The sequence below is a fragment of the Panthera pardus genome, unplaced genomic scaffold (assembly GCF_024362965.1).
Source record: "Panthera pardus isolate Hobbes unplaced genomic scaffold, ASM2436296v1 HiC_scaffold_8, whole genome shotgun sequence".
Lineage (NCBI taxonomy): Eukaryota > Metazoa > Chordata > Mammalia > Carnivora > Felidae > Panthera > Panthera pardus.
The window spans coordinates 80,957,610-81,079,505 of NW_026527013.1; the positions used below are offsets into that span (position 1 = coordinate 80,957,610).

The window sequence follows — 121,896 nt, forward strand, 5'->3', positions numbered from 1 at the left end:
GACGGAGACACAATGCAGAACAGGCTCCAGGCTCTGATCGTGACCTGAGCCAAAGTGGGACCCTTAACCGACTGAGCCACCCAGGTGCCTTTCATCTTATTCTAAATGCCGTATTTGTCCCCCGGTAGCCCAATGATTTTGTAGTTTTTCTACCAATGCAGGAAGAAAATAAAAATCAATTAATTTATTGAATAAATGCAGGAAGAAAATAAATTAATGTATCAATTTCAAATAAAAGATTTTCCAGGAAATATAACTAAGAAGATATGTCCATTTTCCCCTAGTGTTTGCATTATCATTGAGTTAATAAACTTACAACCAACAACAGAAATAAGGAGATGATGATTTCCCTTTCCTTTGGTTTCAAACTAGTGAAATTGTGTACCAAAGAAGACAAAGTTAGTATGGATAAATATAGTTCTCTGGTGCTTCCCAAACTGTATTTCACTTAAGTTCATACTTTTGGAGAATAGATCCAATTTCATGAAATCCTTCAATTCTTCTTTTTGAAAGACCATTCCAGAGGCCAGTTTCATAAAATTTTTCATTGTAGAGACCAGAAGTCATCAACTGCATCATCTTTTCTTCATCTTCACCCTGGTAAACAACTGTATTCTCAGGAGGACTTTGGGGGGGTGACAGGTCTTTTTAAAAATCTGGCCAAAACTAAGGACTGTATCCCAGAAAAAACACACGCCATTCAAAATGTTGCATGTATTTCAGAGGAGTAAGCCCTCATTTTAGAATAGGGACACTGAATTAGAGGGTAGGCAGAGGGGGGTGGAAATGAAGCAAGGATAGGGGTCAGTCCACAAACTGAGTGGGTATAATTTAATTTACTTTGGAATGGAATAAATACCCGGCCTTTTTAAGTGTTCTGAAAGTAGGAAGTAATAATTGTATTATTTATAAAAGACTAAAGACAGAGTAGTCCTCTTAATTTTTTAGTTGATCAACATCAGCTTTTATCTTGAACGTTATGAATCTCATTTTTTAAAGTTTTTTTCTCATTAGTCTCAAGGAAAGTACTTCTGAAATTTTTCTCCCGGTACTGATGCCCCCATTCAGGGAAGATTCTCACTTACCAACTTTTGTAAACATGAATTGATGAGGATGGGAATGGTTGAGTTCAAAGTTTGAACTTGCTTTCTCACACACACATACTAGTGTTCGCCTCTGGGAAGGAGGTGTGTGTGTGTGTGTGTGTGTGTGTGTGTGTGTGTGTGTGTGTTTGCATTGCATAATTACCATATTTAGTATAAACCACTGTGATAGCAGGAGTTGTATCTTGAGAGAGAGTTGGCTGGTATCAGGAATGTAATGGACAGCATTAAGAAACATTTTGGATATAATTTCTTTCAAAGAACAAACCAGCAACTGCTGGATTAACTTTCCTTTCTTCTGTCCTAGGGCCGAGGAGCGAGCTCTGCCTTCTCCAGCTCGCAGCGCTACTAACCAAGGTTTCATTGAACTGCACCAGACCTCTCATCTGGGGACCCTGCCCCTGCCCTTCCCGCTGCACATTGGATTTGGGTAGGTAGAGGGCCACCTGGAACTAGTATAATGGGAAAGTGGGTCATAGGTAGTGTTGGATTTTACGTGGAGCACAGGACTTTGTAACATTTCCAGAGGCCTGAATTGTACACCACTATTTGGAAGAAAGGGTAAGTAAGAGAGATAATGCCAGGACCAGCACTGCTTACTCTGTCCTTTTAACTTGGATCAGGACTGGCCTAACTGATCCTTAGATAGGAATTCAGCAGCCTTGACCTCCCTTATTCTTGAGTGACAGCTGGGTGGTTGGTCACAACCCTGGAATGCCATCGATAGACCTTAATTGGCTGAGTAAATTGGTGGAGATCATGGTTTTAATCCAGGCTCTGCTCTTAACTAGGTGTGTGATCTTGGGCAAGTTAACAAGTAAATGAAATTCTTCGGACATTAATTTTTTTCTGTGTCATATAGGATCAGTGATTCTCAACTACTAAGGTATAATTCTATGCATTTGAATCACAGGGAGAGTTTATACATACACATACACATACACACAAATACTGGATCAGAGATTCAGTTGAGTATGGATAAATGTAGTTCTCCAGTGCTTCCCAAACTGTATTTCACTTAAGTTCACCCTTTTGGAGAATAGATCCAGTTTCATGAAATCCTTCAATTCTTCTTTTTGAAAGACAGTTCCAGAGGCCAGTTTGGACTGGGTCAGGCCCAGATACCTCTTTTTCTTAAAAGTCCCCCCAACCCCCTACCAGGGAACACTAATGTCCAGTCAAGATTGAGAATCACTGGATTAAATAATCGCCAAGAATTGATTCTAAGATTGGGTTGCCTTAAGATAGAAAGCAGGCCCTCAAAATCCCCTTTATCCAGGGCCTGGCCCGGTATTACATACTCTCAGTGGTAAACAAGCCTAAACATGCCTTCCTAAGAAGCAGTCCACATCAGGCGATTTCAGTCTATTGAGGGAAGGTGCTGTGCCTAGGCACTAGGTCAGTGTTCCCACAATGCTTTGTGAGTCCTTAGCACCCGGTACATTTTGATGGACTGAACGAGGTGTAACTCTGCCTATCCAAGATGATTAGCTGTGCCTACAGGTCCCCAGAGACGATTATCTCTCTTCTCTGGATATCCATGCCAGTGTTCAATAGCCTATTGTAATTTTTTCCTAGAGGTGACTGTGACTGTAGGGGTATGGGAGAAAAGTGTCAGCAAGGGATAAAGATGATGACCTTGATCGTTGCTGAAATGTGAGCTTTCTGTGTCCAAACTGAGATAAAAAAGTGATCCTCACACCTTCTCAGGTAGTTGTAGACTATCAAGTTACCAGAACTGGGGTAGGAAAAAAAGAGCATATTGTTTACCTTAAGCATTCGTGGGACCCAGAGTTGTTGCCATTACATTGGCAGTTCTGTAGGTGTTCACACTTTGCAAATTATTCTTAGAGTTAAAGGAGCAACTCATTAAATTGTAATCCATAAAATTTATTTCTATTTATCCTACTCTTTGTTTCCTCCTCCTGCGCTTCACATCCCAAAACACCTAGAAGAAGAAAAATACAGTGTGTACGTGTGACTGTCAGATCAGTGAAAGAGAAATGGACATGAGTTGGCAAAAGATGGAAAGGCATTAAGGAGGAAATATAGAACAGGGTAAGAAGGCCCACAGATTGCAAGGAGCAACACTTAATTTCTTTCTTTTCTCTCTGCTATTGGACTTCTAGTGGCTCCAAGTTTATTGTCAAGCTTTCTAAAACTTAGGCAAATCATTGTATTTCAACTGCTATGTGTTGGAAAATATGAGCTTGTGGCACATGATTCCAGAACGATCCCTGCCGTCTTCCAAACACAGCAGATAGAAGGGTGCCTCCATAGGTGAATTGGCAGCTTGGACATACTTGGTCTAATCCATCACTGGCCAATCCCAAGGCCTGAGTTAATTCAAACTAATGTCTTAGTTGGGGAATACATTTTTTTTTCTGGAGTGGAAAGCTACCAGCACCAGAGTTCTTTACCTTTGTGCTGTAGAAGAACTGCCCTTACCAGGTGTCAAAAATTGAATGCAGACCTCCAGAACCAGCCCGGCCCCCACCTCTCCATCTACCTACAGCTGGTTGCATCACTGCCATTAAAAAGAAAAACAAAAACAAAAACTTCTAGTATTAGAGTCATTTTTACATGTTTATTGCTGATCGTTATTCTCAAATATTTAATAATGGGCACATGCTATTTCATTATTTCATAACTTATTCTTTACCTACTTCTTAAATAACTTAAGATAGGAGTATATGTGGGCCACCTGACTGGCTCAGTTAGTGGAGCATGTGACTTCTTTTTTTTTTTTTTTTTAATTTTTTTAACCTTTATTTATTTTTGAGACAGAGAGCATGAACAGGGGAGGGTCAGAGAAAGAGGGAGACACAGAATCGGAAACAGGCTCCAGGCTCCGAGCTGTCAGCACAGAGCCCAACACGGGGCTCTAACCCACGGACCGTGAGATCATGACGTGAGCCCAAGTCGGACGCTTAACCGACTGAGCCATCCAGGCGCCCCAGCATGTGACTTCTTGATCTCGAGGTTTATGAGTGCACGCCCCATGTTGGGTGTAGAGATTACTTAAAAATAAAATCTTAAGGGGTGCCTGGGTGGCTCAGTCGGTTATGCATCTGACTCTTGATTTTGGCTCAGGCCGTGATCTCAGGGTTTGTGAGATTGAGCCCCATGTGGGGCTCCGAGCTGATGGCACAGGGTCTGCTTGGGATTCTCTCTCTCGCTCTCTCCCTCTCTCTCAAAATAAATAAACATTTAAAAATAAATAAAATAAAATCTTTAAAAAGATTGGAGTAAATGTACTAGAAAAAGATGGGTTTTGTCCTCATAACTTAAAACTTTAAGTAAAAAATTTTTACTAAACTCAAATGCCCAGTTATATGTTTAAGCATTTTTCCCCCCACAAACCTATATTTTTAAATTTTATTTATTGGTTTTGACAGGGAAAGAGAGTGAACATAAGTGGGGAAGAGGCAGAGAGAGAGAGGGAGAGAGAGAATCCCAAGCAGGCTCTGCACAGTCAGCTCAGAGCCTGACGCAGGACTCAGACTCATGAACCATGAGATCATGACCTGAGCCGAAATCACAAATCGGATGTTTAACCGACTGAGCCACCCAGGTGCCCTACACAAACCTAATTTTTGAAGTTAGCACTGTTAGAGTTGTTCTGGTCTTTAGGATTATCTTTAGCTTGCTCTTTAAATCCGTACTCCCTCAAAACAATTAAATGTCGCAAGATAATTAGAAATGATAAAATTTTCTTAACTAGTCCCTGCTTGAACACTTTTAACAACAGTCTCCAAAACTAGAAGGGATTTTTATTTCTTCCTTCCTTCCTTGAGTCATTCATTCAACAAATGTCCAATGAATTCCTGTTACATACCTGTCCTCATGTGGCTTTCATTCTCATGAAGGAAAAAGGGAAGACAGACAATGAAGTAAGGTACAGTGTCGGTCAGATGGTGATGAATGCTGTGGGTAAAAATAAAGCTGGGAAGAAGGTAGTGGAGAAGTTGGTGGGGCAGCTTTAAAGATAGGGTAGTTAGGCGAAAAAGCTTCACCTGAGGAAATGATGTTGCTCACAGACCGGAAGGTGGCGAAGGAGAAAGTTCTGAGCTCCCCAGGACAGGACCGTCCTAGCCAGCATCAAGGCCTTGAAGCAGGGATGTGCCTGGCACACAAGATAGCAGGGAGGTCCGAGTGGCCAGAGCAGAGTGACGAGGTGGGGAGTAGAAGGAAATGAAATCACAGAAAGCAGCGGTAGTGGGGCAGGAGCGTGGGAGAATGCTGAAGATCATATGGGATACTTACGGGGTGATCTGAAGGTGAGGTGTTTTACTCTTTAGTGAAACTCACAGCAGCCCTGTGATCTGTTTCTTCTATATTACACCCGCTGGGTATTCTCCAGCTTTCCTTTCCTTACCAAATCAGCCCCTACCCATTCCTTCCTTCATGATCCCTTTCTCCCCAAGGCTGGCTGTGGAGTGGAATTCAGCCTCCCGTTCTCCTTGCTTCTTGCTCGGTACCCTGCAGGTAAGGCTTTTCCTTCCTTTTTAAAGAACGACCTACTAGTTGCTGATGAATAAAAACTGCCAGGTAATACCAAAACCAACAATCATGAGAGTAATCAATGAATTCATACAAAATATATTGTGGTTTAGACTGTAGACCAGGCAGGAAGTGGTTGCACAGCTGGAAGGCTGAATTTAGCCTGCGTGTTTTGTTGGGCATGCACATTGTTCTATAAATATTTGTGTTGGCTTTCTAACATTTAAATCTTGATAAAGCTTTGTTAAGATGTAGTTTCAAGTTCTCTTAAAAATTGGATGTTCTATTTATATGGAGTTGGAAAATAGGCCAAACTAATCTGTGGTGATTTCACAGGTATCGCAGGGATTGACTAGGTAGGAGTGTGAGGAAAATTTCTGGGTGACGAAAAGGTTCTATTCATGGGGAGTATGGGTGGCTCAGTCAGTTAAGTGTCTGATGCTTGGTTTCAGCTCAGGTCATGAGTTCAAGCCCTGCATCGGCTCCTCACTGCGAGTACAGAGCCTGCTTGGGTTTTTTTTTTTCTCTCTCTCTCTCTCCTTCTCTCTCTGCCTTTCCTTGCTTGTGCACTTTCTGTCTCTCAAAATAAATAAATAAAACTAAAAATGCATATATATTACTGGGGCGCCTGGGTGGCTCAATCGGTTGAGCATCTGACTCTTGGTTTCGGCTCAGGTATGATCTCACAGTTCATGGGTTTGGGCCCCACATCGGACTCTGTGCTGATAGTGCGGAGGCTGATTGGGATTCTCTCTCTCCCTCTCTCTCTCTACCCCTCCCCTGCTCGTGAGCTTGCTCACTTGCTCGCTCTCTCTCTCAAAATAAATAAATAAATAAATAAATAAATATATATATATATATATATATATATATGTTGTCAAATAAAAAGGTTCTATTCATATTAGTCTGAAGTGCATGGTAGAGCTCATTAAGCCATAAGCTCAAACTGTATGTGATTTGAACCTAAATATAAAGAAAATTTTTTACTGGAAGCCAGTCTTCAGCAAGAGCTGAGTAAGGGCTGACCACTTTGGGTCGGCACGTGCTCTCTAGATCGGCACAGCCTCACCTGGTTCATTTCAGTCATTGCCATGACCTACCTGACCCCTCATGTGTGATTCCCACAGCGGACTCCTGGCAGTTTTGGTTTCAGCTATCAATGGGGAGCACATCTGTAGGGGGCCTGGTATGTTTAATTGACAGTGGAGAAAATGTGAAGCATGTAATAAAAACAAACCTGATAGCTTATATCAGTCAAGCAACATATCCACATCCATCTCTCAATTAGTGGTATTTTCAAACCTAGGGTTCTTAGCGGTCTCTGAACATGACTGTCACTTTTCCTTTAAATGCCAAAGGTCTCCTGTGTTTGCAAGATGCCTTCTCTGAGAAGATAACAGAAAGTCCCCTTTACTCCCATTATGAACACTTAGAACTAGCTTTTATGACATTTGCTACAAAAATAATCGTGTGTACTGTGTACATATGTGTGTACCATGTATCTATGCATTTTATGTTAAAATTTAATAGTGTGTAGTATTTTTCCTAGAAGGTACAGATAAAAATAAAATTACCCACAATTTCACCATTTAAACATAATCTCTATTTACAGTTTTGTGGTAAATACTTTTAAATCCTTCTCCATATGTCTATGCATTTTATATTAAAAAATGTGTTTGATTGGAGGTGCCTGGGTGGCTCAGTCAGTTACGCGTCCAACTCTTGATTTTAGCTTAGGTCATGATCCCAGGGTCGTGGGATCGTGCCCCGCACTGGTCTGAGAATGGAGCCTGCTTAAGATTCTCTCTCCCTCTGTCTCTCAAAAAAAAAAAAAAAAAAATGTCTGATTGATAAAATTTAACACACATCTGCTCATTTTGCAAAATGAAAAAAAAAAAGGCTGTAAAATTGTACAAAGAATAGGAAGAACTCTGAAGAGAATGAGATAGATGTTTGGAGGCAGGTGATCGATGAAACAGAACTAAGGATCACTGCTAGAACCACCATGGGAACAAGAGTGACCTTTTGGAAAAGAGCTCAGGGCATGGGTTCAATAAGGACACAGCAGGCAGCAGCAGGGGGCCTTATTGCAGGAGATTAATGGAAATTCTTATGCATTCGTTAAAATGAGCCTGTGCTTCTAATATGAGTTTAGTGTTATAGATAAATCCTTTCTCTTCCTAGCACTTGGAAAGATGGGCCTTAGCCTGCAGGCCAGCTCTTACCTCCTCACCCTAACGTCAGGTGAGCAGTGAGTAAAGGCGAATGTGGTACACAAAGGCTCCTAATCACCATTTTGTTCAGGGGATGGTCCTGTGCTGGAAGCACTGGATATGTGATGGTGGATCAAACCCAGGAAAGTTAATCAAGTCTTTAATTTACAAATATAAACGTAAATGTAAAACTAAGAATAACCTCACATATGAAGCAGCATTAAAAAAAAAAGTTATTAATGCCAGGGGTGAGATCATTCATTTAAAATAGCTTTTTAGGATACAACCAGCTGACTCCCGTAGAGGAGGTCCGTGTGGCTGTGGGTGTTGCAGCCACGATAGCCCGGCCCAGACTCGAACCGAACTATCATCGTCAGAATGTCGGGCAAAGACCGAATTGAAATCTTTCCCTCGCGCATGGCACAGACCATCATGAAGGCTCGATTAAAAGGAGCACAGACAGGTCGAAACCTCCTGAAGAAAAAATCTGATGCCTTAACTCTTCGATTTCAACAGATCCTAAAGAAGATAATAGAGACTAAAATGTTGATGGGTGAAGTGATGAGAGAAGCTGCCTTTTCACTTGCAGAGGCCAAGTTCACGGCAGGGGACTTCAGCACCACAGTAATTCAAAATGTAAATAAAGCCCAAGTGAAGATTCGAGCTAAGAAAGATAATGTAGCAGGGGTTACTTTGCCAGTGTTTGAACATTACCATGAAGGAACTGACAGTTATGAACTGACTGGTTTAGCCAGAGGTGGGGAACAATTGGCTAAATTAAAGAGGAATTATGCCAAAGCAGTGGAATTACTGGTGGAACTGGCTTCACTTCAGACTTCCTTTGTTACTTTGGATGAAGCTATTAAGATAACCAACAGGCGTGTAAATGCCATTGAACATGTCATCATTCCCCGGATCGAACGTACCCTTGCTTATATCATCACAGAGCTGGATGAGAGAGAGCGAGAAGAGTTCTATAGGTTAAAGAAAATCCAAGAGAAGAAAAAGATTCTCAAGGAAAAATCAGAGAAGGACTTGGAACAGCGGAGGGCAGCTGGAGAGGTGATGGAGCCTGCTAATCTTTTGGCTGAAGAGAAGGATGAGGATCTTTTGTTTGAATAGTTTCCTGCTCTGGTTCTTTCATAAGCCCTAACATGGCACCATTTTAATTCACGGTGTGTAGGTTTGGTATGTGTGGCTATTTATTTTTTGGCCTAAGAATTTCACTGGTGGTAACATTTCCCAGGATGTTGGTTATGGGGCTGCCTTTGCAAAATCCTAATTCAGCAACCATTTATATCATGTGAGATTTGTAGACCTTGCCCAGGAACCTGTAGAATTTACTCTGCAGAAATGGTACCCTATTCTGTTTACATCTGTTACAAGTGCTCTGCTTACCAAGCATATTAGGAAATTCCCCTTAGGAAATAGCAGTGGCCTCAGGCCAGCTGTCACTGTAGCACCCTTTGTTCCTACCTGCTCCCTGAGATTGCTGCAGCCATCCTTGTGTTACCGTGGTACTTGTCTCAAGCTTTATGAAACTTTCACTATTTTTCCTTGCATGACAGGTCTCTGTCTTGTCTGTCATGGGAGTTCTGCCAATTTTAATGTGACTATGGTGTAAACAGTAAAATGATTTAAAAATGAAAAAAAAAATAGCTTTTTAAAAATCTGAGTACCCTCAGAGTGATTAAAAAGATATTGTTTCCATATAACAAAAACAGAATTCTTTTAAGAGGGAGCAATCAGAAAACAGACAAAGATCTCAAAAATTTTTTAAATGATTATAAAAAAAAAACTTATTAGAAGGACTAATAGATAAAGCTTAAGAAACCTAATAACACTGTATGTTAACTATACTGGAATTTAAAAAAAAAATGTTTAAGAAGTGCCTGGGTGGCTCAGTTGGTTGAGCGTCCAACTTTGGCTCAGATCATGATCTTGTGGTCTGTGGGTTCGAGCTCCGTGTCGGACTCTGTGTGGACAGCTCAGAGCCTGGAACCTGCTTAGGATTTCGTGTCTTTCTCTCTCTCTCTGCCCCTCCAGTGCTCATGCTCTGTCCCTTTCTCAAAAATAAATAAAAAACATTAAAAATTAAAAAGTTTAAGAAACAATGCACAAAATGCACAACAAAATGTCAAAGAATACAGAATACAAATGCTAGAAAAGATGAAAAAACATAGAGGAACAGTCCAGTAAGTGCAATATCAGTCTATTGGAGCTCTAGAAAAAAAAAAAAAAAATGGAGGGAAAGAAATTGACAAAGAAATACCAGGAAAAAATTCCTGAGTTGAGGAAAAGTATGAGATAAAAAGGATCCATCAAGTGAATGGAAAAAAATATCTATACAAACATACAATCATAAAATTTCAGAGTCAAGGATATAGAGAGGCTCCTAAAACTTTCTAAAAAGAAACATGAAGTCACTTAAGATTGACATAAAGCTTCTCATCAGTGAACAGGATACTAAAATGTAATGAAGCAATGCCTTTAAAATGAGGGAAAATGATTTTGGACTTAAAGTTCTCTTGCCAATGAAATTATCAATTAAGTATGAGGATGATATGAAGACATTTTCAGACATTCAAAGACTCAGGCTTTTTACTTCCAACTACACTATCTGAATCAATTACCTAAGGATGTGCTCCATCAAAATGAGGGTAAAAAGTGAGAAGAAGGAAAATGTGGAATAGGAAAGAGTGTAACTCCCTAAGTGCAATTAAAATAAATACTAGGCTGGCCGATGTGTACCAGTCTTAGAAAGAAATTAATACAGATTAGGTCAAGTAGTGAGCTCCAAGAAGAATAACTTTAAGAAGAACTAAGTAATTCCATTTAATAGAACCAGTAATGAACAATTTTCGCATAGTTATAATGGACTTCTAGCAACATGAAGGACTAAGCTGACTCATACAGACCTCCCTTCAGTACAAACACAAAAATAAAGGGTAAAACACAATTAAATGTTTAAACAGTAAACTTAAAGACTACCAGAAGAATGCATAAAAATGTTTTAATTTTTAAAAATTGTTTTAAGTTTACTTATTTATTTTTGAGAGAGCACAAGAGTGCGAGAGCATGCAGGGGAGGGGCAGAGAGAGAGAATCCCAAGGAGGCTCCACACGGAGCCCGATGCAGGGCTCGAACTCACAAACTGTGAGATCATGACCTGAGCCAAAACCAAGTGTCAGACATTTAACTGACTGAGCCGCCAGGTGCTCCATAGAAAAATGTTTTAAAACAGCGGTGAGTGCAGGCTCATACTCAGCACAACCCATCGGAGAGTCTCTGTGGGATATAGACCCCCAGGTGTAGGCATGGGGTTGTACATTCGAACCTGGAAAGAAGACATGGCCTCAGGCCTAAAGAAGTAGGGAACCACCCCTTCTCCCATTTAATATGAGCTCACTATTTTAAAAACCTCCTAACAACCCTAAGGGAGTATCACCAAACAAATGGAAGAATCTGCCTGGTAAACCAGTAGATTCTTCTTCCATTTTTACTTAAAGTTCAGAACTTCTTTTAAATTAAAATACCTGTGGCTCAAACCTAAGCACCAGTTGGAATTACTGAGCTTTTTTACTCCAAAGAAGATTCTTGTGAGTATTAAGGATCTTTCAAGTGTCTCAGTTGGAAAATAAATCTTACAGTTTATCAATTTATGGAGTCACAGCAGTTTAGTGCTAGAGAGGATTTGGTTGTTTAATGGAATTGAATAATTTTTCCATGGCAGAGTGGTTTTGATCAGTATTTCTATATCGAATAAAGTAGGATGGGAATAGAGTTCAATAACCAGAGGATGTGGACTCCTAATGGAGCCTAGAGCCTGCCCTTTGCGGTCCTATAACACCTGGTTCTTATTAACCTCTCCAGTTTCATCTTCCGTAACCACTCAGAATACAATTTCTGTGAACATTCTGTGTTAAATTTTTACCTTTCACTTCTCTGTGCAGAATCACCTGCCCTTGCTTTTGCCTTCTACCCATTATTCAAGAGCTGCTTCAAATCCAGTCTCCTCTCTGAAGCCTTCCTTGACCCTACTCTTGCTTTTTATGTGGTTGAAACCACCAGGCTTCATATGCAGCAAATCACAAGTGGGAATACATGCCTATAGTTAGTATATTTTAGATAAAATTAGATAAACATTTTGGCATGATTAATCTAACAGTCAATGAGGCAGCATTGCATAAGTGCATGGCTTCTGAAATCAGGAGACCTGAATGAATCCCATCCTGGCTCTTCTTACTTCATCAGAATCCCAAATACATCATCTGAAAAAGGTGGATAATTCTTACCTCATGTGGATGCTGTAATTTTTTAACCTCACAGTCTCAGTGTTAAGTGCTGTAGTCATGCCCAGCTATTTTTGTGTATAAATAAGAAGCTGACATAAATGTCTACCATTTGTGTTATTTTAAGTCAACTAGTAGTTTTTATATACTCACTTTGTAAGTTACCCAGTACTTAAAATGAGTATTAACGTTGTTTAAAGGTGAACTTTTTTTTATTACCATCACACACAAACTCACACAGATCAAAGACAAAATCTCACTTGTAATAGCCAAAATTTGGGAGTAGCCAAAGTGTCTAATAATAAGGAAGACTGTTAACTAAATCATTGCATATATTAGAAAATACTATGTAGCCGTTAGAAATTATGCTTCTGAAGTTTATTGACCTGGCAAAACGTTTATGATCATCATGTTAAGTATAAAAATTTTAATGCAAAACTATTAAGACCATATCCAGCCATGTAAATATACATTATACACGTACAAATAAATGCATTTATGGTATACATTTAATATGTACTATTCATGAGAAAAATGGAAAATTTCCCAATTTCCACTGTGCTCCTACATTTTATAATAAGGAAAAAAAACACAAGATTTATATTGTTCTCATTTCCTAAATGTTGATATTTCCTTGCCGACAGTCTCTTGCTCCCATTCCCAGAACTTTCTGTGTTCCCCTATATGCTCTATCATTTCATATGCTTCTACCCACCTGTAGGAAATCCTTAAAAGGATATAAAATGCTGCAGAGACATTAGATGACAAGGTTCCTGAGGGCATGTACCATAGCTTATTGATCTCTAAGAGTAGCCAACTTGGATATGACAGCCAAACATGGAGGTAGACTGTAGAATCATAATGAATGAATAGATGGAGGCTCAAGGCATTGAGAAATGGAGCCGGTAAAAGGAAATAAGTGTAACATTGATTAAAAAGGTAATAAGTATCTTCTGAATACCTTATTCTAAGTGCTTTATAATTCTTACATTAATCCTTAGTGCATCACTGTTAGGATTGGCTGGACAAATGATACAATATCCATATAATGGCATGTTATGCAGCTGTTCAAATAACAAAATAAAGGGACACCTGGGTGGCTTAGTTGGTTGAGCATCAAACTCTTGATTTCCTTCATTGCTGCTAAGGTCATGATCCCAGGGTTGTGGGATTGAGTTCTGCGTCAGATTCCACCCTCAAGATTCATTCTCTCTCTCCCTCCCTCCCTCTTTCTCTCTCTCCCCCCCTCTCTCCCCCTCTTTCTCTCTCTCCCCCTCTTTCTCTCTCTCCCCCTCTTTCTCTCTCTCCCCCTCTTTCTCTCTCTCCCCCTCTTTCTCTCTCTCCCCCCTCTCTCCCTCCCTCCCTCCCTCTCCCTCTGCCCCCTCACCCACACATGCGCTTGTGTTCTCCCTAACACAAAACAGTGAGGAAGCTATCATATACTGATATAGAAAGATCACTAAGAGATGTTGTTAGTGGAAAAAGCTAGGTGTGAAACAGCGTTAAGCATGCTACCGATCATGAGAAGACTGTTTTTCATGTCTGCCTGTGTAAGATATTTCTGGAAAGACACAGGAAACTAAACACTGTGGTTGCTTCTGAGCAATGGAAGTGAGACAGCACTTCAATTTTTTTTAATTTTTTTTTTAACGTTTATTTATTTTTGAGACAGAGAGACAGCGCGTGAACAGGGGAGGGGCAGAGAGAGAGGGAGACGGAGAATCCGAAACAGGCTCCAGGCTCTGAGCTGTCAGCACAGAGCCCGACGCGGGGCTCGAACTCACAGACCGCGAGATCATGACCTGAGCCGAAGTCAGACACTTAACCGACCGAGCCACCCAGGCGCCCCTCAATTTTTTTAATACATGACTTTTTGAGCCATGTGACTAGATTAGTGATTCAATAAGTAAAAATAGAGGAAAATCATTATCCCAATTTACAAATAAGTAACCTAAAATTGAAGGAAATTAGGTACCCTGTCCACAGTAGTCATCATAACAGTCGTACTTGGGGCACCTGGGTGGCTCGTTTGGTTGAGCAACTGACTCTTGATTTTGGCTCAGGTCGTGATCCCTGGGGTTGTGGCATTGCGTTGGATGCTATGCTGAGCATGGAGCCTGCTTAAGATTCTGTCTTTGCCCCTCTGATCCTCCCCCATGCATGCGCGCATGCTCTCTCTCAGTGTCTCTCAAATAAGATAAAATAATAGTAGTCATACTTATTGAACACTTACTATACGCCAGGCACCATGATAAGTGCTTTAGAAACATTTTCTAATTTATTCCTCTCAGATCTCTATTGAAGTTTTATTCTTTCAATATTATAGCTGAAGAATCTGAAGGAAGCAGAATCTATTTTCCAACCCAGGACACTTTTGGAAGTAATAATTACTCTGGGACAATAAGCATAAGCATAAGCCAAGACATATGGTCACTCGACTTAGAGAAGTCAGATAACGTGCCAGATGTTCTATCATGATGGCAGAATCAGAACTGGAACAGTGGTCTGTGTGACTCCACAGCTTGTCCTCCTACCTGCCGTTTACAGATAAGCACATGAAGGCACAGAAAACTTATGTACCTCCCTCCCAAAAAAAACACACAGCTAAGTGCCACTTCCAGCCTCCAAACACAGTCCTTCTGAATCCAAAGCCTACCAGATGCTGCGTCTCTGGATAGAAATCTAATAATCTTTTGACAGAGGAATTTAAGAGGAGTGGGTAAAAATAAAAGAGGAAAAGGAGGGGCAGAGCCCCAAGCTAAGTACTCTGGCGACTTTGGCCCCCACCACTCAAGTACACCGGAGAGCAGTCAACAAACGTCTGGGAGCCTGCTGCATCCTGGGGTATATGCTACATGTTTCAGAGACAGTGGTCCTGGCCTCACAGAGCTCACAGTCTACATTCAGGACAAGCTTGCATAGATTTTAGGGTCTTTGGCTCTCCTTACATGCTGGCCACTGCAGTTAGTCAATGATTGTTAAGGAGGAAAAGCAGATACTATATACTGGTCCCAGAAGTATAGAGAAAAGGAAGCAACTTTTTCAAATCGCTTTCAGGAAAAGTCTGGTAAAGTCATAAGTGAACATTTTTCTTCTGGACTGTAAGTCACAAAGTCTTTTTTATATGCTATGTCCATTATAGAAAAGTTTATGCCCTGGGAAGTATAGAAAGTTTTCATAATAAGTAACATTTATTTTTGTTGGTTATTCATGCTGATGCCCATAGAGAAATTATGTTGAAAGATATGGTGAGTTTGGGTATGTGGTTGCACCCTTGGAATGAAAAGGACAACTATAAGCATTAGAACTAATTAGATTATGTCATTAATTATATAGTTAGAGTTATGTAAGTTGATTACTTTGAATAGATGGATACCCTGAGACTGTCTCTCTTCTGATGCCTCCAATCCACAGTGAAGAATACTCATTCACTTTCACACTTAAAGAAAAGCACTATTGAGCTGGTGTGGGGGAGGTGTGGAGTGAGGGGTTATCTTAGTTTCAGACAACTGAATCCATTCTAGCTAAATCCAGAGATTTGATTGGCATTTTGAACAAACTTGCCAAATACAGTTCTCAGAATGTTGTCGCTGGAGATATTATTTAAGGATGAGGACACTAAGACTCAGAGAGGCAAATTGTTTTTCTATATTCATTTAACAAGCATTTTTGAGCCCTAAGTAGCCATCACTGAACAGAAATCAACAGTGTTGGGTTTCTGCTTACAGTCTAGTTTCCCACCAGGTTCACCAATCTCCCTCCATGAGCTCAAAACAATACACATTCCAGAATTACTGAAACACAGTCTCTAAAGGACCTAGAAGTCTGTGGTTTCAAGCTCCCTAGGTGACTCAGACATACTTCCAAGTGTGGAAACTCCTGATTTAGTTGGTCCTGTCATAACAGTATTGAATGGCTCAGACGCTCGAAATGCAGAACTAGGGCTGGAACTGACCCTGACCTCCATTTTGGAGCATCTTCCACAAAACCATAGTGAATCTCCGTTACCGGCAAGCAACTAATTCTTGCTTTTAGTTTGAAGTCAAAAATGTTGCTGCTGCCTTGTTATAGCTTGTATTATAAACATCTGTGCCTTTTAAATTTGGTGACGACTTTGAACAGGAAACAAGGTTTGTGTTTTGAGAGAGGTTTTGGAGAGGTTACCCCAATGTGAGTATGGATGGGTCTGTTTTCTCACCTACAAAAGGAAGGAGTTAAATTGGATCATCTTCAAGATTACTTTCAGATCTAGAAATCTATGATGAAAGATGTTCGAAACTGTTTTTAAATCCCTTCTTTCACAGTTGTGGAAAATGGGATTTGAACCCCTAGGTCATTTTGCTTTTCTGCAATGAGTATTTTTGTTGGAGGACCTGCCGGAAGGTTTGTCCCTTTAGACTGTCTTAGAAGTGACTTTTCTCATGTAAGGGTTTGGGTAGTTTTACAGCTTGGTGATTTATATTGCAATCAGCACACTGGAAGCTCATTATCTGTCAGATAAGGGTCTGGTCATTTGATCTGCTCATGCTGGTTCCTTGGTTTCTTTGCCACTCTTCTGATAAGGGGGCTATCGATAGCCTTCATGGCTTTAATTATTTAATCGTTATTGATGAGCATTAAAAGTTCCCCAAAAGGACAGGCTCTCTTTATAATACCCTCTTCTGTCCTTACCCTTCCCGGCACTCCTTTCCTTTCCCAGGTAAGAAAAAACTGCCAAACAGATATAGCTAGGAGACCTGTACTCTAGCCAGGGTCCTAACACCTCAAAAATACTTGAGAATCCCCTCTTGTCTGTGTCTCTTCCTAACCTACAGAGTGTTACAGTTGCCACATTTAGCAAAGAAAATAAAAGATACCCAAAGCTGAGATAAAGAATAAAAATGTAATGTAAGTATGCTCTATGCAATATTTGGAACATACACTAAAAAAATTTGTTGCTTGCTTGACATTGAAATTTAGATATCTTATATTTTATTTGGTAAACCTATAGAGAGTCATACCCTAATGCTTTCCTAAATCCGTCTAATGTTTTGAGATCTAACTTCCTTGGAGATTTGCTCCTAATTTAAACCCTGAATGAAATGCTTATAACAAATAAGACTGCATTTGCATGAAGCTTAGCAGGTGTTTCATGGCCTGCCTACACAAAACTCCCTCTTGTTTTGAGAACAGAAGAATAGAAAAACCTAAGCAAGATATTTTTATGTTTTGTAATTTTTTATTGAATATTTCAAAGACACCCATGAGCAAAGACAGTAATAGAATGTCTTGCACACAATTTATGTACACCTTGTTCAGTTTCGTTTGTTTGGGTGTGTGTATGTCTATTGCCATGCCATAAGTTGGTGGTTTTGAACTTCAGCTGTGCATTGGAGTCACCTGGAGAGCTTTTTAAATCCTCAGTCCCTGCCTGCCTCCCAGACCAATTAAATCAGAATGCCTGGTGGTAGAGTCAGATCAGACATCAATAGCCGCCCAGGTGATTCCAGTGAGCAGTCAGGGCTGAGAACCAATTCCCTAACTGAAAATGGCAAATTCAAGGAAGTATTTTTCCTGCTACATCATGTCCTAATATTTCAAATTCATCTCCAAAGTTATTTGGTACACTTTTCAGTAAGTATATTATATTATACCATGTTATATTCATTATGTTATGTTGGATATTAAGGCATAGCATACATTGTATTATAAAGATTACTTCTGAAAACATTTCATCTGGCTGTAATTGTATCACTGATTCATTATTAATTATTAATTCATAGTCCTTAAAGTGTATAATTGGCTTTTGTGTCCAAATATTTCTTTGTGGTTTTCTTATGTCTTTTTCATATGTATTTCTCTGTCCCTCTCAGATTTTAAACCAGTGGTTCTTTACTCATTAAAATAATCTTAGGATGCTTTTTTTTTTTTTAATGTCTCAGCCCCCTTCCTAGAGGCTCTGCTCTAATTGGTCTTGTATAGATCCCAGGATTTCTTGTCTGTTTTAAAAGCATCTGAGGAGATTTTGAGTTTAGGCAAAGTTGAAAGCCAATATTTTTTTATATGTCAAATACCCACCTACCCAATCATCTGAGTCTCCTGGGGAGCTTTTAAAACACACACGTAATTGCCCTGATTGATAAAGTAGAAGGAATTTTGAGATTCCAGGACCAGGAGAAATGAGGCATTAACAAATGGCCTTCAGAGTAATGGGTGTAAATGAAGAATCCTGTCAGGGATAGCCAAAGGACTTTGGAGAATAAGGATAAGAAGATCTAATATTTTAGAAATATTTTATTTCATCTTCTGTGTTTCAGTGTAAGCCTATTCTGTTTCTCTGAAGTCTCAGAGAAGGCCATCACACATGGGTACAGCAAGGCATGACCACACTCACACATACTGAATGCCCATTGTCCAGGCCCCACCCCTGGAAATCCTAACTCAGGAGATTCAGAGGGAGGCCCTGACATCAGTACTTTCAGCCTTCCCCAGACCCTTGTGGTGAGTGGCTACGTTTGGTCCCACTAAGTGTACATGATGCAACAGCCTTAGATACGATCATCACAGTTCATCCCATTGACATCTGGGCAAATTGATTTTGGGGAACAGTAAAATCAATGATAAAACTGGGTTTTTGCAATAGGGAGAAAAAGCCTGATTCTTATTAGACCTCCCTCAGATCTACCTGGTCTTTTTCTCTTTGAGTGGCTCTATGAAGGAAGGTATAACCTTTCTGAAATAGAAGAGAAGATGACTAAGGAGGAGGTGTACAGAAAAATTAATAATAATGATACATTTTAAAGCAGGCTTCATCTTCTATAATACGAAATAACAGGAAGCATGACCTATATTATCAACAGTCATGAACACCAATCCAAAGATCTTCCTCATTCATCAAATACTGAGTACCTGCTAAGACAGGGACTGAGCTAGACCCTTGACTTTCAAGGTATGGTCTCGGGAATTACAATTTAGAAGAGACCAATAATTATAATCAGTGGGAGAAAAGTGGAAAATTACACAAAGTAGTGAGTATTGACCCAGTCTTAGGGGAAACTTCAGACAAGCAGAGGACAAAACGAGGCTTTTGAAAGCTACAATGATTAGGGTTTAGGGAAAATGGGAAGAGAGTGAGGGGGAGAAAACAGCGTTTTCCAGAGTGAATGGAACTCTGCAGTGACACAAAGGCTTAAAGCAGTGCGGTGCGTTGTGTGAATTCCAGATGGTTCTACAAACTGTCCTGTCATGTTCTGGAGGAGTTGGGGCAGGTGGAAGGCAGAATGGTTGCACTGATCTAGGTCAGACTCCACTCATACACATCAGCCCAGTCGTTCTGGGATATTATGAGTTCCTAGAGTCGCCATAAAAAATTAGATGGCCAACCAGCCTTGCTAGCCTAAAGCAAAAAACATATGATTTTTGTCAGATTCTGCTGCAAAATCCTCTTTCTCCAGACTAATCTGTTCATGTCATCCTTATTGGTACTTGGTTGCATTTGCTGTTAGATTTCCTTTTTATTCTAGACTGTGGAATTTTTAACCTCCTTGGACACAGGCATTTGTTTTTGGATGATGTTTTGTGGGTGATCACATGAACCTGAGTTCAGTGTGAATTGTAATTTCAGTTTGGTGAAAAACTTTGCATCACGCAGGAATTGTATTGACCCACCTCAAGAATTGCCCCACTCTCCTGTTGTTATCACATAGACACCTGACTGTTAACTCATGCCAACTCCCGTCTCCTCTGCTGTTAACTTCCTTCAGTTGGGAACATTGGCTTCCGTTGTTTTGTTGTTCACTTAATTTTCCATTATAAGGTGTACAATTGAAATATATAGACAAATACAAAGAGTCATGTAACAAACACCCATTTACATATTGCAAGACTTAATCAAATCTAAATGTTTTGCTCTATTTGCACCAATTCTTTTTACAAACTAAAACATTATAGATACAGTTAAAGTTCTGTCTCTTCTGAGTCTGACTCCCCTTGTCTCCAAAGGAAACACCATCCTGATCTTAGTGTTTATCATTGCCATTCATGGTTTTATACATTTTCTACATACATGTGTCCATAAACAACATGTAGTATTGCTTTATACTTTCTATTTTTTTAATTTTCTTTAACGTTTTTATTTATTTTTTAGACAGAGAGAGACAGAGCATGAATGGGGGAGGGTCAGAGAGAGAGGGAGACATAGAATCCGAAACAGGCTCCAGGCTCTGAGCTGTCAGCACAGAGCCCGACGTGGGGCTCGAGACATGGACTGTGAGATCATGACCTAAGCTGATCCTATGACCCTTAACTGACTGAGCCACCCAGGCACCTCGCTTTATACTTCTTAAAATTTTGTTTATATTATTGTACCCCTAAGGTATCTATCCGGGCCTTGCATTTTTATCAAAAATTAAGTTTTTGAGATTTATTGATGATGACACAAATAGATTTCACTTTTTAAAACTACTTTATAGCATTCAATATATGACTATACCAAAATTTATTTTTTATTGCATACCAGTAGACATTTGCATTTTTTTCTAATTTTTCAATATCATAAAGCTGCAGTAGACATCCTTGCACACGTTTCCATGCACACAAATATATTGGGTGTGTATATATATATATATATAAATCAACCATCGTAATTGTCTCACACATGACAGCATAATCATGTGTGAGTATTCTACCATTGCACTGATGTTTTCAACTTGTAACTTTTCACAGGAATTTTCCTCATGGAGATGTATAAGCTTCAGTTCTGAACCATAGGATAATTTAAGGAGTAATCAAATGTGAGTACAGAATTGGAGAGGAGGATAATATGCCTTCAAGAAACTTGGGTTCAATTTAAGGACTGATCTTGCCCCTTTTTCTGTTTCCTTGACATGTAAATGGGTCACTATCCCCCTTATATGGACTGAGAGCCAACTGAAGTATTTAGCCACTGAATTTAATGCGAGCTTTTGTTAGAAGTACACACATTACCAGTTATTGCCTTGGGAGGAAATAAGTCTCATATGTTTTCATAGTGATTTTAACTTCATTTATTTGCTGTTGCTAGGTACTCATCCATGTGTTAGGTGCTCTGGGTTGTCGAAAGATGAAGTCGTCAGAAGAATTTACAATCCCACGAGGAAGAGATGCTTAGGAACACAATCAGTAGGATTGTGGCATCTGAAATAGACTATTTTCTCCCTTAGTGACACTCAGGAAATGCTTGTCTCCTGCTGTTGATGAATAATTTCGGAGTACTATGGATCATGCTGAAGAAAATGAAATCCTTGCAGCAAGCCAGAGGTACTATGTGGAAAGGCCTATCTTCAGCCATCTGGTCCTCCAGGAAAGACTTCACAAGAAGGACAAGATTTCAGATTCCATCGGGGATAAGCTGAAACAGGCATTCACGTATGTTGTGTTTTAACTTTTTCCTTTACTCTGTCATTATGAGAGAAGCAAGGTCAAATGTATAAAGAAAATCTGGTGCAGTGGAGAAAAAACAAAAAGTGAGCACTCAGGATTTGCAGAACTGTCCACATGGTTCATTCAGGGATAGTATTTGATTGAACCCAGGCTTCATTATGTATTTCACCCTATTTGTTAAATTCTGATTATGCTTGCATCTGTTTAATGGTTTATTTAAACACCCGGCTTTCCCATACTCCAGCACCTTCCACACATCCACCTTTTGCCTTCGTCTCTCAGGAATGTTCCAAACTTTTTTTCCACTCTGATTTCTCCATTTGGCAACATCCTGAATCTACATCCCAACCTAGGCTGTCAAGGACAGCATCCTATGACTCTTTGTTTTGGAGACGCTTTCACAGCCATGTTGCAGGCCTGGGAACAGTAATACATGTGTGCCTCTCAATAGCTCCCAAGCTTCAAAACCAAACCATTCTAGACCCTTGGGACGACACCTCTGTGCTCTGTGTTCATGTAAGCTTCACAGAGACCCTCCGCTCTAAGTATGACCATCAGGAGAGTTTTAAAATGTATACCCTGGAGTCAGACTCTCCGAGTTTTAATCCTAGTCCCAACCACCTACTAGCTGTGTGCTTCAGTTTCCTGCTGTGTAAAATGGGGATAATAATAGGACTTACATCATAGAGTTACTGGGGATTAAAATCCATTAAGATATGCGAAGTGCAAGGCACGTGGCAAACAGTATATAAGCATAGCTATTGTTAATACCTTAATGTTCTAAAAAAAGAGTGTGGCATCTAATCTAATTTGTTTCGCTCAAACTCATGACTGTTACCACAGTTGCCCCACATTTGCTTCCAGTATCTTCCTAAACCTGATAATCAGATGCTTTGGCCACTAAAGACATTATTATATAAAGTACCGTGCGTGGTGTAAGAGTACATTGTCCTTTGAATGGAATAAATTGCTTCCTTGTCACCAGGAGGACTTGGGGCTGCCAGAGTGAGGGACAGACTCATCTGTCCATGCTCTTATTCAGTGATGTCTTTGATGATGGACATAGAGTGGGAAAAGGACTGACCGTGGCCCAGAGCATATTCATGTATCAAAATTAATTGAACTACGTAGGGACTAAATGCAAAGCCTTGGTTTTATCCACCTAATCAAGACAACCAGACACAGAATCCACTACTATACTCCAGTGACAAATGGTGTTTTGAGTTTTCCTAATCAAAGATACTAAAGCACTTCAAATACATATTCATAAAACTCATAACACATACATGTCCTTCATTTTATAAGGAAGGGGGAAACTAAATGGGTGGGCCTGCTGGTCAATGGCTCCACCTTCAAAAATTGACCGAAGCAGTAAGTAATTCCCCTACTTTGATTTACACCAACACAGAAAGTACATTTAGGATGTCATCTATTAAAATAATAGCTTCCAGGGTATCCCCATTATTTCAAAACTAAGTTTTTCTTATTTCTCATGGTAAGTTGTAGAGCATTATCATGGAGCCAATTCAGATGTTTCCATTAAAAAAAAAAAAAAAAAAGAAAAGGTTGCAAGAAGCTTTTGTTGTTTCTGATCTCCCCCAAGTGGCAAGGTCGCTCTTAGCACCAAATGTGAATTTGTCCCTATTGCGCCACAATATGAGGAAGGGAAGACACCGTAGTGTGAATTTGGTGGAAATGTTCGTCTTTTTTTTTTTTTTTTTTTTTTTTTTGGTCCTCCCAGATGTACTCCTAAGAAGATACGAAATATCATTTATATGTTCCTGCCCATAACTAAGTGGTTGCCCGCGTACAAATTCAAAGAGTATGTGTTGGGTGACTTGGTCTCAGGCATAAGCACAGGGGTACTTCAGCTTCCTCAAGGTCAGTAGGTATATTTATTTCTTTTTGTTGTTTCCCTTGCTGTTATCTCTTCAAACAATTGTTGACCCGTTTTCTGTTTAATTTCATTATGATTGCAAATTCATACTTTTATCATATCATTCTAAAGGAATTTCTCGGGGGCGCCTGGATGGCTCAGTCAGTTGAGTGTCCAGCTTCACCTCAGGTCATGGTCTCACAGTTTGAGTTAGGCCCCGCGTATCGCTGTCACCGCTATCAGTGCAAAGCCTGCTTTGGATCCTCTGTACTCCTTTCTCGCTGTCCCTCCCCACCGCTCATGGTCTATCTCTCTCAAAAAGGAATAAACATTAAAAATAATAATAAAATAAAGGATTTTTTCAGAAATAATTAACCCTTTAAAATCCCAGAGATAGTAGTTGTAGAACGTAGTGATACTACTTTGCAGATCAGGACCTTTCGGAACTGACTGCACATGGCCTACTTCTTGCTAGGTTAATCAGTTATTCATTGAACACGTTGTTGGGGTTTTCTTTTTTAAGGTTCTTGACCTATAAATCCATATTCTAATTACAAGGGACTGGGATAGACTGAGTTCCTCTACGTTTGTGTGATTTTATATGTGATATAAGAATTTCAGAAAATGCTCATTTATTCATCTATTCACATGTTTATCAAGCATCTGCCTGACCCTCCTTTTCTGTATGAACTAACCATTTGATAAGGCAGAAAGACATCAAACAAATAAAAGCACATAAAAATTTGGGGGGTGCCTGAGTGGCTCAGTCATTTGAGTGTCCAACTTTTAATTTCGGCTCAGGTCATGATCCCAGGGTCATGGGATCGAGCCCTGCATCAGCATGGAGCCTGCTTAGGATTTTCTCTCTCTCCCTTTGCCCCTCTCCCTGCTCGTGTTCTTTCTGTCTCTAAAATTAAAATTAAAAAAAAATTAAAAGCGCATATAATTTTTTAATTACAAATGATGTTAAACACTCTGAAGGAAAATACAGAGTGCTGGAAGATAATAATAGGGGAACCTAACTTGAGTAGCTAAATCACAAAAAGTTCTTTAAGAGAGAGAGAGTTGAGCTGGGTCCTGAAGGATACTTGGGAGGCAGGTAAAGAATGAGAGGAAGTGCATTTGAGGCAGCAGGGATAGTATGTGTGAAGACACTTAGGAGAAGAATGGAGTATTTGAAGAAGCAACTGAAAAGCAGCTTGCTAGGGGTGTGGGGGGCTAGGGGACGGTGGCCAGCGAGGTGAGCAGCGGCAGGTCTACAGATCCTTGTTGGCCACTTTTTGGATTTCACTCTGAGGGCACTGAAAGCTATCACCATGCTTTCACTTGGGGTTTCTTTCTAAGAGATCACTGAGACTGCTTTGGGGGGGTGGATTTGGTTGGTGAGAGGAGCATCAGAAGGAAAGTAGGGAGACCAATAGAGGTGATAGTGACTCATTGTAGGCGAAAGGTGATAAAGGCTTGAACAGCTTCTAGGTCAGTTGCCAAGAATCTATTCCCTTCTTCAGTTTCACAAAAATTAATTAGCAAATGATCAATTGGTCAAAAGAAAAAAAAAATCACGTCCCCTAATGATCATTCAGCTGAATTTTTAATTTTCCAAGTGATTGATTTACCAAATCTTTTAAGCAAAAGCCTTAAACCAGTTTTAGGACATTTTTTCTCATCCATTTTGGCACCAGCACCCCAAAGACAGAGAAGGGGATGGGTTCAAAGGCAGAGGTGGGAGCAGGGAGGGGAACATCCAGGGGCTCAGCAGCGTTTGAAACAAGTGAAACTGACCTTTGGTCAATTCGGACAGATAAGGCCACAGGAAGTGATGCAATGAGCCCATGTAAACTAACGCTTTGGAGAAATCCTCAGGATTGTGCCAGAAATTTATCTTTGACCTCTTACCCTCCTTCCATTTTGATCTAGGGTGGTGGCTATAAAAATGGAAAGAATTACAAATATATGTGCTATATTTTGTGGTAAAATTCAGCCAGATGGGCTGTTGGATTGATTTGGGGGAGAATAGGGAAACAAGGCATGTCAAGAATTACTTTAAGGTTTCTGGGCTGAAGAGTTAGATTGGATGTGAGGGCAGTGAGGAAGAAGGATGGTCAAGAATGTCTGAGATTTCTGGTTCCAGCATCTGAGGGCTGGAGGTGCCAATTGCAGACATAATAAAGACTGCAGGAGGAATGGATTTGAAGGGTAAGTTTGAACATGTTAAATTTGAAACACTTGGGAGATAGAGACATGGACAGTGCATGTTAATATTTAAAATACGGGCTCAAAAGAGAGGTGTGGGCTCCGATGTCAGTCTGGGGATCTTTGACATATGGGGAACATTTAAACCATGGCAGTAGACAAGGCCACCCAAGAAGAGAATGTGGAACAAAAGAGGAGGGAGCCAAGATCAAGCTTTGTCCAATATTGAAAACCAAATAAAGAAGGAGGAACCAGCAAAAGAGACTGAAAAAACATCTGGAAAGGAGAAAGGAGAACCAGGAGACTGTGGTATTGCAGAAAGGAAGACATAATTTCAAAACAAGGAATTATCCAGTAGGTCAAACACTAAGAGGTGTAAGTCATCCCACAATCAACTTTGTATGGAAAAGATATTTTTCTGCCCATCACTAGTCAATGAAGATGGATAAATATGAAAAACAAAATGTAGCACAGATAGAAATCCAAGAGATACTAAGTTAATTGCTTGTGGTTGATACATTATTAGTAAAAGGATTTTGTTAAGCATTGAATTAATTGATTCATTAATTTATCTCTAATTTATTTAAAGTCCCTCTGGGAGCACCCAGATGGCTCAGTCAGTTAAGCATCTGACTGTAGAGCTGGACTCAGGTCATGATTTCGGGTTCCTGAGATCGAGCCCGATGATGGACTCTGTGCTGACAGATTGGGATTTTGTCTCTCCCTCCCCCTCCCTCCCTCCCTCCCTCCCTCCCTCCCTCCCTCCCTCCCTCCCTCCTTCCCTCCCTCTCTCTCTCCCTCTCTCTCAAAATGAATAAACATTAAATAAATAAAGTCCCTCTAAAACGATGGTAAAGGAGAGGGAAATGGTGTAAACTAGCAAGGACAAAGAAAATGGGAGAGGAGACACTGTGGAGCAGGAAAAAAAAAGATGGCTAGTGAATGACAAGGGACAACGGAATTATCAGTGGAAGAAGCTGGTATTTCGGTGTGTGCCTTGGGAACGTTGGGAAATTGGCAGCGCTGAGTATTGTCTAAGGTGAGAGGCAGATGGCTAGAAGCAAGAGGATGGGTTGAAAGTCTGTATAATAATTAGCACACACATAGAGACCCAGGTGCCCACACCGGCACCATGCTGTGGATGGAAGGGTGAAAACCATGAAAGACGGTCAGAGGGAATTAAGTCTACACACTGAGCTGTGCGCTAGTGAGGGTTCTTCCTTGCCCTGTGCACCTCAGAAGAGCCTCCAAGATCTTGCAGCCCAAAGTAAATGATGAGTTGCCCCCAGAGATAGTGACAATTGGGGGTTCCCCAACCAAGATGCCTACAGTTCATCCAATGGCATGGTAAAGCCCATCAATAAATGAATTGGCCAATGCACATGAGGCTTCAAGGAAGAAAACAAACAGAAAGAAGACCATTGGGTACATAATTAGTGGAGAAGGCAAAATAAAACATTTGTTCTGTAATATCCTCAGCAAGGTGTAAAAACAGATCGAATCCATAAGAACAGGATGTGATTTTAGAAAGAGCTCATAGAAATTAGAACAACAAAGAGAACAACAAAGAGCTCATAGAAATTAACAACATAACTAGAGTAAAATAGTCAAGAGCTGGAAGATAGAGGAAATCTCCTGGAAATAGAAGTAAACTATGAATACGTGAGCAGTAAGAAAGACAAGAACACCAGGGGATCAGGCCTGGTATTCCATCATCTACTGGCAGTTCCAGAAAGAAGAGGTTAAACATAAGAGACCATCGAAGAGTATTTTCAAAGTTGAAGTACATGAGTTTTCTGACTGAAAGAAACCACCCAGTACCCAGCAGAATAAATAAAAAATAAAATTAGACACACCATAATAAAATATCAGAAGACTGGAATAAATAGAAGATCTCAAAACTTTTTAAAAAGGAAAAAAAGTCACATAATAGTGATATAACAAAGAGGCTGAAAAAACAGAACAGAAAGCCTATAGTTTACATCTGAAACTGATAAATTAAGAATAACATGGGGTGCCTGGGTGGCTCAGTCAGTTGAGCGTCCAACTCTTGGTTTCGGCTCAAGTCATGATCCCAGAGTTGTGGGATCAAGCCCCACATTGGGCTTCATGCTGAGCGTAGAGCCTGCTTGGGACTCTGTTTCTGTCTCCCTCTGCCCCTCTCCCTCTCTCACTGTTGCTCTTTCTAAAATTAAAACAAACCACAACAATGCCAACACATGATTTACAGTAAGGTTTCTCAACCCCACACCATACTGGTAGCAGCCCCCCACCCTCAGTCAGTCATGATAATAAAACAAAAAATGTCTCCTGACATTGCCAGATGTCCCTTGGGGGGAAAAATCCTCTCAGTTAAGACCTGATGATTTAGAGAGATGAGATAAATGGTAGAAAAACAGCTTGGGGCACCTGGGTGGCTCAGGCAGTTAAGCGTCCGACTTTGGCTCAGGTCATCATCTCGCGGTTCGTGAGTTCAAGCCCCACGTTGGCTCTATGCTGACAGCTCAGAGCCTGGAACCTACTTTAGATTCTGTGTGTGTCTCTCTCTGCCCCTCCACCACTCACACTCTGTCTCTCTCTTTCAAAAATAAATGTTTAAAAAAAAAGAAAGGCAAAAAGAAAAACAGCTAAGCAACTTGGAAGCCAGTGCCTCTGGGTAGCAGAACCTGGAGGCAAGGCAGAAGAGACTCGACTTTTCTTCAGAGCCATTTAGTACTGCTTGGGTTTTTAAACTATGGACATGTGTTCTTTTGAAATAAAAATTAGAACATAGAAATTTGGTTTTTTAAAAAAGACAACATTAAAATGACCATATTGTTACATGTGGAGGAGGGATGCTTCCCCAACTCTTCTCTTGCCAAAATTTTTTCTCCACAACATGACAATGCATGAAGTGAATTTTCTAGTTGTCCAGGATGTTTGGGTAAGGTCCCTGAGCTGAGAACAAAGGGTGTTTATTGTCTCCATATTCTGAATACCAGACCATCTATGCCAAGCTGTAAGTGAATGACACCAAACTGTCTCTTTAGTGCATCACTTCAATAGGATATATGAGGGGACCAGGTATTATGATAATCGATTTGGAATGAGAATTTTCTAGGGAGAGGTGAAAGCACTGTTTCTCCTCCACTGAAAGTCGAGGAAGGAGGGACTGCAAGAGAACCACTCAGAGCACAGGACACATGTCCCCTCGAGTTTTGGGGGGTTGTTGCTAATTATTGCAAGAAAACAAAATCTACAGGTAAAAGGGTATACACCTCCCATGTAGGCAGAATGGAGAGCCGGTGGTCATGGCCTGCACTTCCAAAGTTTCTTGGGGTACAGGTGTCAGGCTTTCCCATTGGATAAGTGGGTGCCCCGGAAGGTCACCTGGCTTGGCTCATTTGGAAGGTACCTGCCCGAGACGACTGCCTACAGAGGAGCATATGGCAGCAGAGAGAACCTGGAAAAGGTGTAAGAACTGGAAGCTGGGAGTTCCTTATTGAAAAGGGATTCCCCCCCGCCCCGAAAACACAAAAACACCCCATTAGAGAAGCAGCCAGCATTTGGCCATCAACACAGATTATAGCTACACCGGTCAAGTAAGACTATCTGCCCTCATCTGGATTGGGAAAGAACAAAACAGAAAAGATCCACCCCCTGGCAAAGAGATGACGAGGAAAATTGTCTCAGCCCAGGAGGAGGATTGGGATGGAATGATGGACAGGTGAAGACACATCTGCTTAAGTTAACATGGCTCTCACCTCTTCATCATACACAACTGAGAGAAAAGTGCCTATAGCCCTCTGGTTTCTAATCTCCCCATTTCTGTTTGGTTTTAATCCCACAGGGTTAGCCTTTGCAATGCTGGCTGCTGTGCCTCCGGTGTTTGGCCTGTACTCTTCATTTTATCCTGTTATAATGTATTGTTTTTTTGGAACCTCCAGACATGTATCCATAGGTAAGAGCTTAGCGTTGCTATTTTAGTACCGTTCTGTTTGGATCTCTGAGCTCTGCAGTGTGCCAAAGAAATAGTGTGTTTGTTACCAGAACCTCTGCTTAATAACTTTTGTTACTGCATACTGCCTTAGAAGAATACACTGCCCCCCCCCCTCCAGATTTCTAGAACTAATAGCTTTCTTATGATCTTGGCGTAAAGGAAAAAGATAATTTTCTTGTGTAAAAAGAGCAAATTGTTGAAATTTGTGAGATCTTTAGCTCATAATACAATTTGCTTGTATCTGATTTTTCTTTTTGTTTATTAGTGGCATTGCATGTTCCCAATTTCTATGCACATATTGCATTTTCATCCTATTTTAGGCTCTGGATTGTACATGATTTTTCCCAGGGTATTTAGGATAAGATTTATACTGATTTTGTTAAGTGTTGTTGCTGCATGAGGCTGCCACCAGCAACACATACACAGTATTTCCAGTGGCTGGTGCCGGGTAAAAAATAGCCCCCACACCACCCCGAATTTAGCAGCTTAAAATACTTGTTTCATTATCTTGCATGGTTCCCATAGGTCAAGACTTGAGAAGTGCTCATCTGGGCAGTTCTGGCTCAGGGTCTGTGGTGCAGATTCAGAGGGGAAGCTTCTCTCCACGTGGTTTCCTAATTGAGCTCTCGCACACTCAGGGCCCCAGCACGCGCAACTATTACAGCCGTCAGCTGCATCACTGCATCACCGCATGTTCCCTGGCCTCAGAAGCCACACAGTATCACTTGGCCGCATTCTTTTCGCAACTAGCATGTCACAAGTCCATCCAGATTCAAGGAGAGAGGAATTAGCCTACCTCTTAATGGGCAAATGTCCAGGTTCTAGAAGAGTCCATGGGATAGAAGATATCATCGTGGTCATGTTTAGAGAATATGATCTGTACATACACAGCTTACACATAAACCAGGAGCAGAGGCTTAAGGAAAGCAGGGCAGTTTTACGTCAGTGATGAGTTAGTGACCTCACCTGTGTCTCCTTGGGTACCGGCCACAGCCATGTGAGATATGCTCAGCATGATTTCCCTAATGCTTCATCGTTTTCAGGTCCGTTCGCTGTTATTAGCCTGATGATTGGTGGTGTGGCTGTTCGATTAGTACCAGATGATATAGTTATTCCAGGAGGGGTAAATGCAACCAATGGTACGGAAGCAAGAGATGCCTTGAGAGTGAAAGTCGCCATGTCCGTGACCTTACTTTCAGGAATCATCCAGGTAGTATTCACTGATAGAGAAATGGGCTGTCATTTGTTCATTTGATAGATACCTTTTAAGCCCTTGTGGCTGGTCTATGTGGTGGGCAAGGTCAGCCAGCCAAGTCCTGAGATCAGGGTTCCAAGCGTTCAGGAACACCACTCCCCTGCATGCCTTCCTTAAGGTGGTATATATTAGGAACTAGCAAGCTTCAGTTGCATACTTTAAAGATTCCAAAAAGCAAGAAAAGTTTAAAGCAGGACTGATTAGTAATTAGTAATCTCTTGTATGCTTGAAAGGAGCAGGAGGTGACCTTGACCAAACATGCCCCCAGTTCTGAAGAGCAGGGAAAATATGAGTGTGCCCTCTGCTCTGTGGGGCTGCAAGCCACTGCAAACCTTCCCTTGTTTTCTGCATAACCACTGATTTGCGAACCACTTAACTGCTACAGATGCAAGGTTGCAGTGTTAGAAAATGGTCCAGAAAGAACTTGTGTATGTTTTCTGTTGGTTTTGACTTCCTGATCTATCACATGATTTATTTGTTTCTTTGTCATTAAAAAAAAAAAGTTTTGCCTAGGTGTCTGTAGGTTTGGATTTGTGGCCATATATCTTACGGAGCCCCTGGTCCGTGGGTTTACCACCGCGGCTGCTGTGCACGTCTTCACCTCCATGTTAAAATACCTGTTTGGAGTTAAAACAAAGCGGTACAGTGGGATCTTTTCAGTGGTGTATGTAAGTAAGCTACTTCCTGACTTACTGCTACTTCTTTTTCCCCTCTGTATTTGCCCCTTCTCTTTTGTATCTCTTTTCCTTTCAAGGCTCACTTTTCTTTTTTCCAAGAATTAAAATAAAATGGAAAAGATTTCATTATTCTAAGACTTTTCTGAGAACCCTACAAGGGAAATTAAATCTTAAAGTCCCATTTTATTAATATGTGATACCTCACAAGGAATTTTTTATTAGATCTTTACTTGGTGACTGCCCCTTCACCTTAATTAGCTGAAGAGACCGCTTTTTCCTAGAACCAAATTGTGTTCTCTTTGGGAACTAACATGATTTAAAGGCATTATGCAAGAACACATCTCTCTGAAACTGCTTACTCTAGCAGGCAAAAAAAAAAAAAGTAAATCTATAAAAGATTTAACTAACACAATTACCCATTTAATCTAATAAAATATATGTAGACCCTTGCACCCAACTCAGAGAAAATATAAATTATTTGCAAGCACATAGGGAACAATGGTGAGAACTGATCATGTTGAAACTGATCACAAACTCTAAAAATTCAATTATTTTTTTCACACAGTGCAATATAATTAGCAACCAATAACTAAATACAGCTTTAAAACCCCCATACATTTGGGAACCAAAAATCCTGCTTCTAAATATTCCCTGAATAGGAAGAAATTATAAAATATTTAAAACCAAATGACAGTTAAGATACTACATATCAGAAGTTCTGAGATGCCGCTAAAGCTAGTCTTGCCCAGAAGGACCTATGGCCTTTGTGTAGGTATTTCTGTGCCTGTCAACATGCTGAGCATGGCAGTGGGTGAACAGAGATGGCCCTTGCCCTCTTAAAGCCCACAGTCCAAAGAGAAGATGGATAGTAAACCATTAATTGCATCAATATGTAATTAATTACAAATTGTGTTAAGTGTTACGAAAGTTGAATAGGGAGTCCAAGAAAGTCATTTTGAGAAAGTGACGTTTAAATTTATTCCTTGATTGATTAGGAATGGAATCAAGCTGTAAGAACATTCCCTGAATAACTAAAATCTTCGTTTCCCACAGTAGCTGATAACATGCTTCCTACTCTGAGATTTCTCTCAATGCCTCATCACAAAAGAAATAGAGCAGATAAGCACTGAGTGTGCCCTAGACATTGACAGGCAAGGTGTGGAGCCTGGACTCAGTGTAACCTACTCTCCCAGAGTCTGAGCATATTGGGGTGCTGAGGCTGCAACCCTCGGAGAAAATTAAGTGACTTTTCTAAGTCTCTGGGCTTCTTCCAAACTTCAGCACTCTCTTGCCTTCGAAGTGCAACTGATCCCTCTTTCATCTGCTAACGTGACTTCTTTCTCCCTCTTTCACCTCCAAAAGTCCTTTCTATGTATTTACCTTTGCATTATTTTGCTGATATCAACCCCTAATCCCTTCCGAATGCTCAGGACTCAGCTTAAGGGGTACTTTACTAAGTATGATAATACTACATTAAGCCAGAACCAAATCAAAAAAACACCAACTATAAGATTGTTGGAAGGGCACCTGAGTGGTTCAGGCAGTTGAACATCCGACTCTTGATTTTGGCCTGGGTTGTGATCCCAAGGTCAGGGGATCGAGCCCTGTGTCAGGCTCCGCACTGAGCATGGAACCTGCTTAAGAGTCTCTCTTTCTCTGCCCCTCTTCCCCACTTGTGCTCGCTCTCTCTCTCTCTCTAAAAAATAAAAGCTAAATAAGATTGTTGGATAAGAATTACAACCATAAAGCTGTATGACTGGGTAAAAATGCCTCCTAATTGGTGAGAGAGAGACATTTCAGTCTGAGAACTTTTAACTAGAAATGCGCAATAAGGGGATGGCTGGTGTGAATTCGTGCACTAGTGTCTCTGTCTATTCAGGGGCCATTGCCTGATGTAAACATCCAGTGTTCGCTGTGTTACAGAGTACAGTTGCTGTGTTGCAGAATGTTAAAAACCTCAACGTGTGTTCCCTAGGCGTCGGGCTGATGGTTTTTGGTTTGCTGTTGGGTGGCAAGGAGTTTAATGAGAGATTTAAGGAGAAATTACCGGCACCTATTCCTTTAGAGTTCTTTGCGGTAAGTCAACTTTGGCCACAGGTGCCTAGTCATTTGGGTGAGGGATTGGGACAGGGGAGGAGCAAGGAAATTCTACCTTTTTTCCTCCCAGTTCTGCCAAGAGAAGGTTAGAATTTGTCAAGGGGAACTTTTACAAATATATGGACAACAAAGAAAATCTATTAGAGCATAGACAGGGATGATTTTTAAAATACAGATGAAAACCATCCCTAAAAATTTTAATATGAATTACCTCGGAGTGATGAGATGATGGGAGATTTTTCTTCCTCAAAATTTTTATTGTCTGCTTATTTTATAATGAACACACATAACTTTAATCACGTGAAAAAATTAAGCTGTTTCTATTTTGAAAAGAGCAAGAGACCAAGGTTCCCATACTTTCTTGGTTCCTGGCACTCCTAGGCCAAAAGAAATACCTAGCAGTTCCATTTATTAAGTAGTTAGGTCCAAACAACTTAATACATATTTACATCTAACAACTTGGGAACTATTGTAAAAATAATGCACATGTATTGAAATACTATATATTCTATTACATTCTTAAATGACCACAGTTGTTTATTAATAATGTTACCTTACTGTTGGTTCCCTGCAGCAGCCACCACTGTGAGGGATGGCTGCCCACCCTGGCCAGACCTAATTGTCAACTGAATGGCCCACCCAGAAGGTTCTATAGCAACAGTTCTTCAAGATGAAGAAAATTGCTTTCTGTCCTTCTTTTATTTTTCTGTTGCACTTCAGTAAGGGTTGTATTTTACACACCGATTAAATCTATGTCCTGACCATCCAGGAAGGGCTCATGCACAGAGGCACTGTGACCCTGGCTGTAACTGAGATGGGAGAAGACCACTGAGGGGGGCTGGTGGACACCTCTAACCACAGTCGGTGCTGCCGATGTGGAAACAGGGTCAGCAGAAGGATTGTGGATCCAAACATCCATTTTGTAATGACACCCTGTCAGTATACTACCCTCATATACACTTTTCAGCATCCCTAGTTCATGCCATGTTAGCCAGAAACTCCTTTCAACTACAAAAGGCAAAGCCAGCTCCTGAAACGTTTTTTGGCTCTTTCTGTTCACAACTAGCCGAAGCAAAATAGAAAAGAACTCCAGACCACAAGGAAACTGTAGAGTCCATGTTAATTTTGTGGAGAAGAGCCATTAGGAGAAGTTAGAAATGCTGGAAGCTAACTATAATTCTTTTTAAACTGAAAGCTGAAAGGGGGAATAGATTTTGGCTTGGCTAACAAACTGAAACTCACTTTGGCAGTGGTTGAATTTTCATCTATAAAAGGCACCTTTGGATTTATGTCTGTTTTAGGTGGTGATGGGAACTGGCATTTCAGCTGGGTTTAACTTGCAAGAATCGTACAATGTGGATGTCGTCGGGACACTTCCTCTGGGGTAGGAGAACAGTTTTAAGTAACAGTGTGGCTTGAGTTATCAACAGATCTGTTATTGTTTCTAACTCTTGCTATAGTATTCTTACAATCAAAAATATCTCTTTTTTTCTACATACCAAATATCTGAAATTTTGGAGTGTTTTCCTTTGTAGTGTGTATGTGGGGTTTTTTTCTAATCATGGTAAACACACACACACCAGAAAATTTATCATTTTTGTCATTTTGAAGTATATAGTATGTTAAGTATATTCACATTGTTGTGAAACAGATATCTCTATCTATATCACATTTTGTTTATTCCTTCATCCAACAATGGACATGGGTGTGCAAATATGTCTTCAAGACCCTGCTTGCAGTTCTTTTGTATAAATACCCAGAAATGGGATTGCTGGATTGTATGATAGTTCTGTTTTTAACTTTTTGAGGAACTTCCGTGCTATTTTCCATAGTGGTTACACCATTTTACAATCCCACAACAATGGGATGCAGTGTTTTCTTTTGTTTCCTATTGTTTCGCACTTCCTGGTTTTTAAAATCTCTCCTTAGGCGGCATAGGAACTAAGAGCAAAAAGACCTAAATCTAGCCTGACACTTACTAGCTGTGTACCTTGGGCAAGTTGCGTCTCCTCTCATAGCCCCGGTCTCCTCCAGGTTAGCACAGCAATCAATGCCTGTCTTGAGGGTAACTGTGAAGCTACAGGAGCTAGTGCACATAAAACACCTGGAGCAGGGGCGCCTGGGTGGCGCAGTCGGTTAAGCGTCCGACTTCAGCCAGGTCACGATCTCGCGGTCCGTGAGTTTGAGCCCCGCGTCAGGCTCTGTGCTGATGGCTCGGAGCCTGGAGCCTGTTTCCGATTCTGTGTCTCCCTCTCTCTCTGCCCCTCCCCCGTTCATGCTCTGTCTCTCTCTGTCCCAAAAATAAATAAAAAATGTTGAAAAAAAAAATTAAAAAAAAAAAAACACCTGGAGCACACCTGGAAAGTATTTAAGACATGTTAACTGGAAGTTCTGTGGCTCTTTATTTCAACAAATTTTCTAGTTTCAAATGATATATGCTTTGTCATTAATATTCTTTTGTCTAACTCTATATTTAAAAATGTGTACTATTCTTGGGGCGCCTGGGTGGCTCAGTAGGTTGAGCGTCCGATTCTTTGCGTCGGCTCAGGTCATGATCTCGCGGTTCGTGAGATCAAGTCCCATATCGGGCTCTGTGCTAACTGTGCTAATCCTGCTCGGGATTCTGTCTCCCTCTCTCTATTCCTCTGCTGCTCGCTTGTTCTCTCTCTCTGTCCCTCTAAATAAATAAATAAACACTCAAAATGTTTTTACTATTCTCTTTATATTTGAAGACACTAGAGTAACTATGAGCTTCTCCTCACCTCACTCGGTTCCTCTCTGACATGCTCTGGCTATCTCTGCATCTCTCTGTGTGTCTCTGTCTCTTGTACTGTCTCTTTCCCTTGCCACCTCGTTTCCAGATGAGCAGAGTCAGATGCCCAGGTGCTGGGCATTGATGAACCTGGCCTTGCCTCTGGTATCTCCTGGGAGTCACAGAGGTAGAGGCTGCTCTTCAAGCCAGAGTTCACCCCCAACACCCAGAGCAAGTGTTGAAGGAGGTAGCACACAGTGCACTTCAGAACAACGGATTGCAGTCATGAACATGTCACTTATGATTCCCTGTAAAGGTATAACCCAGTAGTAACACTTGGTTTTCCATTTGGACTTATAAAATACTTTCATACCCACCACCTCCGCTGGTGCCCACGATAGCACTATTGACATATGTCCCCTCCCCATTTTATAAGGTAAGAAAGTTCACTGATTTAGCATCTGTTTATTGAGTGCTTAGTATGTGCCAGGGACACAGCCATTAAAAACAAAAGTAGCCACACAAGCAAAAAAGTGTCTGCCCTCATGGAGCTTATATTATCCAGGGGAACAGGGGAAGGGGATACAGAGAATAAACAGTGAGAAGTGCTGTGAAGACAAGAGAGGCCAGGTAAGGGATGGGAGGGGCTCAGGTGACTGTGTGAGGTAGGCTATCAGAGAAGGCAACATTTGAGAGACACCGGTGAGTCCTAGCCTGGACCCAGAATGCCGTCATCCAGTACTCAGTTGTTGGCCGTTTCTGTTACCTCACACCTGGGTCTCTAACATAATTAGTCATGTGATAAACATTAGTCTTCAACTAGATCCAATACATAATTCTATTCAGTAACTAATCAAATAATTTGATTACATGTGAATTCTACCCAAGACATTCCTTTCCCTATTGCATTGTACCCAAATATGCTGCTTTTCCTCCATGTGTGAGAGCCATATTTTAAAGGAAGAACAGGTTTTACCTTTTCTAAAACTTGGCCACCCTTTCTGGAACTTCGTCCAAAACCAAGCAGAAAACAAAGAATGCTTCTCTAACTATGTATCTACATATCCCAGTACTGTTTCAGTTATCTGTGAGTCTTACTGCTGGATAATACTCCGAAACGAAGTCTTAAAACAACATCCGGTTATTTGCTCACAATTCACAACCTAGGTAGGGCAGCTGGGTGGCTCTGCTCGGGGCCTGTCATGCAGCTGCAGATGTCTGAAGGTGTGCCTGGTGCCAGAGGCTCCACGAGGGCTTCACTCACGTTCTGATACCTCAGGTGGAGGGCTGCAGTGGCAGACAGCTGGCTGCCCTCTTCTCCCCACGTGGTGACTCCGGCAGAGTAGCCAGAGTCTTTCACATGGTGGCTCAGGGAAACAAGACAGAAAAGCAGGAGGTGCCGAGCTGCTAAACGCACTCATATAGCGTCACTGGAACCACATCCAGTTGGTCGAAACCAATCACAAATCCAGCCCAGATTGACCAGAAGAGAAACAGATTCCTCCTCTACATGGGGGGAGCAGCTCCCACAAGTATGGGAGGAATGGTTGGTGGCCATATTTGAAAGCAAACTACCACATTTATCTATACACGCACAGTACAGTGTCCAGAAAGTGACAGTTGACTCTTTTTGCTTTTTTAATGTTTATTTTTGAGAGAGAGAATGAGCAGGGGAGGGACAGAAAGAGAAGGGGACAAAGGATCCAAAGCAGGCTCCATGCTGACAACAGAGAGCCCGACGCGGGGCTCGAATTCACAAACCATGAGATCATGACCTGAGCTGAAGTTGGACGCTTAACCGACTGAACCACCCAGGCACCCCAACAGTTGACTCTTAAAGATCCCAGCCATGGCAATGTATCCTGTTTCTTGGTTTACTTTCCTTAACTCATTCCAGAATATGTTCTTTTCTCATATTCTTATTCTGCAATCCCAAATCTGCTACAAGGTCTTCCCTCTTGGCTAATGCTTCTATAGCAAAGTGTAAGGGAAAGACAGTAAGTTTTATAGTCAGAGCTCCTGGGTTTGACTCCCTCCGCCATCTTGGGCAAATTATTTAACATCTGCAAGGATCCATTTCTTTCCACCTATAAATTAGGATAATAATGGCATCTATCTAACAGGATTGTTGTAAGGACAGATAACATAGGTCAAGTATATGGCACGTAACATAGGCTTAGTATACATTCAGTTTTTTTTTTTCCTTCTCTCCCTTCCTTTCCCTCCCAGAACCTGAGACACCACCCCCTTCATCACTAGGATATGACACAATAAGAGAAATAGTTGCAGGGAGGCAGGTTCCCATGTTTTTTGTGGTACTTGGTGGATGAGCCATTTGACCTTGGACAAGTTGCTTAGTTTCACTATGCCTCATTTTCTTCATCTGTAAATGGGGAATATAGTGGTGCCTAGCTCACAGGGCTAGCAGAGATAAATAAGCACAGAACTTGGCAGAGAGGCAGCACCTAAATAAATCATGGCTATTGTAAAAAAAAAAAAAAAAGAATATAGTACATGAATTAATTGTTATTTAGACCAATGCCTTGAATTGGATCAGGTGCCTCTGAAAACCTCTGTCGCCCCCTCCCCCCATTCCATTCTGGGGAATCCCTATTCTGTTCCTTTACGACAAGGGTTCCAAACTGTAAGAATGGACCACAAAAACTGGGTTCTCCACTGCCCCCTCCAATTACCCAGGACTCCCAGGTGAGTCCCAAGGAGTATAATCTTCCGTTGCTCTTTTTTCATGTTAGAGACTCACCTGAAGGGGGCCTAGAAAGCAGAGTCCTTACTTGAAATAACAAGGGGGAACAGTCTGGATAGTCGTTCTCCTCTCAGATGGCCCTTGTTGAGCACCCTCCCTGAGCTCAGACTTGGGTTCAAATGTCTTGTGCCATCTGAGCACTTCACTGACCCTCTCTTCCTGTTCCATGTCTTACTTACACCTGCCATACAGGGTGTCATGAGGTATGAGGTTACTCCTTTTCTAAATAAAACGGCATCTGATGTCTCCTGATAACCCATTCAGGTAGAAAGCTGGTACTCTAGGGTTGGGGCCTAAAAAGAACCTGTGTGTGTCAAAGAGGGCGCTCCTTTTTGCCAAAGCAGAGCAAACAAGTATCCAAGCATTGATCGCCTCATTTGCAGATGATGCCCTTTTGAAATGCTCCCCTCTAGTTGCATATTTTTTCCCAGTGGTCACAACGCTCAGGTTAAAGTCAGCTTGACCTTTCAGGCTACTACCTCCAGCCAACCCGGACACCAGCCTCTTCCACCTCGTGTACGTGGATGCCATCGCCATAGCCATTGTTGGATTTTCAGTGACCATCTCAATGGCCAAGACCTTGGCAAATAAACATGGCTACCAGGTGGATGGCAATCAGGTAAAGATCATTAATTCCCTGCAGATACTTCATTGTGGTATAATCATCCTGCTATGCTACATAAGGCAAATGAATTGGATTTCTCTATCTTGATAGAAAAACTTCTAGTTTGATGATGTATTTATTCAACACTACATTTTTTTTTCATTATTTATGTGCATTAGATCATCAGAACGCTGAGGTACAGAGTCCTACCTCATGTTACAGCTAGGGGTCTTGTTAGGAAGATGAAATCTCTGATCGGAGGCTCTCAGTTTGCCACACTCTGACAGACGTTGGCCCTGTTTTTAAAGCTCACAGCCTGAGAAGCAAATGTTGTTCTAGAACCATTCTACTCTACAGGAAGACTTCTCTTTGTTCATTAAACTTGGAACATATGATTCATCACTCAAACTCCACATTATATTCTTTGCCACCTCCTTTTATAACTATCTACTGACTCACTATCTACAGATAAGGTATTTAATCTGAATACCATAAGCCATAATTTTGGCATGACGATGACTATTTTAACACACCATACATTTCTAAGAGAAGATTATATGCTCCGCGTTCACACAAGACACAGTGATCCAACTAGGAAGACAGGACGTATCCCTGAGAGCAGGACTCACTGGTCCTAGGAGGACACTGTGGCATGTGTCAAAGAGCAAGAGATCGAGCATTTAAAAGATGCCAATGGTTCTATACACCAGTAAATTACTGGTAACAAAAATATTTTGTCCCTTGCTGCAGTTTTCTTAAAAAAACAAACAAACCATTTTTAGTGTAGGAGAGTGTGTTTGGCAAAGAGGGGACTAGGTAGTGACTGCAGCTTTTATCTCTGACAGAACAAGAACTCTGTTTTTCTCCCACCTTATTCAATAATCCCTATTTTAAACTCATGCCCAACAAACTCTTGTATCTAGAAAAAGAATGAAGAGACAGCTTCTACTGTTGAAAATGTGTATTAAATGGGCCATCATGCCTTTTTTCCTGAAGAATGACTGACCTCGTGTGTGCTTTGTTTCCCCCTGGAAAAGGAGCTCATTGCCCTGGGACTGTGCAATTCCATTGGCTCACTCTTCCAGACTTTCTCAATTTCATGCTCCTTATCTCGAAGCCTTGTTCAAGAGGGGACTGGAGGGAAGACACAGGTGTGTATGCAACTGGCCTCTGAGAACCGGTGATTTGGGGTGGTAAACTTTAAAATTTTTTTTAAGTTTATTTACTTTGAAAGAGAGTGAGAGAGCTGGGCAAGGGTGGAGGGAGGGAGGGAGGGAGGGAGGGAGGGAGAGAGAGAGAGAGAGAGAGAGAGAGAGAGAGAGAGAGAGAGAGAGAGAATTCCAAGCAGACTCCACACTGCCAGCATGCCAGCATGCCACCACGGGGCCCAATCCCAGGAACCATGAGATCATGACCTTAGCCAAAATTCAGAGTTGGACACTTAACCCACTAAGCCACCTAGGCGCCCCTGGGATGATAAACTTGAATCCCTTGATCCTATTCTGAACCCCAGCAAAGCTTCTCTGTCTGAAGATTGATGCTCCAGTGAGCTGTGTAGTGAGTCAGAGAAAGGCATGAATGATTGAAGCAAATCCCAGGAGCTGAATCTGTAGGAAAGAGGTATATTCTCGGTTAAATTGAAAATTCTACAACACCACTAGCTGCTACCAGTAAACCTCAAAGTTCACGCATAGGATGTTGTCATGAAAGCCTGGGACTGGGTATGGTCAGCATGCCAGCACCGTCCAATAGAACCTTCTGTAGTGACAGAAGTGTCCACTGTTTTGCACCATCCAATATGACAGCCACAAACCACCGGTGGCCCTTGAGCACTTGATATGTGAGAAATGCAACCAAGACCTGAATTTTTTAATTGTACTTAATTTTTATTTTAAAAACGTAATGGCTACATGTGGTTGGTGGCTACTACATTGGGCAGGAGAGTCTCATTTGACTGTTGTGGGTCTCGAGTCAGCACCATTATCTCCTTTCCCTCGCCCCTGGCAAGGGCATTTTTACCAGGGTATTTAATCATTTCAGCCTCTGTATAGAAGCTCTAAGAGAGGGGCACCTGGGTGGCTCAGTTGGTTGAGTGTTTTGACTCTTTATTTCGGCTCAGGTCATGATTTCATGGTCATGGGATCCACTAAGTGTGGAGCTTGGGATTCTCTCTCTCTCTCCCTCCCTCCCTCCCTCCCTCCCTCTGCCCCTCTTTCCTGCTCATGCTCTCTCTCTTAAAAAAAAAAAAAAAGTAAATAAAAAATAAAAGCTATAAGAGAAACTGAACTTCAGAAAGGGAATGGGAAGGAATATTGGTGTATGTAATGGTTTTGATGACTTGTTTGAACCCATATTTTCTTGATCTTCCTGCAGTGATTATCAAAACACTAAGATCACCTCTGCCCCACCTCTTACTCATGTCTCCTAAAAGCCCCTTCTGTGTGTCTTCTCTCGTTCAGCTTGCAGGTTGTTTGGCCTCACTAATGATTCTGCTGGTCATATTAGCCACCGGGTTCCTCTTCGAATCATTGCCCCAGGTGTGTAGCTTAAATGTGGGGTGATCTTTTTCCATGTGTAGGGATTTTTCTATTTTATTTGTTTGCATTTCTGTGACTGTCTCGTGGGTTTTTACTGTAACCCTAGCAGGGTGGTGTGAGAAAGGCCAAGGCTGGAGCCAGGATCCTGCTCCACAGTCTACAGTTCTGCCCCACAATCTGGGATCTTGGGAAAGCCATCTCAACATCTCTGGGTGTCCGTTTCCTTATCTGCAAAGTGGGGGTTTGGACTGATTAATCTCCAAGGTCCCTTCTCTCTTTGATCTTCTGTGACCTTATACTTCCATTAAAAATCTGAGATGGCCTTCACTCCTAAGACATTTGTTTGCTGATCTATTTAATCTAGTAGAGATCAGGAATGATACAGAGTGGAGAAAATCATAACCTAGGAAGACCAGGCGTGAACTAATTCCTTGAGTACCAAGTTTAATTCTGAACCTCTTGACCACCATGCAGGTTTGCTACTAGGATATATGCCTGGTTTTCCAAGGCCCATTTTAGCTAACCAAGTCCTGAAAATCCAGGTGTTCATGGCTCCAAACGTACCATCACTGCTGCGTGGGAAGTGAGTGGGGAGAGGATGTGGGGAGGGCAGCAGGAGGACAGTGAGGAGCCAGCAAAGGGGGCTCTGTGGACACAAGAAGAGAGGCACGCATCATGTGCTCTGTTTCAGGCTGTGCTGTCGGCCATTGTGATTGTCAACCTGAAAGGAATGTTCATGCAATTCTCAGATCTCCCCTTTTTCTGGAGAACGAGCAAAATAGAACTGGTAAGTAACACAGGTGATTGTTAGGTTAATATGTCATACAACATGTGAATGATGCTGATAAAAATGTGAGAAAGCTACGTTAGTGAAGTTATTGTATGTAGTATCGAGTTAGGCAAGGTTAGGTACTATGTGTATGTGTGAGGGGAGAGAGAGACACTTAGGAAATTTTTACCATGATTCTACATAAATCTTTCTGTCTTTTGTTTAGACCATTTGGCTGACCACTTTTGTTTCCTCCTTGTTCCTGGGATTGGACTATGGTTTGATTACAGCTGTGATCATCGCTCTGCTGACTGTGATTTACAGAACCCAGAGGTGAGTGTACAAATTGGGATGGATGTGGTTGTCCTGCCTGAAATTGTGGTGTTGACTTTAAATATATCCTGTTTGTCGACAGATGCCATTAGACTGTAAGTATCTTGATTGTGGAGGTGATATTCCCAGAGTCCAGTATCAGGCGTATAGGGTGTATTCTCTGCAAGCTTGTTGAGGGAATCCACCCAGAAAAACAGCTAACATTTGTATTATGTATTCTGACTCACACAGTATTTGTGCATACCTGCTAAGAACACCAGAGTATTGTAGCAAGACCATGGAGTGTCAAATCAAAGACCTTGAGCCATATTCTGGCTTTGCCAATCCCTCTGACATTGAACAACTCACTCCACTAGGCCTCAATTTCTCATCCACACAACAGTGGAAATAAGCCTCGTACATTGGATATAATAAGGTAATATGAGGTACTCAAATAGTATCTGTCATCATTACAGTACCCAATTTGAGCCACCTTGTCCTATAAAAAGAGGAGGACTCTCCAAAAATAATGTTTAAAATCTATTCAAACCAAACTGAAGAAAAGTTCTAGGCTAATTTGAGATTTTTCATTTTCTCCCCACACCTTCAGCTGACTACCACCCCCATGGGTCAGAGCCTCTTACGGGAGACAAAAAGAAAAACTCCTCCCCTACTTAAGAATAAGAGTAGGAAGATAGTTGTGTCTACTCGGTGGATGAGAATTTGAGTTGCACATTCCCTGGCATAGTTTGAACTTTGCACAGTTCACTTTTGCCCCCATCTTTAAATGCCCGAGTCTTTTGTCCTAACCCGATGGGGGGGGGGGGTGTGGGGGGGGGTGTACGGTCTGTGTAGTGTGAGGTATATGTGCTGTGTATGTGTGTGTTGTGTACGTTCGGGGCAGGGTGTGAGGGCCTGGATGGCACTGGGATTGTGATACGTATGAACCCTCTGCAAAGGTACCATACAAGGATCAAGTGCCCCTGAGTTCACTAGCAAGTCCCTACGTGACATGTAAACATGCCAGACCTCATGGTTGAACCACATACGGGGGCCTCAACACACTGGTATTTTAATACACTTTCTCTCTCTTCAGTCCCAGCTACAAAGTGCTTGGACAGCTTCCTGACACTGACGTGTATATTGATATAGATGCATATGAGGAGGTAGGACATTTTTCTGTCATTTTAAATGGTTGTAAGTATGTCATGTGATCAGCTATTATTTTTATGTAGGGCGAAAAGTTGGGGGCTGGAAAAGAAGGAAGTGTAGTGGTCAGAGCGAAAAGCTTGCGCTTCAGGGCACCTGTTTGACCCAGTCGCTTTGGCATCCGACTCTTGGTTTTGGCTCAGGTGATGATCTCACAGTTCATGGGACCGAGCCCCCGTCAGGTTCTGCACTGACAGCACAGAGCCTACCGGCGATTCTCTCTCTCCCTCCCTCTCTCTCTCAAAATAAATAAATATTTTTAATGTTATCAAAGAAATATGACAATGTGTATTTTCAAGGCTTTCTTCTCAGAACTCCTTCCTCTATGTGGGGTAGTGACAGAATTTTATCTGAACACCGTAAGAGGGCCTTTTGTGACTTTTGTGTTGATTTTCAGGTTGGAGGAGGGAGTAGGTGCAGTTTGACTCTGAAATATTTCCATGTGTTAAATTTGCTCACATTTTCTTTCTCAGGTGAAAGAAATTCCCGGAATAAAAATATTCCAAATCAATGCCCCAATTTATTATGCAAATAGCGACTTATATAGCAATGCTTTAAAAAGAAAGGTGAGTCATGAGAAATGGATTATTTTTGAGGGGACCTGTGGATTGACAGGGGTGTGAGGGACACTCAAATGTCTTCATATGCCTTTTACACTATATCATTCTCTCCCTTTCTCTCTTTATTGTGGTAGAATACCCAGAAAATTTACCATTTTTGGTAGATTTACCATTCAGCACATGGAATTGAGTACATTCACACTGTTGTGTACCCAACACCACCAGTCATTCTTGTTTATCATATACATATACTACCTTCTCAAAAAAAATTTAAGAAAAATAGTGAAAAAATAATTTTAGGTTTCCTACTCTTCAGATCATGTGGGTTCCTCTGGTCATGGTTAGAACTTCACACTGCCCAATATACAGAATATCTCCCCGTCAACCCACATAGTCTCTTAAATATAAGAATCTGAGAGTAAGTTTGAAAAATGTTACTTTAAACATTCTCTTCAATACTTTGGCATACTCACTGCTGCATCCTGCTAAATATACACAGGAATAAGGAAAGTTACTCATGCTCCTTTAATGAGAGTGACTCAGTTCACAATGTCTGAGGGAAAGGTAGAGGTGGGGGGATTACTTGGCATAGAAAACAGTCACATGGGGAGATCTGAAGATTAATTGCATTTGGTGGGTTCCTGGGAGCCAAGACATGATTTCGCATATATTGTTCTTCCGTAAAGACTGGAGTGAACCCAGCGCTCATAATGGGAGCAAGAAGAAAGGCCATGAAGAAGTATGCTAAGGAAGTTGGAAATGCAAATATGACCAATGCAACTGCAGTCAAAGTGGTGAGTGGTCTCTTCATTGTAATTCTCCCTCCTCTTAATCTGCACCACCCCCCACCTTTATTCACGATGGAAGCCTTAACACAGCAGGAAGCCCCTAAAATAGGAAAGCTTAGAAACAATCTAAGTATCCTCTATATTATTAAAGATACGTAATAAAGTCAGCCATGTGTGAACACTTCTGAAAAAAGTAAGGATATGAGCCCTGGAAAACATTTGTTTAAATTAAGATCACACAGTACCTTAATAAATTTTTACCATGGGTGCTTCATATAGATTTATTCAGCTGACAGTAAAAAAACAAACAAACAAACAAACAAACAAACAAAACCCACACACCTCAAAGGCTGGATTTTGCTGTTCAAGCCTTATGGTAACTCATGGTCATGCTGAAGTTCATGGAACTATTTTAGAAGTGGGGAGAAAATGGCTATGATGACAGAGGAGAGTGGATTTCATTGGACAGAAACAAGAGGAGGAAGAGACAAAAAGAAGCTGAACTAACACTGAATGTTATGTACACATCCTTTTTCTGTCACATTGCAAGGCTAGGATGTGGCAGTCATTTTAGACAAGGTTTGGTAGAGTCAGTAGCTTGACAATATAGGGACTCATTTTCCCCTATAAATGAACGTGAGCTGTTCATAGACTTCTGGTTTGGTGTAACTGTTCACAGGATGCAGAAGTAGATGGAGAAGATGCCACGAAGCCTGAAGAAGAGGATGACGAAGTAAAATACCCCCCAATAGTCATCAAGAGCACATTTCCTGAAGAAATGCAAAGATTTATGCCCCCAGGAGATAACATCCACACCATCATTCTGGATTTTACACAAGTCAATTTTATTGACTCTGTTGGCGTAAAAACTCTGGCTGGGGTAAGCATCATCTTAAATGAGTGGTTTTCGTATCTCTGTTGCCATCAGTAAAATGAGAGTTGAACTAGGGTCCCTTTTCAACTCTTAAAATTCTTTGTTGTTGCTTTTTTCCACTTTTGATGGTGGAAAATTTCAGAACTATACAAAAGTATGGAGCATTGTGTAACGAAGCCCCATGTAACTATCACTCAGCTTCGACAGTTCATCAGTTAATGGTCAGTCGTGTTTCATTCAGCCCACACCCGCTTTCCACTGCTTTTACTTTAAAGCACATCCCAGTCATCAGTCACCTCTTGGTGAATATTTCAGGATATGGCTCTACAGAGGATTCTTCTAAAAATCAGTACCTTTATTCCACCTACATAAAATTTAACAAGAGTTCCTTGAGAGCCCTCATGATCACTGTCCATGTAAAAATTATATACAAAATTAGTTTTAAATGATTAGCTCAAAAATGCATAATTTTTTAAAATGCATAATTACGAGGCCCAGTAGCTCAAGCGAATGAACTAGTGTCTTGTATCAGGAGATACATATTGGTAGAAAGAGACTTGCATCTGGCACGGAGTCAAGAGAAACTAAACTTTATTTCAACATTATTACAGATTGTAAAAGAATATGGAGATGTCGGTATTTATGTGTATTTAGCAGGATGCAGCGGTGAGTACATTTCTAGAATGGGGAGAAGCTTTAACACTTCAGTTTTGTTTCTCTTTTTTTAATAGCATTTTAAAAGTTTGGAAAGATTGGGGCGCCTGGGTGGCTCACTTGGTTAAGCGACAAACTTCGGCTCAGGTCATGATCTCACGGCTTGTGAGTTCAAGCCCCGTGTCGGGCTCTATGCTAACAGCTCAGAGCCTGGAGCCTGCTTCAGAGTCTGTGTCTCCCTTTCTCTCTTTCTCTCTCTCTCTCTGCCTCCCTTGCTTGCTCTCTCTCTCTCAAAAATAAACAATAAAAAAAAAAGTTGGGGAAGAGTTTCTCTTAATTTTTGTTTTTGGCAAAAATGAAAATTATTCTGAAAATCACTCTAAAGCTAGCTTTGAAATTAGCCACTTCCAGGCACCCCTTTCACTGGGCCATTGTGGCAGGCCTCCCGACCTGGATGTGGAATGAAGGAGCGTATAAACCACTGTTCTGGGCTGGTACATTTAATGATTATTTAAAGGCTGCCTTAAACATAGTTCTATAAAATCATTTAGGTTTTTCCATACAATGCTTGCTATTTTTGCTTTATATTAAATTTTGGTTGAAACCAAAAAGTGCTTGAAAATGAAATCTACATAGACATCGCTTTTCACCTGCCATATGGGCAAAAAGGAAAGATGTCTGCAAACATGCTCTGTAGGCACCCTGTGGGACAGCAAGTGCTCATAGACACTACTGCCGGGAGTGCAAAATGGAACAGCCTCTGTGGAGGGCAGGGCGGCATGATCTTTCCCAACTACAAATGCACTTAACCTTTAACCCAGCACTTCCAGCAACGTGCTACATGTATTCAAAATGACACATGTACGTGGTTGATCAACTGTAAGCAGTTGTAGAAACTGGTTACTGTCTATAGAATAAAGGACTGGAAAAACCTTAAGCATCAAAGAAAAGGACCAGTTCAATAAACTCAGGTATATCCACATGATAGAGTATCATGTAGTGGTAAAAAAAAAAAAAAGTAAAAAATATCCAGAATAATCTATATATAATGTTAAAAAGATACTTTGGGGTAAGAAAAAGGGGAAAATAAGAATATATATATTTGTATTTACTTATATCTGCATAAAGAAATACTGAAAGAAAATGCGAGAAAGTAGTTTCCTGCAACGGGGGTGTGATATCACGGGGACAGGGATTGGAGTGACACTTTTTACTCTATCACTGTAGTATTTAAACTACCTAAGAGTGTTAATTTTTTTAATGTTAGACACCGATACCCAAAGTGTGGGCTAATTTTCCTTTCTTCTTTTATAGCACAAGTTGTGAATGACCTCACTCAAAATCGATTCTTTGAAAATCCTGCCTTGAAGGAGCTGCTGTTCTACAGCATTCATGATGCAGTTTTAGGCAGCCAGCTTCGGGAGGCGCTTGCCGAGCAAGAAGCCACCGCCGCCCCTCCGCAGGAGGACTCAGAACCCAACGCCACTCCAGAAGCTTAGAGGAGGAACCCAGCTGGGATGGGGTACGAGCCTCTGGGAAATTACTCACTTACACATTTTAAGTACTAGACACTAGACATCCCCCCGCTAAGGGTAAATGCTAGTAGTCAAGGTTTGATTTGGAGGGTGAATGACGCACATAGCAAGATGTATCTTACTTGTGTTTTTTTTTTAATTGAATTATTTCAAAGATAAATTGTCCCTCTTGCCTGCATTTACTGTGCAGTGACATTCCTGTTACCCTTTAGTGTTACCTTTATAAGCCGAGCATTCCAGAAGTCATTTCCTTTAATTGCTTTATGTACCAATCATATATGCTTTCACCAGATGGGTAGCATCCTTACTTTGGTACTTGCTGGTGTACAGACTTTCTGTAATCAGAGCTAACTAACAGAAGGGGCACACCCTCAGTTTTCTAGAAGTTCTTTAAAAATAACCTTTTATTACTAAAGAAGCATTATGAGTACAATAAAAAGAATAGAAAAAATAAACTAAAAACATTATATTGCTACCATTCAAAGATTATCACTAACACCTTAAGGCATATCCTTCCAGATCTTTTTCTGTGCATATATACTTACATTTTTTAACCAGAGTAAGATCATATTCTACATAGTGCTCTGTAAGTCATTTTTCAGTCAACAATCCTTGTTTCCTCATCTGGAATACTTTTACCTCAGATCATATTCAGGTTTCCCCAGTTGTCCTCAAATTTATACTTGGTCTGTCCAGACTAGTATCCATTCTGTGACCTACCACTACAACTGGTCATGTCCCTTCAAGTCCCTTAAGTCTATCTTAATCCAGTACAGTCCCTTTTATGACATTGAGTTGTTGAAGAGAGACTGGGGCAGTTGTCCTGTAGAATCCCCATTTTGTTCTTTCAAGGTGTTATATCGCTTGTCCCTTTATTTCCTGAATTACCTGTAATCTAAAAGTTTTATCTAAAAGCTTCATGGATTTGAATAAAACATTTTTTTTTTTTTGCTGGAATATATCCTAGATGAGACACATGCTTTAAATCTCATCACATCAGAAAACACATAATATCTAGTTGACCTACCACTAAATGATGCCGATAGCCTCATCCCCCACTTACGTTTTCTCCATTGTGACTTGTGAGTTTTCTATCTGGTTTTCCTTTGGCATCGAATGAATGCCCAGTTCCCATTAGCCATTCACCCAGAGGTTTTAACAGTGATAATCCTTGCTTAAATCAATAATTTTATTAAGGCTTGAGATTTTTTTTTCCATTTCTCTCATTTCTTCAGCATTTATTAGTTGCTGTTTCTTTGTAAACTACAGCTATCCCTCCTCAACCTGAGCTATTTGGTCATCCTTAAATACAATCCTTTCTTACTGGAAAGGCAGGTTAAATGCTTTATTTTTTCCATTTAACTATCAACTTCAAAGTAAGGAGCTGGTTTAACGGGCAATGACATAGTAGGCTCTTTCACATTTCTCTTTTTTTCAGTGTAATCATAGGCTCGTGTATTTTTACAGTTTTAATGTTCCTCAGTCCATTATAATAATTCTTTTTGGTGCTCATTTGTCACTACTGTGACCAGTAGGCGCCCCTAGAACTTCTGTTGCTGCTAATAGTAAAGTAACCTTAAAGACCATGTATTTAAGAAAGCTAATTTCTTGATATAACTTAGTATCTTCCTTGGAAGTCCATAATAGTTATCAGTTAATTCTTATCAGACCCAGGGAGGGTAAGCCTATGAATGAGTAAAATGCCTATTTCAGGCAGTCTTCATAGTTGTTCAAGTGGGGGGAGAACTTTAAGCCAATTCGTCATCAAAAAGGTCTTGCTCTTGTAGTTCTAAGTACTACCTCACTCCAAATCAAAGCACAAGTAATAGCCAACCTGCCTAAAACCTCCTCTGCTGAGATTTCCTGCTAACAGTCCGTTTTTCAAGTATGTTTTCTTACTGACTTCTTTTTAGTTTTCATAAAGAAAACACTGCCAGGAGAAAAGTGGGCAGATCCCAGGAAAGAGTCGTGTTAGCATGGGTCTAACTCCAACCAAACCCTATGGTTTGTTTGCTTTAACTCTCAGATTTTGCAGTGACTTTACTAATTTAAAGTGGACCACCTCCTTTCTAATCAGTACTTAATGGAGATCTAGAAAGAAATGAGATTTTCACCCAGCTACTTCCTTTGCAATCATCACACGTAAGATCAGATACATCTGCATTCTGATAAAGACTGCCTTCTGAAGGAGCATGTAGTTGTAGCACCTCAGCTTTAGTGGAAGCTTTTGTACGAGGGCCTGCACCATTTCCGCCACTAATGCAGAACTTAAAGATTCTAAACAATGTTATAAAATACTTCATTGCATTGACTTTAGCACCCGTCTTCATCAAATGCTTTACATACAGAAATTCACATCCTAGCTGTTGATAGATTGAAAGTAGGGTACAAAAAATAGTATTTATCTGTATTTACAGATTTGTATTTAACTTTTCTGTTCCTTAATTTTCAACCTATTTTGAATAGATTTTTACCATGTACATAAAAAGCACTGAAGTCTTAAGGAAAGTTGTTTGTTTGTTTGTTTCAGCGAGCCTCTGAGGATGTAAGAATGCATTTCAAAATGTTTTATCTATATGTAAATATGTTGGAATGTTTTACTTAAAATTACTTAATATAGTAGAAAATTTCCTGACCTTTTTTACTTTAAGTTTGCCTCTTTGTTCTTCTTTCTGGAGCTCAATAGCCAGTAGCGTGTGCTTCCTATGTGTCTCAAACCCTGGTTCAAATTCAGTCTCACTGCCCTGTCAAAATGAGCATAATCCACAATGATAGATCTAGGGACTTGGTTGGTCTTATTTTATGGCAATATGGGAGAGCCCTGTCTTCAGGAAGGTCCCATATAGAGAAGTTGTCTTTCTAAAATCCTACATGATAGGATAGTGGTTGATTTCTGCCTCATGGATGGATGGAATATGTAAACAATTGTGAACCAGGGCCCAGAAAATTAATTCATGTCATAGATATGGACTCTGTATAATGGCAGCTTATAGTGGGATCCCATTTGCCAGTCCCATCTGCAGTGGGACTCAGAGAAACAAGGATATGAATCCTCTGCAAGCCCTGGGAGTTCACTTTATAGTTTTCAGGTAACCCCTAAAACCCTTATAGTTTTCAGGTAACTCCGTGTGGTTTGATCCTGTATTCTTACCTACTTAACAGAGAAAGGAGGTACCTGCCTCCAAAGGTACATTTTGGGAAAATGAGTCTTCCCTGGTGTGTGCATGGAGTGGGTAACAAACCCAAAGAATCTGCCCTGGAATGGGTAGGTGTGTTTTTCTGTGTTTTGGGGGATGTGGGGATGGGGTGGCGTATGCCCTTGCGGAGGCTGAGGGAGAGGGAAGGGAGTATGTAATGTGGTAGGGAAGGCTTGATCTGTTACGTCTGCCCCTTTAAAGATATTAATCAACTTAAAATTATCAGATCACACAAAACTTCCTTGGTGTGAGCCTGTGCGCTTTGAGTGTAAAAACTGCTGTTGGTCCTTTTTAGTGTACCTTTCAGGAATGCTTTTAGGAGTCCATATATTTAGATTTGTGATAATACGGTTTGAGTGTAGATAAAAGTTGGGTTGAGAAGTGACAGAAGTACCTACCTTAATTCTCCAAATAGCCAACCAAAATGCATGGGAGGGTTTTGAAACCGCTCAAATCCCAACAACAGAATGTTCAAGAACTTAGCATTGTAGCAGGTAACCTGCCTGCTTATGGACTTGGGTTTAATGAAGCCTGAGCATCTCAAAAATTTATCTGCCTTTGAGAAAAAAGGCACACCAGGCTCTTCATTTCACTTTATGTTAACAGATGACCTGAGCTTTGTGGAAATTACATTTTTACAAATCCATCACATTTTTACAGTGTTTTTTAAAAGTATTTTCTAAAGAGCACTACAGCATTTTTCTAGAGTCATCAACTCTGTGTTTTATCAGCACTGATTTATTTATGACATACACGTGTGCCCATACACACGCATATACACATGTATACGTACACACACGTATTTTAGGTGGAGGGGGTTACCAACGAGTGTGTATTTTATCTTTTAAAATGGGATACAAAGATGCTAATCTAGATACAGTTGGGCAGAAACACCCAAATTTTTCAAATAATTGTCGGTTTGATGTGTGGTCAGTTAGATTTTCAGCATGTAACTGAGATGTCAAGATTCTCCAGAGTCTAGAATATGTTAGTCCTGAGTGAGCTCAAGACATCCTCCAGTGTGAGTCATCTCAAATTGGTGCATAGAAGTATGTGGCTATGTGAAAACATGGTAAGACTTCAAACAGCGTGATCTAAATGCTTGTTTCTCAAAATATTACAAAAACATACATCTTCAGTTATTTACCTGAGTATTTTATTATATGCATAACACCTAGAAAGGGTTCATCCTATTTCATACCTCACGAGAGACCAGGGCAGGCTTGGAAAAATTTTTCTTACCAATTTCGCAAAAAAGAAAAATGGAAGACAGAAAAGAATGCTGGTTGGATTTTATGAATGAAGAGCTTTCATTTTTCTCTTTGAAAATGTTCATATTTTAAATACTTCAACTCAATACTCAAAGCATTACATTGTCCACTTTTTCTTTGAATTAAAATGTATCCAGCTCTTGCTATTTTGCATTACTTATGAACATTGAACTGCAATAAAAACAGTCTTTATGGTGCCTGGGTCTCAGTATTTGGGCGGGGAGGATAACTGTGGTGCAAGACAAGAGGGGATTTGGTGGCGGCTGAACAAGAAAGAATTTTAAAGGGATGTGCTGAGGATCCTAATTCGATTTTATTTTTAGAAATACCTCACTTCACCAGAAGTCTAACAGGAATTTTACTGAAATTTTAAACCATTAATTTACAAGATGAAGTATTTCTCTTTATGAAACCAATGGTGTATATATTTTTCTTTCTGCTTTACTGCTTCACTGGCCATTAAAATCACTAATTCTTGATTAACTTGAAATTGAAATCAACTCAAATGGCAAAGCAAAACCTAAGACATCAGATGCTTCTTCCACTTTAAAAAAAGTTTGGCCAAAGTGGTATTATTTATTCGATGTGGTAGGAAAAAAACAACATGTAAACACATGTGGTCCTGTGCCTAGATGGGCTATTGTGATGAGGGGCAGAAGAGCAGGAAGGTGAGGAACACAGGCGACAGAGCCGACACACCTGGACGTTCAATCCCAGCTCCAAGTCAATCAGGTAGGAAAGCTTTGCAGGCATTACATCAACATGCATGAGACCCGCCTCACCGCGTGGGAGGATACAATCGGCACCCATACAGCCCACAGGCCAGCATATGCCAAGAACATACGTGGTCTAAGCAAGCACTTGAGGAGATGGGACCCTTAAATGGTAGCACTTCAAAAACAGTCAACAGACACTGTAATAAGCATTTCTGCCAAATGACATCAGATATCACCTTTCACTGTACTACAGAAAAAAGACATCTGAAAAAAGCATACAATTTTGAAATGCTTTATTTTTATGTGTTTAATGGTTATTAACAAGTCTATTTAATAAGGTTAGGATTCCAATGAAAAGTGTTTTTGTGAAAGTCTTCAGGGGTCAGTTGTATGTCATATAGCGGGGAGTAGCACTGAATTTGGCATAAGACTTAATGACCTTATTTACAGCCTCCAGGAAATCCTTCTCAGTAGCAATTTTTCGCCGTGCTCTGATAGCAAACATACCAGCTTCTGTGCATACACTTCTAATCTCAGCACCTTTCGAACAAAAAGAAAACAACAGGCTTATTAAAGCAGCCTGAACACACAGACCGGCAAGTACAGTAAGCAAGACCTTTTCACCTACCAGTGCTATTTGGACACAGTCGTGCTAACAGTTCAAATCTGATATCTCTTTCCACGCTCATTGAGCGAGCGTGGATCTTAAAAATATGAGTCCGACCCTAAAAATAGGGGAATTAATAAATATTAAAATGGAAAGACATCACGAAATTTCAAGAATCCCTTCTCTAAAACAAAATGATTTTCTTACCTCTAGATCAGGTAAGCTAAATTCAATCTTTCTGTCCAATCTCCCTGGCCTCATCAGTGCTGGATCCAAAGTGTCAGGTCTGTTAGTGGCCATCAGCACTTTAATGTTACCTCGAGGATCAAAACCGTCCAGTTGATTGATCAGTTCCAGCATCGTTCTCTGCACTTCGTTGTCTCCTCCAGCACCATCATCAAAACGAGCCCCTGGGAAGACGAAAAATAAGCTCTTCGTGTCCACTCAGGACAGCACTATGTGTATCCCAGAAGTATTACAGATCTCAAGTCAGGTACTCCAGCTCAAGTGAACGTCTCACTTTTAAGCATATTCTGTAAGAACAGCCTACTTTACAGGAAAACTAAATTAGAAGGTGAATCTTTGAAAAGGACTCCTCATAGATATTTAAAAGGGGCTCCTTTCAAGTATTTTTTAAGTCCTCTTTGAGGAATTTTGTTTTTTAAATCACTCAAGAACACCTCCATTTCTAACACCATATACATCTGGATAAGGCAACAGAATCCATGCAAACTTTAGCACTCCAATGGTGTCTGACTGTATGTAAGAAACTGTCATACTCTAAGTTTCTCCAAACAGTCCTTAAAAATACAGCTACATCCATAATATAGTAGAACTGTACAGCTTACATCACGCTGATTTAGATGTGTTAGAGTACTCTAGATTGTCAATCTCTCATTTCAACCAACATAGCAAAAAAAAAAAAAAAAAAAAGGCCTCCAAATATATATTCTCCTTTTTAAGCTGTATAAATACATATTGTTGTATTAAGGTATTATGTACACTATATAAAACAAAAAAATTGGAAAACTTTTAAATGAGATTAAAAGTATGAAGAAAAATTCTAGATTTTCTTCCTGCACACTAATACTATTTGATACACAGTCTACTTTGGACACTACCTCTTCAGAGCATCCTGACATCATCATAAGGCTTATTCCAAAAATTCTATAAAGGAAACTTCAGAGTCACAACACTAAATCGATACACTGTGGTCACATTATGGCTGGCCCTTGAAGACATTAACCACAGAAGCATCCAAACTCAACAACACTCATCTGTCTAAAAACAAGACTCGGGGTAACCTAACTGCAGTCCCCAAACAGCATTACAGGGTGCAACTATATTTTCAAGTCATTTTTGTCACTAAGTTCATTAACTGAAACATATGCCAATTCCTCCAGCTATTAAGAATGATTACTCTCAAAGACTATTGTAACAGTTCAGGCCTCCAGAAGAGTAGCTTTCAAGGTCTATCTCATTTATGACTTACTTCAAACCAAACACCCATAAAATTAACAAGGTATGAATTATCATTCCCTTTATAAGGCAAGTGAACAGAGTCTCAGAGTTAGAATAACCTGCCCAGATCCCACAGCTAATATTTTATTTCATCAAATCGACGAAGCCAACAAGAACATTCTTTTAGGTATACTTCATGAAAAACCACCACCAATTAAATTATGCCCCAAAGCTTTCTGATCACATTAAGTGAAGCTGTATCCTAAGTTGAGAGTTGTTAAAGTGTGAAAACAAGGGTCATGTGAATGAAATTAGGAAAAGTACAAAGATAAAGACTTGGAGAAATAGCAATGCTCTGTTTCTTTTTTCCTAATAATGTATCTCTACTGGTTATTAGATCTGTAGCTCCGACACGCCAGAGCTCATACAAGAGCTGGAATTAAAATTTTGTAAAAGATTAACGTATCAAGAGAACTCTACACATATTACTTTAAAACACTCACGAAACCCAATCCTAAAGTAGTACTCTAATATACTGCCCATACCTCCAATAGCATCAATTTCATCAAAGAAGATAAGGCAGGCTTTTTTTGTTCTGGCCATTTCAAAGAGCTCCCGAACCATTCGAGCCCCCTAATGAGAAAAATAATTTAATTCAGAGTTGGTTTAAAAAAACTTTTAAGTACAGTAAGAAATTATGCTTCAAACCTTTCAATATTCCTAACAGTGTTCTCAACTATTATTACCAAAAGCTTTTTCAAAAAAAAAATGACATTTGTTACCTATTCCATCATATTAATCTCATTAGCTTCAAAACAGTATTAATTTCATGATTCTTTACCTATTAAATAGCCAATAACTTCCAGACTTGAAGAGATCAAATTAACAGTTAAATGCACCATTTCAATCAGTTAAACTTGAGGAAATAAAAAATGGCACCTGATTTATCACTTGGCATTTCTGATCACCAATTTTAATTTGTAAGTTTTGATCAAGGAATAAAATTATACCTTAACTAATACAGTTCCTTTACTAATTCTTATTCTAAGTATATGAGTTGTTAATGCTTCAGATGCAATATATACAGCCCTAGACTTCCTCTCTAATGAGAACATATATACACATGTGTATGTATGTGTGTGTCACACATATACAGACAACTATGTTCTTTCTCAGTAGAATATGAAACTTTGCCTCTGAAATAAAAGTACACTTTTAAATGCACAATTCACCACGTTTCTGGGGACTTACACACCAAGTCTGTAGAAAAGGTCCCAGCATACTGATTAAAAATTTTAAGCAGTTTAGTTCCAGTGACCACAAGGAAAGGCTGGTGGCTTCTGAACTACTAATTACAAACCATCAATCAAAAAAATTTCAAGTCTCAGTCTTTCAATGTGGAATTGATGAGGGAGTGCGGGGCAAGCTGAGGGCAAAGTATAGGCTAACAGCAACCCCCACCTCCCGGTGGACTATGTGTAGTAACCCTCGGACACTCCTCGCTACCCAAGAACAAAGGAAAAGGGTTTAAGTGCTTGCCATGGTAATGTGGGAAACGAAAGCAAATGAAAAATTAAATTCCCTTACTGCCTACAGCCCACAGACAAGTCCTTGAAACCAGCAGAGTGACCTCCCTCTAGGAGCTCAGCTGCCTAGATGTACTTTGCTAGGAGCAAAAGTGAATCTTGGCTTAACAATATCCCAACCTCAAGGATCCTGTAAGTCTACTTCCTTTATCTCAACTGCCCCAAGATAAATAATGGCAATCATACTTCAAGCTTATGGCCCCCGATATACATTTGAAGGGTCTCATGACTGAGGTTTTATTAAACAGTAATAAATGGTGTTTCCCTAACAACAGCTAACCTCTCATGGTCTTGGAAACCTTATTTCCAAAATGCCAGAGACTTACTCTATCCCTGACCGCCCCCAACCTGAGGGTATATAATGAGTTACCCATCACAACCCCAGTGCAGCTCTTCCTGCCCACAGGTCTTGTCCCCACCTTTCTGCACCAAAGATGTCTTCAAGAATTCTTTCTTGGTCGTCAGCTCTGGACCCCACGAACCCCATCACCCCAAAACTTCATCAGAACTGCTATTCCACATTATAAATCTTTCATGGGGCTACATATGTTTTGATCAATTTACTTTACCTCACCAACGTACTTCTGTACAAGTTCAGATCCAATAACTCGAATGAAGCAAGCATCTGTCCTGTTAGCAACTGCCCGAGCACAGAGTGTCTTGCCTGTACCCGGTGGGCCAAAGAGCAGCACACCCTTGGGAGGCTCAATGCCAAGGTTAACAAACCTCTCCGGCTGTGAGGGAGACAGGATTTTTACATTTATTACTTAGGTATGATAAAAACAAAACTACTTCTATATCATATTTAAATCAAAATTATTGACTCCATAATCAATATACTTAATAAGAATTTTACTTATTCTAAGACATAAGATCTAAACTAGACTCATATCAATACATAATGCTGAACAGCTTTTAAAGGTATTTCTCATTAACAATACATTTTTCCCTCTAATTTAAAAAAAAGTACTGTTTTAAAAAACAAAAGAATTATGGTATTTAATATTCTAGTTTTCCATTATCCTCCTCAGCTTAATTTGATTCAATTTCCTCTTGGTATCATTAAAACACATGGTTCCTTCTACAATAACTTATATTTAACATCTTGCTAAAGGTTACACCTCAACTCCTGTCACTCAAAATAGCAGATCTTTCTGCTTAGAGTAGGCCTGACCACTTGATTTGCTTTCTCTCCTGGGACATACTAATTCACCACTCCTCTATCTTCTACCCCCTCACTAAGGAAAATATAAAATTTTTAAAGCTATCTAATGACAGGCAATTTAAGTGCACAGACTCAGCCACTTACATGAAGTAATGGGGTTTCAACTACTTCTCGAAGTTTCTCAATCTGTTCTTTACAGCCACCCACGTCACTGTATGTGACATCAGGTTTTTCCTCCACCTAAGGATGAAAATGTAGAACGTAAAAAGCCACAGGCTTTTGAATACTAGTTCAAATGTTCTATCCAGTAGAGCAGACCCAATACCCTAAAAGGAAAATCAGACTCCTAACAAGTAAGAATTTTAACAAAAATGGAATACATTGTCCAGTGTCCTAGAACCACTTGCTGTTATTACTTGCTATGATAACCAGTAAAAGAGACAAACCAGAAAAAGAAAGACTGATAAAGACTTTCTCATCTGAAAAACTGCTTAAAACATTTTCGCAGCTCTTCAGTATATGCCCACATATTGACAGGTTTCTAGTCAATATTTCTAGTCAGCCTTTGAGATGGATGCAACTGTATTCAAAGTCATGTCATTCCTCTTCCCTCCCGCATTTTCTTACCTGCATCATGGTAACTGTTGGGTCAATCTTGGGAGGCAGCGGAATGTGAATTTGATACTTATTTCTGTCCACACTAAAGAGATAAAAAAATATCCTCACTCAATACATTCAAAAAATTTACTAAGTTAATTACATGTATCGTACATAACTTCCTTAATCCTAACTATCCTAGAGCAAGTTCTTCCTCTCCTTACACCATGTTACTTTCAACAGACTGGTAAACTCAACTCTAAAATCCTGCACTTCTTTGAGTATGACATTTAAAGCCATTCACAAAAAGCCCCAGTGGGGGTGGGAGAAAGGAGGTGGGTGGGAGGTCAGGAAGCTGATGCAGAAGAAAGGATGTCCAACTGTAGTACTCTACTGCACAGTATCCCTGTATTCCGTGGCACCCAGCCCATTCATTCAAAAGAAAGCCAAGGATGTGAATGTGACATGGTATCTTTAACGAAAGCAGAGTATAAGTAGAATCTTACCCAACTCTCATCCCTTCTTCAATGTCAGTAGGTGCCACCTGATCACTAAGGTCCACCACAAACTTGGCAAACTGCTTCACGTTGATAATGTACTTTGGGTCCTCCGAATCAGCATTGATGATCTTTGTACACCTAACAGAGCAAAAGGCTTGATTAAAGAACCTAAACCACTAATAATGAATTCAAGTAACTGGATTCTGTCCTGGGCAAGCAGTAAACTGATGAGCAGGTGTAAATGAGAACTGCAGAAATTAGGCCACTATTAAAGATCTTTTTCTATGGAGTATGCGCAACCCCAAGGGTCCACTCCACTTTAGCTAAACTGGAAAATTTTCAAAAGATACACTGCCCTAGAAAAGTAAACCCAAATATTTCAACATTAAGAAGTTCTCTATGGGCACCTAGGTGGATCAGTCGATTAAGCATCCAACTTCGGCTCAGGTCATGATCTCAGTTTGTGAGTTCGGGCCCTGCATCGGGCTCTGTGCTGACAGCTCGGAGCCTGGAGCCTGCTTCAGATTCTGTGTCTTCCTTTCTCTCTCTGCCCCGCCCCTGCTCACGCTCTATCTTTCTCTCTCAAAAATAAAATTTAATTAAAAGTTTTTTTTTTTTTTAAGTTCTCTAATTTTTTTTAAAGTCTATTTATTTATTTTGTGAGAGAGAGAGAGAAAGAGAGAGAGAGAGCAAGTGGGGAAGGAATAGAAAGAAAGAGAATCTCAAGCAGGCTCTGCACCACCAGTGCAGAGCCCACTGCGGGGCCCGAACTCACAAATCACCTGATCATGACCTGAGCTGAAGTCAGACGCTTAACCCACTGAGCCACCCAGGTGCCCCAATAAGTTCACTAATTTGATTTTCTTAACTATGTTTGTTTATTTGTAATACTCTTCTATATCTTAAGTTACTCTCCATTTTATTTTCCCATTGGAAAGACAGTCATTTTACATCAAGTTAAGTAATGTGTTTTCATTCTTTCCTGAGTTTATACTTCAAATCCATTTTTATCATTGTTGCTATTTTTAACTTAAATGTATTTTAATTTCTTTTTCTGTGTGACATGGTGAAGGCAAATCTGTAATACCATGTACATAATAATAGCAAGTAGTCTAGGGCGCCTGGGTGGCTCAGTTGGTTGAGAGTCTGACTCTTGATTTCAGCTCAGGTCATGATCTCAGAGTTGTGAGATCGAGACCGGTATCAGGCTCTGCACTGTACATGGAGCCTGCTTGAGATTCTCTCTCCCTTTTCCCTTACACAGGCAGGTGCTCTCTCTCTCCCTCTTTCTCAAAAAAAAAAAAAAAAAAAAAAGACTCAAAGATAAAGTTAAGAAAATCTCACAAAAGTAGACCAAAAAGACCAAAAACAAACAAATAAAAAACAAAAAAACAAAAAAAACGCAGGAGAGAAAGATTAGCATATTAGTGGAGATATCCAGGAGGCCCAATTTCCAAAGAATAGAAGTCTGAAGTCTGGAACAGAGGACCAAGAACATGGGAAATCAGTAAGCAATAATTTCAAGAAAAACCACCACCGTGAAGGGCAGGAGAGCCCAGCACCGTGGATGAAATGGATCAGTACTGAGGCACGTAGTCATGAAAGTTCAGAACCACGAGAACAAGGAGACCCTATGACTTTCAGATGAAAAACAGGTCACATGTACGGGACTGGGAATCAGAACAGCTTCAGACCAACAATACCAGGAGCTGGAGGACAATGGAATGCTGCCTTCAAAATTCTGAAGAAGGAACTTTATATCAGCCAAGACCTTTTCAGACATACGTAGTCTCCAAATATGACATCCCAAAAAAAGAAAAGAAAAAAAAAAAAAGGGGGGGAGGAAAAAAAAAAGGGGAAAAAAAAAAAGAAGGAAAAAAAAAGAAAAAAAAAAACAACAAATATGACATCCCAACTGACCTCTTTCAGGAAGCTACCAGAGAACAGAGCCCACCTAATGCGGGTGTAAGTAAACCAAAAAGACAAACTCATGGTACATAAACAACAGGAGAGAGGCAAAGGGAACCTGCAGGGAAAGAGGTCACAGGATGGTTGTGATTTCGTGGGTGGAAAGGGCCACCAGTAGTGCACTGAAGCAGGTTGGCAAGTGCTGGGAAAGACTTCTTCAGGAAAACGGACCAGAGAGAATCCTGGTGCAGAGGACACACCCGAGGCATATGTGAGAAAAAACCTGATGGACTTAACAAATCTGAAGACCAATTTAGTTGAGTATTTATATACATAGAAAACCAGGCAAATAAGAAAATGAGATGGTTATGACAAGAAAAATAAAAACTGGTACAAGAAAGAAAAAGCGATCAGTTTATTTACTACTTGCCTCTTTATAAATAGCACTACTTAGCCACAGTTGTGAAATCAATGAATACTGATCTAACCAAATTTTTAATGTAATTAAGGATGTAGGATAGGAAAAGTATCCTATCCTATTGGGATGATGACAGAGGAAACAAAATGAAATCCTCAGGCCAAGAGATGATATCTAAAGCTAAAAAAATAATCAAGATGTAATCTACAATACACAAGATTTTGCATTGTCCATAAGAATCATGAAGGTAGAAATCAAAATAACCAGCTAAAAATTTTGAAAATAGGTGTCTCTAGGGAAGAGGAATTGGGAAAGACAACTATTGTTACAGAATTATTTAACTCCTTAAAACCATGATAGAACTGAAAAATAAACCAAAATAAATGGGAAAGACAGAAAAAGGGAGTAAGGGATAAAGGAAAAGAGGAAAGGAAAAATAACCTTTACCATAGTAAAGAGATAAAATGAAAATAAAATTTCCAATGATTAGAATAAAACACAAAAGAATACAATCTTGAATTGGGCTAAGGCTTCTTGAGCAACATTCAAACCCAAAAGGTATAATGAAAATGTTTACATATTTTATTTGCCTCCTAAAAACTTTAAACATTAGTACAACAAAAAGTAGCAACAAGTTAAAAGTCAAGCGACAGAATGGGAAAAAAATATTTGTAGCATATTAAAGAAAAGATAAATACGTACAATATGTAAAGTGCTCCTAAAAATTCACAAGAAACAAACCAATAGAACAAAATATGAATGGACAGAAAAATACAAATGTCTAATAAGTATAAGAAGCAGCTATCACACCAGTAATCAGCACAATGCAAATTAAGATGAGATTTTTTCCCCCACATGGCAAAAGTGTAAAAATTGATGATCACATATCTTATATTGATCAGGCAAACAGGCATTTGCCTCAAAACCTCATGTTAAGGAGTATGAACTGGTCAAATCACCTTTTTCCAGATTTTCAAAACTGTAAATCCCTTTGACCTCATAATTCCACTGCTAATAAGCTATACTAAGAAATAAATGCACACACAGAGAAATATTTAACATGAACATTCAATGTAGCACCATGAAGAATCACAGAAATTGTAAACAGACCAACATCTACAGAATATTACATAATTTTTAGAAACCAAGAGAAACCAGAAATAGAGGTACTAGAAAAAAAAAAAAAATCAGGATATGTTTCTTTGCATGCAAATAAAATATATACATGAAGACATAGGACGACTAAGAGGACCAAACTATTTTCAGTTGTAGCTGAAGAAGGGGCAGTGGGACAGTGAAGATGGGAAGGAAGGTTCTCATGTCTTCATCTGCTCTTTCTGTATCATTTGAATTTTTATATGATTATGTCTTTACCTACTTCTTGAATAATTATTGAAGGCATAAAATTTAATCCCAGATACTTCTGGAGAAAGCTTTATTTATGCAGAATGTGGAATAAAAAACTTTTATGAACTATTGCATTATACCCCGGATTCTAAAAAGTGCTTGAGCGTACAGATAAGAATAAATTTTCAAGGAGTGCTATGCATACCTCGCAACCTGCAAAGGCTGTTCACTCTGCAGTGTTTGCTTATCTGCAGCCAAATCCCAGAGTGCTGGTGGGGCCAGGCCAGTATCAGATTCTTTGATACCTACATAAAGAAGGATAACAAAGGTTCACTGAAATGTTATGCATCACCTTGAAGCAAGCTTCCGCAGCCTCAGCACCAATGACGTTTTGGACTGAATACGTGGCAGTGGGGAGTGTCCTGTGTGTTACAGTCGGCAGCATCCCTGGCCTCTAACCACTGGATGCCACCAGCACCACCTCCCCTTCAAGTCACGAGAATCAAGAGTATCTCCAGTCACTGCCAAATGTCCTGGGGGAAGGGGATGCTGGGGCAAAATCACCCCAGTTGAAAAACACTGCCCTAAAGTAGTCACAAGCCAAAATCCAACACCATATTTGACAAATACTATGAAACTTCACCACTCAAGTTTCCAACTCATGAGCAGAAAAGTTTCCAACTACTGGGCAATAGCCCACTTACTTAAGCAATACCATGTGAGACCACATTTTTATTCGCTAAAAAATTTTTACTTGTTTATTAGAGTTTACTGAACTTGTCTCTGACCAATAGAAACATTACTTGCTTAAAGGATGATGTTGTTGCTTAACTGCTTAAGCATTATATTTGGTTGTAAAAGGTAGTGAAAGATTACTAAAGGAGATCCAATTTCTTAACAGACAGGAAGGATAGTAATTTTTTTTGTCTATAATTCACGAAGGAATAACATCTGTATTTAAACTCCTTAGATGTAATTAACACATTACATTTAAAGATAAGAGACAAGAATAATGAAATACACACCAGTAAGCTCATTGATCTTCTTGAGAAGTTGTTGAATGTCATCTTCAACCTGCTTTATCTGCCTAGAGTAAGTGCTCTGACCCTAGGAGATAAAAATCACTGTAATTAGAATATCAAGACATCAACAATTTATGAAACTGCAGACAGAAACTTTTAACAGTTACAATCTCAATAGCTATTATTGTCCCAATGCTTGTGACGTGGAAATAGAGAGAGTATATCATTTTCAGAAGTATTCCCAAACTAATATTTTTGCCCAAAGACACAATGCACTATTATGCAAGGTAACAAATGAAAATCATGCTTGAAATTAACCCAACTACAAGCCCTAAACATTGAAACTTTCTATTTCAGATCTAATTCAGGTACATACATTTTAAATATAGTAAACATTTGTCTAAGTTATTTCAAATATCTTTCAATATAGCACCACACTTAATTACAAATAGTATAAAAAATGTATGCGCTTTGACATGCTAAATATTTGCTCTCTGATCTAATCTGGAGAGAAACTGTGGTATGTAACTTTTTTCAGTGAGGATTACTATACACTGCCAGACGTCCTCTTCTAAATATTTTGGGAGGCTACTACCAACAATAGTTCTTTCAACATAAAACATCTATACTTGGTAGACATTGAAAACGACTTACGTAAGTTTTCAGCAAGGCAATATCCCCCTCATCCAGAGCTAAAATAAGAGAGAATACATGAGATTCAAAAAGAGGAAAGTAGAGCTAACAATTCTCTTCTGTTCAATTTACATTCAGTAACTGAGTGAGAAAAACTATGCAAAGTTGTAATGATATAAATACAACCAACAACAAGTTCCTGGACTCCAGGAACTTTTAACTAATTGGGTGAAGGCAGAATTTTACAAAGTATATAACACAGCTGCTGAAGAGTCTCAAAGGGATGTGACACAAAAACAGGAAGCCCAAAGAACAGAGTTTGAGAATCAAAACGACCTGGGTGCTAGCAACCTGGGTGCAATTGCAACGTCATGCAATTGCCAGGTAATGTTGGAAAACCCACTTTAAGCATCAGTTTTGCCATCTTTGAGAAACAGAGATAACCATAATTTTACCCTCACAATGTTGCTTTAAAGGTCAGATAAGATATGGATGAAGAAGCACCTAAAACTCTATACACGTTAATCATAATTATATGCAAGGAATAAATCTAGTAATACATTTACAGAATGATGGCATACCCAGAGAAATGCACAGATGAGATATTAAACCTCTGTGACTCAGTTTTCCACCAGGTGCCTGAGTAGCTCTGAGGTCTGCAGTATCCTAAAACACTTTCAAGGCAAACAGTAGAGTGTGGGATGAAAGTAAAGAGAAAATCTCTTTGGTGGGGGGGAGGTGGAAAAGAAGAAAAAAAAGTGCTAGGAGAGAGAGGTTGAAGTTGTTTAGGAAGGGAAGAGAGAAAAAGGGAAAAACAACAACAACAACAAAAACACTGCAAGAAGATTTTTTAAGTAGCCTGTCAGGAACAAAAGAAGAAAAGAGCATAAAGATGGAACTAAAAGGGGAAGAAATCCTGTGAGCTCCGTGTGCGTATCACCTGCACTGTGAGAAGTGCCAAGTGGCGGTGTTCTCTACAGAGAGTAATTTCACATTTTCAAAATTACAACTCCACTTCCAACATTCACCCTCCCGCTTGTGTTTGTGTCTGTGATAAGGTACACGAACAAGGTTATTCACTGCTCTAGAATGGCCACCAGATTGAAAGACACCTACATGTGCATCACTAAGGATTAATTATATGTATACTACTCACCCAAAAAAGTGGGATACTATGCAGATGCAGACAGGCAGACAGCACTGACTCCTTACATATAACGATATGAACTTATCCCTAAGACACATTAAAATCCGAAAATGTATATATACAATTCGCTACATTTTATGAAAGAACAAACCCTTGATATGCACAGAAAATGTCTAGAAAGATAACGCAAAATGGCAACACTAGTTGCCTCGGTGGATCATGCATGCACGCCTGGGGCCAAGGACCACTTTTTCAATGTGTCTTTTTTTTTTTTTTTTTTTTGAGACAGAGAGAGACAGAGCATGAACAGGGGAGGGGCAGAGAGAGAGGGAGACACAGAATCTGAAACAGGCTCCAGGCTCTGAGCTGTCAGCACAGAGCCCGACGCGGGGCTTGAACTCACCGACTGTGAGATCATGATCTGAGCCGAAGTCGGACGCCCAACCGACCGAGCCACCCAGGCGCCCCTCAATGTGTCTTTTTTTATACATTTAGTGTTTTGAATCACATGAATAAATTACGTAGTCAAAGAAATGTTTTTTTGTTTTTTTTTTTTAAGGAAAATTACTTCTCAGGATCCTGACTACACAGTGACAGCACCAAGCCATCCCACTTGAGGGGGAGGAGGGGCAGAAAGAGGATACAGGTGACCAAGCACCACCAGGCAGGGAAACTTTTCAAGGCCTGCAAGACCAAGCAGGGTGAGTAACTTCATCAGGACCTGAGCTGAACATGAATAAAAATGTCGATCAGCGAGAGATGAATACAGAACTTGGAGTAGCATGAGGGACACAGAAGAGGCAGCCAGGGTAAGCCGGCTGCCGCCCCCGACGAAATCATCGGGGGCACAAAAGGGACACAGGGCCGAGTGGCGAGCGGGACTCCAGCCTCTCCTCCGGGGCCAAGCCTGGCCCTGCTCCGGCCCGGAGCTCCTGCCTATGTCAACTGACCTCGGATGGGCTTGTCGTCCTTCTCATCCTCTTTGGTTTTCCGCTGATCGGCACCGAGGTAATCCGGCATTTTAGGAGCTCCAAAGGCCTCAGCTCTTAGGTGATTACACAGCACCTCTCTCGCTTCCGGTGGTGCCGCTCTTTCCTTTCCTCACCGGAAGTAAGCTGAGCTCTACGGATCCTTTTACTCTGCGCACGAGAACCGGAAGGGAGCCCTGGGGGAGGCGGGCTCGTGTCCTGCTCCCGGTTCCGTGGTCCAGGAAGAATTCCCTGTGGGAGGGGAACACGGGTGGTCCCTGGCCCCTCACCATGGGGAGATTCCCTTAGCGACGGCCTTTTAAGACCAACCGTGGCTCAGTCCTGACTTTAAATCCTGATTTAGTCATTCATTTACTGTTCACTCTTGGGTAACTTCGTTACTCTCTCTGCTTTAATTTTTCCTTTGCCTCGCAGCATTGTGGAGGCTTTAAACAACTAGTGTTTTCAAAGTATCTGGCATATTAGATACGCATTAAGTAGTGGCTAGATCTACGAATACAGTGAAGAGATATGGAAGTTGTTCCTTAATTTGATGTTAGCGTGGGATGAGGAGATGAAGAGTTTCAATTTTTGAGCCTCCTGCCAAAGAAGAGTGGTGCCTCAGATACAGGAAAGTCCGGGAAAAGAGCAGGTTTTGAAATAAATTCGTTTAGGAGGTAAACAGGAATTGATAAATAACTGTAGAATTTGGAAATGAAAAGTCGGACCCGTCTTTGCGTTAAAGGACTCAGTGCATAGTGGAGAGACAACCTACTGGATGGGGAAAGTATTTGCACGTCATATATCTGGTAAGGGATTAATATCCTGAGTATATGAAGAACTACCAATCAACAAGAAAACAACCCCATTTTATTTTTTCAACCTTTATTTTTAAGAGAGAGAGTGTGAGCGGGTGAGGGGCAGAGAGAGAGAGAGAGAGAGAGAGAGAGAATCTGAAGCAGGCTCCAGGCTCTGAGCTGTCAACACAGAGTCTGATAAGTGGCTCAAACTCACAAACCATGAAATCATTACCCGAGCTCGAAGTCCGAGGCTTAACCGGTTGAGCCACCCAGGTGCCCCAGAAAACAGCCCCATTTTAAAAATAGGTCATTGTAAGACCAGATGGGGGGGGGGGGGGCGGGGCGGAGAATGGATGAGGCAGGTGTGAGAATAAAATTAAGAAAGTGGAGTCAGGTTACTTTGAGTCTTAGAGCCTGTTTTAACAAGTGGTTGCATTAATAAAGAAAGGGGTTGGGAAACCTGGGTGGCTTAGTTGGTGAAGCAACCCACCTGGGCTGAAGTCATCATCTCACAGTTTGTGATTTTGAGCCCTGTATCAGGTGGGCTCTCTCCTGTCAGGGCTCTAGCCCAGAGTCTGCTTTGGATCCTTTGCGTCCCTCTCTCTCTCTACCCCTCCCCTGCTCTCTCTCAAAAAAAAAAAAAAAAAAAAAAAAAAAAAAAATATATATATATATATATATATATATATATATTTTTTTTTTTTTAAGCAAGGGGTCAGGGATAGCTTTAGGGGGAGTTGATTATCTTAGTTTTTGAAATGTCAATTGTGAAGTGACAATTTTGTCATGGGGTAGATAACGGGACAAATCAATGGATTTAACTGAAAATGTAATTCATAGAGAATAATTCTCTAACTTCCGGCGCTCTTTCCCAAAGGGTAGCACATCAAGTCTTTTATTTTGTGCAACCTATTCCAGATACTGGGGACGGGGAGGGGGAGGGCGGGGTGGGGGGGAAGCTTAGTGTGGAGGGGATGTGTGTGAATCTTCATCGACTGGTTTTCTTTTGCTAGTTCTTGCTTTTGACCGTAAGAAGGAATCATAATAAGCGTACAGTGGATTTTATTATACATTAAACAATTAAGTTCCAGAGTTCTGTAATTGGTAATATCTTAGAAGAAAAAAAAAACAAAAACAAAAACAAAAAACCTCATGCTTTTAGAACAGGGTAAAAAGATTGCCGGCCTTCCAGTAGAAGCTAACACTGAGGAGGTGTTCTTTGCCAAACGTTACAAGGATTAAACGAGACAACGCAGGTAAATTACTGAGTAATATCGCAACAAATACAGGCTGCCATTATTATTTATATAAGTGCAAGTATATTATAGGTATATGTACAAAATTCTCTATAGATGTATATAGACTACAATAATTGTTCCCAATATTAATGCATAGATATCTTTTCATTTTTTATTTATATAAGTAGAGCTACTTGAGAAGTTAGTGGTTAGTCTCGGGCAAATAGTGATTTAAAAATAAAAATAGCATAGTAGGAACTGCTTCAGAAAATTATGCTCCACGTATCGCACCTAGGGGAATAAAGTAATCCATTTCGCCGCGGAACTGAGGAGTCTAGGAACCTTTCTTTTGTGAGTCTTGGTCCCCAGCCGGATCCGTGTCATTAGAGTAACTAGGCTGCCGCACACGTTGGCGCGGTGTGTGCGGGTGGAATTGGCCTCCGCACCGCGAAAGATCCATCCCGGAAGTAGTTATTGGTCGTCTCCATGCGCCGGTTCCTGGGCGTCGTAGAGCCAAGGCGCGAGGCTCGGACCCAGAGGTAGAGCCGGAGGGGACGCTAAGCGCCCCCGGCCCAGGACGCTAACCGCTGCGCCTGCGGGGCCGGCCCCGGCGCCATCATGCTGCTCCTGCCGAGCGCTGCGGACGGCCAGGGCACCGCCATCACCCACGCTCTGACCTCTGGTACGTGCCCACTCAACCCCGGCTCGTCCCCTCTTAGCCGCCCCTGCCTCCGCCCTCCACCTGCGCGACCCCGAAATCTCTCCCTTCTTGTCCCTGGTGCCTGGCACCCGGACGCGTGGGCCATGACGAGTGACTTTTTGCTCCAGGCAAAAGAAATCCTTCTCCAGACTGGAAGAAGGGAGGGGGCGTCTTCTTTCTGCCCCGACAGTTCTTCCTCCTTTCGCCGCTGCTGACTCATGGATCGGGCAGAGCAGTTCGGGGCCGAACCGTCTAGTAGCCTAAAAAGGTTCTTGTAAGCATCTCCTTGCCTAGGTCAAGAGATTGCCCGCAGCGAGCTCCCACGTGCCTCGCGTCGTACAAAGCCTTGCTGCTGGTGCTCTGTTAAACATCTTTCTCCCTCTCTGTGTTAGTACCTTCTTTGATTTTTAAATGTCAAAGCTTAGAGACTGCTCCTCATACTCAAAACCTCAGTATGAAAAGACCTTTGCCGGTGATGCTGCTAAGATTTGTGTAGACAGACTTTGAAAGAGTCATTGAGAGTTGACTGCTTCTGTAGTTTCTTAAATTTATAGCCCAGGACAGTCGTGGGTATGGTAAACTTAGTCTCTAGTTTCAGCCATCCACGTTAATTACCATAGCCACTTATAGAGACAGTTGTTGGATTTTGATCCTATCTCATGGCACGTGTTGTGTTCTGCTTGCGGAAGTCTCTGTGATCTTAAACTAAAAGGAAAGGCTTGAAAGGTGATGTCCTTAAAAGCCACACCCATACCAGACAGCTAGTACATCTTGAACATAGTGTTTGAATCCTCTCCCGTGTATGGTACAGGAAATCTTAATTTCCCAAACCAACTAAAGCATGAAAAATAAGTTATTTTTAGAAAATTGTGGCCATTAGGTACAATGGGAAACAACATTTGAGTTACTTATTGCTGGACAGGGCAAAGTCTTTTGCTTTTGCGTGGACTATGAAGTTAAAGTGTTCAGGGGTTTTTTCCCCTGACTCAGATGACCTTTTTTGAGTCGTTAATGTACAAATGTGCAGTGATTTATCTTCGTAAAACCTTACTTTGATTCAAGAGGTTGTGATTTTCAAAGTGGTTTCAAATATGGTTTTTCATTCAGTCTTCCAAGGAGCCATAGAAGATAAATATTGTTCCCATATTACGGTTGAAGACATCTCTGACTCATTGCACGTAGTTGCTAATTGTCAGACTTAGACTAAACCCAGAGCTTTTGATATCAGATCCAGAGCTTTTACCCTATAGCATAGCTGTGTTAGTTAAACCTCTTTAGCTGCTTGGAGAATTGTCTTCCAGAATCATTGCTAGTGAGTTCTTAAAATTTTTAAAAGCTGAATTCAAGGTTTTAGTTAAAATATTTTGAGTTGTTTTTAGAAAAATTTTTTGATGAGGTTAGTATTTTGGAGACAGTTTATCATTTATTGTTTTATTACAGTTATTGGTCTAACAGTAAAGCAGTTGGCAGCAGTTCTCCCTGTTCCTCGCCTTCCTCTCATACCTTCAGAAACGTATTGATTTATTGTTGACGTTGCTGAATGCTTTGTCAGATAACTGAAAGAGGTGGATTGAATACTCTGAATACTAGGAAATGATTATTGCCAACCCTCATGTTAACTGGATTGCAGGCATACCTTGTTTTATGGCATTTTACTTGATTGTGCTTCAGTGATACTGCATTTTTTACAAATTGAAGGTTTATGGTAACCCTGTGTTGAGCAAATCCATCAGCACAATTTCTCCAGCAGTATTTGCTTACTTTGGGTCTCTGTCACATTTTGGTAATACAGTATCTCAGACTTTTTCATTGTTGTTTGTCATGGTGATCAGTGATTATGACTAGCTGACAGCCTGGATGATGGTTACCATTTTTGGGCAATAAAGTATTTTTCAATTAAGGTATGTCCATTGTTTCTTAGACGTTATATTACTATACTCTTAATAGACTATAGCATAGCGTAAACAGAACTTTTATATGCATTGAGGAACCAAAAAACATATTTGATTCACTTTTTTGCAGTATTTTTGCTTTATTGTGGTGGTCTGGAACCAAACCTGCACTATCTCCCAAGTATCCCGTACTGCAATTATTTCCTTAGTTGATGGTTTTAAAATTACATTCTGATGCTATCACTGTTTTGATCTTATTTATTGCCTTGAAATAGATTTATTCCATGCAATACATTGAAGCCTCTCTTAACGCTTTCAATCACAGCCTCAACACTCTGTCAAGTTGAACCTGTGGGAAGATGGTTTGAAGCTTTTGTTAAGAGGAGAAACAGGAATGCTTCTGCCTCTTTTCAGGAACTGGAGGATAAGAAAGAGTTATCAGAGGAATCGGAAGATGAAGAATTGCAGTTAGAAGAGTTTCCCATGTTGAAAACACTTGATCCCAAAGACTGGAAGGTACTTAATATCTGAATCTTTTGTTCAGTCAGATGCTTTGTTAGGCATAGGCAGTTTTCCCACAAGTTTTCTGTCAGTAAACCGTTTTAAGATGCTTCAGCAAGAGAACCATAATTGAGCACCTGTCTATTGTTAAGCTCTGAGTGAGATGGCCATAGGATACTGTCTCTGCTGGAAAAATCCAGGAAGTTTTCACAGAAAACATGTTTGAACTGGCCTTAAAAGAATGAGTAGCAGTTTGTGAAGCAGAGAAGGGAACAAAAGGTGATCTGGGCAGAAGGAATAGATCTGCAAAGACACAAAGGAGTAAAGAAGTATACTGCCTCTTCAGGGATTAGTGAGAGTAGAGTAGGATGCTTGAAGGATTGGTGGTGAGAATTTAGTCCTGAAACAGTCTAGACCAGATTCTTTTGTAGCGTCCTTTTTATGCCATGCTAAGGAAGGAACTCAGATTTTATTTTCAGGGCAGTAGGAAATCATCAAAAGTTTCTGAGCTAATTTTAGCAAAGTAATTCTCTTGGCAGTACAGAAAATTATTTGAAGAGGGAGGACAGGGCTGGAGGGGAAGTGAATGGTTTGCTATTGTAGGTCAAGTGCAATAATCCAAGCCTGCAGATGCATACTTGAGCTAAATTGTGGCCGAGCTTTGAGGAAGAGGCGCCACTGGCTTTTTTTTTTGGAGGTAGACTTGGTAGAGCTTGGTGACCTTGGCTGTGCCGTATAAGAGACGGAGATGTACTCAGAAGACCTCTGAGCATTCCAGGTTGAATGACCTGCCAGTGTCTGATATCAGTCACTAACACTGGGATGCAGGAAAAAGGAAGTTTTTGAGGGAATGTGGTGTTTGTGTTCAAGTTTGGCTATGTCATAATTGAGGTTCTAATATACTGGTGAAGTTTTCTAGTAGATGGTTAGAAATTGGTCTGTGACTCTGAAAGAGAATAGAGCCAACAACTTTTGCAAGTTGTTGGCAAGTCTTAGGTGGTAGTTGAAGCTGTGGGGAATTGAATGACATCAGTCAAAGAGAAGAATATAGACAAATAGGTATCATAAAGCCCTATTAAGTAGAGAACTAGTATAATATTTAAATATATATATATATTTAAATATTTAAATATATATATATATATATATATATATATATATATATATATACATACTATGGAATTAGAGTGCCAGAATTCAAATCTGGCTCTGCCCATTTAATGTGGTGGGACCTTGGGAAAGTTACTTGAGAAGTCTGTTTCCTACGGTGAGATTGCTAACACCTCAAAGGAGTTTAGTGAGGATTAACGCAATGATGCGTGTAAAACACTTAACTTATCGCTTGACATAGGATAAATAATAGTGGATAATTTCTCTCTCCTCGATTGTAGGATTAAATAAGATAAAGAGTATGTGTAAAGCACTTAGAAAAGTAAGTGCTGAGAATGTTAGCTGGTTCACATATTGTCATTATTGATTTAAAAAAAAAAGGACTGAACATTGTGGAGCATGAATATTTAAGATGTGGGCAGAGGAGAAGCAGCAAAGGATACTAAGAAGGGTGAAAGAAGTAGAAAGAAAACAAAAAGACATTTGTTAGTTCCACAAAGGTTTATTAAACATCAGGCACTAGACTTCCAGAAACTAAGAGAGGAAGAAGTCTCAAGAAGAAAAACACAGTCACCAGTGTCACTGCTTTGGAAGTCATCACATAACACGAATAATGATAAAAACCTACTGAGTTTGGCAAATGAAGCTTAGGAGACCACACTGAAAGCCATTCCAATAAAAAGGTTGGGATGGCGAGCGATTATAGTTGGGTTGTAGGAGACCACAGTGCAAAATACTCTTTTTCATAGCTGAGTTGTAAAGAAAATAAGAGAAAATAGTAACTTGAGGGAAAAGCAGGGTCAGGAGAAGATAGAACTGGGGACCGTTGAGGTCTACAAGAGAGAAAAGAAAGAATGAAGAAAGTCTTTGGTATAGAAAAGAATAGATGATATGACAACAGGTAGCAGGGTTCATACATTTTGTTCAGTTGGTTGTTTCTTTTCAACAAACAGGATCAAGCATCTTCTATGTGTCAGACCCTGTTCTGGGTGCTGAGAAGTCAACTGAACAAGACAGTATCACTGCTCCCACATAGCTTGTATTCTAATGAGACAGGCAATAAGTAAACAACCAAAGATGTGGCCACCAAATGCTGGGCAAAGAAGTAGAACAGGATGATGTGATAGAGTGTCCATATGACTGCTTTAGAGTGAGTAGGTGGGGAAGGCCTGTGCAGTTGACATTTAAGATAAAACCTGAATGACACATAAAGATCCACAAGAATGCCATTCCAGGCAGAGATCTTGTGTGGGGGCAGAAAGAAGTTCGAAGTGCCAGGAACTGAAGGAGGCAAATAGGTGGTACAGAGTGGATAGGGGGTGTGAGGAGGTAAGGAGCAATAGTCACTGGAAAGCCAGTGGAGAGTTTGAAGCAATGACAATTTTTAAATACTTCAGGGGGAACAAGAAGGAGCAGAGATGGGCAGAGAAGGTTGTCTGTTTTAAATAAGGTGATAACATTTAAGCTGAGGCTGAAGGATGAGAAGATGGCAGCCACATGAAGAAGGGGGAATGTGCCAGGCTGGGGGGAGGAAGAGCTCGGTATCTGCAGTGAACTGCAGCACCAGTCTTGTATTTGGAAGTGAGTGATCGAGGTAGAGAGAGACAAGCCAGGAATAGTGAGAAATGGAGGTGCTTAGTGCATCTGGAGCTCAGAAGAGACGTCTGTGCTCCAGTGAACTGGGGAGTCATAAGTGTATTCTAGCCCTGGCACTGAATCGAATCGCTTTGAACTGAAATGTAGAGAGAGACAAAAGAAACCCCAGAACTGAGCTTTGCAGGTCATAGAGAAGCCAGTAAAAGTGGCTGAAAAAAGTTACTGGAAGGTGGGAAGAAAACAGAGTGAATGCACAGAAACACTAAAGAAAGATAATATTTTAAGGAATGAGTCAGCTGTGCTGCCACTGGGAGCTGAAGTCAAGTGAGGGCAGATGAGTGGTCTTGGATTTGGTACCTGGAAATTGATACTGAAGAGAGCAGCCTCATTGTGCCGGGGGTGGGAGTGGGTGGAACAGAACCAAACTGGAGTGGTTTGAAAATGAATGCGAAAGGAGGTAAAATGTGTGGACACCTTTTTCAAGAAGTTTAATGTTGACGGACAGCAGAGAGATGGAGAGAGTGGTAACTGGAAAGGGGGTCATGGATGTGTTTTTAAGGATGAGAACTAACAGCATCTTTTCATACAGATGAAGATAATCCACTTGAAGCTTGGGAGATCCCTGAAAGATGCTAGTATTTGAGGAGACGTAGAGAAGACAGTGCTCAGAACCAAGAGGAGGGGTGGAATAGTTTGTCTCAGAAGGACAGACTTCTTCAGTTGTCAATGGAGGAAAAGGGGAAAGATGTATGGTTGCAGGTAGGGTAGTACAAAGATTGAGTAGGAATTTGAGTAGGATAATTTACATCTTATATTTAACTGGGAGGCAGGGCTGTTGATAAGAGGGTGGAGAAGGATCTGTGAGGGTTGAGGAGAGACTAGAGAAATAGTAACCTTAGGGAGTGGAAAGGTAAACCAGTTGGAATGATGGCCAGGCGTAATGAAAAAGCCCATCCACATGAACTTTGTAGTCCTGAATTTGAAGGGAAACCAGTCAGCTCTGTTTAACTTTTTTCTCCCGTGTTTCATGCCCCCAACTCCCTTTTCCCCCCTCTCAGTTCTCCAGTACTAGACTCACCCTTTGAGTTCTGTAGGGAACCTTCACTCCAGTTGCTGCTTCAACTTGTCAGTTTGCAAGGATGTTAACGACAGCAGGTACTTCCTCTCCAGAGAAGCCTCATCTCTCAGTTTCTCAAAATTTCCATCCAGCCTACCTTTGCTCTGCACAGCTCCTGGTCCTATCCTTTCATTGTCCTGGCCCAACGCTGTGGGGCTGTGATAGTGCTTCCCTCAGTTCTGAAATCTCTTGATTTAAGGATGGCCATAGGATATTACTAGGTGTTAGGAGAAAAATGGGCTCAGTTGTCAAGTAAGTTAAGAAAATGCTGGGTTTTGCAGGTTTCTGTTTGGTTGGTTTTTTTTAATTGCAAGACTTCTCAGAGCCTTTGATTTATATGCATACAAATCATCAAGAAGGCTGTATCACAATACACATTTCCCAGACTTACATACCACAGAATCCATTATATATAGAATGTCTCCTATTATGGGATTCTCACTTTGGGAAGCACTAAAATGGGTGCCAGCACAAGGGATATCAGCTCCATTTCACACTTGACTTCCTTTTGTGTCTTTATCAGAACCAAGATCATTATGCAGTACTTGGACTTGGCCATGTAAGATACAAAGCTACACAGAGACAGATCAAAGCAGCTCGTAAGTACCTAGTTCTTTTGAAATAATCCAGTATCTGGTATAGGAAATGTTAATCCTTTTGAAAAGATCTGCATGATCATATTCTGTAGCCATAAATCTAGATTCAACAGCATTTGTCATATGGTCATAACAATGTATAACCCATAGTCTGCTTTACCTTCAGAACCAGAAAGCAATCAATCTCATGCATGGACAGAAGGTGGGTGGGTGTGTTTGTGACCAAGATAAAGAACATTCTTCTAAAAGCAACCTTTTAAAAATTAATATTTCACTTCCTTTCAGTAATACAGCCAGCTGTATTTAGTGGAAGCTGCCTTGTTAGGTTTTCTGATATTATTTTGTGGTTTGGGGTTACATTTTTGTTGATCCCACCTGTCTTTTCTGTCCAAAAAAGAATTATCTGATGTTTCACTGTTTTTTTTCATTGACAAGATGAAAAATTTCAGGGAATTGTAGGAGCCTAGTCTTCATGTGCCTTATAAAACACCATCCCGGGGCGCCTGGGTGGCTCAGTTGGTTAGGTGACCGACTTCGGCGCAGGTCATGATCTCATGGTTTGTGGGTTCGAGCCCCGTGTTGTGCTCTGTGCTGACCACTCAGAGCCTGGAGCCTGATTCAGATTCTGTGTCTCCCCCTCTCCCTGCCCCTCCCCTGCTCACGCTCTGTCTCTCTGTCTCTCAATAATAACGTTAAAAAAAAAAAAATTTAAAAACACCATCCCATAGTGCCCTACACACCATTCGGTTCTCTTGGCTAGTTAAGTTTGATGAAAGGGGTGAAGGTGATTAGTTTTCTGTGTTCTATCTTAGGAGAATGTTCTGCCCTCCACTCTAGAGAATGGATATTAAGGTCAGAGGAGGTAAGATGCGGCCATATGGGAAAGGAGTTAGGGAGTCAAGGCCAGTCAAGAGGAGAAAGTATTACACTTGGAGGAAGGTCGCTGAATGAGACCCATCTCAATTTGAAAAATACTAGTTGAGACTAGGTATAGTTGATAAACTTAAAATTTTCCCCACTAATTGTTATGGTTAGGAAAATCACAAGAAACATTTTTAACAAGGTGAAGGAATTTATGAGATTATTTCAGATCTGTTATTCAGTTTCTTAAAGAACTGGCATGGTTTTAGACTAAGCATATGTTAATGCATATGAATAGTCATTGCAGTATACATAAATGCCAGGGAAGTTCATTTGCCATGGAAAAATATTTGCAAAGTCTTGCTATATGAAAGAACAGCATACAAATACCAAATGAGTCTTGATACATATAAATATGTGAAAGAATTAGAAGTGATTTAGAACTGTGAAAATAATTGATATTGTAAGGTGAAGGAATTGTTTTTTTTCTGTAAAGATAAAAAATGTACAACTAACTATGGGCTGTGTGGGTGGCTCAGTTGGTTAAGCGTCCGACTTTGGCTCATGTCATGATCTCATGGTTCATGATTTAGAGCCCCACGTTGGGCTCTGTGCTGAAAGCTCAGAGCCTGTGCCTTGCTTTGGATTCTGTGTTTCCCTCTCTCTCTGTCCCTCCCCTGCTCATACTCTATCCCAAAAATAAATAAACATTAAAAAAAAGTTTTTTAATGTACAATAAACTGTAAAAGAAACATTCCTTTGTTTCTAAGCCCATTCTTTTTATTGGCATAATAGAAATGAATTTTTGAATACTCTGTAGCCTGAAATTTTTCAACCCCGGTGAACAGATTGTTAACATTAAGTATAATTATAATTCACTCTCTGCCACTGTGTTGAATATTCTCAGTATTTATTCAAAAGGAAACTCATTCTCTTACCTCTGTCATTATAAAATAGACAGCGACTATTTACTGCTTTCTGAAATCTAGTCCAAAGGTAAAAATGCAGAGTTAGTGGTTACAAATATATAATTATTAGGACAGACAAACCTCATAAAAATGTAAGTTTTAATGCATTTGGGATCCTTAGAGTTCTTATATCCTATTACATACACATAAAAGTTTTATTTTTGTTTAATGTATTTTGAATTGCTAAAATGAAAATTAAGTTAGTTAAGGGTCAATAAAGTGAGTCTTTTTTTCCTTCTGTGCATTATCTGAAAAGAATAAATCACTTCAAAAGTTGAACGATGGGTTAAGAGGAAGTATTTGAATACTAAAAGTGGTGTTTCAATTGCTTGCATAATTTTGAAGTAAAATTGCCATACTGGCCTGTAGGTTTGATATTCTTTGCATGGAAATGGTCTTTGGTGATTTGAATTTTCCAACTCTAATACTTCTGGTTCAAAATATTTCTGATATTTTAAACTGAAGCTGTTCTATGTTATGCTTCTTAAAGATTAAAAATCCTATTCGGAGACATTTATAATGATAGCAGTATGAGTGTATAATGAAAAACCTTTTTGCAGTGTACCCTCAAAACATCCTAGAAACTGTCTTCTTCAGTGGGAGAAGGGGGGGTGTATCTTTGAAATTTCAGTAAACAACTGCTGCTTCCAAATTACCCTTGTTTGTATTTTAGACCATGTTATTTGGCCTCCTAGTTTTAAAATTAAGTAACATCTTTTGCTCCCTCCACAAGACCGTATAGGACAATCTTGGGACTCCCTACTGCACATGGATTAGGCAGAAAGCTCCATGAAGAAAAAAACTAGCGCAACATAAGAGGAGACTGTCCAACAGAAAATTGAGATATCACCTCTCTTAGACTGTATCATAAGATTCAAAAGGAAACAAGTATCTACTACATGTTGTCAGTAAGATATGAAGACACTGCTTTTGTGTGGGGGTGGGGGGTGTAGGCATTGAAGAAAGAGACTAGGGGAAGATAAGCAGAATTGCCTGGAAACTGAAAACATGAAAGCAGAATTCAGAATTAGAAAGACTGACATACAATTAGACAAACAGTAAAGCAAAGGACAACCTTGAGGAATGTTCCCAAATTCAGAGGGGAAGAATAAAGAGATGCCTGATTTCTAAAGTCAGAATAAATGTAACAGAAACCGTAATTGCAAATAAAGAAGGAAACTTACCCTTTTTATAAAAAGATACATCTTGGGGTTGAGAGTGTTTGCAGGCATGTGACTTAGGTTTCACTGTTCAGCACATTTCCTTTGAAATTCAAGTATGAGTTAGGCTGTGCTGCACAGAATCCATTTTGCCAGCAAATGTGGAAGAGCACTGCAAAGCTTGTGGCTTTCGCCCTACACCCGGGCTGTGGAAGTAGCCTGTGCTGTTTCCCTAGTGCCCCACAGTTGTGGATTATCACACCTCTGAACTGTCCGTTATGATTTGATCATAATTCCTAGCTACATAACTTCCAAGCCCGAGTCTGACTCTTAACGGATTTTGTGAGCTAATAACTTTTAATAAATTCCTTTTCTGCTTAAACCGGCTAGAAGACAAAAATGCCTCTTCTGGAGTATTAGTGGAGAAATTGATAATATACTTGACTATAAAAAAAATGTTGGAGTTCAAAAAAACAAAAATGTATTTGTCAGTTTTTGAAGCCCTGCTGTATATGTAGAAATCACTAAGTTTATTATGCCCAAAGAAAGATTTGTATTAAAGTGTTTATAGCAACCTTACTCACAATATCCAAAAACTGGAAACCACTCAAATGTTCACCAAGCAGGATCACGGATAAGCAAACTGCTGTATATTCATACAGTAAATTAGTACTTAGTAGTTAAAAAAAAAAAGAACAGATTACTAAGATATGCAAGAATGGTGATGAATCTCAAAACATTGGTTGAGCAGAAGTCAGATACAAAGATCTACTCTGTGATTCCACTTACATGAAGTTCAAGAGCATGCAAAAGTAGTCTATGGTGAAGGAAATTAGGTAGCAGGGCATGAGAGTTGGCTGGAAAAGGGTAAAGGGAACTCTGGGTGATAGAAATGGTCTGTATTTTCTTTGGTGGTAGTTACAAGGTAGATACAATTGTCAAAACTCATTGAATACTTAAAATCTGAGCGTTTTATTCTATGTAAATTTTATTTTAATTCCATAAAAGATGTGATTTAACAAAACAAAAAAGGTCAGTCACTTGGGAAATCAGATATACTCTTTGGGGCCTAAAGAGGGAAAAATAAAATAGGCATTCAATTCAAGGGTTTAAAAGACTAGCACTAAGGAACATGGAGGAAAAAATGGATTTATAAGAAGAAAAAAGAAAAATAAAACCATTACAGAAGATATTTTTAATTGAGACCACTATTAAATAGATTCAAAAATTTTGATAAAATGAACTTTTCTGAAATTGAGGAAAAAAATTTTAAAAAGTATGAAAGAAATACCTCTTGGACACTAGGGTGGCTCAGTCAGTTGAGCCTCCAACTCTTTCTTGATTTAGGCTTAGGTGATGATCGCAGAGTCATGGGATCAAGCCCTGCGTCAGGCTCCGTGCTGAGTGTGGAGTCTGCTTAAGATTCTCTCTCTCCTTCTGCCCTTATCCCCTGCTTGCTCTTTCTCTCTCTAAAAAAAAAAAAAAAAAAAAAGAAAGAGGAAGGAAGGGAGACACCTAAAAAATGTTTTTAGGAGTATCTGGCTGGCTCAGTTAGAAGAGCATACAACTCGATCTCAGGGCCATGAGTTTGAGGCCCCATATTATGTTGTAGAGATTACTGAAAAAATAAAAACACGTTTTTAGACCCAGGTAATTTTTCAGATGAATTATTCCAAATGTTTAAGGAATTAAAAACTGTCATGATGAATTAAAAACTGTTTTGGGAAACCCATGGGGGAGGGGAAGGAAAAAAAAAAAAAAAGAGGTTAGAGTGGGAGAGAGCCAAAGCATAAGAGACTCTTAAAAACTGAGAACAAACTGAGGGTTGATGGGGGGTGGGAGGGAGGGGAGGGTGGGTGATGGGTATTGAGGAGGGCACCTTTTGGGATGAGCACTGGGTGTTGTATGGAAACCAATTTGACAATAAATTTCATATATTGAAAAAAAATAAATAAAAACTGTTTTGGAACAGTTATTTTGTGAAGTTAATGTAATCCTGGTATGAAAACCTGGCATAAAAAGACAATTATGTAGACAGTAAAAAAAATCGTGGTTGCCTGGGGTTGGGAGAGTAGGGAGGGATGAATAGGGCAAGCACAGGATTTTTAGGGCAGTGGAAATTCTATAAAATATTGCAGTGATGGATACATGTTATGATACATTTGTCCAAACCCATAGAATGTACACCACCAAGAGTGAACAGCAATGTAAACTATGAACTTTGGGTGATTATGATGTATCATTGTAGGTTCATCAGTTGTAACAGTTCGTCACCTCTGATGCCTGATGGTGGTAACAGAGGAGGGGGAGGCTATGCATGTAGAGAGGGCATGTAAGAAGTCTCTGTGCCATTCTCTCACTTGTACTGTAAAGCTAAAACTGCTCTAAAAAATTGCCTTAAAAATAATAAATAAAATGTTAATACCTGACAAGGAGAGACTTAATAAAACTACAGACAGATCTCATCCATGAATGTAATATAAAACCAAAAAATGCCAGTTAAAATAATAGCTAATTGAACTCAACAGCGCATTAAAAGAATAATACCCAGGTAGAGGTAGCATTTCCCTTAGGAATCCAACTTAGGAAATATATTAATATAGTTAAATCTATTTATGGTTTAGATAATATGTGATTTCCTCTAGGGAAAACGTATAAAACACAATAACCATTCCTTTTTGATAAATAGAACTTCGCAAAGAAATACAGCTAATTTTCTATTTTGGTAAATATTTCACACCCACAGCTAACAAACTTAACCATGTGGTTTTGGTGATATTACCAGTAAAATCCCTGGGAGAAGCTAACCTGCCTATTATTTTTTTATGCTATTAGGAGTATGGTTTAGTGAGTTAAGATTAAATAAGAGGGCTATTAGAAGAAAAGAAATAATTATAGATAATACAGGATCTACCTAGAAAACCAAAAGAGGGTTGCGTCAGGTGGCTAGATGTAGGAGAAATACGCAGAAATAATATAATTTTTTGGACGTTACCATCAAATATATAGAAGGGTATAGTCATTTTAAAGATGATCCCAGGGCAAGAATAGGTAACCAGAAACAAACCCTGGTAAAATTTACCATGGTAAAGGAGATATCATACATCACAGGAGAAGGGAAGGATTATTCAGTGTAATTAGGACTTCAAAAACATGAATGGTTTAGATATTAACTTGAATATGTTAAAATTATAATTAAAAAAAGAATTTAAAAATGTTCTAACTGTAGAAAATATTAATGAAACTAGAAAATACATTAAAATTGTTGAGAATGAAGTGCCTTCTAAGTTTATAAGTACTCAGAAAAAATTATAAAAGAAATGATCAGTAAATATAAATGAAAATGACTGATCTGTATATTGTACATATATAAATTATATGTAAGTATACATATATATAACATGTACACATGTTCTTTTTATTTATGTAAAACTTCTATTTTGAGGATTCCACCCCCCCCCCATAGGTTCTCGTTAGGTTAGTTGGCAGTGAAAGTCTCCCATCTCAAGAAGTAGAAGTTGTACATATACATAAATCGTGTGTGTGTGTGTGTGTGTCATAAACATACACATGTATACGTAGGTGTGATTTATATGTATTATATATATCACAGAAACAAGTTATATTAAAAAATAAATATAAATGGAATATAAAAAATGTATATCACAGACACAATGACAACAGTATTTATAGAAAAGCATTTTAGAAGCAAATATAGTAGGCAATCACTTTTGAATTTAAAGCTGAGGTATTACATTAAGAAAATTGAGCTTTGCTGAACAGGAATAGAACAGGAGGGAATTTGGGGGGGGGGTCTCAGGTTTTCATTGTAAAATTTAAAATGTAGAAAACACTTAAGACAAAATTATTTTTAAAGAATTTTATTGATCACTCTTAAAGCATTCTTCTCTATTAATAACTGAGCACTTTCCATTATAAACAGAAGTTATGAGTTTAAGGGAAATGAAAACTTGTTTTAAAACACTCTTTTGTTTCAAATCCTATATTTTTTTAAACCTTTATCTGATGTAACACTAAGTAATAGGTAGCTTGTGATGCTCATGGGGGATGTACAGAGAGGAAACTTTCCCCCCCAAAAAGACTTTTTAAAACATAAGTGTAGGGGCACTTGGGTGGCTCAGTTGGTTAAGCGTCCGACTTCGGCTCAGGTACTTGATCTCACGGTTTGTGAGTTCGAGCCCCGTGTTGGGCTCTGTGCTGACAGCTCAGAGCCTGGAGCCTGCTTTGGATTCTGTGTCTCCCTCTCTCTGCTCCGCCCCTGCTCATGCTCGCTTGCTTGCTGTCTCTCAGAAATAAAGAAACATTAAAAAAATAAAAAGTAAAAAAACAAGTGTAATAACAGCAGTTGTAAAAAGCATTTGCATCAAGCATTGGACAGAAGCCTGATTTGCTGGGGACTTTTGGATGGGTTGAAAGAGTCATGGTTACTTAACCTCTCTTTGCCTCAATTTCCTCTTCCATAAAATGGAGAAAATAATAGCACTTTCTTCATTGGGTTATTAGGAAGATTAACTGATGAATAGTGCTAGTATGTGTTAAGTGTTCAACAGATGTTAACAGCTAGCCATAACCTAGTAAAGTGAATCAAACAAAGAAGAGAAACCAGAACAACCTCTCCTTCCTCTATAGATGAAGGATGAAAGATAGAACCAAAAATATTGTTGAGCCCAGCAATAATCGTAGGTTTAAATAATTAATACCCATTGCTGGTGAGGCTGTGGTGAAATACATGTTCACATAAGAGTATGAAGTGGCCTAACATTTAGAAAGGAACTTGTTCCTACATTTTCACTCACTAATGTCATCTCTGTAAATACATCCTCAGAAGAAAGAATCCTGAATATGTACAAATACATCTCTACAAAATGATTAAAATTGGCATTACTTATAATAGTGAAAAATTGGAAGCAATTTAAATATCCAGCAATAGAGAAATAAATTATGATAAATCTATTTGAAATACTTTACTGAGCAATCATTAAAAATTTTTCGAAGGGGCACCTGGCTGGCTAAGTTGGTAGAACATCTGACTCTTGATCTCAGGGTCGTGAGGTCAAGCCCCATGTTGGACATGGAGCCCACTTTAAAAAACGAAAATTGGGGCGCCTGGGTGGCTCAGTCGGTTAGGTATCCAACTTCAGCTCAGGTCATGATCTCACAGTTCCGGGTTCGAGCTCCGCATCGGGTTCTGTGCTGACAGCTCGGAGCCTGGAGCCTGCTTCAGATTCTGTGACTCCCTTTCTCTCTCTGCCCCTCCCCTGCTCATGCTCTGTCTCTCTCTGTCTCTCAAAAAATAAATAAACGTTAAAAAGTTTAAAAAAAAAAAAAAAAGAAAATTGTTTTTTTGAAGTTTGTAACAACAGAAAATGCAAATGTGTAATGTTAGCTTGAAAAAATCAGACTGTAAATTGGTATATATGTTACAATTATACCTAGTTTTTTTAAAACATGTTTAAGGAAAAAGATCTGCGTGAAAATATGTCAAAAATGTTAGCAGTAATTGTCTTTGGGTGTTGGCATTTTGGCCAGTCCTTAAAATAATTCCTTCTTTTTCTATGATTTCCACATGTAACAAGTTTATATTTTACCATAGCATAAAATATTTTAAAATTGATATTATGATTTTACAAATGGCTCTGTGTAGCTCATGTTTTTTTATTTTTTTATTGAAGTATAGTTGACGTACAGCATTATATTAGTTTCAGGTGTACAGCATACACCTGAGTGGTTCAGCATTTATATACATTACAAAATGCTTGCCATAAGTGTACTTACACTCTGTTACCATACAAACTTAATGCAATATTTTGACTCTGTCCCCTGTGCTGTACATTTCATCTCAACGACTTATTTATTTTATAACTGGAAATTTGTACCTCTTAATTCTCTTTACCTATTTCACCAATTACCCAACCCTCTGACCCTCCCTTTTAACAATCACCAGTTCACTATATTTATGAGTCTTTGGGTGGGGGAAGGTTTGTTTGTCCCTCTGTTTTGTTTTTTAGAGTCCACATATAAGTGAAACCATATAGTATTTATTTTTGTCTCGCTTAGTGTCACTTAGCATGATACCTGGAGGTCTGTCTATGTTGTTGCAAATGGCAAGATCTCATTCTTTGTTATGGCTGAGTGATATTCCATTATATATATGTTCCACATCTTCTTTATTCAATCATCTATAGATGGACACTTAGGTTGCTTCCATATCTTGCTATTATAAATAATGCTGCAGTAAACATAGGGGCACATATATCTTTTTGAATGAATGTGTTTGTTTTGGTTTGGGTTGTTTTGTTTTGTTTTTTCAAATAAATATCCAGAAATGGAATTGCTGGGTCATGTGATATTTCTGTTTTAATTTTTTTAAGAACCTCCATACTATTTTTCGTAGTTGCTAACACCCTATTATATTTATAACCCCAATACCCTATTATATTTATAAGCCCAATTTATAACCCTACCAACAGTGCATGAAGATTCCCTTTTCTCCGTATTCTCGCCAAAGCTTAGTTCTTGTCTTTTTGATAGTAGCCATTCTGACTGGTGTGAGCTGGTGTCTCATTGTGGTTTTGATTTGCATTTCCCTGATGATTAGTGATGCTGAGCATCATTTCAAGTGTCTGTTGGCCATCTGTATATCCTTTTTAGAAAGATGTCTGTTCAGGTCCTCTGCCCATTTTTTAATCAAATTATTTGGATTTTTTGCTATTGAGTTGTATGAGTTCTTTGTGTTTTGAATATTAACCCCTTATCAGACATGTCATTTGCAAATGTCTTCTGTTCAGCAGGTTGCCTATTTGTTTTCTTGGTTGTTTCCTTCACTGAGCAGAAGGATTTTATTTTGGTGTAGGTTACAAGTGTTTATTTTTGCTTTTATTATCCTTGCCTAGGGAGGCACATCCAGAAAAATATTGCTAAGGCCAATGTCCAAGACATTACTCTTAGGTATTTTATGGTTTCACATCTCATACTTCAGTTTTTAATCCATTTTGAATTTATTTTTGTGTATGGAGTATTCTTTAACATGTAGCTGTTCACTTGTCGTAACACCATTTATTGAAGAGGCTGTCTTTTCCTATTGTGTATGCTTGCCTCCTTTGTTATATGTTAATTGACCATATATATGTGGATTTATCTCTGGGCTGTCTGTTCCATTGATCTATGTGTCTGTTTATGTGCCAGCCCCATACTGTTTTCAGTACTATAGCTTTGTAGTATAGTTTGAAATCTGGGATTGTGATACCTCCAGGTATCAAAAGAACCAAAGATTTGCTTTGGTTCTTCAGAATCTTTTTTGGTTGCATACAAATTTTAGGATTATTCTAGTTCTGTGAAAAACACTATTGATAGGGATGATAGGGATTGATAGGGATTGCATTGAATCTGCAGATTTCTTTGGGTAGTTATGCACATTTTTAACAATTGTTCTCCCAATCTTTGAGTATGCTATATTTTTACATTTATTTGTGTCATCTTAAGTTTCTTTCGTCAGTGTCTTACATTTTTAAGAGTACAGGTCTTGCAACTCCTTGGTTAAATTTGTTCCTAGGTGTTTCACCTACAGTTGTAAATGAGATTGTTTTATTAATTTTTCTTTCTGCTAGTTATTATATAGACATGCAGTTGATTTCTGTGTATTGATTTTTGTATCCTGCAACTTCACTGAATTCATTCATTCTAATTTCTTGGGGGTGGTGTCTTTAGGGTTTTCTATGTATAATATCGTGTCATCTGCAAATAGTGACAGTTTTACTACTTTCTAATTTGAATGGCTTTTCTTTTTCTTGCCCAATTGCTGTGACTAGGACTTCCAGTACAATGTTGAGAGTAAAAGAGGCAAGAAATAGGCATCCTCACCTTGTCCTGATCTTAGAGAAAACGCTTTTAGCTTTTCACCATTGAGTATGATGTTAGGTGTGGGTTTGTCATATATGGCCTTTATTAAGTTGAGGTATGTTCTTTCTGTACCTACTTTATTGAGAGTTCTTATCATTAATAGATGTTGAATTTTGTCAAATGTTTTTTCCACATGTATTGAGGTGATCATATGATTTTTATCCTTCATTGTTAATATGGTGTATCATGTTGATTGATTTGCAGTTATTGAACCGTTGTTACATTCCTTGACTAAATCTCACTTGATCATGGTGTATGATCCTTTGAATATATTGTTGAATTTGGTTTCTTAATATTTATTGAAGATTTTTGACGTCTGTATTCATTAGGGATATTGGTTTGTAATTTTGGTTTTTTTGTAGTGTCTTTGGTTTTGGTATTGGGGTAATTCTGGCCTCATAGGATGAATTTGGAACCATTCCTTCCTCTTCTGTTTTTGACAAAGATAGGTATTAACTCTTTTTCAAGTGTTTGATAGAATTCTCCTATGAAGCCATCTGATCCTCAACTTTTGTTTGTTAGGGGTTTTTTGGTTACTGATTCAATTTCATTACTAGTAATCAGTCTGTTCAGACTTTTTTCTTTTTTCTGATTGAGTCTTGGAAGATTGTATGTTTCTAGGGATTTATCCATTTCTTCCAGGTTATCCAATTTGTTGGTGTATAATTTTTCATTCCTTTGTATTTTTGTGATGTCAGTTGTAGCTTATCCGTTTTCATTTCAAGTTTTATTCATTGGAATATTCTTTGTCTTAATGACTGTAGTAAAGGTTCATCAGTTTTATCAAAGAACCATCTCCTAGTTTCATTGATTTTTTTTCTTTTTTTTTTTTTTCAGTCTCGCTATTTCAGTATTTTCACTATGATCTTTATTATTTCCTTCTTTCTAGTAACTTCAGGTTTTGTTTGTTCTTTTGCTAGTTCTTTTTCTTTCAGGTATAAGGTTAGATTGTTTGAGTTTTTTGTTTTTTTTTTTCTTTCTTGAGGTACGCCTGTATTGCTGTAAACTTCCCTCTTAGAACTGCTTTTGCCATGTCCCAGAGTTTTTAGACCATTGCATTTTCATTTTTATTTGTCTCAAGGTAATGTTTTGACCCGCTGATTCAGTAGCATGTTGTTTAGCTTCCATATGTTTGCTTTTTCCTGTTTTTTTCCCCTGTGATTCTAGTTTCATAATGTTGTGGTTGTAATAGATGCTTGTATGATTACTGTGTTCTTAAATTTATTGAGACTTGTTTTATGGCCTAACATGAAATCTATCCTAGAGAATGTTTCATGTGCACTTGAGAAGAATGTGTATTCTGCTGTTGGATGCAGTGTTCTGTTTGTATCTGTTAAGTACATCTGGTCTAATGTGTTGTCAAAGCCACTGTTTCCTTACTAATTTTCTATTGGATATTCTATCCTTTGATGTAAGTGGGGTGTTAAAGGCTACTCTGATTATTGTGTATTACCGTCCATTTCTTTTTTTATAACCATTAATTTTTCTATATATTTAGGTGCTTCTCTGTTAGGTGTATAGATAATTACAATTCGTATAGCCTCTCATGGATTGATCTCTTTATCATTAAGTAATACTTTGTTTTGTCTCTAGTTACAGCCTATTTTAAAGTCTGTTTCATCTGGTAGAGTATTGCTAGTCCAACTTTTTTTTCCTGCTTCCATTTGCATGGACTATCTTTTTCCATCACTTCACTTTTAGTCTGTGTATGTCTTTATGTCTGAAGTGAGTCTCTTGTAGACATCATGTTCTTACATAGAGGGGTCTTGTTTTATCCATTCAGCCACTCTGTCTTTTTTGGCATATTTAGACCATTTACATTTTAAGCAATTATTTTTTTTTAATGTTTATTTATTTATTTTGAGAGAGAGAGAGAGTGCATGGGTGGGTCAGGGCAGAGAGAGCGAGAGAGAGAACCCCAAGCAGGCTCTGTGCTATTAGCATGGAACCTGATGCAGGGCTCGATCCCACGAAAAGTGAGATCATGACCTGAGCCAAAATCAGGAGTCAGATGCTTAACTGACTGAGGCACCCCCATTTTAAGCAATTATTAATAGGTATGTACTTATTGCCATTTTGCCAATTGCTTGCTGGGTTTTGTTTTGTTTGGGGGGTTTTTTGTAGCTCTTGTCTTTTTTTTTTATTCTTCTCATGCTCTCTACCCTCATGATGTGATGACTTTCTTTAGAGCTATGCTTGGATTCCTTTATTTTTTTTTTGTGCCTATTAAAGTTTTATGGTGTGTGGTTACCATGAAGTTCATATATAACATCAGTCTATATTAAGTTGATAGTTGCTTAAGTTCAAGTACTTTTTACATTTTTTTGTTTTGTGTATCTGTTGACTGATTTTTGTAGATAGTTGATTTTCCTACTTTTGTCTTTTTACCTCCTTACTAGCATTATAAGTGATTAAACTACTATCTTCACTGTATGTTTGCTTTTACCAGTGAAGTGTTCCTCTCACCATGTTCTTCTCTTATTCTTTTCACTTAAAGAATTCCCTTTAACATTTCTTGTACAGCTGCTTGAGTGGTCATCAAGTCCTTCAACTTTTGTTTGTCTTGCAAACTCTTTCTCTCTCCTTCCATTCTGAATGATAACCTTGCTGGGTACAGTTCTCTTGGTTATAGGTTTTGTTGTTGTTGTTTTCCCCTCAGCAATGTGAATGTGTCACCACTCGCTTCTGGTCTGCAAAATTTCTGCTGAAAAGTCAGCCTTATAGGGTTCCCCTTGTATGTAGCTGTTTGCTTCTTCTCTTACTGCTTTTAAGATTCTCTGTTCATCTTTAATTTTTACCATTTTAATTACTGTGTGTTGGGAAGGACCTCCTGGGTTTCATCTTGTTTGGGGCTCCCTTTATGTCCTGGAGCTGGTCTCTATTTCCTTATAGGTTGGGGATGTTTGCAGCCATTATTTCTTCAAATAAGTTTTCTGCCCCATCTTCCCTTTCCTGTGACCCCTATAATATAGATGTTCTTATACTTGATGTTGTTGCAGAAGTCCCTTAACATATCCTCATTTTTTAAGTTCTTTCTTTTTGCTGTTGAGCTTGGTTGCTTTCCATTACCCTGTCTTCTCGATCACTGATCTGTTCTGCATCCTCTAATCAGGCATTGATTCCCTCGAGCTTGTTTTTCATATTTTCTGTCTCTTTGTTGAAGTACTCACAGTATCATTCACTCTTCCCTCCAATCTTTATGGCTATTACTTGGAGCCTTTAATCAGGTTGAATGCTCATTTCCATTTTGTTTAGCTCTTTTTCTTGGATTTTGTCTTGATCTTTCATTTGGATCGTATTCCTGTCTCCTCATTTTGTCTGACTCTGTGTTTGTGTCTGTGTGTTAGGTCAGCTCCTTCTCCTGCTCTTGAGAGTAGTGGCTTTATATAAAAGGTGTCCTGTGGTGCCCAGTAGTGCGATTCCCACCTGGTCACCAGAACCAGTCCCTCCAGGAATGATTTCTGTGGGGGTTGTGTGCACTCTCCCATTGTGACTGGTCCAGCACTACTGTGGGTGTGGTGCATTGACAGGCAAGGCTTCCTCCAACATAGCTGGCTTAAGGGTCAGGCTACAAACCGTGGCAGGTGTGTTGATGAATAGGGCTTCCCCCCTCTTCTGTCCATAGTTGCTTTTGAGAGGCACTAGTTCTAACCAGGGCTGCCCACCAAGTATGGTGGGATGGCCGCCACATTGGATGGGCGCCTTTGGGTGGGGTGTTTCTGCAGGGAACATGAGGTGGGACAAGAGTGTTAGCAAGGCAGATGGAGAGTGTCACAACTGGCTCCCACCAGCATCGGGACCGCTAGGCTGAAGGAGGGAAGGGAAATGGCACCTGCCAGCACTTTTCGTTCTGGAGAAAATTCCTACGGAATTTTCTGCTCCTCTGGCACATACTGTATAATTAGTAAATCCCTGTCACATATAAATAACCCAGGCACTTTCAAACTGCTGCCTCTGTGCTGGGTCTTAGAGCAAGTGATATGGCGTGTTTGCCCTTTAAAAGCAGAGTCTCAGGATAGCCTTCCAGCTCCTGGAGTGAAGTAAGCCCTGCTGACTTTCAAAGCCAGATGTTAATGGGGGCTTCTCTTCCCTGTGTAGAGAACCTCAAGGCAAGGGTGCCCAGTGGGGACTAGATCCCTTTACTCCCCAGGGAGGACCTCTGCACCTGTGAATTCCTTCCTGCTTAAGGGTTGCCACCCCAGGGATTTGGTTCCCAGCCGCACCTCTTCCCCTCTTATCAACGTGGCTTTCTCTTTATGTCTTTAGCTATGGAAAAGCTGTTCTGTTAGTCTTCAGGTCCTTTTCAGAGTGAGTTCCACTGTGTGCAGTTGCAGCCTTGATGGGTTCGTGGGAGAAGATGAGCTCAGGATCCTCCTACGCCGCCATCTTCCCAAGCTCCTCATCTTTATTTTTAGTTTTTATGCATAAAGTGACAAACTGTCTAAATCTGGCTTGTTTTGTAGATAAAGCAATGGTTTTAAAACATCACCCAGACAAACGGAAAGCAGCTGGTGAACCAATCAAAGAAGGAGATAATGACTACTTCACTTGCATAACTAAAGGTAAGAAAATACCTTAGGGTCAGGAATTTGTAATGGTGGTGATCATTAAGTGCTAGGATTGGATTTCTAGTGTATATACTGTAGTTAATTTAAGTATACCATGACATTTAAAAACACTTTCAGTTATATCTGGTTGTTTCTGATAACCCACCCCAGAGCCTTACTCCCAAAGCGAGGTTCTCTCAACCAGCAGCATCAGCAGCACCTGGCAGCTTATCAGGAATGCAGAAACCAGGTCCCCACCCCAGGTCCGCTGACAGTCCGTGTATTAACGAGATCTTCTGGGGATTCTTATATGAGAAACTCCTCCTGCAGTCATTTCATCCTAAGTGTTCTCTAACAAGAATGCTAAGTTATTTCTCCGTTTCAGATACTTTGTAGGACTAAATTGTCCTCAGATGTTTTGCTAATTTAAATCCAAAAGTTGATTGTATCCTGCTGTGGGACTCAAGATGACGTTCATTGCTCTTTACATAGCCATATGTTCGTTAAGCAAATTAATATAGATTGTTACCATATCTAAGTGTGTGTTGTTAGGTGTGATTTTACATTTTGATGATAACTTTTTAAAATCGTGTACACCCCTTTCAGACTTAACTCTTTTGGGCCTACTCTTACGTAGTGCTCAAGATGCTAGATGCTAAAGGTTCTTTGTTTTTGTTTTTGTTTTTTTTACAACCTTGGACTCTAACAGTTAATTTTCTAGCTATTTCTATTTCCTTGGAGTCATGCATTCTTAAGGGATGAGTATTTAACCACTGTTTTGTCACTTGCCTTCCAGAAGAGGTACTGAAAGAAGTTATGAAGTCAGATTCTATCCAGTAGCACTAGTGGTATCATTACCTACATTCAATCTTTTCCTTCCCACAAACACACAAAATTTTTAAATATGAAAAATAACCTTTTTAAAAAAATGTTTATTATTGAGAGACAGAGAGACACAGAGTGTGAGCAGGGGAGGGGTAGAGAGAGGGGGAGACACAGAATCCAAAGCAGGCTCCAGGCTCTGAGCGGTCAGCACAGAGCCCGAGGGGCTCGAACTCACGAACTGTGAGATTGTGACCTGAGCCAAAGTTGGTCAGCTAACCGACTGAGCCACCCAGGCACCCCGAAAAATAACTTTTTTTTTAAAGGAAGGGGATTTTTTTCTCACAGAGAAAAAATGTAGCATCATAGTAATGTGACCTTACCATTTTTTCCTCAGCTTATGAAATGTTATCTGATCCAGTGAAAAGACGGGCATTCAACAGTGTAGATCCTACTTTTGATAACTCAGTTCCTTCTAAAAGTGAAGCAAAGGACAATTTCTTCGAAGTGTTTTCCCCAGTGTTTGAACGGAATTCTAGGTGAGTTAAGGGATCCCCTTGTGATCAGAATGCTATATTGGCCCGCTTCATGTAATCTTCCAGGTTTCTGCATTTTTCCCCTGATAAAAGTTTTGTTCTCTTTGTCCTTCTCTACAGTATTGAGCCCCTCTGGTGAATGTACTGCTCTCATTTATTTTGCTCTCTGAACAGAAGTTCTGCCTTTTTTCTCTTTTTTTTTTAATGTTTATTTATTTTTGAGACAGGAGTGACAGAGCATGAGCGGGGGAGGAGGGGCAGAGAGAGAGGGAGACACAGAGTTAGAAGCAGGCTCCAGGTTCTGAGCATTTAGTACAGAGCCTGATGTGGGCCTCGAACTCACAAGCTGTGAGATCATGACCTGGGCTAAAGTCAGACACTCAACCAACTGAGCCACCCAGGCACCCCAGAAGTTCTGCCTTTTGATGGTGAAATTCCTTTACACCTCATAGGATATTTTTCTTTTTGATTTCCTTTGTGGGAAAGAACAGTAACTGACTTTATGTAGTGTGATATTTTACTTAAGTGATAGTAATTTCCCATTCTTTTGCTTCCCTTTTACTGATGGGTACATACTCTTTCTGGCCCCTTATCATCTGATAAAGCTTTTGTTCTTTTGGAACTGTTTTCTTGGAGCATTTCATTATCATAAAGTTCTCTGACAAAGGATGAGATATCTTTTTTTTTTCTCTCTTTTGGTGATTTTTTTTTTTTTAATGTTTATTTATTTTTGAGAGAGAGACAGAGCACAAGCAGGGGAGGGGCAGAGAGAGAGGGAGACACAGAATCCGAAACAGGCTCCAGGCTCTGAGCTGTCAGCACAGAGCCCAATGCAGGGCTCGAACTCACGAGCTGTGAGGTCATGACCTGAGCTGAAGTCAGACACTGAGCCACCCAGGTGCCCCAAAGATGAGATATCTTTAATGTTACTGTATTTGTAATTTATTTCATCGAAGTCCGTTTTTAAATGGTGTATATCAATATTCTGTGTTTTCTGGTTTCATCTGCACCAGAGGGTTTCCTTAGAGCACAGTGTGGCTGCATGTTGGAATCACCTGGAGAGGCTAAAAAACTCCTGATGGCTGTGTTCCACTTGGAGAAATTTTAATTTAATTGTGATTTCAGTTTAATTAGTTTGGAATGCCTGTAGGGTATTTAAATACTCCCCGGTGATTCTAATGTGCAGCCAGGCTTAAGACCCACTTCATTGGCTTAGTGCAACTTAAATATTTTCTCCATCCCCTCTCCTCATTTTTTTTTTTAAACTTTTTTTTTTTAACGTTTATTTATTTTTGAGGCAGAGAGAGACAGAGCGTGAATGGGGGGAGGGTCAGAGAGAGAGGGAGACACAGAATCAGAAGCAGGCTCCAGGTTCTGAGCTGTCAGCACAGAGCCCGACGCGGGGCTCGAACTCACGGACCGTGAGATCACGACCTGAGCCGAAGTTGGGCGCTTAACCGACTGAGCCACCCAGGCGCCCCGCTCCTCATTTTTTTATAATAGTGTTGAAGGTGGTAAAAACAAAATGGTGTAATACATTTTGTTGTGGAATGGTTTCATAGAGTAGAAAACATGGGTCAGTAACAGCCCACAGAATCCTTTCCAAGATGATGGATGAGCTGCTTTAGAAGTCCTGACTCTTAGTGGGGATGGTCATGGCAATGAGAGGGTGGGAATCTTCCCTCTATATTAACATTTTTAAAAATCTGGGGGGCGCACAGGTGGCTCATTTGGTTGAGTGCTTGACTCTTGATTTTGGCTCAGGTCATGATGCCACAGTCCTGAGTTGGGCTCCCTATTGAGTGTGGAGCCTGCTTAAGATTCTCTCTCCCTCTGCCCCTCTCCCCCGCTCACACTCTTACTCTCTAAGAAAAAAAAATGTGAGCCTGCAGGTTGCTTCTGTGCTGCCTGTTTAGAGGCAGGAGTACGTGAGCTTGGGAAAGGGGGCACTGCCTGTTTTTCCTAGCTAGTATGGCAGCTGCCACAAGCCTGTAATTTGTAGAACTGAAGACAACCTGATGGTGAGAACATCGTTCCATTGTTTTCCCCAACCCCATCTACCCTTGTCTTCTCTCCCTGCTCCTGTATTGTTCGACACCTCACTGCTGATCTTCCAGCCCCATTTCTTAGTCACAGGGGATGTAGAGGATTTATAAAAAAATGTTTTTTAATAAATTAGTTTGTCTGTTGACCTTTGTACAGATTTTGAATTGAATTTTTGTCTTTTATTATTTCAGATGGTCAAATAAAAAAAATGTTCCTAAACTTGGTGATATGAATTCATCATTTGAAGATGTAGATGCATTTTATTCTTTCTGGTAAGTGAATACACTGTTCCTATGATGCTGTCATTTTTTAAAAGGATAAGTATGCAATAAATACTTGATTTTTCATAAATTTATTGAAAAATAGAATCACAGAACAAAAGCACTCTATTCAGAAGTAATCATAATAGTTTTCACATACTGCTGTAATCTACGTGATATTTAGGCTTCTATGATTTTTAAAATCTGTTTTCTAATCATCACATTTCTAGATATCAAGCATACTATTAAGGAGCCATTTGATTTCAGTAAAAATGAAAATATTTTCATTTGTCTTGCTATTAAAAATACTTGAATACACAAGGAAGGCAGTGCTTTTTTGTCTCTGATTCACTAATGTTTAATGAACACAATAAATACTCATGGCCAATTTGTATTACATTTGCTATATTTTCTGATTAAGTATCTGGTAAATGAAAACATGAAATTATTGTGAAACAAAAATAACCAAATTTAGCTCTACCAGTTGTAGTTGCTTTTCCCTTCAGAGGATACAAATCAGAGATACAATAGCCACTATGAGGGCTGCCTTAAGGCGTGACAGACTAGGAAAGGAGAAAGTAGGGAGAACTTAAACAAGTTCCAGGCAAGAGAAAAAGCTAATGGAGAGATGGCAGGGAGGCGTGATTTTAGTTTAGGGGTGAGGAGTATACTTTTAGATTTTCATACCAAATCAGTGTCATTTAACAAAGAGGAAGAAGACGACTTGAGCATAGTGTTAGGTCCACCATGTGAGGGGCGCTGTCTGCAAGACAACCTTGCCTTTAATGTTTCTTAGCACTATATGCACCTAACTTAATCTTACAAGGAAGATTTTTATTTGTTAGCTTGATTTTTTTTTTTTAATTTCTATTTTAGGTATAATTTTGATTCTTGGAGAGAATTTTCTTATTTAGATGAAGAAGAAAAAGAAAAAGCAGAATGGTATGTATGTAAGTCACTAATAAAGGAAGATAGCTATTTGTGATGACGTAAAAATATACTACATATATTTTTTTGTATAAATTTCTCTTTGTGTATCATTTTTTGAGTTGAGTGTTTTGAGATCCCATCTCACAAGTTAAACTAGATGGGGCCACATGGTTAGGGTATGTTAACAAATGACCAACGAATATAATTGTCACAAAAGCTCAGTTCAGCAAATTATTTTTCTTCTGTTTGCATAACTGGTTTAATTTTAGTTTTCTTTGTGTGTGTAGGGAAATACCTTCGACATGAATATTCTAAAAAAGCCAACAAAAATTAATACTAAGTAGAATCACCCTTTAATGTTAATATCAGACATTATTTACACATAAATTTATAAAATACTACATTTTCCAGTCATACCATCTATAACCAATACTTTGTTTCCAATATTTTAAGTCGTGATGAGAGGAGATGGATTGAAAAGCAGAACAGAGCAACAAGGGCACAAAGAAAAAAAGAAGAAATGAATAGGATAAGAACATTAGTTGGTAAGTATAATTAGTATTTTTAAAAAGGTTCTTTGGGGGCGCCTGCCTGGGTGGTTCAGTCAGTTGATTCTGGGTCAGGTCATGATCCAGGGTCGTGGATCAAGCCCTGTGTCACACTCCGTGCTGAGCATGAAGCCTGCTTAAGAGTCTCTCTTTCCCTCTGACCCTGTTCCCTGCTCACAGGTGTGCACTCTCCCAAAATCAGTCAATTAATTTAAAAGGATCTTTAGTTAAATGTTAGAAATTGAATTAGAAATTGAAAAAATTAACTTTTTTTTCTGGTAGACAATGCATATAGCTGTGATCCAAGGATAAAAAAATTTAAGGAAGAAGAAAAAGCCAAGAAAGAAGCAGAAAAGAAAGCAAAAGCAGAAGCAAAACGGAAGGAGCAAGAAGCTAAAGAAAAAGTAAGGTGACATTTGATGAAGCTAGACTTCAAATTGTTCATAAAATCTTTAATCTTCAGATCTCCTTTAAAAACTATAATCTTGACGTAGAGAATTAGGTGCGACTGTGCGTAAATCTTGGTAAGTTGGTACCATTGATAATTACAGGGATATTCTTTACCAGCAAATTCTTACTAAGCAAAAACATGTCGTATACATTCCTTTAATACTATGCTTATTTCTAATGTTTCTATTTTATATTTTTAATAAATGTAGAAAGAACTTTACCAGCTGCTTTTCTCAGTTTAACCTTCCATCTTCAATAAGTTGACATGTCACATTTTTTCCTAATTTATTAAAAGATTGAATTTGTAAAACAAGGTTACAGACATTTAGAAATCCTAATTTTCTTATTAAAATAATTTTATTTTCCATTAAAGCAAAGACAAGCTGAATTGGAAGCTGCTCGGTTAGCTAAAGAGAAAGAAGAGGAGGAAGTTAGACAACAAGCATTATTGGCAAAGAAGGAAAAAGATATCCAGAAAAAAGCCATTAAGAAGGAAAGGCAAAAACTTCGAAACTCATGCAAGGTGCGTCAGACTGTGATTGAACCAACACTAGGTAACAAGTAAATCCAATTGCTAATTAAACTTAAGAATATTTCTTTTTTATATTATGTAAATATAATTAAACTGGTGTACACATTTTATCTCATTTAAACATCTCTTAAATCCTTAAAATGCTTTTAAATTCATGTTTTTTTTTTTTAATTTCACGTGCAACTGTGATCAAGGCTTTTTTTTTTTAACATAGCCATCATGCTGTTTTCAAACCCCCAAAAGACTTGTTTGATATTCTAATAGTCCATATTCATATATTTTTGGTTATCCCAACAATGTCTTTGTATAGTTGGTTTATTCAAATTAGGATCCAAATAAGACCATTTCAAAGGCTTTAGTGTATGTCTCCTATTGTGTCTGTAACAGGTCCCCATATATTTTAATATATGCCATTCTGAATCTTCAGTTGATAACATAATTGAAATTACTCTGCCCTGTCAGCAGGCTGTGAAAAAGGTTTAACCAGAATACAAACACAGGTGGTCTTTTCAGGCTTCTGGTTGGTGAGAGGAAAGTCTAAATAGAAAAAAATGAAATGTTTTCCTCGGATTTCACCAAGAAAATTGTTTTGAGAAGGATGCAGTGTATCATGGTAGTAAAGGGTATGGGCTGAGAGCAAGCTGCCTAGCTTTGAAGTCATTCTTCACTTAACACTTACTATCTATGGGCCCTCAGGAGGTTACGTCAGCCCCTTTGTGCCTTAGTTTCCTCACCTACACATTAGCTGAATTGGTACCTAGTAATAGTGTTATGATGTTTAAATGAGAACATTCCCATGCAGTATGTAGCATATTTGGCATATAATGAGAAATCAGTAAAAAATTTAAAGAGGCCAATTAGAAAATAGAAAGCTTGAATAGTTCTTCGAGATGATGCATAAACGAGGGTAAAAGTTCTGGTGTTACATGACTTTGTTTTTATTGCTCCTTTCCAGGAGTTCATGTATTCATTCATCATATATCTGGTGAGTGCTTACTATGTGCAAGCAGTCATAATTGATGTAGATCTAATGATCATACAGTCCTCGCCTTCCAGAAATCTGGTTAATGGTGGAGAATGACAAGGGAACAGGCGTTTCAAACACTTTATCTTACTAGGATGAGGAAGGACCAAAAAACAGGTAGTCAAGGGAGGTTTTCTGGATCTAGTAGGATTCATCCAGGTGAAGTAGTATGTGTATGGGGTCAGAGATGAGAGAGGTCAGGGAGCATTGAGAGAAAGCAGAGATCCATGAAGTGCGGTTTAATGAAGCAAAGGCCACCGAAGAGGTAAGGAGCCAGGTCTTGAAGGATGTTCTGTGTCTTGCTAGTTCGTATCTGCTCCTGAGTTGGTTTCGGTCAGGATGCTGAGGGAAGGCTTGAGGCAGAAACAGTTGGGAGTCTTTTGCTATAATCCAGGTGAGAATATTGTGCCTTTCAGAGAGGGTGGGAATAGAATAAGGTGAATGAAACGAGCCAGTATTTGGGAGGCAGGACAGGCTGCTGCCTAGGTGATACTGATTGTGTGCTGGAGGGAGGTAGTGTTAGTACAGGAGTATTTACATGTGTTCCAGTGTCTTGCATGGAACCCTGGGTGGATGCTGGTATAATTCAATGAAACAGAAAATAAAGGAGGAAAAGCTGAAAGGAAATGAAGAGTTCGGTTTATAGCCCTTTCCACCTCTGCCAGTTGACTTCAGTTTAGGGCATGTTGAGCGCACTGAGATGCTCAAATGGAAATTCTGAGTGGGTGGTTGGGTGTACAAGTCTGGAGTTCTGGGATCACGGTCTTCTCTATCTCAGTGGCACTAGGAGCCGTGTGAGTAGATCACCCAGAGAGAGGGCTGAGAGGGAGGAGGGTGGGGGATGCAAACACCCAAATTTAGGTACTGAAAGAGGAAGAAGAGCCCGAGGAGTGATGCAGACAGGTAGGAAGAAAATCAGTAGTGCTTTTTGGATGCTAGGGAAGGGTCAGCAGTAAAAGCATTGGGACCTTAGTGAGAGCCAGACTGCGTGCATTAAGGAAGCAAGGAGAAGTAAGGAATGGGAGACATTGGGCATAATCCTTAATCATAATTTTTCTAATATCTCCTGTTCCTTAACACATTACATTATCTTTTTAATTTCACATTTAAAATGTCTAGCAAACGTTACAGTTGAGCACACAGAAGATAGAATAGGCAGCCTAACAAAGAGAACATTGAGTACTCATACAGAATTTGATTCGTAGGTGGTTCTGAGGAATCCTTCTTTTATAACATCCAGAGATCTTCCACACCATCACCTTTTTTCTGTTTTGCTTCTCCATCGTCTTGGTAAAAGCATTTTTACTGCTAGCTGGTCAGGGGAGAGCCCTGGGAGTGTGGTTTTAATGTTCAGAAGGCCATACGTTCACTTGAGGTATCTCTTGAGAACTTAATGCTCTGCTTATTGTGTTTATGGACATATCGTTCAGTGTCAGTAGATAAAAGATGAAAATGTTTGTGTTTGTGCTTCTAGACCTGGAATCACTTCTCTGACAATGAGGCAGAGCGGGTTAAAATGATGGAAGAAGTGGAAAAACTTTGTGATCGGCTTGAACTAGCAAGGTATAACCATAGGAGGGCTGTTGCAGTCTTTTCTTGGGCTTTGGATAAAGTTTCATCCCTTTTTTTCCTTTAGCTTACAGTGCTTGAATGAAACACTCACATCATCTACAAAAGAAGTAGGAAAGGCTGCTCTGGAAAAACAGGTAATAGAAGAACGCGTCCCTTCTACTTGTATTTAGCGTTTAGTTCTGCTTACAATATTGCTTTCACCTCAGGATTTCCCCACCTTACATAGAAGTTACTAATAAAGGCAAAGAATCTCATTTCTCTTTGTGTCCCTCAGTATGTGTTACTTCTAGTAAGCGCTTTTGTTATTTTAAATTGGACTTTGTCTGTATAGTTGTTACCATGTATAGTGCTTGAGTTGTGTATCTAGCACGTTAATAATTGTTTGACTATTCCTTGAGCATTTTTGTAGGACATTAACATTTAGAACCAAAAGAGATGTTTGTTCTGTCTAGTGTATACCTTTTATGGTACAGATGAGGAAACAGGCCCAGAAATCCAATTTAATGCAGTAAGTATTAGTACCTACAATATACAGCACTATGCCTAAGTAGTTTGGAGAAATGCTTAATGCTGTTGCTGCCACAAAGGAGTTCAGGAAACTACACTGAGGAAAAAAGGCCTGAGGACCAAAAGATGGAGGATCTGCAGTAGGTGCTGTAGGTTAAATAGGAAGTGCCCAGTACAGGGCAGAGTGGTCAGGGAAGGTTCAGTGAAGGGTTTGAGCCAGCCTTGGAAGATGGACAGGGTGAAGATGAAGGTCAGAGGAACGCATGAAAAACCATATCACATGGGAGAGACATGGGAGATGGTTAGAAAAAGTAGAGCCAAATTAAGCAGGTTTGTAATACCATGATGCCTGATTTCCATTACTGCAGAGGTCTGAGTAGCAAAGAGTTAACATAGTATTAGTCTGGCGTTTGTAGGCAGGATGTGCCACGTAAGTGTGACTAGTTACAGGACTGGCGCCAGAAGGACTTGGGACTGTGAGGGATGATGGGAGTCACTGGAATCGCTGGCACTGGGGTGAATGGTTCTAAGGGGTGAAAGGAGGGAAATGAGTTACAGATGACCGACCCCAAGAGAGCCGTTAACAGAGCAAGAAGGCCACGTAAAGGTTTTCTTTTTTGTCTGTGCATGTCTAAAGGTAGACTGGAAGGAACGTTGTTAAGGGTGGAACTTGAAGATAACACAGGCCACTTTCTATGCCTTTACCTTCTTGTAGAAAATAAAGGATATTCTCTTCTGAAAAGAGTGGGGATGAGCTTGAAGAGAGGTGTGAAATGGCTTGTGGGTGAAATAACCCAGTGTCCATAGACTCGACAAGTAGTGTCCAAAGCAAACAGAAGTCACACAGTATGAATACAGGGCAGGGCAGGCTGTGCTTGGTTCTTGACTCCTCAAGCAGAGCTCTGCAGCCCAGAAGCCGGAGTGAGGCAAAGCCAAAATGAAAAGCTGATGGCTGGTTTTGGGGTTGGCTCGGGAGGTGTCGTCGGTCACTGTCAGGATAGTGAGATGTGAGAATTGCAGGGAGAGTAGCTAGATGCTTTAAGTCTTTGACTTACCTATGATATTTGTGTAGATAGAAGAAATAAATGAGCAAATCAGAAAAGAGAAAGAGGAAGCTGAGGCTCGAATGCGACAAGCGTCTAAGAATGCAGAGAAATCAACTGGTGGGAGTGGAAATGGCAGTAAAAACTGGTCAGAAGATGATCTGCAATTACTAATTAAAGCTGTGAACCTCTTCCCTGCTGGAACAAATTCAAGGTACTGGTTTTAATGAAACTTGTCTTGAGCATGTATACTAGGGCCTGGGGAGAATGCAGACAAGCACCCAGAGAGCACTGGTTAGAGCAGAAACTTCCAGGGAATGCTGGAGTCTAAATTTTGTGCCACAGTAGAAAGTGTGAAAAGCAGGGTGTATTTTGAACCTGCCGGTTTTTTTCAGTTCACACCAACTCACATACATGTATGGATGCCATACAGTGGACGCTTCACCAATTTTTCAAGAACTTAAAGATCGTGAGACATAAACCGTGACTCTCATGTTGGCTTATTCCATTGTGGCTAGTACTAGGGACTAGGTTTTTGCATTCTGAAGTTTTCTCTTACAGCCTTAATCCTTCTTTCTGGCTTCCCACCTCAAATCAGAACTTACTGCAGAGTCTGAGTTTAGAACTCAAAAGAAGACTTATAGATCCAGCCTCCTTTCTATAGTTGAGGAAACTAAAGCTGTTGGCAGAGAATGATTTCTCTCTTTACGCGTCCAAATGGCAGTATACACAAATGTGTGATTTTCTCTTGGTTTGTACACAGAATCTGTAAGGTTTTATACAGACTTGAAGCCAAGATTATATACAGTTGGTTTAAACATACGAAAAGCAAAAGGTGTAATCCAGGTAATAGTAAGGAGACTACCAATTTAGAGTGAATTCTGTAGATATTATAGCTAACTTGTATACATTACAAACATAGGGATCATTCTGGCTTTTATTTGGGGGTTTTTCCCTCTTAAATTTATTACATTGGTGTCTCTAGATGGGAGGTTATTGCTAATTACATGAACATCCATTCTTCTTCTGGAGTCAAGAGAACCGCCAAAGATGTTATTGGCAAAGCAAAGAGTCTTCAGAAACTTGGTGAGTTAGTTTTGCAAAATCAATACGTTTGCTACCTCAAATGCATTTTTCAAAAATCTGTGCAATTTAATGACTGAATGAGATGACCTGCAATAAGTTTTTTTCATTTCTCAGACCCTCATCAAAAAGATGACATAAACAAAAAGGCATTTGATAAATTTAAAAAAGAACATGGAGTGGTGCCTCAAGCAGACAACGCAACACCTTCGGAACGGTTTGAAGGTAAATTTTGTTTTTCTTTAAGTAGAAACTGCTAGCCCTGTACCTACACTATGTGAAGACAGACAAAATGTAGGGGTCTGTGTTCAGAATAATTAGAAAATAAAATGTTTAGCAGACTAGAAGATGGACAGCAAGCATTTTCAGGACATTCATATAACTGAAAATTACAGTTCTTCCGTTTCAGAGGCCATTAGGGAAGGAGCTGGGTTTCTTTTGTTTACCAGATTTTACAAAGCAGTATTAAAGGATGTGGGGACAGCTGAAATTTGAATACGCTCTATGGACTAGGTAATAGTATTTTATCAAGGTTAATTTCCTGATTGGGGAAAATACACTATAATTATGACAGAAAATGTCCTTGTTTGTAAGGAAAAAGCTAAGAAGTAAAGGGGCATCATGTCTGCAACTTACGTGGTTCAGAATAAATTATGTCTGAGATATACAGAGAAAATGCAGGCATGGTAAAAATGTTTACATTTGGGGAATCTGGGTGGCATATACAGGGATTCTTTGTTCTTCTGAAATTATTTCAAAATATTAAAACATATTAGGGTGCTGACATTGTCTTAGGTGTTCTACCTAATTTGATTAACCTGGACCAGTGTTTCAGACTCCAAATTATGACCCCCTAAGTGGGTCATGAATAGAAAATATCAGAGAGCATTACACCTCTTACATAAGTGTAAACAAAGTTGTGAAACTTTTGTTCATGTATATACATTTGGGATGTGACTTGTTTTCTTACGGTGAGTGGCTGACAAAGTTGGAAAAAGTTCTATTTCACTTCGTGCATTTTTGAGCCACTAATCTTGAATATGCTTTCCGGATCAGTTCCAAATGCATGTTTTGGGATTAACTGATAACTCAATGTGATAACCTACCTCTGTCCTCTAAGAGTCCCACTTTTACTAATCTGGTATATTATCCCAAAATTTCAGTTTGAAAATACTAGAAGAGGCTTATCACACTGTGTTATAAAAATCAGAGGTGATTTTTTTTGGGGGGGGTCTAGGCCGGGCATTATTTAGGCTCTTTTAAGTAACAAAAGCAAGTTACAAAACACTTGGAAGGCACTTCTAAAGGGGTTTATTCTCCTCCTTTTATGCCCTCCATCTTTTTTCCAAGAGAGAAATCCATGGTGTTAAATGTGGGCTTCAGACCAATGAAAGGAAATTCCACTGAGGGCTTCCCTGGAATTTGAAAGCGGACTACATCCAGGTTTTTAACTATTTAACATTTTCCTACAAATGGGATGTGTAATACTTACAATCTTAGATAGACCTATATTTGTTTCTGATACATGTTGAGAGGTCTTGTCAAGCATAAAGGGGTTAGTTTAGTAGAGGTTCTTATTAGCATTGGTTCTGCAAGAAATGTGTTGAAAATGCCACACTGGAACACAGAATCTAATGTCACCTTGCCTCTACACTGAAACTTTGGGCACTTGGCTTAATTTTCCTAGGCTCTTTCTTCCAGTGTAAACTGAAAATGTTTTTCAGGGTCTCATCGGCCTAAAAGTTTAACTGTCAGGCAGCTTCCTTATGATTTATCATTTACACTTGTGTTTTTGAACCAGTCTGGTAAGATTATTAGGTTGGAAGAGATCAGCATTATAATAGGTATTTCTGATTTACTTAAAAAAAAAAAAAAAAAAAAGCCTCGAGAGATTTTTGGGGATGTGAGCTATATCTCCGAGTTTTTTTCTCTTATTTAATACTTGAGAGGCTTTTATGTGTGTCATCTCTAAAAATCTGTTCAAAATTACCACAGATCTGAATGGCCACTTACCAAGATACCTGTGCACCAAAAGATTTATCTGGAAAGGTGTTGCAACAGAATTTTCTATCAGGACGAGATTTATCAAATAAAAATTTTTCTTAAACAGGTCCATGCACAGATTTTACCCCTTGGACAACAGAAGAACAGAAACTTCTGGAGCAGGCTTTGAAAACGTACCCAGTAAATACACCTGAAAGATGGGAGAAAATAGCAGAAGCAGTGCCTGGCAGGACAAAGAAGGACTGCATGAAGCGATATAAGGTAGTAGATATTTAGAGTTTATAAATTCCGTTACCATTTATTTGTGTGTGTGTGTGATGTCACCACCACAGTAGTTGTGAGGGTATTACAAGAAAGCTTTCCAACTCTGGCGGTTGGTAAAATCAGCCTTTTCAGTGGTAATCATAATATACAGATTTACCCAATTTCAATGTTTTACATACTTCTGCCAAACTAAACACCAGAAAAGTATGCAAATTCTGACAATTTCTAACACCTTTCTCCCTTCCTAGGAACTCGTCGAGATGGTAAAAGCAAAGAAAGCTGCCCAAGAGCAAGTGCTGAATGCAAGTAGAGCCAAGAAATGACAATCTTTGTTGTGTGTGCATTTTTATAATAAAACTGAAAATATTGTACAAATTTTCATTCTTAAAATTCTATTTCAAGTGATAATTTCAAAGTGTGCTATCTGCCATTCGCTGTGGTGGTCTTACAGCCTTTCAAAGTCTGATGCAGTATTTCAGTCAAATTTTCAAGTATATTTTTTTTCTCGAGGGACTGGTAGCTCAAAACTTGCAGATCTGTTAGCTTTATAAATATATATGGTCGAAATATGTTGATTAGGAGCATTTTAATCATGAAGCCAGCACATGTTACTGCGAATCTGGTTAAACTCTGGCAGTTGCTCAATGGGACCTAAGGATTAGAAGACAAACAGTTAAAACTGAATAAAAGACAAGTACTTAGCCATTAGGCACCCTGTACTTCAAAGAAAAGGAGCCAGGCTTACCAACAGCAGCAAGAGCTGGACTCTTATCATAAATATATTTGGTGCACACTTCTTGGATTATCTCTGCATTTATAGCCTGAAATAGAGAAGATAACTAGCATTCGGAGCTTTTCATAGTAAAGACACATTCTGTACCTGGAACTTTTTAGAACTAAAGCAGGAATTTAGGACACCTATTTTCAGCTTTGTCACAAGGAACTTTTGTACAAGCCTCACAGTGTCTAAACACTACTTACATCAATTCTTGCTTCAAGCTCAGGGATGGGAATTCTTCTGTTATAGCATAACATTTGCCTGCCAATATCTTCACAGATTGGAGTGGAACCTGTTTACAAGAGGAGGAAACACGTAGGTACTGGAATATTGATCAACCATGTGAAAATAGAACTTAGGTCTTTATTCTTACCATCAAGTTGCAACAACATGTTTGTTTTCAGAAGATTTTTGGCTCGTGCAACTTCGCTTTCTGTTACACTTGTGCAGAGTCGCATCCTAAAACCAAATCAAAATGTCAAGTAGTTTGAAAATGACTTGAGTTAATGACTTAAAGACACTATATGTATTATTCCACAACATACACATAATTAGGATTTCAACTTAGTGAAAAGTTATTAATGATCCCAATAGCTACACAAAACCTAAAATAATACTGATGCTTTTTTTTAACTTTTTTTTTTAAATGTTTATTTTTGAGACAGCATGAGCAGGGGATGGGTAGAGAGAGGGAGACACAGAATCCGAAGCAGGCTCCAGGCTCTGAGCCATCAGCGCAGAGCCCAACGCGGGGCCCGAACTCACAGAGTCGGACGCTTAACCAACTGAGCCACCCAGGCGCCCCTATTTAGTCTTCTCTTGACTAAATGCTAGTATCACCATCAAAACTAGTCAACAGTGTAAAAACATGAATTCTAGGGATGCCTGGGTGCCCTAGTTGGTCACGTGTCCAACTCTTGATTTCAGCACAGGTCATGATCTCATGGTTTGTGAGACAGCCCTGTGTTGGGCTCTGTGCTGACATTGATGCGGAGCCTGCTTTGATTCTTTCCCTCTTTCTGCCTCTCCCCTGCTCGCTCTCACTCTCTCAAAATAAATACGTAAACTTAAAAACAGGGTGAATTCTAAACAAGATTTATTTTCTCACCATTCTTTCTGAACAACATGTAGCATATCTGCAATGGTGGCCGGTTCACAAACCATATAGATGCCCCATAATCCTGTATCTGTGTAGGACGTGTTGAAAGACTGGAAGCTGTGACAGAGGTTGCCGTGACAGGTGAGCTGGGCCAGCTTACTAGATAGATTCTGTAACGAAAAAAATTGTCCAAGAGAACTGTAGGTACACGTGCCCAAATTACCAGAAAGCAAAATGAGTTCTGTGGCAAATAGTGAATGCCCTGAGAGGCTGTGTCTCTGTTTTATCTAGCAGCATCTCAATATGAAGTTAAAATTCAATGAGACTAAGAACAATACTTCTCTCACCAGCCCAGTGTACCCCCAGAGAAATTCACAATGTAAAAGCAATGAATCCTTGTAATTAACATAGCAGCTGCACCAATTCTAAAATAATTCATTCCCATTACCAACCCAATTTGTAGGGCTCCTTGCTGTGTATGCTTAAAGATTTCAAATTCTATTGCATGTGAAGCCTACGATGTTTATATGAAGTATATTTTGTTGAAATCTTTGAGTACAAACATACTTTATATTTTGAAGTAATTTCAGACAGAAAAGGTACAAAAACAGTATGAGGAATTCCTTTACCCAAATTCTCTAACAACTGTTATTTTACCATGTTTGCTTTATCCTTCTCTTTAACATATTTTTTCAACTGTTTGAGAGATGTGATGTTTTGTGTACACTTCTAAAACCCAAGGACATTAACATCAAAACAATTATTAAAACTAGAATATTAGCACTAATAATGGTACTATTAGTGAATTCTATCCTCCTTCAAATTTTGCTAATTATCCGACTTATATACTTAGGGCACACACAAAAATCTTTCCCAGCCCAGGATGCACTCCATTCACAAGACAGAGTTCTGCCTTGACATTTATTATGGAAAATTATTCATAAAATCACTTACCATTCCTCCTCCAAAAGAGCGATCCCAGTTGCCAATCAGTGTGTTTGCAACCATGAGACATATTGTATCTGGATGTGCCCAACCAACAGCCTCAACAGCTATTGCAAGATGTGCCAAAGGCATCTTGTCATCCCTCACTCGAATCTAGTTAAAACAAAGCACAACTCTAGTGAAGACTGCCTATGTATAGGGGCGCCTGGATGCCTCAGTCACTTAAGCGTTCGACTCTTGGTTTCAGCCCAGGTCATGATCTCAGTTTGGGAGATTGAGCCCCACGTCAGGCTCTGTGCTGACAGTGCGGAGCCTGCTTGGGATTCCCTCCCCCTCTCTGCCCCTGCCCTAATTATAATTACACCCTCTCTTTCTCAAAATAAACTTGGGGGAAAAAAAAAAAAAGACTGCCACTGTGTAACAGGCTTAACAGGAAAGAAACACATCATGCCTCATTACATTGAACAGTCTAATCCAGAAAAATTTCTTGAGTTCTGGAAAGAAAACTTCACCAAAAGATCTGCAATTGAAATACTACAGGGGCACCTGGGTGGCTTAGTCAGTTGAGTGTCTCACTCTTGACTTTGACTCAGGTGATGATCTCAGTTTGTGCATTCTGCATTCTCTCTCTCTCCTCTCTGCCCACACCCCCACCCCACATGTGCATGTTTGCTCTCAAACACTTAAAAACAAAACAAAAAAACCCCACATACATAGCCACCAGATGGTTACCTGGTCAAAAAGGACTGCATTATTTCACTGGCAGAAATCAGGAACATTCTAATTTCTAATCGTGACACAACAGTCTATTTTCTAACAGGGACACAAAGCTTATTTTTGTCCTACCAATGCTATAGTTCTATGCATTTGCCAACATCAGACCACTTTTGATAGATTTCCTTCGAGCACCATCCCTAATGTGGCAAACTAGGCCTCCGAACGAGATTTATGGCTACAGCTGACAACTAGCTGATTCTCTGCAAGTTCTGGCTCTAACAGCTACTCCCAGAAGTGTACTGTGGGCAGAACTTAATGAAGAATAAACCTGATGTGAAAATCAAAATTTGGGGAGTTTTAAAAATAGAAACACTTTTATAGCTCACAATACATAACTGGGCACAGTGTCAAAGAAAAAACACAAAAAGACCAAATTATCACATTCCCCTCAAAACCTTGTTTCCTTATTAGGAAAGTAAGTGGTTAAATAATATGGAATATAAGCAAATGAATCCATCCCTTTCCCTTTTTCTATGTTTCAATTTAAGCCTCTGGTTTCTTCCATTTTACTCCTGTTAAAAATAAGCACATTTTGTATACTCATTCATAAACACAACCCAAGAAACCCAAAGGGCTAAATACTAGCTAAGGAGGCTTGCCCTACCTCACTTCCTGTGAATTTGCAGGGAGGCAGAGCTGGTATTTCTCCTTTGTGTGTGGACAAAGAGTCACCAAAATGAAACTTGGCTAACTCAAGCAGTTCATCATGGGAAACTCCTAAATTGAAGGAAAATATTTCATAGATCTAGTAGCAGTACAATCTACAGCAGACCAATAACTGCCAAACTTTACAATAAGCTCAAGGTGGTATCATGTGATCAAAGTTACACAAGATCTACTCGCACTCACTGAAAGCCACTTCAGAGTGAGCTGACAGCACACTTGCCCTGCTGTTACAGGCTTGGGGTTGCACAGCTTTCTCAGTCTGTAGAACAATTAACATACCAACAAATTCACAGCTGAGGATAAGAAAACAGCTGGAAAATACATTCTATATAAAATCCTGTTACATTAAGTTACTCACGGTCCTAGAATGCAAACTAGCAAAAAGTCCCCTTTTCAATAATTTTTGTAAAGTAGAAAAGAATATAAACATGAGCTCTAATTTAAAGAAGGCTGGGTACATAAATACGCTTTGTTCTCTGAGCTCTGCTATCAGAATGCAGCAGTCAAAATTCAAAAGAATTTCATCTAAATTTCTGAATAAATCCAGAGCTATCCAAATATTCACTGCTGGCCATCCAAAACTTAAGGATTACTTAGATTCTAGGGGCACCTGGGTGGCTCAGTTGGTTAAGCATCTGACTTCGGCTCAGATCATAATCTCACAGGTGGTGGGTTTGAGCCCCACCTCAGATGAACGCTGCTTCTCTCTCTCTCTCTGTCCCCCCCTCCCCATCATGGGATTCTCTCTTTCCCTCTTCTCTCTCGACCCCTCACTCACCTGGATCCTCTACCTCACTCAAAAAAACAAAAAAACAAAAAAAACACGTTACTAATCCAAACTCATGACCCAAACAGATTCAATGAAGGATTCTTAAACACAAGGATAAACTTAGGAAACAAACTTAGACATGTGCAAGTGCTTTTACAAATACTGTCATGTTATTTATATGAAACATTCCTTTAGAATGTAAAAGCACAACTTGCACCCATTATTTTCCAAACAAATCTGTGGTATAAAACAAGACCATGTGTTTTCAGAAGCACTGTCTAGGAGAGCCACCTCGGATACCAATCCAGACACTAACAAAACAACGGGAAACCCTGGTGGTCCAAGAATGACAACCAGAGAGTGAAAAACCATGAACACGCACACAGTTCTCAGCACCTGGTAACACCAACTTCCACTGCTTTATTAACTTCACCTACTGCCCTCCTGATTAGACATTCCAGATAGCTTCTGCTCCCACACCTTTACTTCTCCTCATACAGAAGGCAGGGGAGCCAGTAAATTTTTTAATGAAGCTAGGTCTGGTCTTTTTCATTGATTTTAAGATGCCATTGTTTGTAACGCTCATCATAACTTATGTACTAAAAAGACAAAATACTAATTAATACAGGACAAGCCATTAACTCTACTTCAGCAAGGTTGAAATGAGCCTATGAATTACAAAAAAAAAAAAAAAACAAAAAAAAACCCGTTGTGTCCATGTGCCAACGACCATGGCAGAGACCTCCCAGTGTGGTCATTGAGGCCTAAGTCTTCCTGTTCCGAGGCAGTTTCAAATGTGGACCCCCGTCGGCACCATCCATTTTAGAAACAGTTACACAAGAGAATTTCAGAGTGCACTGACGGCTATTACAAAGGTAATGCGATTTAGCTTCAGAGCCTAATGAATAAACTGTTAAAGGTATTTAACCCTCATTTTCATTTTCTCCATCATTCCCAAGTAATTAGTTCACAAGTCTAACTAGGGCAACTAGAATTTTAATTTATTGTCATTTCTCAAGACAAAAATTAAATTTACACAAAAGAAAACTCCATCTATCTTTGTTTTGCCCTAAAAAGACAAAGTGAAAACAAAACTGGAAACCAATAAAATGTACCGTTTGCCTAAATTCAGACTGCCACGAAATCCAGCAGAATCTAACGTAAATTTTCTTTCATTCACTGGCTTCAAACATCCCCAAGGAAGCCTTGCCCTGAAGCCACTCACATAGTTGGATTCCCTTTAAACACTCTCAGCTCCCTGCACAGTTCCCCTTCTCAGTAATTAGTAGAGCTACTGAATGAACAAATCAAAGAATGAACAACATAACATATCCAATTCATGCCTGACCGAGGATGAAGTTGGTTCTCAAGAAATAATTTAAAATCTCAAGAGATTCCCATACTCTAGTACACTATCTTTCAAATGTCATTATCTACCAGTTCGCTCATGTGCCCTTTCTTGCAAGTTATGTGTGTACACTCATATCTGTAAGTTTTTCTGTTTTTTTAATAGGTTTTTTTAACCTCCTCTTCTACTGAAGAGAAGAAAGTCTATTTCCAGTGCTCCACATTACCTTTAAATAGCACACTCAACAATTTGCTCTTTAAATAAAAAACCCCAGGACCTCTCCCAACAGGATCAAACTAGTAAGTGCATCATTCTATGACTGTGTTTAAAACAGTTACAGAAATTTATTTACTTATTTTTTATTTAGATTCAAGTTAGTTAACATATATGTGTGTGTGTATGTATGTATAATATACATATACATATGTGTGTGTGTGTGTGTGTGTATATATATATATATATATATATATATATATATATATATATATATATATAGTGTAGTATTGGTTTCAGGAGTAGAATTTTGTGATTCATCATTCAGTTACAGAAATGTAAATCGACTAACCTCCAGCAGCAGCAAGTACTATTCTTGGCCCCTTATAATGTGTGGTTATGTAATCCACCAAGTCCTTACGATTTATAGATCTGTAATGGAGAAAGAAAAGCAATATAAAAGGAAACTAAAAAGCACAGATCTTTATATAATATACCTGAAATTAGGTTGGACCTTAAAAATACTCTAAGTTAAATGCAGTCAGAAATAGGATACAGACAACAAATATCAACAAAAGATGAAGAATTTCAACTTTCCTGTATCAAGAACAAAGAGCCGATACCGTCACTTGTTATTTCAGTACTATCCAAGAGCCCAGACACCTGGGAGTTAGATGGGGCCAAAATGTAGCTAACTACAATTTCATTCAGATTATCAGGGAGGAAACATTACGTTTTGAAATATTTCTGAATTTTCAAAACTCATCATTTTTTCTCCAAAAAAATCTTGAGAATTATACCTACTTGATGTTTTCAGTTGGACCCAAAATAGTCCGTCCAAGTGCAGTATTTTGATAAGCTGTGGCATGAAGATAATCAAAAACAACTTCCTGTAAATTGGTTTCAACTTCCTGCATCTCCCTAAGGATGACTCCACGTTCACGTTCAATCTCTGCTTCTCCCAATGTACTGTTTTGTATTATATCAGCAAGAATTTCTACAGCTAATTAAAAATAAAACAAGAAGAAACACGAAGAGTCTTAATTTTCAATATTAAGATCTATTAAACTAGCATCAGAAACCATGATACTGACCATCATCATTCAATTTTGACTAAATGATTAAGCCAGGAAGAAACAAATTTACTCCCATTAAAATTAAAAATATAAAATATAAACCCCTGTGGTAAAGAACTTGGGGAAAATTCCTAAATTTATCTGAGGTCTCCACAACACTTGTAATGACTCTACCACTTCAAACATGACCCAAGTGTATAGTGTTCTGTATGAAAATATTAAAAAGTAGAAAATTTTCTGTATAAAAACATCTAGGTAGGTACAGAGGATCCACAGCGCCCAAATATTTGCTACCCCAGTCCCCACAGCAATGATGCTGCTATACAAACAAGCCAGTACGTGCCATAATCTAACAGAGATGGAAAGTTAACATGTGAAGAAAAGGATAGGTATCCCAAAAAAGATACCTATTGCTATCAAAGGATTAAAAGTGACCCTTGGGAAAAAGTGATTAAGCCCTCAAATTATTCATATAAGAATGACCCTAATTTGCAAAAAGCCCAAAGTGAACTCAAGGATGCTATATGATGCTATAAAACTACACACTTCTCCAAAAAGGAAAAACCTAACCTATTTGTACAGGGGCAGGGTGCCTGGATGGCTCAGTTGGTTAAGTGTCCGACTTCGGCTCAGGTCATGATCTCGCGGTTCATAAGTTCGAGCCCCTTGTCGGGTTCTGTGCTGACAGCTCACAACCTGGAGCCTGCCTCATATTCTTGTCTCCCTCTCTTTCTGCCCCTCCCCTGCTCACGCTCTCTTTCAAAAATAAACATTAAAAAAAATAGCAATAATTAAAAAAAAAAAGAATTCATACAGGGGCACCTGGGTGGTTCAGTTGGTCAAGTGTCCAATTCTTGGTTTCAGCTCAGGTCATGATCTCAAAGTTTATAGGTTCAAGCCCCACATCTGGTTCAGTGGTATCAGTGGGGAGCCTACTTGGGACTCTCTCTTTCCCTGTCTCCGACCCTCCCCTTCTCACGTGCTCTCAATAGTAAATAAACTTAAAAAAAAAAAAAAAAAGAACTAGTACATAGTTGCAATCACAATCTAAATTTTAACAAATATAAAACATGAATAATCTTTAGTTTCTTTTTTTTTACTCTACTGCAAACTTTTGTTCCTTGTTTAGATTCGCTTTAAGGGGCCTTGTCTCCAAAGCAATTATGTTCGAGTATCAATGACCTCCTATAATGAACTACCAGTAGATTGCCCAACATGCTGAAACAGATTGCTAGACCAAAGCAAGCCGGTTGCAGAGATCATGACCAAAGGGAAAAAATATAAAACCAAATAAAAAACTCTGTCCACATAAGAACCAAAAGCCATGACGGGTGATGAAAAGGCCAAAGACAGATAGAAGGATAAGGAATCCCGTGTGAAGACTCTCTTGTAATACGGGATTGGTAGTCTAGACAGTATTTGCTCAAGTGGAAGTTCGTATTTCCTGGAGCTTATGTTTAATTAGAATCTTTCTATTTAATGTATATTTAATATTATGTGTATTAACGGGCGCCTGGGTGGCTCAGTCAGTTAAGCATCCGACTTCGGCTCAGGTCATAATCTCCCGGTTCATTAGTTCAAGACCTGCATTAGCGTCTGTGCTGACAGCTCAGAGCCTGGAGCCTGCTTCAGATTCTGTGTCTCCCTCTCTCTCTCTGCCCCTCCCCCACTCACACTCATTCGCACTCTCTCTCAAAAATAGACATTTAAAAAAAATTTTGTTAATATATTATGTGTATTAGTATTGCAATACATGTATTCAATTTGTAATACAGTGGGACACCTGGATGGCTCAGTTCGTAAATCACCTGACTCTTGGTTTTGGCCCAGGTTATGATTTCAGGGTTCATGAGTTCAAACTCCGAGTCAGGCTCCATGCTGCTGGTACAGAGACTGCTTGGGATTCTCATTCTCATTCTCATTCTCTCTCTCTCTCTCTCTCTCTCTCTCTCTCTCCCTCACTCCCTCCCTCCCTCCCTCCCCCTCCCCTAGCCATGCTCCAATTCTCTCTCTCAAAATAAACTTAAAAAAAATCTGTAATACACCTATACTGATGTATAATCAAGGGGCACCTGGGTAGTTCAGTTGGTTAAATGTCCAACTCTTGATTTCGGCTCAGGTCATGATCCCACAGTTCATGAGTTGGAGCCCTGAGCTTGGGATTCTCTCTCTCTGCCCCTCCCCTACTCATAATCACACATTCTTGCTCTCAAAATAAACTTAAGAAAAAAAAAAACAACACTTAAAACAAAATGGGAAGGTATCAATAAACATTTTTCCAAAGATGACAAATGGCCAAAAAGCATAAGAAAAGATGCTCAACATCATTCATCATCAGGGAAACGCCAATCAAAACCACAATGAGATAACACCTTACACCTATCAGAATCACTATTAACAAAAAAGACAAAGTAACAAGTACTGACAAGGATATGAAGAAAGGGAAACCTTTGTGTACTGTTGGTGGGACTGTAAATTGGTGCAATTACTTTGTAGAAGTATGGAGGTTCCTTAAAAAAAAACTAAAAATAAAAGATACTAGAAGACCCAGCAATTCCACTTCTAGGTATTTATCCAAAGAAAATGAAAACACTAACTCAGAAAGATATATGCACCCCCATGTTTACTGCAGCATATTATTTATAATAGCCAAGATATGGAAACAACCTCTGTGTCCATCAGTGGAAGAATGGATAAAGAAACTGTGGAATGGAATATTCTATAATGGACTATTATTCAACCACAAAAAAAGAATGAAATCTTGTCAGCTGCTACAAGGATGGACTTACAGGGCATCATGCAAAATGAAGTGAGACAGAAAAAGACAAATACCTCAGACAAAAAGACAAATCTTCTGCATGTGGAATCCAAACAAAACAGAACAAGTTCAGATACAGAGAACACATCAGTGGGTGCCAGATGCAACCAGGAGAAATGTGCGAACTGTTTTCTTAGGTGTTTTTTAATTCTAAGTTGAATTTTTAAAAAATTAATAGAAAGGAAAATAACAAAGAAGTATACTCCAAGATGAAGAACTAAAATGTGCAAACGCAGTAAAGATAAGAGAGTTTTGTTTAAAGAAAAAAAAAAAGGCCCAGTAGGAACGCCTGGGTGGCTCAGTCAGTTAAGCGTCCAGCTTTGGCTCAGGTCATGATCTCAGGGTTCAGGAGTTCAAGCCCCATGTTGGACTCTGTGCTGACAGCTCAGAGCCTGGAGCCTGCTTCAGATTCTGTGTCTCCCTCTCTCTCTACCCCTCCCCCACTCTCACTCTCCCCTTCAAAAATAAACATTTAAAAAAATAAATAAAAATTTTAAAAGGCCCAGTAGTCCAAAGTGATAAAGTGAGAGGGGAAAAAAGTAGGCAGTAAACTGGATACAACTAAAAATATTTCCCTACACAGGAATGGCTCTGGAGAAAAACTTTTTTTTTTTTTTTTTTTTTGAGAGAAAAAGCACAAGAAGAAAGGACAGAGGGGGAGTGGGGGAAAAAAGAGGGAAAGATATAGAGTGAGGTAGAGGGAGAGGGATTTTTAGCCCCTTGTTACTACAGCCAATTAACAACTATAATATACAGAACATCAGAGACTGTCAGAGGGAGGGAGGGAGAGGGAGGGAGGGAGAGGGAGGGAGGGAGGGAGGAGGGAGGGAGGGAGGGAGAAGGAGGGGAGGGAGAAGGAGGGGGGGAGGGAGGAGGGGGAGGGAGGAGGGGGAGGGGGAGAGAGAGGAGGAGGGGGAGAGGGAGGAGGAGGGGGAGAGGGAGGAGGAGGGGGGGGAGAGAGGAGGAGGGGGGGAGAGAGGAGGAGGGGGGGAGAGGGAGGGGGAGAGGGAGGGGGAGAGGGAGGGGGAGAGGGAGAGGGGAGAGGGGGAGGAGGAGGGGGAGAGGGGGAGGAGGAGGGGGAGAGGGGGGAGGAGGGGGAGAGGGGGGAGGAGGGGGAGAGGGGGGAGGAGGGGGAGAGGGGGGAGGAGGGGGAGAGGGGGGAGGGGGGAGGAGAGGGGGGAGGAGGGGGAGGGGGGAGGGGGGAGGGGGGAGGGGGGAGGGGGGAGGAAGGAGGGGGGAGGGGGAGGGAGGGAGGGAGGGAGAGAGAGAATGAATATCCTAAGCGGGCTCCATACCAAGCATGAAGCCCAATATGAGATTCAATCCCATAACCCTGAGATCATGACCTGAGCCAAAAGCAAAAGTCAGACACTCAACTGACTAAACCAGGTTGGCACAAGTCTTGCAGCCTACAACTGTTTGATATCATTTGTCATATTTGGAGGAAAAAATAGGTACCCCCCTCCCCCACACAGAGTTTGATTCATTTTTTCACATTTCTGGGGGTTTCACAACAGACATAATAAAACCAGTACTAGGTTATTTTTGAACTCTTGTGAAAATTACCTATCTGCAGTGTACATAATAACAATACCTCTTGGCAAATCTTTAGAGAATGCTTTGGCATAATATACAGTCTGCTCTCTGGAGGTATAGGCGTTGAGATGAGCACCCATGTTTTCAATCTCAAGTTCCAGATCTAACTGGGATCTCTTTTTGGTGCCCTGAAACAGAAAAGAAAATTATGATACCTTCCTTTATCTCTCATCTATTCTAAGGACTTCAGGCAATGAATATGAGGACATAAGCCATGTCAGTTTCATGCAAGGACCAAATCTGATTCCTAAAGTGCATCAGTGGTGTATACTTTCAGATGACCCTGACATCAACTCTACAGAACAACTGTCAGTATTTCAGGTAATTATTCTGGAAAGAAGAAAAGATTAAAATAAATAAATTATACTATACTACTGAAGTAGTTCTCCTTCCCTTAGAATGAGATATTGTGCCTAATGGCTCTTAAAGAAAATGCTTTTTTATAAAGTCTTACAACTTACCTTGAAAGCCATATGCTCCAAAAAGTGAGCTGTGCCATTATTCTTCTCATTTTCATACCGACTTCCGGCATCAATCCAGAGCCCAACCTGAATACAATCAAGAAAAAATTAAGTAAAACATCACTTTCTTTCTTCTGGGGGGACAGAGGTATAGAGGGAGCAGTCTCCTTCCCTTTTTTTTTTTTAAACAAATGCTTTCCAGTCTTAGCACTAAAGTTTTCTTGACTTGAGTGGATTGACAACACATTCCTAAGAACTAGGAGATTTAAAAATGTTGATGATCAGTCTACCGGTGAGTGCTAAAATACTACTTGCCAGTTTCATGGAGGACCCAGATTTTTAGCCCCTTGTTACTACAGCCAATTAACAACTATAATATATAGAAGAACATCAGAGACTGTCAGAAAAATCTAGGTTCAAATCCTGGCTCTGTCATGTATTAGCTGTGTAACTTGAACAAAACCATTTAACTTCTCTGAACTTGACCCTTAATTGTAAAAAGGGTGTGTTGGTGCCTACTACAAAGAACTATTTTAAAAATCAAATAGAGGACACCTGGCTGGCTCAGTCAGTGGAGCATCTGACTACTGATCTTGGGGTTGTAAGTTTGAGCCCCACGTTGGATGTAGCAATTACTTTAAAAAAAAAAGTTTAAAAATTAAAGATCACATAAGACAATATATGCAAAAACAGTTGGCACAGAGTAGCCTAGAGAAGGTACTTCTTTCATTATCAACACTACTAACAACAAACAACACAACTGGCTGCAGGAACCAGATGCAGACCCTTAAACAAAGTACATATGCATCCAGTATGGAAGTATCACTGGAAGAAAGATTCACAAATGAGAGTCACCTGTCAAGGCCAAAGAACTGCCCCTATTTTTCAACCACCATCCAACAAAAAGCTTAGATTAAAATAAACATCTGCCCTTTCCTAAGTGCCTAACAACTAAACAGTGGTTGCTGGAATCACTTACTGTGCATGTTGAGAGCCCAGAGTCTTCAGAGGCCACTCTGAGTCCGTTGTCCAAACGTGTTACTCGCGTTTCAGGAACATTCAGAACAACCTGTGTAGCAGCCTGTGTATTTCTCCATCTGTTCCCTCCAAAATATAATGACTGGTTGGGGGTGAAGGAGTGGGAGAGAGGAAGCAAAACACATCACTATTCTGATTTTAACTTTTGTTCCAATGAGACCCACCCCTTTGCTTGGCTTAGGAACTTTCCTTAACCACTCTCCTAAAGCCAGCAACAAGCCTGCAAACATGCCTTCGCCTTAGGGAAAACAAGCAGTTATTATCATTACACAGAGAGAAACTGTTTTTACTTCAGTACCTCTCCTAGAAAAGCTTAATATTCATTATAGAGGAAACGGGACGGGGGAGACAATGAAAGGAGAGAAAACTGTAAAAATATGTATACACTATAAAGGAATGAGATTTAGGTTTTCACTGTTCAAGAAAAGCAATAAGCTTTGGAAAAGGTAGGAAAACAGAAGATAGGAAGAAGGGCAGATGCTCAAGATCTACCGTGGTTGAAAGATTTGTTGACTACGGACCATTCTCCTGTCGGCAATTTTTCTTTTCCTTTAAACACACGTTAAAGTCCCTGCCACATACCTTGGAGAAAGCTAGAGGTTATCATGAGAAAAATATATACACAGACAAAACTTTCCTTTGGCTACTCCGGGGTTCGCAGGAAGCACAGCTGAGGATGAAACTCGGCCTTAGACAAAAAGAACTCTCGTCTCACTTTTTAATTTCTCCCCATTTGCAACCACTGTGCTTTTAGTAACCAACACGCACTCTTTACGACTCCTGGGCAACTGCCAGGAAAGGCGCCAGCAACCGGTGTCATCCCACGGTTCACTAGCAGGTCACGCGCGGCGGGTGACCAAGGCCAGCTCATCCCCAGCGGGCATTCAGCATCCCCTGCCCCCTGGTTCCCCACGCGCCGTGGGGGTGTGGGGCGCCGACTCCGCCGCTGGGCCGGGGGCCCGTGACTCAGCTCCGCCGCGGGGGTCCGGCGGCAAAGGCCGTGTCTCAAGCGACACCCAGACAAGTGGAAAGAAGCTCACCCTCCTGGCAGCGCCTCCAACCAGAAGCCTCTCCGTGAAACCCCAAAGCCGCCGCCGGGCCGCAGGCAACAGCACCCCCCTGGCCGCCGCTGCCGCCATCTCGGTTGGGGACGGGGAGGATATGCTTCCGGGGTCGTGACCTGATGTCCCAAAGTAGGTGGGCTCCACCTTGTGGCCAAGATGGAAATGACACTCTTCGAAGCGGTCACGGAAGAAACAGAGCTGGGCTTTGCGCTGAGCTGTAAGCCCCTAATAACACGAATTAGGGAGTCTGTAGGAGTTTCCTGTATTCTCAGTTACTTAGATCGCCTACGGAGTGCGAGACACAAATGTGGAGGCGTTAAAGGTAACCTGGTGAGACCTATTATCCCATTGATGGCTACAATTGATTGGATAAAGTGGAATAGGATCCAGAACTCACTGTCCTTAAGGAAGCATCTATTGGGAGAGACCAGCGTACTGAGAGGAGGGAAGGATGTGCCATTGTTGACCCTTAGTCCCTCTTTTTTTTTTTTCTCTATGCTTTTTTTTTTAATTTTATTTTTTATTTTTTTAACTTACATCTAAATTACTTAGCATATAGTGCAATACTGATTTCAGGAGTAGATTCCTTAGTGCCCTTACCCATTTAGCCCATCCCGCCTCCCACAACCCCTCCAGTAACCCTCTGTTCTCCATATTTATCAGTCTCTTCTGTTTTGTCCCCCTCCCTGTTTTTATATTGTTTTTGTTTCCCTTTCCTTATGTTCATCTGTTTTGTCTCTTAAAATCCTCATATGAGTGAAGTCATATGATTTTTGTCTTTCTCTGACTGACTCATTTCACTTAGCGTAATACCCTCCAGTTCCATCCACATAGCTGCAAATGGCAAGATTTCATTCTTTTTCATGGCCGAGTAATACTCCATTGCGTATATATACCACATCTTCTTTGTCCATTCATCCATCGAAGGACATTTGGTCTCTTTCCATACTTTGGCTATTGTTGATAGTGCTGCTATAAACATGGGGGTGCATGTGTCCCTTCAAAACAGCACACCTGTATCCCATGGATAAATGCCAGGGAGTGCAATTGCTGGGTCATAGGGTAGTTCTATTTTTAGCTTTTTGAGGAACCTCCATACTGTTTTCCAGAGTGGCTGCACCAGCTTGCATTCC

General features: G+C 39.8%; 5 protein-coding genes across 8 annotated transcripts; 3 read left to right on the forward strand and 2 right to left on the reverse strand.

Annotated features, from left to right (window-relative positions):
• The first annotated feature begins 8,104 nt into the window (after positions 1–8,104).
• LOC128775581 (V-type proton ATPase subunit D-like) lies at positions 8,105–8,997 on the forward strand. The gene has a single exon (XM_053897564.1). It carries the CDS (start codon positions 8,198–8,200, stop codon positions 8,939–8,941), a length of 744 nt encoding a protein of 247 aa, XP_053753539.1. The 5' UTR covers positions 8,105–8,197; the 3' UTR covers positions 8,942–8,997.
• Positions 8,998–21,296: 12,299 nt separating this feature from the next.
• Positions 21,297–50,990, forward strand: SLC26A5 (solute carrier family 26 member 5). Of its 2 annotated transcripts, XM_019451248.2 has the most exons (18): positions 21,297–21,495; positions 23,252–23,391; positions 29,409–29,519; positions 30,602–30,768; positions 31,317–31,481; positions 33,414–33,566; positions 34,889–34,971; positions 39,575–39,722; positions 40,745–40,858; positions 42,167–42,244; positions 42,936–43,031; positions 43,240–43,346; positions 44,422–44,491; positions 45,008–45,100; positions 45,781–45,888; positions 46,562–46,762; positions 47,368–47,422; positions 48,725–50,990. In XM_019451248.2, the coding sequence occupies exons 1-18, from the start codon at positions 21,344–21,346 to the stop codon at positions 48,907–48,909; spliced, it is 2,226 nt and encodes a 741-aa protein (XP_019306793.1). In that variant the 5' UTR covers positions 21,297–21,343; the 3' UTR covers positions 48,910–50,990. The 2 variants fall into 2 exon arrangements, with proteins under 2 accessions (XP_019306793.1, XP_019306794.1); XM_019451249.2 differs by lacking the exon at positions 47,368–47,422 and having other exon boundaries at positions 48,725–48,860.
• A 3,415-nt stretch (positions 50,991–54,405) lies between these two features.
• Positions 54,406–67,630, reverse strand: PSMC2 (proteasome 26S subunit, ATPase 2). The gene is made up of 12 exons (XM_019451250.1): positions 67,471–67,630; positions 65,395–65,432; positions 64,744–64,825; positions 63,924–64,023; positions 60,052–60,183; positions 59,576–59,648; positions 59,093–59,188; positions 58,353–58,517; positions 56,743–56,830; positions 54,944–55,146; positions 54,758–54,854; positions 54,406–54,669 (listed from the first exon to the last, which is right to left on the reverse strand). Exons 1-12 carry the CDS (start codon positions 67,538–67,540, stop codon positions 54,512–54,514), a joined length of 1,302 nt encoding a protein of 433 aa, XP_019306795.1. The 5' UTR covers positions 67,541–67,630; the 3' UTR covers positions 54,406–54,511.
• Positions 67,631–69,917: 2,287 nt separating this feature from the next.
• On the forward strand, positions 69,918–106,490 carry DNAJC2 (DnaJ heat shock protein family (Hsp40) member C2). 3 transcript variants are annotated; one of them, XM_019451251.2, is made up of 17 exons: positions 69,918–70,208; positions 72,444–72,634; positions 76,966–77,041; positions 92,411–92,509; positions 93,714–93,855; positions 96,090–96,170; positions 97,035–97,100; positions 97,542–97,633; positions 97,919–98,040; positions 98,460–98,609; positions 101,117–101,205; positions 101,279–101,348; positions 102,794–102,978; positions 103,750–103,850; positions 103,965–104,072; positions 105,958–106,112; positions 106,364–106,490. In XM_019451251.2, exons 1-17 carry the CDS (start codon positions 70,145–70,147, stop codon positions 106,436–106,438), a joined length of 1,866 nt encoding a protein of 621 aa, XP_019306796.1. In that variant the 5' UTR covers positions 69,918–70,144; the 3' UTR covers positions 106,439–106,490. The 3 variants fall into 3 exon arrangements, with proteins under 3 accessions (XP_019306796.1, XP_019306798.1, XP_019306799.1); XM_019451253.2 differs by having other exon boundaries at positions 69,919–70,208; positions 72,533–72,634; XM_019451254.2 differs by lacking the exon at positions 72,444–72,634 and having other exon boundaries at positions 69,919–70,208.
• Positions 106,444–120,870, reverse strand: PMPCB (peptidase, mitochondrial processing subunit beta). Its single transcript, XM_019451255.2, has 13 exons — positions 120,740–120,870; positions 119,641–119,781; positions 118,662–118,748; positions 118,199–118,328; positions 113,515–113,713; positions 113,063–113,142; positions 110,319–110,431; positions 108,947–109,090; positions 108,002–108,162; positions 107,267–107,352; positions 107,097–107,185; positions 106,861–106,936; positions 106,444–106,766 (listed from the first exon to the last, which is right to left on the reverse strand). Exons 1-13 carry the CDS (start codon positions 120,836–120,838, stop codon positions 106,702–106,704), a joined length of 1,470 nt encoding a protein of 489 aa, XP_019306800.1. The 5' UTR covers positions 120,839–120,870; the 3' UTR covers positions 106,444–106,701.
• Between the last annotated feature and the right edge of the window lie 1,026 nt (positions 120,871–121,896).

Coding starts and splice junctions, on each gene's coding strand:
- PMPCB (XM_019451255.2), bottom strand. CDS start 120,838: ATGGCGGCAGCGGCGGCCAGGGGGGTGCTGTTGCCTGCGGCCCGGCGG. Junction 119,782..120,739: donor TTGGAGGCGCTGCCAGGAGG/GTGAGCTTCTTT, acceptor ACCCCCAACCAG/TCATTATATTTTGGAGGGAA. Junction 107,353..108,001: donor CATGTTGTTCAGAAAGAATG/GTGAGAAAATAA, acceptor ATTTGGTTTTAG/GATGCGACTCTGCACAAGTG.
- PSMC2 (XM_019451250.1), bottom strand. CDS start 67,540: ATGCCGGATTACCTCGGTGCCGATCAGCGGAAAACCAAAGAGGATGAG. Junction 60,184..63,923: donor CAGCCTTTGCAGGTTGCGAG/GTATGCATAGCA, acceptor TTGCTCTGTTAG/GTGTACAAAGATCATCAATG. Junction 58,518..59,092: donor TTGAAACCCCATTACTTCAT/GTAAGTGGCTGA, acceptor TCTCCCTCACAG/CCGGAGAGGTTTGTTAACCT.
- DNAJC2 (XM_019451251.2), top strand. CDS start 70,145: ATGCTGCTCCTGCCGAGCGCTGCGGACGGCCAGGGCACCGCCATCACC. Junction 93,856..96,089: donor GTGTTTGAACGGAATTCTAG/GTGAGTTAAGGG, acceptor TTATTATTTCAG/ATGGTCAAATAAAAAAAATG. Junction 101,206..101,278: donor GATCGGCTTGAACTAGCAAG/GTATAACCATAG, acceptor TTTTTCCTTTAG/CTTACAGTGCTTGAATGAAA.
- SLC26A5 (XM_019451248.2), top strand. CDS start 21,344: ATGGATCATGCTGAAGAAAATGAAATCCTTGCAGCAAGCCAGAGGTAC. Junction 39,723..40,744: donor ACCAGGTGGATGGCAATCAG/GTAAAGATCATT, acceptor CCCCTGGAAAAG/GAGCTCATTGCCCTGGGACT. Junction 43,347..44,421: donor GTGATTTACAGAACCCAGAG/GTGAGTGTACAA, acceptor CTCTCTCTTCAG/TCCCAGCTACAAAGTGCTTG.
- LOC128775581 (XM_053897564.1), top strand. CDS start 8,198: ATGTCGGGCAAAGACCGAATTGAAATCTTTCCCTCGCGCATGGCACAG.